Source organism: Equus asinus, chromosome 3 (assembly GCF_041296235.1).
Source record: "Equus asinus isolate D_3611 breed Donkey chromosome 3, EquAss-T2T_v2, whole genome shotgun sequence".
Classification (NCBI taxonomy): Eukaryota; Metazoa; Chordata; class Mammalia; order Perissodactyla; family Equidae; genus Equus; species Equus asinus.
Window position 1 is genome coordinate 124,892,841 of NC_091792.1, and position 144,179 is coordinate 125,037,019.

At 34.9% G+C, this 144,179-nt stretch overlaps 1 protein-coding gene across 1 annotated transcript; it reads left to right on the forward strand.

Moving 5' to 3' along the window:
• Window positions 1–542: 542 nt before the first annotated feature.
• GABRG1 (gamma-aminobutyric acid type A receptor subunit gamma1) lies at window positions 543–71,583 on the forward strand. Its single transcript, XM_014857142.3, has 9 exons — window positions 543–920; window positions 16,123–16,271; window positions 30,298–30,365; window positions 48,876–49,096; window positions 49,926–50,008; window positions 53,321–53,458; window positions 53,586–53,738; window positions 58,958–59,169; window positions 68,953–71,583. Exons 1-9 carry the CDS (start codon window positions 817–819, stop codon window positions 69,220–69,222), a joined length of 1,398 nt encoding a protein of 465 aa, XP_014712628.3. The 5' UTR covers window positions 543–816; the 3' UTR covers window positions 69,223–71,583.
• Window positions 71,584–144,179: the final 72,596 nt, after the last annotated feature.

The following is a 144,179-nucleotide window of genomic DNA, read 5'->3' on the forward strand; positions in this document are numbered from 1 at the left end:
GTTTATGTTTTTGTAAAATGAGATCGTTCTTGCCTGACAGTATTCATCAGCATCGTCTTCTGGTACCCGGAGAAAGAAGGAGTTGCAAATCCTCTCACTCATAAAGACAGAAGGGGTTGAGGAAACGTTACCGGCGATGCACCTAGCCCGCTCATTCATTCATTCATTCATTCAATTAGTTGTTTATTCAACATCTCCCGAGAGCTCATTTGTGCCAGGCATTGCGCCAGGTGCTGGGTCTGCAGAGAAATGAGACATCGCCCCACACTCAAAATCAACGATAATAAACAAAAATTAGCAGAACCTTCGCGAGCCTGGGGAAAACCAAGTAGACACTGCAAGCTTCCCACGGGTCTCTCTCGGTGGACAGATTCAGAATCTAAACGTGGGAGAGGCAAGAGGTAGTGGTTTCCCAAATAGAGTCAGGCAGGGGGGAAGGCCAGGGGGAAGAGGCAGGCTGCCTGTCCCTGGAAAGGAAGTCTGTCAAGGCTACTCAAACGTTTCTCCGTGGCTGTGAGGGAGAAGAGGTTTGTTTTTCTTTTAGAAAGACGAAGCCCTTTTCCCTACTGGGCACGATTTCTAGTAGGGGAAGCCCCGCCTCTTTGAGCCTTTGATTGGCCCAACTCTTTTTCAGATAATTTATGCCAACATCCTCTAGTTCTGATTGGCTCCCCTGCTCAATTCCGCTGGGAGTCGCATCCTACCTGGTTGCGAGGTGTACTGCCTTCCCGCACTCCCTTCTCGTACTCGCTGGGCTGCAGCTGAGGTGGGAGAAAAAGTCCTGGCTTGGAGACTTGAGCAGAAAAAGCGATCCCAATGGGTTCTTGGAAAGATTTTCATTTCTCTCCTTTTCTTCTGTGGAGTCAAAGCAGAGGGGTGAGGCTGATGTTCTTGTTACTGACCCTGCATTTGGGAAACTGGTGAGTAAATTTAAGGACCTAAAACTATTCTTTCGGATCTATCTCCTTCCCCCTCATTTCTCATTCTTTTAAAAATGATTCTAAGTTAAGTAACTTGCATTTTCCTGGGCACGTGTGCGATATTTTACTAGCATTTTATTTTCTAATTACATCTCTTCATTTTCAGATAGAATGAAATTAACCTATGTTAGTTAGAAGGTTAGTTCAGTTGTTTTTCACCTGAAGCAAAGTCGAAACTAGTAAAGGTTCAGTTACCGGGAGTGGGGTGGGGGAGTAGAAATAATTTTGCTTTTAAATTTAGTGAATGAATGCCATTGATGAACTTTCCAGATGATTCTGCGTTTTAAAAGCAAAGTTATTTTAGAAACTTGTTACACTTCATGGTATGTATGATGCTTTTCTATATACTAATATTGCTTTTTCTGGTATTCTTTTTTTCCTGTTTTTGCTATTCTGGAAAACACCAAAGTTTTACCTCAAGAAAGATTATGATTATAGCTAAAAAAAATCTATCACAGTTGAAATATTTAAGCCAGAAATAACTATGTATATTTTATTGAGCCAGCTTTGGGTGATTTTTATTTTCATTGACTGTCTACAAGTAAATAAAAATTGTATGATGATATGAATATCCTGGCTCTGTGTATGTGTGTGTGTATGTGTGTGTATGTATGTGACAGAGAGAGAGAGACAGACAGAAAGACAGACAGAGATAGAGAGAGAAATTATCAGCCCCAAGCCTCCAACTTAACCAAAGCAAGACTTGAGCTGCTTGGGCTGTAATACTTTTCAATAAAACTTTGAAATCATTCTGGTAGAAAACTAAAATGCTCAGGTACTGCGCCTGGATTTAGGAGTAGTGGATGAAAGAAGTTACAATACTGGTTTAGACGTAGACATTATAAAGGTCTTTGACATACTACTCATATCATGTAACGAAATTTAATATAAATGTACATTTAAAATTATATTATTGTATTATGTGATGCTGCTTAGAACTCAAGTAAAATATAATCACTATGCAGATGGAAACATGCCTGTATAAGTATTTGCATCATTGCTAAAATGAATTATTGTGATGATTAATTTTAGTATATAGCTAGAGTGAATATTTTTGCCATTACCAGCAGATAGAACAACTATATTCTTTCTCCGAAAATAGAGATTGGATTAAAGTATGCTAAGTCATATTAGACTTGCCAGAAAATATTTAACACACAATGCTTTTTTAAGTATTACAGTTTTAGTTTATTTACCCTTTTCCCTTAGAAACTTAAATGTTCTGCATGGGCTCAAATATGCTACTTGATTAATCGTTTCCTATATGCAAGTTGTGTCATGTTCTATTTCTTTGAAATATATTATAAAATTTTATAGAAGATATTTTCATAGAACACGTACCCGTCCTCTCATGCATCTTCATAATGCTACAAATGAATCTGTGTTCTCATAAGGAAAAACAGATTTAGCCTGTGGTTTTCTGAAATAACAACCTGTATGCTCCTTTGTCATTCTAAGTGCAAGTTTCCCTTGCGATGTAGTGGGCAAGCTGCTTGCTAAGGGGCATACTGTCTCTCTAAAGAGATGTTTTGTTTTAAATAACATCTTTTGTTTTTAAGGATGTTTACTTTATGATCATCATAATTGGCTCCAGAATTCTCTTCCAGCTGCTCTGAATTAAAGAATTGTGTGGTGTAGGTGAGAGAGATGGGATCTGGCAGTCTGGAGACATGATTTTATGTGTCAAGGGTCCTTAACCTCTCTGAACACACTTTCTTCATCTAGCAAATGAAGGGTAGTAGTAGATCATTTATGACTTTTTCAAATTTTCGTATTCAATATGTCTAAGATTTGAGCTAAACATAAAGTAATGATTGCTTTACTGGCTTTTTCTTAGTAGTTTTCAAGAGGGAAATTCTAATTGAGAATGCCATGAACTCTTTTTAGCATATGTATGAGTGAGTGAGAGAGAGGTGTTATGAAGTTAAAGTAGATAAATAATTCATTTTATCATAGTACTATAGACCATCTGGATTACTCTGGCCAGTGAGTAAATAAATACTAAAAAAAGCTGTATGTTGCTGTTATAATTAGCTCTTTGGGCCTCAATTATGAGAGAATATGTCTTCAATTTTTAAAGTAGTTACATTGTGGTGAACTTTTCATCCTTTTAAGATTTAGTTGGAAAAAATTGATGCCAGCATGAATAAATAATTCACATTCGTATCTTCTTCTTCCTTTTTTCTTCTTTTGAGAGATCTTTAAAAACTAACCACTGATGGTTCTGTTTATAGGAATTTTGATGTTTTACACTGATTTCAAAAATAAATCTTCCAAGTCATCTATTTTGCGGTTTACCAAATTGGAAGCTATTATTTCTTATATCTAATCAAAAACAAAAGCTTATTTCCTCATTAGTTTCCATCAAGAGCATAAAGGAGAGATACTATACTGATTTTTATATTGCTGAACTATGAAAATCTATCCTATTGTTGTAACTAAAAGCTGTAGTCTTGGTTCCTGTGTTTCCTTCCCCGTGAGGCTCTATGGCATCTTGACAAGTTGGTTAAAATCTCTTAAGCTTGATTTGACTTATTTGTAACGTTGGAAGAAATCTAATTACAGTCAGGTTTTTAAAAATAGGTGAAAAAGTGCTTGGAGATTTTAGCTGTTCTAAAAAGTAATTTACAATAAGCATTGACTAAGAAGTTATATTTTGAGAAACTAAAGGAAAATACCTTGTTTTTATTTTTTAAAACAATCACACAGTTTAGCATTCAGTTGCCCAAATAAAAATATTCGATTATCCTTGCTTTATAAAATATATTATTTTCAAAGAACTTCAGTAATATATTTTGTGGAGGTAATAGTGAATGATTTTTCTTTAGGCATTTAGATTTTTGGTTGGCTTAATTTTCTAATAAAATACTGATGCAAACTTGAGGGCAAATAAGTGAGTAATAATGGTCCAAGATAATTAAATATTCAAAGAAGGACTGAGAGACAAAATTATTTTGGAGCTAAGATGCAAAGCTATATTTGATAAATCCCCTGTGTATAGTCTTTTAGGTATACTCTCCTTCCATTTCATTCCATTATATACTAGGAGACATAATTTTGGCTAAGCAACAAAAGGAAAAGTTTGACTTTTCATCAAAACATTAAATAGACATATAATATTTTATGTTTATATAAAGGTGATTAAAATTTATCTATGAAAACGATAATGAAGGTGGGATCCCAAAGAGAAGAGACAAGGCAAGGTGGAAAACAGAAAAAGATGGCTCTCGAGGTATTATCAAAATATGATAAATGACTGTCATGGGGGTAGGGGGAAGAGTGGGCACAAATTGAATATACAGGCCTCAGGAGAATAATTCACATATACACTAGGTACCAATTGAGAATTCTGAACTTGATCATTAGATGTAAATTCTAGTTTCAGCTCCACTATTTCCCACTAGAGTGATTTCAGGCAAATCTTTGAGGCAGAGAGCCCTCATTTGTAAAGTGTGGAAATGACATCTACCTTTCCAGTTTGTTCCAAGACCAAGAGAGAAAACTTGTGCAAAGTATGTAGCACTTAAAATTTTAACTGAAAAGACATAACAACAGATGTTCTTGGAATCACAGTGATTCTAGTCTTATTTATCCTGGTTAAAGTTGTTTTAACTTCAGTAAAGTCCTTGAATCATTGTACATTATTAAATATCTTTTGGATTTGGGAGATATCATTCATTCTTTTATTCAACAAATATTTATTGAATGCCTTCTGTGTGCTATAGACAGTGCAACAGGCTGAGTTTATAGGGGTGAAAAGACTAAACATGATTATTACCCATATGGAGCTTGTATTCACTGCTAAGACCTAGATTTGTGGTAATCATCAAAGGAAAACATCTTGTAGACAAAACAAGAAAATATACTTTCAGAACTCCAAAGATAAACAGAGGAGTCTAAACTTTTAAGGATAGAGGGTGCTGATGGAACAGATCTTAATCAAGGAAAGAGAATTAGGGAGTCATGAGATTTCTCATCAGCAATACTGGAAAATTATGGAGGAAATGTCACCAAAATTCTAAAGACAAATGTTCTGCCTAGAAGGTTATGCTTAGCCAAATGACCCATCAAGCATGAAGGGAGAATAAAGCCTAGATACTGTTATTATCCCCATTTTACAGATGGGAAAACCAGGGCACAGTGATTTTTAGAAACTCACTGAAGATCATCGCGCTGAATCCAAGATTCAAATCCATGTGTTCTTTGCCCAGAGCCTGCATTCTTAACCACCACACCTCTCAGATTACAAATGCAATATAAATCAAAGCAATTAACATGACTGTGGATGAAGGGGAAAAAGGGAAGGGAGGAGGGAAGAAGGAGGAAAGGAAAGGAAAGGAGAGGAGAGATAACGCAACTGATAGAAAGCACAGTAAATACAAGAATCTATTGTTATGCCTACCACATAATCAGGAATATTATAAGCAGTGCTAGATTACTTATTTTAGGGAAAACTTTAACTGGAGTACTTGATCTAGAAAAAAACACCATAGGATAAAGAGTTAAAAACACGAATTTGGAATTTAGGTAAGTTTTACTGAGGAATCAGATGGCTATTTATTTTTAAGTATGCTATATAAATAAAATCATGATTCAATTTATTAGGTTTAAGTGTAACAGACAAACCATAACCAAATGGTGAAAGCTGCATGAAGGCAGATTTTCTTTCAATAAAAAGCCCTCTAACAATACAATGGATGATTTGTCACTAGACTTCTTCAAGCAGAAGCTTGTTAGAGCCCTTGTACTCTGTAGGACGCCGATGAAATTTATACTTTTTTCTACTCTTAAATATGTCACAATCTAATTCTATCAATACTAAGATAGTTTAACCAACTCAAGCTCCATGTTTCAGGAAATAGTCTTAGCTATTAATTCATTCAGTAAACATGTATTGAGCATCAATAATGCTCATTCATTCAAGAAATAGTTACTCATTGCCTATTATGTGTTAAGCAGAATTCTGGGAACTGGAAATACAGTGGTAAGCAAGACATAATGCCTGCCCTAATAGTGTTTGTGTAGTGTATACAGGACATATGTATATGACAGTGTATGTACTAAATTCACAGGACAAAGAAGGCAGGGTCCCTGCCCCCAGTGAACTTAAACTCTAGAAATTTATATGAGATAGTTTATTAATATAAACAAAGACAGTAAAATGCTATAAATGCTACTTAGAATTCTAGGTGAGCTATGGGGGGGTCACTAAGGAGAGTGACATCAATTGCAACTCTGGGAAAAGATGAAATATTCTCAGCTGTCCTGGGCACAAGTTCAGGTCAATGTTAGTGAAGAGTAGAGAGAGAAATAGCATTATTCTTCTGTGGCCAAAGGTATGGTCTCAAAATTTGGTAGGCCTTATGAAAATGATATTCCTATATCTTCTAGGAAAACCTTTACTCTGGTCATCTGACATATGGCATTAAAATAGCAACATCCTATGAAAGGCTATAGAATTAAGTTTAACGGTGAACTTCTGAACTGTAGGAATCCTTTCCCCCCCAGATACAATGTATTTGGAGATTTAACATTTCTCCTTATTTTTAGGCAAATATATTAAGTAACAAATATATTGAGTAGCACAGTAGTTGGACTGTGCTAAGCACTAGGGATGTAGAAGAAAAGTTAACATGAACCCTGCTCTCCAATCTGTAGCTGGATGGGAAGATCAGACAGTCTGTGATTAGAATATAGTGGGTTTAATAAAAATATTTTAATATTAGTGTGATCAGGATGTGATTTGGTTCTCCAGTTAGCTTTAAGGTTGCTAGAATCAAGGATCCTGGCAACAAGTTAATCTTTGAGTAGCTTCCTAGGACCATCACTTATGATTGCACAATTTGTGAATTACTTAAATACAGAGACATCATTCATCTCTCAGTCATCCTAGATGTATATAATTAGCAGAATAATTTTCCAACACATGTAGTAGAGTGTCTTGAGTAAGGATTACCTTTTCCACAAAATAGCCATACTGATTAGCACAAAGCAGCTATATTGGCTATTTTAAATTTAAGTGTAACTCAGACCTCTGTGTTCTACAAACTAATTTGCTACTCTTGATAGGTGGCTTATGAGTGTGTATTTGTTTCTATCATATCTTTAGTGACAATTCTGTTTGAAAAACCATCAAATTGTCATAACTGGAATTGACAAGAAAGAGTGTTTTGGTGTTTCTGTTCTACTCATTTGTATTCTCTCCCTATTGAAGTGAATGGTCTAAGAGGATCCTTATGTCAACGAAAATATTTTGTCTCTCATTTTATGATCCCAAGACTTAGGAAACAAATGCATATCTTTCTGCATTCAGAGAAACTAATTCCCATTTCTTTCTTCCATTTAATTTTAAGATCTTTTAATATGCTTTACAATGTATTAAGCCTCAACATTATGCCTCCACTTTGCAAAGTTTTTAGCAGCCTTGTAGAATTTATCTGATGCAGAAGAGCATCAAAGGCTTACAAAATGTGAATGTCATGAAGAGTGGTATTCTTTCTAACTCTAATTTATGTTCTGTCAACCACTATGGATATAAATTGGAGCAATGGAGAATTTGGTATTCATTTTAATATACTTTCTACCCAGTACTCATTTTTTTATAGACTGTAATGAAAATTTCTTTCCCTTCCTCCAGAAAATACTCACATGGAAATGGTCCCAAAAGAACATTTATGATCTCTGGATATTCACCATCCCCCTGAAGATTATTTATTGGACTTGTGATTCCTAATTTTCTAAGTTTTAAAGAGCAGATCTGGCCTGCCAAACAAAGCAAATAAGCAAAACAAAAACAAAACTCCAAAAATTGGCAAAAGACAATGTTTTGTTAGTAATTTTTGTTGTTATATTAAGGATCAATCATTAAGCCTCAGAAATTTCATATCTATAATCACGATGTTAAAAAAATCTCTGCTTTATTTTATAATTCTCTGTTTTTATTCTCTTTCTAAAAACATGCTGCTATACCAGTTGATCTTTTATAAATCTATTCTGATATTAATCTGTCCCTTTTGGCATTAACTAATGGAACTGTACATTTTTATATCTAATTTAATCAGATCAAACTATGTTCTAATAGATTTAGGAATTGTGCTGACCCCTTTTTGAAACTAACAATGAAGCAGTCTGTGCCAAAAGTTATGTTTATTGCCATTTATTTCCTATCTTTAATGTAATTTGAAGGGTTCTGTATATTCTGCTTTACCAAGGAAACTACATAAAATTTACAAAGGATGAAGATGTCACATTTTATTTTTTTCTCTTAGATCAATATTCCACACTTCAAATTGTAGAATCATTAATTTATAATCCAATTTCTGTTCTATTCTTGGACATAAAATACTTTAAATTTTAAATTTCTCACCACAAATAGTTTAGACCTTATTTTTCTTTGTTTTCTAAACAAATAATTTGAATAATTTCCAAGTTATATACAGATTTCCCTGCTATCTGAAAGTTTGCTTTTCGCCACTTTACTTTTACAAAAGACCTGCATTAATACCTGTTTCCGCTAACTAGAAGAAATCTGAAGGCAATTTTCACTTTTACGACAAAAGACGAAAAGCAAAATTATCGTTCAGTGCTGGCTTTATAGAGGCAGCTCCCACTCTCGGCGTCGAGAGTGGCGCCCACAAGTCCTTCCCCGGAATCTGTGCCCAGGATCTCAGCATCAAGCTGCCATAGCTTTGAACTGTGTCTGTGGGCATCTGTGCTTCATCTCGATTTATTTTGTTCATCCATTAGCAAGATGCGTCCTAAGGTATCAGAAAAGCCTAAGAGAGCTCGTAAGGGTGTTATGCTTAGTGTAAAACTGGATGTAATTAAGAGTTTTTATCATGATGAACGAAATAAGGGTTTTATATGTTATTGGGTATGATTTGGTAGGTTATTTTTGGGGTCTGGGAATGCTCAAAAATTTTTCCCCTATAAATTGATTGTAATTGCTTCTTCACTTTATGCCATTTCAGCTTAGGAAAGATTTCGTAGGAATTCTCTACGTTTGGATATCAGCGGAAACCTGTATATATATATATGTTGCTGGTGTTGTTGAAATATATGGAGAAAAACAAAACTGTTTTCCCTAACCATAATGTTTTTGATCATATAATCTAAATAAGAAGGTCACTTATTTTATTCCACTCCTCAAAATTTCTTAGCAATTTTGAGTCTATACTTCCAGACTTTTACCTAAGTTTAGACATGAATGAATATACAATTTGTGTGTGTAAGTTTTCTATACAAATGAAATCTGACACTTGTTTGTCGCATAACTAATGTTAAAGATATCTTTCTGGATTAGTGTGCTTAGTTGTATCTCTTGCTTTTTTATTTTTATTTTTTTGGTGAGGAAGATTGGCCCTGAGCTAACATCTGTTGCCAATCCTCCTCTTTTTGCTTGAGGAAGATTGTTGCTGAGCTAACATCTGGACCAGCCTTCCTTTATTTTATGTGATATGCCACAACAGTGAGGCTTGACTAACAGTGCTAGGCCTGCACCTGGGATCTGAACCTGCGAAACCCAGGCTGCCGAAGCCGAGTGCATGAACTTAACCACTATGCCAACGGGCTGGCCCCATTGTAATTGTATCTCCTTTTTAATGATGATGTGGTATCTATGTTATAGAGGAATCATAATTTAAATTATTCCATAAGTCTCTCTTTGATTTTGTTTATCAAACAAAATTGTGTGATTTTGTATTATCACACATTGACTTTGTGTACACATATACACATTATATATAATTTCAATATTATTCATTGAAATATTATATATTATACTTAATTTCAATATTTCATCAATGTTGCCAAATTACCATAAAGCAATTTAGTTTTCTGTTAATGCTTATAAAAATGCCACTTATCCATATTATCACCCCTACTGGATGTAATGAATCTTTTAGTGATTTGCCATTGTGATGGCTAAAATTTGTCACATTTTAAACCTATATGCCTTGCTACCAGTAGATGTTAGCATAATTTTATGTCTTTTTTTAACTTTTTTCCCCTCTTAATCTTTGTGTACCTGTTATGTTGTAAATATTTTTGTGTCAGTCTGCCCTTTGTCCCTAGTCTTTGTCAAGTGTCTTATGTCATTCATAAGTTATTTTTCATTTTTCTATTTATTTGTCAATTTTTTTTCTTTCCTCGTTTGGTTAGGTGTAGGCCTGAAAGACCTCATTACCCCAAAGGTCAAAAAGAATTTGCAATATCTTTTTTAATATTTTTATACTTTATTATATTTTCATCTTTAAGATATCTACAATTTATCATATAAGTAGGAATCTAAGTTATTTTCTTCTAAATTGGTTAGTAAGCATTGCAGTAGAATTTACTGAATAATCCATCCTTTCATTGCTAAACCAGTTAGTCACTTTTATTATATACTAAATTTCTATTCACTCGGGATCTGAATTTACTTGATTTTGTTCTCGCTGATTTCTGTATGTCTTACTACAATATAGTTTTGATTACAGTAACTTTATTTTGTTTTCTTTTTATTCTAGCAGGACAAATTTCATCTAACAATACTTTTTTCAATAATTTCTTGTAAACCTTCATCTTGATTCTTCTACCTAACCATAATGATTCAAAACCTATTACATACGAACTATGGAATTAAAACTTCATTAAATCTATAAACTAATTTTGGAATGATATATCAACAATATTGTTTTACAGCCAAAATATTTACTTTGCTTTTATTTTTTTCTGTCCTTATATCCTTCATTTATTTTTAAATTTCTTTACATAAGACTTATACCTTCCCTGTTATATTTCCTCTCAATCGTCTTATAGGTTGTGCTATCATTTTGAAAGGAATCACTTCTTTTCCTGTTTTTGTTTATGATAGATTAATAGTAGTATCAGAAAACTGCTGTATTTTTTAAATTAATTTTATATTAGGTTAGCTACAATAATTCATTCTCTTATTAAGGCCAATAGGAATAGTTTCTAGTTGTTAATTTTCTTGGTTCACTATAAGTTTACCTGCAAACAGCAAGATGAGCTCTAATATTCTTTTCATTCATTCACTTATTCAGTGGATTTTTTTTATCGGACACCTACCGTGTGCCAAGTATTGGTCTTGGTGCCAACGATATCATGTTGAACGCCTTCAAGGAACTTAGAGAGGGTCATAAATATCTAAACTAGTTAATTAAAATGCAATGTGATCAATTTCCTGGTGGAGTTAAGCACTGAACAGAGTGAAAGCACATAGTAGAGCACAACTACTTAATAATCTATAATCTATTCTTGGCCCTCTCCCTCTTCAAATTTCCAAAGCATTCGTCTCTGTGTGTGTTAAGTGATGGGCCCCATATTCTTTTGTGCTAATGAAATAATCACAAAATTGAGTGGACTGTCATTTCACCTCTCTAAAACTCTGGAAGTGCAAATCTGTAACCCTTTCACTCTTTTACTTATTTTGCTTCCCTACCAACTTTTATGAGCAATAAAAATGATTCAGAGCTACAACGCTAGAAAGGAATTTTTGTCCAAAAGAATTTAGCAGCTAAAATATAGAGGCAAAAAGAAAATAATAAAATTTTTTTTTTAATTTCTCCTTTATTTTGACTTCCTTTGACTTCCAGATCTAAAATGAGTGCTCCTCTTTAAAAGCTAGCTCTTGGAGGCTTTGACATTAGGATATCTTCTACTCAAAAACGTTAGAACAAGTATGTTTCTTTCCTGGAACTTGTCACTTGACTACTACGCTTATAGAAACATACCTGATGTTTGTAAATAAACACTATTTAATTGGTCATGAGCAATAAATCACAAATGAGGCCTGGCTTTGGAGTTCTATCTGCTCTTTCTTCACTGATTAATGGAAGAGTCTTCTCCAGGTGTCAGAATCAGGACATTTGCAGTCACCTTTACACGAACTATATAAAGGATGACTATATAATTTATCATCCAAATTAGGTCATTTTGTAAGTGAAAGAGGGTGCTATTAATAATTATTCTAGGAAACAGGTGTAAACCAGGCCATCCCGAGGAAACTTCAATCAATGTTTGCCCTACGTGTGAAAAATAGTTTATAATAGTTGAGTGACTGGCTCTAGGTCTCGCACAGATACAGTGCTGGTCTGGAGGGCTGGCAGCTGAACTGTCAGTCAGCTATGCTCCCACATCAGGAAAACCACGTGGCAAATTTTCAGGGCTTCTGCTGTCTTTTTCTTGGCAGAATATAAAGCTCTGCTGCCCTCTATAAAAGGCTCTATTTAATTATTTATTTTTTATTAGAAATCTATTTCAGAGCCTTATCTGTCTGGTGTATAGGAAAAAGCAGTTCATTTTTAGGCAGGCATTAATATAAAATTAACAGTTTTTCATGTATTTGTATTACAAAATTATACAGAAAGATTGTAGTATACTATTAATATACAGAAAAGAATTAAGTTTTCTACAGTTCCACTAGTGTATTTTCATTATGCCAACTTCTTATTAAATCTTTAGTCATTTTATACATCAGTTTTGATAAAAGCAAATTGTTATATGTTATTTTTATATAACATTAAATTATGAAAATAATTTCATATTTTTACAGACTCTTCACAATCGTCAATTGAATGTATGCATCCATTACGTCATATGGATACGTCATAATTTATGTAAATATACTCTTATTGTTTAAAACTTGACTACCACAGATAATATTGTGATAAGCATCTTTATATATGATGGTTTTCTGTATCATTTCTTTGATCGTTTTCTCCTTTATTAGAAAATAAGATCATCTAGATCAGGAATATAATTTTGTTTGCTGTTGTATTTTCAGCACTTAGCACATTTGTAGTACGTGGGATTTCCTCTAGAAATGAGTTAAAGCATTGGATTGGAAGTTGAGCACACATGTTAGAAAGTCTTTTCCATCATAGAGAGTGTGTTTGTGATTCCTTGAGTTTATTATTCTAACTTCTCGGAACTAAAGGCGGAGACTAAGGCATCTTACCTGTGCACAATCCAAATGCGCTTCAGATTACTTACCGTAAATGTCACTGTGTTCTTATGAATTAGAAAACTCAAAATCCAACCACCCTGGGTTGTTTAATAAAGATAGAATGAGATGATACTATGAAACTTCAAAGGAAAGAGCAAACGAGTCTTTAAAGTAAATTGATCTATTTTAAATCCTGGCTCTATTATTTAATAATATGTATGCTGGAAATTCTATAAACCGATTTTTTCACCTATAAAATAGGAATATTAATATTTATTTCATAGGATTATTCTGGATTAAATGACATAATATGTGGAAGGAACCTATCACACAGTTCCTGAAACATGGTAGGCACTTAATGGTGCATTATGGGAACTCAGTAGCTGATGAAAACAATGAAAGCATCAACTGTTAAACAATTAGTAAAATTTTATATTCAGGAGTCTAAATGTATTTCCACTAAAGATAAACTTACGCTTGTTCAAATTATTTAAAAGAAGAGCTTGAGCATAAGTCTAGGAATTCTCAGAGTATAATGTAAAAAGATCGTATTTGTTTTCCCCAAATGAATAGTCACTCAACATGTGTAAATGTTACAAAAATCTCCAAGCCTATGAAAGATATTGAGACATCAGTTATGTTATATGAACTATTTTAAAATTATGGGAAGTACTTTTAATCACCAAAATAATATCAATATGAGATTCATGGTAATTAATGAATGTTCTGAAGGTAATTTAGAAAGCTTGGAAGGAAGAGGTAGAAAAATTAACTATAATGAAATTTCCTTTCTATTATTGCTGGAAATGAGGAAGCATAGCTTTGTAATATCCTTGAGGCCGATTTTCATATTCCCTCTGAGCTGGCTGGGAAAAGCGGAATATGAATCACTCTGAGCATGTGCTTTTGGGATTACCAGGATGTTGCTGTGGCAAAAAATAGAAAAACGTTTTTATATTTGCTGGGAACTTCCATTTGACTGCAGTCATATTTCAAAGAAAGATCAACTACTTACATGGGCAGTGGCCTGCCTCTATCCACTAGATGTTTCATTCTATAAAACTGGGATTTAAAGCTAAACGGATGCCCTAAAATTTGGGTTGTTGACCTATCTTGGCAATTCTAATTAGCTACGAAAACTTTCCTGGAGAACACACCAGCAAGGATTCTTAATACTTCAGTATTTTCAATGTTTTAGTTTATGAATGAATGTATGTATGTATATATTTTATTAAGAGAAAATTGTAGGAAATTATTTAAAGGAAATCACACAACTATATCAATGGTATATACTTTTAGAAGTTAAATAGAGCGATACAATTAATATAAATAAGCATTTCATTAAAAATTTGTTAACTAAATGTACCCTAGTAGTTCACATAGGGAGAACGGTGGATATCGTGGTAATAAAATACCCCCCAAATCTCAGTGGCCTACAACGCTAAATATTTCTCATACAGGCTGCATGTCCATTGTAGGTCAACTGTGGCTGTGTCCGTGCTGCCTTCACTCTGAGACTGCGCTAATGGAGCAGCCTCTGTTTGAGTATGGCTGCTTCTGGCAAAAGGACAAGAGAGATATGGTGAACCGTGTGCACTGACGTTAAATCTTCTGCTTGGTAGTGACACATGTCACATATATTCCATTAGCAAAAGCAAATCACAGGGCCACACTTGAATTCAATAGGACAAGGATGTATAATGCTCTCACAGGAAGGAGCATTTTAGGTCACATGACCAACTTAGAAGTCAATGGAGTGAAAAGTACAATTCTCTTGACAGAAAGGAGAAGTGAAGTATTGAGAATAATAATGCACCCTATTATCTGTTGATAATAAGTATCAACAGAATTATTATGAATATGAAATGTAGCAAATACTTTAAAGGTTAAGTTTTAATTTAAAAATGTTAACTTGTACTCATGGATAAAGAGGGTAGATGTTAACCAAACTTATTGTAATAATCTTTTCATTATACATACATATAGCAAATCATTTCGTTGTACTCCTCAAACTTATACAATGTTATATGCCAATTACCCCTTAATAAGACTGGAAGAAAAATTTTTAAAAGAAGGATAAAGAGCATGGGAGCAGCGTTAGGTAAGATATTTAGGTCCAAAGCAAAAGAGATCTGCATGGATAGTGGAGAAAAGATCAACTCAAGATATTAAGATAAACTTGCATATTTGCCGCTGGAGAGAAGCCTATCTCTGAAATATATGTAGATAACTAATAAATGATGGATTTGCCTGATTTTACCAAAGTAAGTGGTAATAAAGGGTCTTTTGAATCTTTTTCCCTGGTAGACTAAGATTACTGAAGTAGGGTATGTTAAGTCTAGGATGATCTTTCTCAAATGAAGAGGGGGTTACTTATGCGTCATAAAGGAAGAGTAATTTGTTCCTGTTGATGAATTGTAGATGAATGTCTATCTTACTGCATTGTCTATCATGACTCAGAAGTAAGTGGATTCCGTGTACTTGTTAAAGACATGGTTGTAGCAAGAAGCATTACTGGGAGAGTCAGGACTTGATTTTCAGTTTTGCTAATAAAAAGATTTGTGCTTTAGTTAGTTCTCAACTGTCTTTAGTTTTCTCATTTACAAAATGAAAGCAGTGGGTTATTTGATCTCTAAAGTCTCACTTCCAGTCCTAATATTTGATAGTCATGCCTCCCTCGAAAAAAAAATATGTGGAGAGTGAGTCACCCACTTATGATTTGATGGTAAGACAACGTTTAACACAATTTTTGGAATAAGATGAATGGGTTCTTCTGACCTCAAAGGAAGAAGCATAGGTGTGTTCAATAATTTGTCCCCTTTTTTGGTCAAACCTTTCTTCACTCATCTTTGTGTAGATTGTGTACTGCACAAATCTAGGGTACCATTCACATTTTCAGTGCATAATCTCTGTGGCCTTTAATGACACTTGTGGAGGTGGCCAAGATTTATTTCATTATTTTAATATTATGTTATATTTCTTATACTGAATTCTTCATTTTTGAGTATTATTATATCAGAACAGTTCATGTGATGAAGGTGTTAATCTTAATGTAACATATTTCTAATGGTTCTTATTTTCTCTCTTACTACTCCCTAAAAAATTATGATAATTATAATAATCTTAAACTACTTTTTTTAAATACACAGTTTGGTTGAACTTTCTATCATCCACATTTTTTTTTGAATTATTTAGCATTGATAAAGCAGATGATGAAGATGATGAGGATTTAACAGTGAACAAAACTTGGGTCTTGGCACCAAAGATTCATGAAGGAGATATAACACAAATTCTCAATTCATTGCTTCGAGGGTATGACAATAAACTTCGCCCAGATATAGGAGGTAAGTTTGAACTATCATTCTGGGATTTTGATGATTATGAAAACCATATCTACTGATGTTATTTTAATCATATATCTCATATTCCTTGAGTGTCTGATGTATGTTAGAAACTGCTGGGTTTGACAATCATTGCTTGGAGTTGTAGCACTATCTTTGAGAGGTTCACAGTCTGATGTGCAAAGAAAGACATATAAACATTTTTGAGGTAATTATTTTACAACTGCTACAACAAAGGGGACAACAGCAAAGTTTCGATAAACTGCCTGAAAAGCTGAGAGATAATTTATGAAAGAAAATATTTGAAAAGCAAGTAGGAGTTCTAATTTTGTGCCAATGCCACACTGTTTTAATTAATGTAAAATTATAAGCCTTGATAGTATATTTAGTGTAGGTAATCCTACTTTGTTCTTTGTTGAGATTGTTATTCTCAGTCTTTTGTATATTTTATAACATAATTAAATTCTAAGTCCCTCTCCATGACTCTTTAACACATGAAAATAGAAATCAGCTTTTAACACATGAAAATAGAAAGCTTTTTATTGGAATTGCATTAAATCTATGGTCAATAAAGGGAAATTGAAATCTTTACTATATTGAATTTTTATCATACCAAATTCATGAGCAAAATATAGTCCTCTCTTTATATATTTATTTCTTTTTCTCCCCAAAGCCCCAGTACATAGTTGTATATTCTAGTTGTAAGTTCTGTGTGAGCCACCGCTGCAACATGGCTACTGACAAATGAGCGGTGTGGTTTCATGTCTGGGAACCCAACCTGTGCCACCGAAGCAGAGCACACAGAACTTTTACTGCTAGACCATCAGAACTGGCTCTATATAGTTATTTTTTAATCAATTTTCCTGTGAAGAAGTGTTGAATATATTTTACTAGATTTAATTCTATGTATTTGGAGTTTTTGATTCAAGTGTAAATAGGTTTTTTAAAAACCTGTTTTCTAATTTTGTATTAGCAGTATACAGGAGTCTTGCTAAATTTGTTTATGAATTTTAATTATTTATTGTTATATTCTTCTAGATTTTCTACAAAGATAGAGAATAATGACTATTACAAATAATGACTACTTTCAAATAGTGTATTTTGCAAATAATGAGTGTTCTACTTCATTAGAAAATTATATATTTGTTATGCCACGTTGCACTGGCTAGGACTAGTGGTATGTTACCCATTCAGTGTTTTCTATCAGGAGGTATGTGATGTTACTATATCTTACTACTGGTGATGTTAAACTTTGATCACTTGCTTAGGTGTGGTTTCTTCCACATTTCTCTACTGTAGAGTTGTTATTTTTCCCTTTTTGGTTAATAAATGTGCTGTGAGGAGATAGTGCCGTGGGGAGAAACTATTGAAACGTTTCTCAGCACACATTTGTCCATTAACCAAGTGTCCAGCAATAAGTCTTCCCTTCAGCAATATTACTGTGCTGTCTGCCAAATGGTGACTCAATAGTGTCATCATTCCTTCTACGTATTTTAATTGTAATTCTACCATAAGGAAGAACTGTGACTTCTCTTCCATTTATTTGTCTATTCATTTACTTATTTACTCAGTGTAGACTTAAAGATATGTTTTCTTTTATAGTTTATAACTCATTACCATCATTATTTACCTTTTTTCTTAAAATAAAAATTTGACCACTGGAACCTTCTATAATTTGGCTTCTGTGCTCTTTCACATGTCCCCATGATTTTCTGAACACTCCTTACTTTCTAGCACATAAGATATTCCAGCCTCATCTTAATCCAGCAATGGAATTCACCATTTCTCCATGGAGCCCTGGTTCCTCTTTTTGTAGAGTGGTATTCAGAAACCAAGATCTGGCCACTAGGTGTACTTATTAATATAGGGTGTCATTACTTCTTGACCCTTTGGTGTATAGAAGTAGAAATATGTGTTCTACGTGCACATTCCAGGCATCTGTATTTCTATCTCTGTCCCTTTTTACATGTATTATAAACCAGGAGCTCACACTGATAGCTGTGATTCCAATCCAAACACCATGGGGTTCATTCTAGCCTTTCCCCCTTTTCTCATTTGTAGCTCCTTTTTCCAACAGTAGGCCCCTGGCTCTCATTTATCCGTAAAATATTTTCTTATTTGCTCAATTGTAGTAAATATATAAAAGTAGTTTTAGAATTTTAACACATCTATGAAAACAAATTAACTAGAATTAAATATTCATGTATAATTATTTTTGTCTTTAGCTTTACAATATGTCATCAAAATACTGTTCCCCAAAGTTACTTAGGTTAGTTATTTTCTTCTCTATTTCTGTCAGTGTGCTTATGTTATTCATTTTCAATGCAGTTTGGTTCAAGTGTTACTGGTTGTATTCTACTTTGAGTTTACGTCTAGTAATTTGTATTGTTTTATTTTTTATATTTAATTCTCTGATCCGTTTGGAGTTTATTCCTGTGTATGGTGTCAAGTATGAATCTAATTTTTATCTTTTGCAAATGGCTTTTCTGTTGACTCAGCATCATTTATTAAAAAGTCAATTTTTGCCTCTGTTCTTTGAGATGTCAACTTTATAATTTATTACATTTTCCTATATACTTTGGTTATTTCTGACCTTTCTTTTCCATTCTCTCATCTATTTTTTTCTGTTTCTTTGCCACGACTTCATATTAATAGTAGAAATTCAACACTATAGTAAGACTAAAATATTTAATAGTAGTGTCTTGTAAGGCTAGTTCCACCTTATATTTTCATTTTATTGTGTTTTTCATTTGCAGCTTTTTGACTATTCTTTCACGTTTTTGAAAAAAATATATGAGCTTTATTATGAACAAGTTTAGCTCCATGAAGAAATACTTGTTGGTATTTTTATTGAGATTGTGTTAAATTTGTAATATAACTTTGGGAAAACTGACATCTTTATAACATTGAGTCATCTGATGTGGGAACGTGGGCTGCCTTTCCAGTTCTTCATGTTTATTTTGTATCTTTTGGGAATAATTTAAAGATTTACTCACATACATTTTTCACATACATTTGAATCTTGTGTTTAATTTTTTTCTGCTGTAAATGGTGTTTTCTCAACCATAATGTCTTCTGATTATTGGTTTTGTATATCAATGTTATAGATTTATGAGTGCTCATTTTATATCCTACTATCTCCCTGATTTTTTTGTGTGTGTGTGTGAGGAGCTGGCCCTTAGCTAACATCTGTTGCCGGTCTTCCTCTTTTTGTTTTTTTCTCCCCAAAGCCCCAGTGCATAGTTGAGTATATACTAGTTGTAGGTCATTCTAGTTCCTCCATGTGGGACGCTGCCGCACCACGGCCTGATGCGCCGTGCCAGGTCCATGCTCAGGATCCGAACCGGTGAACCCCAAGCTGCTGAAGCTGAGCGCTCAAACTTAGCCACTCAGCCATGGGGCGGCCTCTCCTGATTTTTTATTGTTAGTTTAAGCATTTATTATCTGAGTTTTCAAAATATGCTATCATATCATACACCAAGAAATGATTTTATTTACCAATTAATAGGCAACTAATCGATGTGTCTTATCTAATAGCATTCACTAAATGTCTAGTATAATTAAATAGTGGAGATAGTGGATAACTTTGCCTTATTCTAGATCTTAGTGAAAATGACTCTAGTGTTTCTTCGTATGTATGTTCACAATGAGAAATTGTTGCTCAATTTTCTTGACTTTGTTTTTAAATCAAGAATTGGTGTTGAAATTTGTCAAAGGCTTTTTCAACATTTCTGGGAATAATCATGAGTTTTTTCCTCCTTAGATCTATTAAGATGAAAATATTTTTGTGTTGTCCTCAGTTTTGAATGATATTTTCAATGGATATGAAAACCGAGTACGACTGTTATTTCCTTTCCAAACTTTATAAGCATCACTCCATTTTCTTCCAACTTCTATTATTTCTGTTGAAAAACCACTTTTCAACATCAGCTTTGCTATGTTAAAGTTAAAATATCTTTTATCTCTGGCTGTTTTTAGATTTTCTTTGTCTTTGGTTTTCTACAGTTTTATATAATGTCCCTAGATTTTTTTGTTTCATTTTTGGTATGTAGTTGGGGTAGTTCATAGAGCTTGAATCTACATGTTGGCATCTTTACTTTCTTTTGGAAAATTCTTGGCCAATATTTCTTTAAACACGTTTTCTATCTCAATTTCTTTGTGACTCCAGCTGCAGATATGTTTGACATTTTCACCATGTCCATTAAATCTCATAGATTTTTCTGTAACTTTCAATATTTCCCTCTTTGTGTTTCAATCTGTTCTTTATTATTGACCTCTTTTCCAGTTTAATAATTCTCAGTTGTATTTACACATGATTTTGAAATCAATTTCAAGGATTTTATCAAATTTGCCACCTTTTCATTGATTTTCTTGTACATAGTAATGATAGTTATTTTAAAGTCTGTGTCTAATAACCACAATGTCTTGATCACTTGTGTGACTTTATCTCTTGGTTTAAGGTGATTTGCCTGTGTTTCATTTAATTGTGTTGATTTTTTATTGAATGCCAGTAGAGTATATTAAAAATAATGGAGCTTCTAGATGATGTTATTTTCCTTCAGAGAGGATTTAATTTTGTTTTGGTAGGCAGGTTGAGTAAAGGAAAATCACCTTCTTTTGGACAAAGCCAGTGTATTTCCTTTTGTAAAACTTTCCTTTCTGCTAGGGCATAGCCATTTGAAGTGTCTCAACTAGTAGCCTGATAAGAATCCCTCTCCTTGGTGGCCCCAGACATTTCTGAAATAGCTGAAATCTCCACATATTATTGTAGATGCTTAGCAGCTGATTTATATTTGGTTTTTCAGCATCACACTGTCCTTATGCACAATTTAGGAATTAGTAAATGCCTTGAGGGGAAGTTGCATGTAGAATGTCTGATTAAACTCCCCGTGGTGGTTTCCTTTATTCCAGGGAAGTCTCAGCTGTCTTGACAGCCCTTAACGCCAATATTTGTCTCTCCAGCCCAATGAGATGGGTACAACTTCTAAGCCTCTGTGTTTTGTTCAGTTACTATTTCTGTGCAGTGAAAGAGCAAATGCACCAAGGGGAAAAAGTGACCAAAGAATAAAGAGGAGCTCACGTCATTGCATTTTCATTCTTTCCAGGAAATTGTGTCAAATCCTGACTGTCTTACTTGCTGTGTGATTCTTTCAACTATTTTTAAAATTTTAAGTAAATTTTATGCTTGTGTTCATTGAGATGGTTAATTTGATACCAACTGCTTATCACAAGAAGAAGCAGAAATCTGTACTTCCATTTTACTCATCATGCTTCACTATTCTTATTTGACACTCTGTTTTCTTTGTCTAATGTAGGTTCCCTGAAAGTAGAAATCAGCAGAATCCTAGTTGGTAAAACAATGCTTGAAACATAAACTACATTCACTTAATATTTGCTGAATGAATATTTGCTGAATAGAACACAGTGTATATAATCTTTTTTATTCCATATATAGGTATTTTGACAGTTACTCTATTTGTGAATTTAGCATTTAAAATATATTATTTCAAATCAAGATATGAACTTTCAAATTCTATAAACATGTGACTGTCACTTTTTTTTAATAGATTAGATAAAACATGTCCTAAAGTGTACCGTGCATAGTAGCATTTTATCTTGAATCTTGGAGTAAATATAATGAGCGACTTAGTTGTTGAGGTGACCTTTGCAGGTATTCCCTTCTGTCCGAAATTTGTGTTAGTATTTTTCTTTCCGTTGATGCTATGAAAACTTACATAATCAACTTACTGAGGGCTTCTAAACTTAATGGGGAGTTAACACTAAAAGGTTTTGTAGTTCTGGTAAATCCTAAACAACTCTATTTTGAATCGTCTTTTTCTATTTCTTAACAACTTTTCAGCTAGAATCTATGGTTTTCCAAACTGTTTCAGTGATTGAAATAGTTCAATCTTGTCTAAAAATTTAATATCCAAACAGAATTAAAGCTATCCTTCTCCCAGGACGGGTAGACCAGTGCTACTAGAGATGGACTTGGTGTGATCTGCTTTCTTATTCCATCTGTTCACCTCTTCTAGGTTCCTAGTGATGGGAACGTTCAGGAGATATAAGGGGGAATGGTCTATGCGATCATTCCAATGGGTACAGCTGAAACCTTTGTCTTGTTAGTTTTTATTTCTCTGGGCTAACACCAACTGGCCCTTGGTGTACTTTGAGAGGCAGACATATATATAATGACTCTTTTATGGGTAGGAGGGAAGAAATGGCTTTTGTTGTTCTGTTGATAGGCATTTTATATTGCTTACTTCCTTGACATAGGAAATCTGGATGGGTCTCTATGTCTTCTTCCCTCCTTAGTTCCTTTCCTCAATCATCTAGTCCGGAGATATGTGCTGCTGGTGCACAACACTCTTGGGTCAAAAAACTGGTGAAATCCCTCTAGCTCAATTGTTTTATTTTGATATGAGTTATACCCACCAGAAACTAAAACATCCTAGACATTCTAAAGAAGGAGTGGCAGATACTCCACTGCTTTTGTTTCTTTAAGTCCTACCACCCCTCCTAACTTTCTTTTCCCTTGATCAGGTATAGGAACAGGAGCAGGTTGCTAAGTCTGCTGCCTGAAGAGATGTTTAACTGTAGGATGAGACACCACTCTTCCATTCACCTAAGAATACATTCCCAATAGCTAGATATATATATATATTTAATATATATTATAAATGTATGTAATAAATGTATATTATAAATGTATATAATGTATATTAATAATAGTTACATATATGTACGAGTATTAAATACTTTAAATTGTTTATTGGCTATTGAGTACTTGAAATGTGGTTAGTGTGGCTAAGAAAAAACATTTTTGTTTTAATTTATTAATTTCTATTTAATTTAAGTAGTCATATATACCATGCATAGTAGCATTTTATGTGTTCATCTCAGACTATAAATAATAAATGACTTAATTATTAAAGTGATATTTGTAGGCATTCTTTTCTTTCCAAAATTTGTGTTAGTATCTTTTCTGGCTTTCTGTGTTGGTATCTACTGGCTAAAGTAGTAGACAACACAGTCTTAAGTACCTATTTATCCATATGTACCTTTTTGTCCGTACATATGCCAGTATCTATTTGTCTTGGAAGGGAAATGGTGAGTGTTAGTCGACATTTCCTTGTTAGTAAGTCCTGGGAAGAAGTATCTGGACCCACATATGACGTCTTTGGGTTGAGAACCCCTGCTGTCTATTCTAGGACAATAAGAATACATTAGTCACAGTTCTTTCAAAGTCTGTGTATTATAACTGCAATATCTGGATCAGTGGAGATATTTCTTTTTTTATGTCTGTTTTGGGGCGACAAGAAAAAACTGTCAAACTTTTTCTCCAGGATTAGAATTTTTAATTGACGAGTTAATTTTAATATCCAAAAGTGACCAAAAAGCTGCATAATCTGCTAAAGATATCTTAGAGTAGTTAGAATAGGCATCCAAGAAAGGATGGTTAGAAACAATTATGGAGAAAATACTTTTTAAGTCCATTTTAATTTACATCTTCTTTTTAAAATTTTTTAAAAAATTTTTTATTGTGATAACATTGGTTTATAACATTATATTAATTTCAGTTGTGCATCATTATCTTTAATTTCTGTGTAGATTACATCATGTTCACCACCCAAAGACTAATTAAAATCCATCACCATCACATGTGCCTAATCACCCCTTTCATGTTCCTCCCTCCCCACTCCCTCTCTGGTGACCACCAATCCAATCTCTGTCTCTGTGTGATTGTTTGTTGTTGTTTTTGTCTTCTATTTAGAAGTGAGATCATATGGTATTTGACTTTCTCCCTCTGACTTATTTCACTTAGCACAATACCCTCAAGGTCCATCCATGTTGTCGCAAATGGCTGGATTTCGTCATTTTTTATGGCTGAGTAGTATTACATTGTGTATATATGCCCACATCTTCTTTATCCATTCATCTTTTGATGGGTACCTAGGTTGCTTCCAAGTCATTGTGGTTGTGAATAATGCTGCAATGAACATAGGGGTGCATGTACTTTATGCATTCATATTTTCAGGTTCTTTGGATAAATACCCAGCAGTGGAATAGCTGGATCGTATGGTAGTTCTATTCTTAATTTTTTGACGAATCCCCATACTGTTTTCCATAGTGGCTGCACCAGTTTGCACTCCCACCAGCAGTGTATGAGAGTTCCCTTCTTTCCATGTCTTCTGCAACACCTGTTATTTCCTGTCTTGTTAATCATAGTCATTCTGATGAGGGCGAGGTGATATCTCATTGGAGTTTTGATTTGCATTTCCCTGATAGTGAAGATGGACATCTTTTCAGGTGCCTGCTGTCCATCTGTATATCTTCTTTGGGGAAATGTCTGTTCAGACCTTTTGCCCATTTTTTAATTGGGTTGTTAGTTTTGTTGTTGTTGAGATGTATGTGTTTTTTTAATATGTTTTGGATATTAACCCCTTTACAGATATATGGTTTGCAAATATCTTCTACCAATTGTTAGGTTGTCTTTTCATTTTGTTGATGGTACCCTTTGCTGTGCAGAAGCTTTTTACTTTAATGTAGTCCCACTGTTTATTTTTTCTCTTGTTTCTCTTGCTCAGTCAACATGGTACTTGAAAATACGTTGCTAAGACTGATGTCGAAGAGCATACTGCTTATGTTTTCTTCTAGAAGTTTCATGGTTTCAAGTTTTACATTAAAGTCTTTAATCCACGTTGAGTTAACTTTTGTGCATGGTGTAAGATAAGGGTCTACTTTCATTCTTTCACATGTGACTGTCCAGTTTTCCCAGCACTATTTATTGAAGAGACTTTCCATTCTACGTTGTATGTTCTTGGCTCCTTTGTCAAAAATTAGCTGTCCATAGGTGTATGTGTTCATTTCTGGGCTCTCGATTCTGTTTGATTGATCTGTGTGTCGATGTTTGTGCCATGCTACTTTGGTTACTATGGCTTTATAGTATATTTTGAAATCAGGGAGTGTGATACCTCCAGCTCTGTTCCTTTTTCTCAGGATTCCTTTGGCTAATCAGGGTCTTCTGTTGTTCCATATAAATTTTAGGATTCTTTCTTCTATTTTTGTGAAAAATGTTATTGGAACTTTGATAAGGATTGCATTGAATCTGTGGATTGCTTTAGGAAATATGGACATTTTACCTATATTAATTCTTCCAATCCAAGAGCACAGAATATCTTCCCATTTCTTTGTGACTTCAATTGCTTTCAAAAATGTTTTATAGTTTTCAGTGTACAGAACTTTCAATTCTTTGGTTAAGTTTATTCCTAGGTATTTTATTCTTTTTGTTGCAATTGTAAATGGGATTGTATTCTTAATTTCTCTTTCTGCTACTTCATGGTTAGTGTATAGAAACACAACTGACGTTGATTTTGTATCCTGCAAATTTACCATATTCAATTATTATTTCTAAATATTTTGGTGGATTCTTTAGATTTTACTATATATAAAATCATGTCATCTGCAAATAGTGACAGTTTCACTTTTTTCCAATTTGGATCTCATTTCCTTCTTTTTCTTGCCTGTTTGCTCTGGCTAGGACTTCAATACTATGTTAAATAAGAGTGGTGACAGTGGGCATCCTTGTCTGGGTCCTGTTCTTAGAGGGATAGTTTTCAGTTTTTCTTTGTTGAGAATGATATTAGCTGTGGATTTGTCATATATGGCCTTTATTATGTTAAAATATTTTCCTTCTATACCCACTTTATTTAGAGTTTTATCATAAATGGATGCTGTGTCTTGTCAAATGCTCTCTCTACATCTATTGAGACCATCATGAAATTTTTATTCTTCATTTTGTTGATGGGGTGTATCACGTTGATTGATTTTCAGATGTTGCACCAACTTTGTATATCTGGCATAAATCCCACTTGATTTATTGTATTGTTGTGTTCGATTTGCTAGTATTTTCTTGAGGATTTTTGCATTGATGTTCACCAGTGATATTGGTCTGTAATTTTCTTTTCATGTGTTGTCCTTGTCTTGTTTTGGTATCAGGATACTATTGGCTTTGTCAAATCAGTTAGGAAGCCTCCCTTCCTCTTCAATTTTTTAGAAGAGTTTGAGAAGGATAGGTATTAAGTCTTTGAATGTTTGGTAGAATTCACCAGGAAAGCCATCTGGTCCTGGACTTTTATTTTTGGGGAGGTTTTTGATTACTGTTTTGATCTCCTTACTGGTGATTGGTCTATTCAAATTCTCTACTTCTTCTTGATTCAGTTTTGAAAGGTTGTACGATTTGAGAATTTATCCATTTCTTCTCAATTACCCAATTTGTTGGTGTAAAGCTTTTCATAGTACTCTCTTATAATCTTTTGTATTTCTGAGGTGTCTATTCTATTTTTTCCTCTTTAATTTCTGATTTTGTTTATTTGAGCCTTCTCTCTTTTTTTCTTGGTGAGTCTACCTAAAGTTTTGTAAATTTTCTTGTTTTGTCAAAGAACCAGCTTTTTTTCATTGGGGTTTTTTCTATTTTTTTTTTTTAGTCTCTATTTTGTTTATTTCTGCTCTGATTTTTATTATTTCTTTCCTTCTTTTTTTTTTTTTTTTTTTTGAGGAAGATTAGCCCTGAGCTAACTACTGCCAATCCTCCTCTTTTTGCTGAGGAAGACTGACCATGAGCTAACATCCATGCCCATCTTCCTCTATTTTGTACGTTGGACGCTTACCACAGCATGGCTTTTGCCAAGCAGTGCGATGTCCACACCCAGGAACCAAACCTGTGAACCCGAGGCCGCCGAGAAGCGGAACGGTACACTTAAATGCTGTGCCACCAGGCCGGCCCCTCCTTCCTTCTTCTGATTTTGGCTTTGTTTGTTCTTCTTTTCCCATTTCCTTTATGTGCACTGTTAGATTCTTTATTTTCTTGTTTGTTCAGGTAGGCCTGTATTGCTATAAACTTCCCTCTTAGAACCACTTTTGTTGTATCCCATAGATTCTGGCATGTTGTATTTTCATCTTCATTTGTCTCCAGGTATTTTTTGATTTCTCCTTTGATTTCTTCATTATCCCAATCATTGTTCAGTAGCATTTTGTTTAATCTCCACCTATTCATGGCTTTTCTGATTTTCTCGCTGTAGTTGAATTTTAGTTTTATACTGTTGTGGTCAGAAAAGATGTTTGGTATTATTTCAATCTTCTTAAGTTTATGGAGGCTTGTTTTGTGGCCTAATATGTGATCTATCCTGGAGAATGTTCCATGTTCATTATTCATAGTATGAATCAACAAAAGTGGTAATGAGTCATTATCAAAGAACAATCACAAATTTCCATTGTTTTCCTCTTGACTATACCTTTTGAAGCATATAATCACTAACCGTAGTTTCAAAATTAATCTGAAATACTTTAGTTCACTTTCAGGTTTATTCTTCCTTGTGTTTTGGGGTTGAAGTTTAAAGAATTGGATGAAACATCAACAGCCCAAAGCTATAAAATGGGGCACAAAATAACTAAAAAAATATTCATAGTTTGCAAATATATATTTGTCAACTTATCTCTTGAATATCTTCTTTATCAGTAGCAATGTTCTACACTGAACTCACTGATGGGACTCTTCTTCTGTCCCATCCCAGATCAACTTGATCTATGTCCATCTTGAAATACTTAAGTGTGGCTCTTGTCCTAATGCCAGAGTTAATATTTCCCTAACATGTGTATGTATTTGTCTTATAAGTGGCTAAGGAAATGTTGATATCAGGAAACCAGGATAGATCACTCATATCTAAAACTTTCTACACTGTAAATGTGAAAAAGTATGTCTATCTGTAAAAATATCCTCTGAAATTATTTGCTTGTTGGCGTAGACAGTGTTCAGCCCTTAGTATCATGCAATAAGAGTGTATGCTCAGTGTTTGTTGATTTATCAGATGAATTGAAAAAATCTAATTAAATAAGACTGGTTCATTGCACTTAATTGCTTATAACTGGCAATAAATATACTTACAAATGGACTAATAAACTTATTGTCTTGTTATTAATTGGCTTTTATAAAAACCATTCTGTAAAAATAGCTATAGTTAGCCTAAGTATATGATATTTATTGGCTGCAATATATAGTTAGTCAAAAATAAATGGCAAAGGGCTAAAGCCACTCATTTCAGACGACAACAGCCTAAGTTAAATTACAAAACTTTCCATAAATCCTATGATCTAATTTTATTTAAGGAATCTCATTGTTGGCTATCAGATTGAGTCACATTTTCATGTACTGTATGAGTCTAGAACCTATAGTTTGGCATACTAAAACTATTTCTAGCAAATCTCATTTATTTTTCTAGCTAAGATAATTTGTACACCATGTAATAAAAACTTTGCTTGAGGAAAAACAAACTATGTAAATGTTATTAATGTTTCCTTAAGTGTGGTATTTTTATCGCAAAGAGTAAATATAAATATTGTTTTGAAATTATGTAGGCATTGTTTTTCAAAATGCCTCAAGTTTTCTAGCTTACTAGCCCTGGGGGCTCTGCCAGACTGGAGGTGCTAAGATGGGGAGACTTGGGACCAGATAGAGACTCAGACAGGCAGACTGGGCTGTGTGTTCCAGAAGCAGATGCATCCTGCCGGGCCAAGCATAGCGTCTGAATTGTAAAAGTGATAAATACTATGCCAGAAAGGGAAGTCAGGTAAAGTTTAGAAAGGAAAACTGAGTAAACATTACTAAAAACATGCTATTTTAGTAGAGAAACTTTTTATCTACAAGGTGGCTTTTCTGCTTTATCTCATTTGCATTATCTCTATATAAATCTCCATAAGAGATATGCCAGATTTTCTTCATGGAATGTTTTTCACCTTCTTGTCTGCTTTGTAACCCTATACACACATTGCTCAGTAAGTATTTGCTGAATCAATAAATGAACCCTTTATGTCTCCTTTGATGAGGGAGAGGGAATAAAAGAAACTGTGTGAAAATGTTTTTTATAGCAAACAAAAAGCATATGTCTATAACTTATCATTGTTATGGTGAATCTCATTATAGGAAGCCAGAAATACATGGCAAAAGTTGAAAGCCTAAATCATCATCAAATATGGCACTATTGTGAAGATTCATTAAACATATCATTTGATAAACATTTAAAAGGTTGGACCTGTGCTACACATTTTGATAAAATATAAAAACATTATATATACCATTTAAAAATAACTGGGAAATTATAGTTAAGAATAACTAAGAAATTGTAAATTTAAAGAATAACTGAAAAAACACAAATGATTATGTACAAAACACAATAGATGCAGTGTATAGTGACGTCTGTATAATATACTCTGAGAATTAGATGAAAATACACCTTACACTGGAGTCAGTATAAACAACCTAAAGGAATATTGTTAACGAGGGAAGAAGGAGGTGTGAACAAATATTTATTAACCTCCTCATAAGAATCAGACCTGGAGGAGATGCTCTACATGCATTATGTTCTTTAATCATCATAACTATGCTTCAAGTTCCAGTGTGTTCTGGAATTGGCTTATACAGTCTCAAAATAGCCCCTTATTATATATTGTCCCAACTCTGCATTCAATGACTTTACAGTCGTATCTTTAAATCAGCCATTGTGGGAGTAATGACAGCATGGAAATCAGCAAAAGCTGCAAGGCAGGGCTTTTTTTCCTCTCTTTCCGAGAACAAGGTTGTTTACCAGCATACCACTGATATGCCTGAAGTAGGACTACATAATATTTAGGCTCTAAAATCTATCCAATCCGCAAATTCTACAACTATTGTGGAGCAAATTATCTAGTCATTTTTTATTGAATTAACTTTCTTAATTATAATGGATGATTTACATAATTTTAACATTTTTAGGTTATACACTGGAATGTTTTTAATTGAAAATGTATTGATTTATAAACTGAAAAAGGTTTTGTGTTTTTATAATGGGCTATATTTCTTGATTTTATAATGAGGAATGTTTTATGATTGAAGCGGTAAAATATTATTAGTTATACAGATTTGTTTAAAACTAAGATCTATTTAACACAACCTCTGATCAGATCTTTGACCATGCTTTGTGTTGGTATTTTGCAGTGAGGCCTACAGTAATTGAAACTGATGTTTATGTAAACAGCATTGGACCAGTTGATCCTATAAATATGGTGAGTAGTAAATATTAAAAATACTTACCTTGCATAAAGTTCTAGAGTCTACACCTCAGTAGTAAAATGAGTTTATGAGTAATTTCTGATAGCTAATTCTGAATGAGGTTAGGGTAGCATGTGCAGTTACTATGTGATGGGTGTTAGGATTGGAGCTAAAATATCCCCATATCTAAGAATGTGTAGCCTGTTACTGCAATGTGCTACGTGTGGTAGGAACTATGCTGGGGCATAAAAAATTATCACCAGATCCATCAAGGGTGGATCCCTGAAGGAATCTAGAAGGAGATAACCAGAAGGCCTGAAGGAAAAGTAGTCAGTCAGAGAAGAAAAGAGACTTACTGGCAGAGGAAGGAGTATGCATAGAGTCACAGACAGTGAAACAGCTTGATAAGATCAAGAAAACTTCCAGCAATTTGAAGACGCTGGAACATAAAGTACAAGATAAGGAATTGAGGCTGAAAGGATGTTCAAGGGTATTATTAAGAATGGTCTTGTGAGCCATAATAGGAAACTTATGTATGAATTGTATCCCTTTGGATAAGAGAAATGATTGGAATCTTTTCTTTAGGGGAGTGTCATAGGCAGATTTATAGTTTTAATAAATCACTCTTACAATAGTATAGCAGATGGATGTAAGGATCCGAGTCCAAGATTAGAGAGACCAGTTATGAGGTTGTTACATTAGTCTGGGCAAGAGATGTTGAAGGCCTTACCTAGTGCAGTAGCAATTGAACAGAAGAAGATAACAGCATGTTTAGGAAATATTAAATAGGTGAATTTTCCAAAATTTAATGATTCATTGGTTGTGCACAGTCTGACTCTGAGGTATACACATAAGGAGACTTTGTAGATGGTAGAGTCATTATTTGAGATAGGGAATATAGCCACACATGCCTCAAATGCTAATGGCACATTCAGGAGGAGCAGTCCAGAAATGATTTGGATTTTAAGTCTGCTGTTCAGGGGTGAAGTTAGGACTGGATATAGATGCAAATTGAGAAGAAAAGAGGAACAAGCAGTATACAATATAGCTTAAAACTTCAAGAATACATGAAATGATCCAAGGGGAGATGCATATTAAGAAGAGCACAGATCTGAGGACCAGATGATATAATGAGACCAATGTATAAAATATATAGGTGGGAGAAAGAGAAGAGCAGAAAAGGGGCATACTCAGAAAAGTCAGAAGGGTAAGAGAAGAACCAGGAGAAGATGACGTTATATAACCTGAGAAATTAAAGAGGATGAAGAAGGAGGAACTAATCATCAATTTTCAAGGCACATGAGAATCCAATGAGAAATGGATTAAATTGGGCTCACTGGTGTTGCAATTAGGTGGTACTGGTTATCTCTGTTGTATGAAATTCAATGAAAGGTGAAGGTAGGAATGAAATAACAGATGAATTGTATGTCCCTCTAGCATCCTCAAAATTAGTCTCATGTCCAGCTTCTTGTCACAGAGCTCTGAAGACATACATGAGTTCTACAGGGATAGACATGCAGTCATGCGCTGGTTTCAAGGTGATGGCGAGTAAGTGGGAATGCAGGTTAATGTTATGAACTACTATTTTGAGAAAATTGACTTAGAACACTATGAGATAAGAGTATCGTGGTAGAGAAGGGAGAGAGTGAGAGACAGTATAAGAGAAATATAGAAGAGAGAGAGAATATGAGAAAATGTCAAGGCAAGGTCATTTAGGATGGAAAATGATAAAGTGTGGTATTCATGATTTATCTTTTATACGACGAATAAATAATGTTTTATTACTATTTGGAGGACATAATTAACACCTCCAAGATAACCAATATACATTATTAAAATAGGTTAAAAATGTTCTATCCCAAGCCCTAATAATCCCATTTCTGTGAGTCGAACTACTAAGTCCCATTCAATGGGCTCAATAATGTATTTCCATCTTCTTTGATTTTGTCATTTGTATTAGTCTTTCAGGCTGCCAGAACAGAGTACTGGAGACTGGATGGCTCAAACAACAAAAATTTATTTCTCTGAAGGCTAGAAGTCCAAATCAAGGTGTCAGCAAATTTGGTTTCTTCTTAGGCCTCTCTCCTCAGCTTGCAAATGGCTGCTTTCTCATTGTGTCCCCACATGGTCTTTCCTCTGTGCACATGCACCCCTGGTGCTCTTTGTGCATCCAAATTTTCTCTTCTTATAAGGACATCAGTCAGATTGGCTTAGGGCCCATCCTAATGGCCTCATTTTAGCTTAATCACTTCTTTAAAGGCCCCATCTCCAAATAGAGTCACCTTCTGTATTAGGGGTTAGGGCTTCAATATATGAATTTTAGGTGGACACAATTCAGCCTGTAACACCATCCAAAGATAATTCTCTAACACTTTGATGATTTTTTCCCTCACTTTATTTATTCATTATTACAACAATCAAATTGTCTCTTTATTACAGGTCTTAATTGACCTGCATAACCGTTATGTGCTTAACAATTGCCTGCTTATTCCTATTAGTATTATAGTCATGCTTAGTTTTTCTCTTACTCAATATAATGTTCACTTGAATGTCATTAACTTTCACAGCTACCTACCCTGACTAATGTACTGACAGCATTTTGGCCACACCATAAGGGACATCTCTGTCACCTTAATACAAATGAATATGAACTGGCTGTGGATAAGTTTAATTTGAGAGTCTGCAATTAAGAGTGAACTCTCAGGAGAAAGTTAGGACTGGAGCAAATATTTGTCAGGAATTAACTAAACCTCTGAGAAATGGGAAAAACACTTGTAAAGTAAAGAGAGAAGAAAAGAGGAACTAATTATCAGACCTTAGGGAACACATACATTTAAGGAACTGAAAGATGAAGCTGAGATAGTATAAGACAGCAAAGTTGGCAAGAAAATGAAGATAAAGCAGTGGCAAAGAAAGCAACAGAAAAGAAAGTTTCAAAGAATTGTTTGGTATTACTTCTGCCCCAAACAAATTCCTATCAAACCTCTTGATTTTTGTAAAGGTAAAACATTCTATAGACCTGTGTGTATTGATTTAACGTTATGCAAATATGGGAGTTCCTAAAGTAGGGCATTACTAAAATGTTAATTTTCTCTTTGGGAGAATCTTACAATGTTCATGCTAATTAACCAGTGCTTAGAGAAGATAAGCCTGTTTGAGCATATGGAAGTCTACGTTTTCTTGAACTGTATATTTTTTGTTTGGAGCGTTTGTTTTCAATTTTAATGAATTCATGAAAGAAAAAAGTGTGGTCGTTAAAATAAAGACAAGTAGGTTTCAAGGCTGAATTAGTATTCCAGAAATGCTTTGACAAGAATGGCTACCGAGAGGCTTCTGTGATGATCTTCCTGTATAAAACTTTCATGGTATTAAAGATTTAGTTTTCCCAGTGGGGCAAGTTACACACTTGTAACCTTAGACAGTGATCGTTTTTAAAAAAGCTAATTAAATGAAATTGCTGTTAAAACTGGTGATACTAAAACACACATAAGGAAAAAAAACTATGAATACTTCACAGTGTTATTAAAAGAGAAGCACTGTCATACTAGGGATTAATAAGGAGCAGTTTACATAGAAGACTGTTTTAGCTAAACAATGCAGGGAAATTAGAATTCAGTTTTCGTAAAATGAACAAAATTGCTTTGAATGTGAACGTAATCAAGCAAGCAGACTTGAGTGTAATTAAACAAGCAAGAGGGTAGGTTTTATTCTCTCTTAACTACTCATGGAATTTAAGTTACTAGTAAGGAACAAAATTAATGTATTGGTTTAACAATTTTGTTTTTTTAAATTAGCCAAAATTGGATTTGGTGAAAAACGGTTGTTTCTTTTTAAGCTTGGCTACATAAAATAGTATCTCTGTAGATTACTGATAAAACCTAAAACAGTATCATTCTACAATAGGATATGTTTTTCTTTCTTCTTTTTTTCAGGTTAGATTAATGGCTTTAATCTCAGTGTCACTAACAAAAGATAGGATATTCAATAATTGCATGTTAAATGAATGAATAAATTAGTCAATAAATAGTTTCCATTTTAAGAATTTAAATTCAAAATGACACACTAATGAAGATTGAAAAAAATAGTAACTTGGAGAGAGGCTGTTCAGCTATGTATGTATGCTCTAAAACTATCTAAATATAAATAGAACAAAAAATATAGAATCAGAACTGAAGGCAGCAAGATGTTCATAGAGGTTATTAGGCTAGAATTAAAGTATTTTTTAACCTCTTAATTTTTCAGGTTTTGGGAAGATTATCTATTTTTCCTCTTTTGAGTAAATATCTCGTGATAATAAAACAGTAGCAGTTTACCCTCTGACTAACAAGTGCAATATTCAAGTGTTAGAGTGATTCTCTGAGTCAAATCAAAATCACTGAGAGCTCCAGGGAAGCCAAGATATTATGGGTATCTAACAGGAGCTAAAGCACAACATAGTGAGTGCAAAAGCAGTTATAATTTAAAATTTGGACGTGGGTTTACTTATAGAGACTGGTAGACCATTATGTAGTCCAGTATTAAGAGATTAAGAGTCCAGTATGGGCACATTGAAAGTGTAGGACCAGAGAGAAAAACAACTAATGAAAGCTAGTCAAGACTAAGACCCCAGTTCAGGTGTGTAGAGCTCACTTTACAACCTTCTAACTGCCAAAGTGGCACATTCCACTGTCCTAGAATATGGCGCTGAAGCTGGATACATTCTTCTTGTGGCTGGTGAAATTGCACTTGGTCTTGGTAATGGAGACAGGGCCGAGGAACAAGGACGCCACTTATGAGGAGAGCAACATAGAAAGGAGCCAAGGCACCAGCTGGGCTCTACTCCAAAGCAGCTACATGCTGGAGATGACTACAATGGGTGAGCAGTACACAAACAGAGTTAAGGAAACTTGGCAAAAGACAGAATGCTTTTTTTTCTGGCCAGTATAGAAATATTTAACAATTATGCCCCTTTCCAGGCTCCTTTTACCAGAAAAGGAAAATCCAACTGTTCCTATAAAAGAAAACAAAAAAAGAAATTCCTTAAACAAAAGTATAGGTAGGACTACGAAAGTCATAAAAGTTATTTATTCTTGAATAAATAAGCGATTGTCTCAGTAATCATGTTTTGTTCCACTCGTTTAAGTGGAATGGCCAAGTTTCATATGTGTGAGGGTAATACTTAATCTGTTTGAAAATGGTAAGAACTGACTTTTAAATTTTTTTTGCTTTATCTTGTTTCGTCAGACTCGTTTTTGATAATAAGCTTCCCAGACACATAACCTGTGTTTAAACATTCTAAATATATTGAAAAAGTGGATGCTCGTAGAGAAATATTGCTCCATGAATTTCTTTCACTGTAAGGAGCATATTTTATTTAGCATAGTTCATACAGTTGGTGCTAATCTTCATAGGTTTTTCTCTCTCTTTCTCTTTTTCTCTGCCTTTCTCCCTCTCTCTCTCACTTTTTCTCTTTTATTCCTCTCCTTCCCTCTCTTTTTTGATCCTGCTGCTTCTAGATTTAAGGAAATATAGCGTTAAGGAGAGCTTCTACATATCAGATAAACCCTGTTTATTCCTTTTTACTGTATTAGCAGGAACAGTTACTCCTTACCAGCTACATTACGTTGAGGAATTATGAAACAGTGAAAGCATGGAAACAAGATATTTTTCTCCTGTCTAGCTAATTGACCTACATATGCTAATGGAGGGGAAGAGAAAGGGTTTTAGTCTTGGATGTGATGAATTAAAATACTTGAAGAAATGCATTTATATTTAAAAAGTTTAAGTTTATGTCCTTGGTTTGTACAATATTTTAAAGCTTATTACTATAGTTTTAAATTTTTTCCTTTTGAGTATTACGTTAACTTTTTTTTACCACTAGGTACTCTAAAATCTATTTCCTTTCACTGGCTTTATTTTAAAATGGTATAAAATTTAGGTATGTTTTGATTCAACACTAACAGAGATAAAATGAAAAATTATAAATGAGTGAGTGTTATTTTCATCTCTATGCTTCTTTCATCCAGTATGCTCATTTGCCCCATAAATAGGACATTAAAGCTTTTAGAGCTAAGAAATTAAGTTAACCTATGAATCTCCAAAATTTATCAAAATCATGTTATTATTTCTTGAGGCACACAAATGCATTTTTATTTATTTAGTGGTTTTTTTGGTCTTATATGTATTTATTACCTATATTGTGATGGTGCATTGCCTACTAAGTTAGAAAAGATATGGCCTCCTTTCTTCAGAGAAATATAAAACCTAGTGGGAAGGATAGCTAAAAAATGCAAATTAGATTGGTACAGAAGGGCAAGTTCCAGGAAAAATGCTGTGCATAAACCCATACATATTTTAAGTTGAAAATAGTGACCCTATGATATTTTTAAAAAATATTTCATAAAAATAGTTTTCTTCTTTATTGTGAAAGAAATACATATTCAATATGGGAAAATTAGAAATTCAATGTAGGCAAAACAAAAAAATTGAAATATTATAGATTATCATTATCCAATGGTCACCATTGCTTTTACCATTTTAATAACTTTATGTGTATAGTTTTCCCAAATGCTATAATGTTACACATATTCTATTATAAAACTGTGTCTTTCCTCTGATTATATCATGGCTATTATTGCACTTTATCTTTTGAAAAATGTCATTAAATGTTGTGTAATATTTAGGGGGTGTATCTGCACCACATGTACTTAATAATTCATTATTTTAACATTTGGGATGTTTCCAATTTGTTGTAATTAAGACTAATGTCATCACAATCCTTTTGGCCACCCATAATTATTTCCTTAGGATATGGGTACAAACACCTCTGATACCTCCCATACCTCTTGGTCAGACTTTGGAGGTGTCTATTTAGAATTCTTTTCTAATGATATGCCTCAAGATAGAGAGTCCCAGTTAGTTACAATCTTGAGTCCTTTATGGATTAGTAGATGTAGAATGTCGCAGAATGGGCCTTTCTTGCTTGACAAAAGGAGGGCCTAGATCGTGTCAGCTCATGACTTTCAAACGTGTGATTAAAAGCTGGTTTTAGCCTTGCTTCTACCTAGCTGCTCCACGCCACTATTTCATTCGTCAGATGTTATGGTTGATTCAAACCTACATCATAATTTCTCATTTTCTACTTCTTTGATTAAAATTGAATTATTTGGATTATATAGTACTTACCAAGGGCTTTCAATTCTGAACTCAAAGTTATTAGGCAATCATTTTGATTTTTTTATTTCTTAATATAAAATTGATTTATAGGAGGATATTGACAAGTATTAATGCTTTGCTAATAATGTAAAAACACAGCAAAACAATAAATATCTAAGGAAAAGCAATTTAGCACATACGGTGGTACTTTAACACAGCCTAACATAACTTCAGAGGGTTAATATTTCACCATTTTAGAAGATTACATTGTAAAATAGTGTAGAGGTAGATATATTAGCTGAATGTTAAAAGCCAAATTTTCCTTAAATACACATACACACACACACATATACACACAGTCTCATATAGTGTTTAATACATAGAGCTTGTATTTAGAGAGATGGCACCCTACGTTGTTCAGTTTGAGGAATATTGGACAAATCCTCCCATCTGTAGATGTTAACTCCCAAACTTGTTCAAATGCCCTAAAATTCTGCATTGCTCCAGGACAATCTGATTCAGTAATCAGATGGATACTTGGAATCAGAATTTTGAAAATGCTGTTCAGGGATTTCTAGCCAACTATGTTTGGCAGCCACCAGCTTAAGCCATTTTCAACCCTCAATTTGGCAGGAATACGGTGGGATTAAATGAAAGTAACAAAGAAACCTATAGATCGGGAGTAGTTTTATGAGGAAGGGTCCTCGGAAGATACCATGTCCATCTCAGGCTTTACCCTTATTCATGTTTAGAATGTTTTTTAAAAAGTTAATTTCTAACATTTTATAACATTCTCGTGATCAATAGTGTTCTTATGATCACTGAACCTTAGAGCTGGGAAAGATCAAAATGGTGATTTTGCCTAGTGTTCTCATTTTTCCAGTGAGATAGAGTAAGTGACTTGGTCAGCATTATATTTTAGTAAGTCAAAGAATTGGAGCTATGACATGATTTTCTGACTCCATCCAACCAGTGTTCTTTATGCTATATCGTAACTTCTCACTACAACACAAACTTTTGATGTATCAGTACTAGCTTTGTTGATTTTCTGAAAAGTATTTAAAGTTATATATATATAATTAAAAGGCAATGCTCAATCTCTTATTCACTGTGTTATTTTTATATTTTTTTAGCGCAAAGGCCTTAAATGCTGTACTAAAGTTTTAGATCTTAGATTGGCAATGGATTTGAACTAACATCAGTTGCTCTGCAGTTTAATTAAAATGTGAAGGAGAGAAAGTTTGTTTAAATGTCTTGACTTTTGACATTTTGCTATAATGAAACTTGTGCCAAATTTCTGTATTGAAAATTGTGCAAACTATGTGATAAGCCTTAGATTTTCTGCTAAGAGCCCTCAGCTCTGTGATATGCACAACTGGATCCAAACTACTGAGATAAACACTGGAAGCCAATGCTTCCAATAGCAGTCCAAACAATGCCATCCTAGCAGCATGCTGACAGTGTCAGAAAATTCTTCATTTTCTGCATTAAGAATATGGACAGTGGCAAGAATCCATGAAGTGGTAATAGTATAAACAATTTGAAACATGAGTCATTCAGACTCCTTCTAAATATGCCATTCCCAAATATAGAGTTCTGTCTTGCTTAGATAGGAAGCCTAATTCGGACAGCAAGAACTATTTTTTCAGCTTTATTGAGGTATAATTGAAAGTGAAAATTGTATATAATTAAGGTGTTGATGTTTTGATATAAGTACACCTTGTGAAATGGATACCATAATCAAGCTAATTAACATCCATTACCTTACATAGTTACCTTTTCTTTTTTTCATGAAAGCATTTGAGATCTATCCTTTTAGCAAATTTCAAATATAATAATATTGAGGAATATACTTTTAAAACAGTGTAATTATAGATGCAAAAACATTTGTCAACTTACTTAGATCATAGAGCAAATAATCTAGCTATCTTGCACTGAACCAATCTATGGCAAATGTTGTACACATGGATGGAAAACACAATGCCTTATTGGTGATGGGGCTTCTCTAGGAAGAAGACTTCTCACCTGAATATCAAACAGCCATCGCAGAGAGTTCCTTAACATGCTTTCAATGGTAACCATGCAGATTACTTCTTTCCAGATGTCATGCTGGATATTTATAGGCTTCCCATTAGAATGTTACCCTCTCTTCCATGTTGCAGAGGCAGCAGTGTTTGATCTATCGTTGTACAACTCTTTAGTTTAGGTCACACACCTGTAACTATGAACTTAGCCATGAAGTTATGAGATTTTGGCCTAATTCTTACAGATTAATTCAAATGCACTATGGACACCAGGGATTAAAATTTATTGATAACACCTTACCAATTTATACTATAAACAACTATTTATTGGGTGTCTTTTATATGCCAGAGAGTGTTTTTAAGAGCTGAGGTTACAGAATTGAATAATCAAATATGTTTTGCCCTCGTGGAGCTTGGATTATAGTTGATAGGCACTGTAAAATAAATAAATATATAACATATCAAGTGGTGATGAGTGCAATAGAGAGAAGTGAAGCAGAGTACTTGATAGGAAGTGTCAGGATGGTAGTGGGGTTTTACTGTATATATTGGTCAAGGGAAGTGTCACTCCATAGGTGAGATTTAAACAGAAATCTAACAGGAGTGAAGGAGCAAGTCATGCAGCTATCCAGAGGAAGAGTGCCAGCTAGAGGGAATAGCAGGAGCAAAGGTTCTGAGAGAAAAACATTCATGGAACAGCAAGGAGACCAGTAGGTCTTGTAGTAGAATTAACAGGGATTAAAAGAGATAGGAGAAGTTGGTGTAGTTAGGGTTCAGATCTTCTGGAGTCTTAAAGACATTGAAAGGACATTGATTTTTGTCTGAGTGAATATGCGAATGTGACAGAAAAATGTTGACCAGAGGAGAGGTATGATGTGACTTATGTTTTCAATGAGACAACTCTTTTTGAATGAAGAACAAACTATAAGAGGCCAATTGTGGAAGCAGGGAGACTAGTTATAAGAATGTTGCAATGATCAAGGGAAAAGTTGATGATGGTGAAACTGGTGAGAAGTTATCAGATTCTGGAATAATTTGAAAATGGTGATTTGATGCCAGGATATTCTGAAAGACCAGATGTGGAGTATTAGAGAAAAAGAATCAAGAATGATTCCAAGATTTTTTGACTTGAAAACTTGGAGGATGGAGTTGTTCATTTAATGAGATGGATAAGTGAGTTAGAGATTTCTTTTTTTTTTTTTTGGAGGATGATGACGATCAAGACTTCTGTTTTAGAATGTTAAGGTTGAGGTATCCATTAGCTGTCCTACTGAAGACATTAAGGAGGCAATCAGACATACATGTTGGGATTTCAGCAGGGGGATTTGCAGTTGAGATATGGATTTTGCATTCTTCTGGCTACTTAAAGTAGATGATCTTCAGATGATACTTAAAGTCATGAAACTGGATTAGATTCTTTTGAGTGAAGAGAAAGGGACTGAGCGTTATTAAACTCTGGGGCATTTCATTGCTTAGACATGGGAAAGATACAGAGAAACTAGCAAAGGAGACTGAGAATGAGTGACCATTGAAGCAGGAGAAAAACAAGACTCAGTGGTGTCCCAAGATCTGAATAGACCAAATGTTTCCTGAAATGGAAACTAATTAACTGATTCACGTTCTGCTAATGGACTAATAATATTATATTTAGAATAGACTAATTTTCCAGAAGCTAGAGAATTTTTATTACTTAGAGTCTTGGTATTGGAACGGGCTGTCCCTATATATGAAGAAATTGCTTCACAAATAAAAGTCTATCTGGAAAATGTTTATCTCTTCCAGAGGAGGCATTGCATGATTATGCCTTATAATCTCTGTAAAATGGAGCATTTGCAAAGGCCCCATTGCCCCATTTTAAAACAGTAAGAAGGTTTTCTTTCGTTATTGTGATCATAATATTATAGAATACTTAACTATGTGTCAATCATTGTTTTACGTAATTTACATTAAATATTAACAAGAACCTTAATCACTAGATACTATATCATCCCCAGATACATGAAGAAGAAATTGGATCATAAAGAGCTAAGAAATTTGCTGAAGGTCAGATGAAAATTGTTATATTCAGAATTTCAAACCCAAGAAGTCTGCCCCAAAGTAGCTTCCACCGCCAGACACTGCACTAAGCTGTACCCACTAAGGTGCACTCTGACCTCCGGGGCTCAGAATAGTCCAGTTGTCCACGTTGAAAAGAAGTTGTGTTTCTCTTGACTGTATGTCAGATTCCTCGGTTGGCTCACTGCTTTTTCTTCAGCAGTTTATGTTTCTGTCTTTGTGCTTGATGCAGTGCTGTAGTGATTCTGGAAGTTCTTTCGTCTGCCTTCTGGATTGTCGTCGTTTCAGTTCATCCCCCCATGTGGCAGATGCTGAGCATTCCATGTGCACGTCTGTTTCTCTTTCATAGCCGTTTCAGGACTACAGGGGGGCAGTAAAAATCATTTTGATGTCCTTGCATTGGGAAAGTTCCTATAGTTTGTTCAAGGAGTTGCCCTGCCATGTGATATGTGGTATCCCATTGGGCATGATTTTGGTGAAACTTCTGAAGACATACATAATTGTGGAAAGTTAAATTCACAAATTTATAAATGTTTAGAGGACCTTGTTTACAATTTTAGGATCTGAAGTAAGGGATTTCTCATGGTAGACTGGTAGAAAAAGATGTTGACATGCCCAGGACCTTTCTTATCCTAACAACGGATGTCCTGGAGGAGGACAATTCACATCTTTTATTCTCCCGTGAGTGGTACAGGGAATAAGCAATATTATATGTTTGATCTCATGCAGTAATCGTAACACAGGTACTATTTTGGAATTACTTTGCAAATAATCATATGGCTTTTTTAGGAGTCCTTCAGCTGAAAAATAGAATTCCAAATTTCATTACCTTTATGCAATATCAAAACTGAATCTAAGAACTTCTAAATAGGGGCATTATGCAGGGAAAAAATGATCATCTGTATTTTCTGGCAGATATTTCGTGTTTGGCAGGACCAATAAATGCTTCCCTCATTTTTGTCCATCTGCCCGTATTCTGAATCCACTGACAAATAAGCATAGAAGATAGGTAAAATAAACAAACAAGAAAAAATAAACAAACGAGAGATAAACTAGGAGGTAAAGTAAGAGATAAAATAGACAAAGAAAAAAATAAACCTTCCTTAGTAGTAATTAAACTGGGGCATAGAATAGAGCTAGGGTGTGAGAACCGAATGGTTTGTCAGCAGTCTCATGCACCTATCTGACTCCAACCCTCAGTTGAGACTTTGTGAGCATTCATTCAGATAAAGTTCAGAGAAAAAAAGAGAAAAGAACTTACTGATTAAGGATTTTTAATATATTATATTCACCCAATTGAGAAATATGGAACAAACTTCTCCGAGAGGTAAAGTGAGTAAGAGATGGGACAAAATTAAAAGAGAGTTTATTTACACAGGAAACATGAGCTGGGGAATACATTTTTTCCTATCACAACAAGTATTCATTTTAACTTGTCTAGCAGAGAAACACATGCATAATTTTTGTTAAGGCTTTCTGAATCCATGAATGGCCATTCCTACTATTATAGTCCTGCAATGGTTGATTTTATGTGTCACTTTGCTGGGCTATGGTACCCAGATAGATGTCAAACATCAGTCTAGATGTTGCTGTAAAGCCATTTTTAAAGATGTGATTAACATTTAAGTCAGAGTGTGAGTAAATCAGATTATCCTCTGTAATGTTGGTGGGCCTCATTCAATCAGATGAAATCTTTAAGCGAAAAACCTGAGTCCCTTGCGGAAGAAGGGATTCTGCCTACAGACTGCCTTTTGCCTGAGGACTGAGACATCAACTCTTCCTGATTCTTCAGCCTGCCAGCCTGCCCTACAAATTTTTGACTTGCCAATACCCACAGTAACATGAGTCAATACCTTAAAATAAATCTATCTGTCCTATCGATCTACCTACCTCCCTATCCACCCATCCATCCATCCATTCATCCTATTAGTTCTGTTTCTCTGGAGAATCCTGCCTAATACAGGCTTATAAGGGTTGCTCCCACCCCAGATCTCAGGATACCTATTATATATACCTGGAAGCTAACCCTATCTTCTCTATTGTATTATAAACTCTTTAAGGACTGGGAGTTCATTATTTTTTCTTTGTATCCTTTGTAGAACTTAGCTATGTGTGATTATATTAAGTGTGATGTTTTACTCTTTGAAAATGTATATAGAATATTATAGAATATTTATCTGGTAGGAAATATATGATTCAGCATGATGCACAAATTTGGCAAATGAAACATTAGGACTTTGAGTTCATAATGCTCAGTCCAGCAGTACATGGGGACAGGGCTGTGTGTGTCTAGGATGCAGAGTCGATTATTGGAAACTGGTAATTTTAGATAATAATTGTCAAAAACTCTTCCAGATGTAGAATATCTTGTGGACTTGAGGAATGCACATTCCTTGATGTACAAAAAATGCACTACTTTTTTCATTGTGTATGGCTTATTTTCTTTTTTTCCCATTATGCTCTACATTTTACTACCTCTTTATTTTCCCCTCACATTTATTAATCAGCCTCTGTATGTATTTAAATGTTCATATATCCTTCAAGGTTCAGGTTAAATACAACTTGTATCATGAAGTCTTTCTTAATTTCCTCTAGCTGAAAATAATCTCTGTTGTTTCCGTTTCTCTTTAACTTTACTTCTCCTAAGTTTTAAAATTTCCAATTTTTATGTATATATTCATAATAGGAAGGCTCCATCTTCATCTTTGTAAATCCAGAACAACATAGAAGTAACTCAAATGCTGAAAAATATTTGTCAAAAAATTAACTGATTAGGGGGCCAGCCCCATGGCCGAATGGTTAAGTTCCTTCGCTCTGCTTCAGCGGTCCAGGGTTTTGCCTGTTCGGATCCTGGGCGCTGAGATGGCACCACTCACTCAGGCCACACTGAGGAGGCGTCCCACATACCACAACTAGAAGGACCCACAACTAAAATATACAACTATGTACTAGGGGGATTTGAGGAGAAAAAGCAGGGGGAAAAAAACAAAGATTGGCGTCAGTTGTTAGCTCAGGGGCCAATCTTTAAAAAAAAAAATAAAGCTAACTGATGAATTCATATGCTGCTATGTGCCTCTGGCAATCTACATTTAGACACATAAAAATAGATCCTAAAGGGTTGGTAACTGAATCCAGGATTCATGTCTACTTTTTAAATATCTCTCAATGTATTGCTGGATGACTTCCATGATTTAAGTAGCTAGTATAACCTCTCTGTTCCTTATTTCTTTTTCCATTTGAAACAAAAGAAACATCAAGTTTTCTATTTACCTGATTGTGACAGTATCAAGAAGTTGGTGCTTTTACAATAATTGAACTGATACCTATGGACTTTTACCACTAAAGCTGTTTGTGCTGTGGACTAGCTACACTTGTAACTTTACGTGGCTATAGCCTTAGTATCTGATTTACTGCTAACCATTATTTGGCCCACCATACTGTTTTGACCATGTGAATAGACGGTTTAGGGAGAGATTAATGTCAAGATGGAAAGACCAGATCAGGACCAACCAAATCTCATGATGAAATTATGCACCTACATTAATTACCTGGGCAGGTCTGCATTTTGTGTGAAGTTTCTTCCATTACTAGAAAGACAATAATAGTGAATTAACTAGTATTCTTTAAGTGTGAAACAAAGTGCATAATTCAAAGGTGACAGTGTGCTATGAAGACTACACACACTTTCATCAATTATGGATCGATTTGATTGAGTTCGAAATAGAGATGGCTCCCTTCACCTTTATTGACTAACACTGTTTCTCAGCTAACTTGCAAGGAGACAAAGTAAATCTTTTAATGTACATTGGATCTCACATGTTAAATGCACTATTTCTTGTCTCAGTGTATTTATCCTAGAAGCTACTGTATTTGTTCTTAGTGAATGAAAGTTCCTTTTCATGTTTCTTTTCCTTATTTATTATGCAGATAATTATAACCTCTAAAGAGGAACATGAAGTACAAGAACACAGTTTGATCATTTTCTGGAAATTACACTAACACAAATGAGTAAATGAAATTGGATTTTTCAATTGCATAGAAAATGGCACAAACTTTAATGACCTTCTTATCTGAGTGAGGCACTTATTAAGGATTAGCAGTTTAAAAGAGCTTGAAAGTATTAGCCTCTGCAAAGGCTTTGGGAAGGGTAGATTATCAAGACATTTGCTCTGTATGTTTTTCTTCTCGATCCTAGACTGAGGGAATAATTGTGAGTAGGAAAATTTTCATATTTCCCCCAGACTCTCCGCTTGGGAGAATTTGACTCTTGGAAGTTGTAACTCTTCCAACAGCGATAGCACTTTTATAAACAGATTTTCTTAGGAAGATCCTGTCAGCTGCTAAGCAGGATTCACAACTACTTGCTAAATCCCACCCCTAGACAATTAGTTCTCAAGTGCCAACTGTAATGCCCTGTTAGTTAGAATACCGCAGCCAAGTTTACCTACCAGGGAGCATGAGGTTCCCTCTACCAACCGGGGATGGATCTTTGCCAAGCCACAATCCTGGCAGTTATGTTAGCCTCTCCCTTGATCTTAACCAGTTTGATTCCATATAAAAGTACAGCATAATTCTGGCACATAATATTCATTAAATATTCTTTCTTGGATCTACCGTAAAATGAGTGTAAGCCTTCTTTCTATTTGTATTTAGTGTTACAACCAAAAACTATGTTATTAAGACAGGTTACACTGTTCGACTTTGAATGGTTAATCATTTGTGGCAGTTGAAGAGGCTGCTTGGATAAATCATAATTTAGTCCAAAGAAAAAACATCTGGCCTGAGAAGCAGGAGGTCAGAATAAGAATTAAAAATGACTGTTGTGAAGCTGTCCAAGAATTTCCACAAGGTTCAGGGAACAGGTACACCAGGGATATTGGCAGGACCCATTGACCCACTGAAAATGCATGCCCATTTTTGTACCACTCTGTTAGCATTACCTAATAAGACAGTTAAGCGTCTACAGAATAAATGTGCTTCATTATTATGTATTGTGAGACGTCTTTTGCATTAGAACTCAGCTTGAATTGCAAACGGTACATCAGCAAGGTTGTGGCTGTGGAATGTATAAAGCTTACATGGTTGCAAAAGCACTGTCAGTGTATATTCTGCAGCACAGTTTGGTTCTGCGTCATTCTATCGTAGTTTGGAAAAAGCTAAATTTTAATTTTCTCCCTAAGTTACTCGGGCAACACCATGGCAAATAAGACTATGAGAAGAAGGGGTCATGATACAAGTGATTTTGTGCACAAGGACTTCATTTCTTCACATCTATGCAAAACAATGACTGACACCCAGTAGATGCTAAATATATGGATAGATGATTGAATGATCACATATGACACATTACATGGACAAATTATCCATAATAATTTATCTATATATCTTAATTCTTTTATGGAGCATACATCTCACACTCAATTACATAATGTTTTGGCCCCTTTTGGATTTTAAATAATTTTATTAATATGTATATACCTTTCCCAAATTGCAACACTGTTCATCTAAAATAGATGAAATGATGGTGTTTAAGTGTACAAACTTGTAACGAATAGTAAATAAGCAGTAGAGATTTAATGCACAGTATAATGACTATAGACTACCATATTGTACCATAATTAGGTAATGTGATAAATATCACTACAATAGCAATCATATTACAATATATAAATATATCAAAATAACATGCTGTACACCTTAAATTCACACAATGTTACATGTCAAATTTATTCAATAAAAAACCCCACCGAAATAGATAAAATGAGGTTTCCCTCTCAATTTACTTTATGTCTTCTAGTCAAGTAAATTATAATTATGAATACTCTGTCTGGAAACCAGAATTTGATCCAACTTTTCTATTAACATGTTGACTCCTAGTCTATTTACTTATTATTGTCCCCATCATTTTTTTCAAATCTTCGTTCATTACTTAAACTCCCAATTACACTCCCATTTCTTATATTAAATATTTCTCTCAGGTAAATTGGCCAATTGCTAGCATTACCTCAAGAGTGAGCAACCAATCTCTCCCACCACAAGTAATTCATGTAATACCTCATAGTTTTCAGTTTACTGTTCCTCCTCTTTTAATAGTGCAGTTATACATGCATATACATATAACCACTTTCTTTCCTCAATTGCATTGATTATTACTACATTGTTATTCATTAATTTTATTAAATAAATTTTAATGTTTACAATGTGGCAGGCATTTTGTCAGGAGACAAAGGTAGGTAACAGCTAATTCCCTACTCCTGAGAGTTCTCTCGTACCACGCAATTTCCTGTTTTCCATCACTTGCTGATTGTGCACAGAGCCTTTGCTCTAATCTTGGCATCTGTCAGGCCCCATTATGACCACCATTATATTGCGATTGTTATGGATGGGCATTTGGCATTCAACCTGCAGTGTCTCCATTTCCATATCATCTGCTTATTAGCTCTGTGATGTGCGGAGAATTATTTTACCTCTCTATTACTTAATAAATGTTACTTTAAAATAAAGATTATACAGGCTGGCGCTGTGGCATAGTGGTTAAGTTTGGTGTGCTCTGCTTTGGTGGCCCAGGTTCATAGATTTGGATCCTGGACATGGACCTACATCAATCGTCAGCCACGCCGTGGTGGTGACGCACATATGAAGTTGAGGAAGATTGGTGCAGATGTTAGCTCAGGGCTAATATCCCTCAGTAAAAAATAAAAAAGTAAAATAAAGATTATAGTAGTACCTATTTCACAGTGCTGTAGTAAGGATTTAATGACATGATACAGGCAAAGCTCAACATAGTACTTGGAATATTTTAAATGCTCAGTAGGGTTTCTTGTGTGTGGTTGCTTTCAAACATTTGAAAACAGTGAATCTAAATAATCATAATTGATGTTTTTGGACAAAGGACAGTGTAAGGGCTTTTAGATAATTTGGTGAGTATTTGCGTCTTGATTTTGTACTTATTTCTGATTTTTTGTGACTAAGGCACCATGTAAATATTATAAAAGTTAATATAGTCATTAAGATTAAGAATATTTGCTTTTAATGAATATATCCTACATATTATAAAATCTTGAATAAAATTTACAGCCACATTTGGCAGCAGTAATGACTAGAAATCTTGGATTTTATTTTACATGACTCATGTAAACAATTAAAAAGAAAACTTAGGATAATGGCATGCTTTTTTTACTCCAAGAAGACTAAGTTTAAGTGCTATTTACTTACAGAAACTTTGTAATATAAACGTTCAAATGTCTGAAGAAAATGTCTAAGATAGTGGCTTTACTATTATAAGTTGTTACTCTTATTTTTATTTTTTAGGAATACACAATAGATATAATTTTTGCCCAAACCTGGTTTGACAGTCGTTTAAAATTCAATAGTACCATGAAAGTGCTTATGCTAAACAGTAATATGGTTGGAAAAATTTGGATTCCTGACACTTTCTTCAGAAACTCAAGAAAATCTGATGCTCATTGGATAACAACTCCTAATCGTCTTCTTCGAATTTGGAATGATGGCCGAGTTCTATATACTCTAAGGTAATACTGTTTTTTAAAAAAAGATGTAGTTGCTCTAATTTATTTTCATTACTAATATGTGATTACCTCATAAATTTCCCTCTTTCAAAGTTGCAAAGTAAGAAATACAGAGCTCCTTTCATACCTAAACTCTAAAGTCGTAGAATATTTTAAAAACATTTGTTTAAGCTCAGATTACTAGTATGTGAAAAGGACTAAAAGCAAAGAGAAAAAAAAACCTTTGATTTCCCTCCTTTGAAGCAGAAGAGGTAGTGGCATGAACATGATGGTTTCAATTGATAGTGCAAACGATTGACGGAGATTTTCTCTAGGAGCCCATCCTGCCATAACATTTAAAACACTTTGATTTTCAATGATGTAAAACATCCTAGGAAAGGATTAAATGAAGGTTGATGTATAAGATTCAAGTTTATTTAATTCATTCTCTTGAACATATCTGCTTATTAAGAATCATCCTTAGAAAAATTTTTATGATAAAGAGAAAAGATCACCATACTTAACCATGTACACTCTGTTAATCTGTGTGTGTGTACACATGTGATTGTTGAGATCCCAAAGGATGAATTTTTAACTGTAAACACAGAGATCATACTGAAATGTGTGATCTCTACATAAGATGCCTACAGAGGCATCTTAATTGGCTGGAAAGGAAAATGTTAGAATGTTTTACTCATTTATGAATGTTATGATATTACCACTTAAGAATTTGAGACTTATTATTATTTCCTAGTACATTGCAGGTCAAAATCATGTTTAAAAATTAGACAAAACATTTTTAATGTTTGAAATTACTTCTTGTTATTTAATATTTATTTTTCCGTCTAAATAGATTGACAATTAATGCAGAATGTTACCTTCAGCTTCATAACTTTCCTATGGACGAACATTCCTGTCCACTGGAATTTTCAAGCTGTAAGTGACAAAATGCTTAATAATTTCATAGAATTTTAGCCTCAGACACTGTTTATTTAAAAATGTAAAATGAAATGAGATAGAAGATTTATACAATTTTCAGAAGTGTGGATTATGTTCAACTCTCTTAGAAAAAATACTTGCTTTTAAATTAAAAAGTGACAATAAATGCATAGTGAATGTATATATTTTATTATATCATTCTTTACTAATCTTAGATTATCCAAATGCCCTTTTCCTATTTTGATTAAATAAAGTACTTTGAAAATAAATTGTGTTCAAATGTTTTCATATGCCATGAATGAGTTTATTCAAAGTTTATTCATCTTCCTGGAGGCAAGATTTAACTTTATTTCATTGGATTTTAAAATATAATTTATAAGTTGGTTTGGTGAAGAGTATTTACTATGTTAATAGCAAATATTAGAGAAGACTTCAATGAATTGGAAAATCCAGGGTAGAAATAAGTTTATTTTATTCAAAAGGATACATAAAACAGAGAAATTATTAGAGCTAAACAATTTGTATACAAAAACCTGGTTATTTTGTTCCAAGGAAATAGTTACAGTCTTTCTATATAAATGCCAATTTTATTTTATATTCCCAATCTATTTACCCTCACATGTATTTTTATAAAAATATTTTTCTAGATAACATACCATTGAGCAAGTCTTGAAAACATGTAAAATGAGTTTTAAAATAATATTACCTATATCCATGAATTGCCTAATGCTATTTTCCTTTTATTGAAATTCAATTTTTTTCATATATCACATTCTAAAATCTATTCACAGTAGATTAGAAGTATCATAAGTTTTATCCTACTTCACTTACAAAATTCCCAATACCTCTTGCTGACCTTTATTAACAATTTTCTTAACTTTTCTAATGATTTTTGTCTCATTAAAATGTCCTTTTTAATTCATAATCTCATATGTCACTGATTTGATTTTCTAACATTAGCTTCTCAGTAAATAAAGCAGCCACATCACAACAAAGACTTGATTAATAGGAACACTTGAGGAATAGTTGATATGTGAATATTTGAAGATGTAGCAATTATTATACTGTCCTCTAGATACCACGTCGAAGCTCTTGGCATGATATCTCTTTAGTTTTGACTGTCTTATTGGGAATTAATATTTTATACTGATGAGTGCAACTGGGTGTCACTGACATAAACATTTGAGTCATAGCTGACTTTTTCATGCACTCCATATGGGTCCAGTAGAGAATTAAGCCTTCTACGTCTAATATTTCACAATTGTAATTGGAAGATTTCATTATGGCCCCCATTTTAAAAGTCATTGTCATGAGATTTAGGGTAGTTAAGTAACTAGCTCACCATTTTTGTTTGTGCCAGCACTCCTATATAATTTAACTATACTCTATTACCTCTATAATAATAATAAAGAGTGGGAATTATGGAAAAACAAGATGGTTTAACCTCTAGAGAGCAAGAGAGAGAAGTTTGAAAAATGAAAGAGAAAACAGATCCTTACACAGGTGACAGCTGTTTCATTGCAGGGCTGATAATCTTATTGAAATCTTCTCAAAAACATTTAAGTGGTCACTAGGAAGGAATTTTCAACCACAAAAATCCACATAAAAAGTTGAAGCCAGGGGCTGGCCCCGTGGCCGAGTGGTTAAGTTCGCGCGCTCCGCTGCAGGTGGCCCAGTGTTTTGTTGGTTTGAATCCTGGGCGCGGACATGGCACTGCTCATCAGACCACGCTGAGGCAGCGTCCCACATGCCACAACTAGAAGAACCCACAACGAAGAATACACAACTATGTACCAGGGGGCTTTGGGGAGAAAAAGGAAAAAAAAAAAAAGTTGAAGCCAAAAAGAAAGAAGTTTTGTAGCCAATTTGACCTGAGGACATTTACCAAACAAGGTAAATTTGAGCTTTGATTTTAGCAGCATTGTGGATTGGAAATTTGAAAGAACATAATTTCTACACACAGCTGGGTTCCAAAAGGCTGGGCACTTAAGGTAAAATGAAGAAGTGCTCCCCATACACCTATACAAGCACGCACAACCACTAAGGTCTAAAAAGGAAAGTTGCCTCTAAAAGGAAAGAATAAACTAACTCCTTGAGAGGATTGAATCACAAGCCCACCCCACATGGACTTGCAGCTCAAATTTCCTTTACTTCATTGGTCCAAAGGGCCTTTGTGGATTTCCCTGTCAAGTGGCAGAAACTAAAACATATCCCTGTTGAAATAATGCACCTCCATTCTAGACAGCTACAGAGAAGGCAAGATTATTTTCAATACAGATAACTAACACAGGGCTAGTATCCAGAATACAGACAGAATTCAGACAAAAAGAAAGAAAACCCAATAAAATAGTAGGCAATTGTACAAGCAGTCCTCCAGAGAAAAAAACCAAGAATCTAATAAACATGAAAAAATTGCTGGGTTTCATTTATAATTGGTAAAATATGAAATAAAATACATTCTACAGACCAGTATAATACAGAAGACTGTCCACATCAAGTTTAATGAGAATATGGGGCCCCATATACTTTCACACTGTGGCTGGTGAGAGAGATGAGATTGGTATATTCTTTATGGAAAAAAGACTGGCACTGTCTCATAAAATGGAAATTATATGTAACCCATGACCCAGCTATCCCACACTTAGGTATATGGCCCAGAGAAACCTTTGCATATACATGTTTTATGAGGCATGTACAATAATGTTAATAGTGGCAATGTTAGTAATAACCAACAGGAAACATTACAAGTGCCCACAACAGTAAAATTGATAAATAAATTTTATTACACCTTTACAATGGAACAAATTTACTACAGCTACATATAATAGCATAGAGGACTATTATAAATATGATATTAAAAGGAGTAAGATACAAAATACTGCATCCAGTATGGCAACAATCAAATAGTGTTCAAAAAGTACCTAAATTAAGCTATATCTTTTAGAAATGTATATCAGAAAATCTATAACAAAAAAAACAAGGGTGAGATTATCACAAATCAGGTTAGTAGTTACCTCTGGTTGGGAGGGAAAATACTATATTGGAGTGGACATATAGGTTTTCCTGGAAGCTAGCAAGGTTTTATTTCTTGATTTAAGTGGAGTTACGTGAATTATTATTTTTTGGTCATCGGATGATTATTCTTTAAACTGTACACATAAATTTTATACAGTATTTTCTATACTTGACATATAATACAAAAATGAGAATAAATTTCAAAGAATTTGTCTTTGGATAATGTTGGTATTGCAAGAGTAACAGATTTGGATCCTGCTAATGTACATATCTTTATTTTAATTTTTTATCTAGATGGATACCCTAAAAATGAAATTGAGTATAAGTGGAAAAAGCCTTCTGTGGAAGTGGCTGATCCTAAATACTGGAGATTATATCAGTTTGCATTTGTAGGGCTACGGAACTCAACTGAAATCTCCCACACGATATCCGGTAAAAAGGAAATGCAAATCAGTGACGAATGCTGGCATCAAATGGCACTTGTATTTAAACCTGCAGATTGTAATCTATACTTTTATATATTTTATACCCCAAATAAAACGTATTTCTTTTTTTCCAGGGGATTATATTATCATGACAATTTTTTTTGACCTGAGCCGACGAATGGGGTATTTCACTATTCAGACCTACATTCCATGTATTCTGACCGTTGTTCTTTCTTGGGTGTCTTTTTGGATCAATAAAGATGCAGTACCTGCAAGAACGTCACTGGGTATGACATGTAATATTATGCTATAATGTCATAGGACTTTTAACAACATTTTAATGTGATAAAAGTTTATGGTTTAATATAGTAGAAATATTCCTTTAACTACAATATGGCAAAAATTGACATACTCTAGTACAATATGATGTTGGAATGAATATATGAAAAACAAGTAAAAATAGAATTGTAAAGAACTTGAAATTTCAGAAAAATTTTTATTTTTCCTGCTAATAGAGGTCAAGAAGCATAAATACACATCAAGAATTAACACATGAAAATTACACATAGTCCCTCAGTCTTAATTCAGTCAATATTTTTAATCACTTTTCATCAAGATTCTATTTTTTAGCTGAATGATTAATAGCCAGCATTTATTGACTAGTGTGTGTTTAGAAGGCTTTGAAATTCTCTGCTTTTACAATGGTGCTGATGAAGAGTCGACTGCCTAAAGGGCAGGTTGCTGAAAGGAACAAGAAGATCCGGGCTTCTGCAATCTATAAAATGTGTCATTAGTCTGTGAATATTTTGAAAGTTGCCTGTACAATAACGCTGATTAAAAGAGTAATTTATAATTCATGCTTGATAAAATAGACTCTTGTTTTCTTTCTTTAGCAATTCATAGCAATAATCAAAATCATAAAAGAAAATGTATGTAATTACTATACATTTGTTTAAAAGAAAATGACAACTTACTTCCATGTATTTGTATATATAGACAACTTATTGATCAATTGATTCATTCCCAAGACAAGAATCACACTACTGATAATTGTGTCTTAAAAAACATGAAGAAAGTTGGGACAATTTCTGTTTTCAACAGTAAAGAGGTTTTCATGTGGTTTCCATGATAGCTGGTAAATAACTCCATTTAATAAATATAGTAAAATGCAAATCACTTAAAAGTAGCAAGGTAAAGCCTGAGGCATCTAGCTCCGTAATTGGAAATGCAGTTTCTTTGGGAGTCTAAAAAGAGGTGTAGACACAGGTCGGGGACAAAATGCACTCAGACCTCGTTTTATTTCCTACCATTGTCTCAAATTATTTTATGTTCCAAGGTGAATAAATTATTTTAGTTTTTTTGTATGCTACTATGAGTTATGACTTAAAAATTGTATTTTTTAAACATTATTCTCGTATTTTTTCCCAGATAGAATTTGAATGGATTATTTCTATCATTAGGTTTCCATGAAGCCAAAAACCATATGCCATAGTGTCGTGAAAGAGAATAGCCAATTATGGAATTGTATTTTTGCATGAATTCGTATTTTTTAGTATTAGCATATCAACTAGAAGGATAAGGTGTATATATATATATATAATTGAAGGACAATTGCCTGAGCTCATTTATTCAACATTGCATTTTAACAAACATTCATCAAATGCTTTCTATGAAACAGGCAGAGTTCTAGGTGCTGTAGTGTTAACAGTGGACAAAAGTTGTAAAACCCTAATGTTCATGTTAAAACATAAAACATTTATGTTAGTGGGATATACGGGTAATGTACAAATCTAAAAAGCATACAGTAAAATGTCAGTGAGTAGTAAAGGCTATGAAGAGAAAGCAAAATGAATGGTTAGAGAACGGCAGGGGATGTGGGTGGATATGATGTTTGCTGTATTATCTCGTGGAGTCAGCCTGGATCTCTCTGAGGAGATGGCAGAGACCTGATGGAGTGTGGGAGCTAGCCTGGTGTCTACCTGGTAAAAAGATAGTCCAGGCTGGGAGAACCACAAAGTTCTGAAGAGGATTCTTCCTTGCATGCCATGCTTGAGAGTCAGAAAGAAGACAATGTGGCTAGAGGTGACTGAGTAGCAGTAGAAAATGAGATTGGAGAGGTGGCCAGTAGTTAAATCATGTCAGTTTCAGTAGGTCATTTTAAAGAGTGGATTTTCTACCAAATGTGATGGGAGACTATTGCAGGACTTTGAACAGGGGAAGCCACGGAAGAAATATCAATGAGTCCTTTTAAAATCCCAAATATTTTCTTATTTTTGTGGACTCAGAGATATTTTAATAGGAAATCCACCATGTTCTTTTTAAGCTGAACTCTGTCATAATAATTACTAAATTAGAGAGGGGCCAGCCCGGTGGCATAGTGGTTAAGTCCACATGCTCCATTTCAGAGGCCCAGGGGTCGCTGGCCTGGACCCCAGCCATGGACCTACGCACCACTTACCAAGCCATGCTGTGGCAGGCCTCCCACATTATAAAGTAGAGGAAGATGGGCACGGATGTTAGCTTAGGGCCAATCTTCCTAAAAACAAAACAAAAAAAAACTAAAGAAATAAATGTCTAGAAGCTAAGTTCTGCTTTAGTTTTCCTTACTTTATGAAATAGAAATGTAGTCATATTTTAGTAAAGTGAAATTTAATACAATAATTGATAATGAAATCAAAGCTTTAAGATTTTTTTTGTTGGGATGGAACATAATTATGGCAGCTAGGAATGTCTTTGGAAATCTACCTTTGTCTGACTATGAGAATGTTGTGATTTACTAAGTTATCAGAAAACCAGTATACAAAGCAAGAAAGAGGGAAGACTAGTGTTCACTGAGATTATTCAGCACTTACCATATATGCAAAGCTTTTTAAATATAGCACTGTTTTAAAAATAAGCGAAGCAAAAACTGTCAGGAATAATGGGAGAAATAGACAAATCTGAAATCATCACTGGACATTTTAATACTCTTTCTCATTCGTTGATGAAGAAATGAATACACGAAAAAAATCAATTAATTGTAGAAAATCTGAATGAAATTATCAACTACTTGACCTGACTGATGTTAATGGAACACTACACCCAACTACAGAATGCATGATATTTTCAAGAGCATATAGAACATTGACCAACATCTCAATAAAATTCCAAAAACTAAAATTTTCCAGAGTATTTTTCTAACCAAAACGAAGTAAATTAAAAATCAATAAAAGTAATATAGACAATAATTTATTTGGAAATTTAAAAATGACCTTTTAGATGCCCCTTGGGTCAAATAATAATCAAAAGGGAAATTAGAAAATATTTCAAATTGAATTTTAATAAAAATTTAACATATAAATATTTGTGAGATGCAGGTAAGGTGTTGCATAAAGGAGAAATTATAGATTTAAAATGTTAATATTAGAAAGGAAGAAAGACTTAAAATCAGTATTCCAGGTATCCACTTTTAAGAACAAATAAGTAAAATAAATACCTTTTATATAAATTTATTATAGTACCAAATAAGATATTACCGTGCCAGTTTTTTTAGATGGGAGGCACAGAGGAGTTAAGAAACTTCTCTAAAGCCACAGGGCTAACAGACGGGAGCATCAGAATTTGAACCTAAATTTGCCTTCATGACTCCCAAACCATCATACCTGTGTCATCTTTAAGTTTTTTTTTCAACCCTAAGTGATGATGAAAATAAAAAGATAGGCATGTAAGAAGAATTATTAGGGCACGTTTCAACAGAGACGAGGAAAAGAGGTGGCTATTGCCTTCGTCATCCCAAAGAGACCCTTTCTATTTTTATTTTCATCCCAGGTATTTCCACTCTATGAATAATTGGCGAAATTAATAGTCATCTGGCATTTTATTGAGTACTTTTTAGAGAGTAGACAATTACGTTCATGGGGCCATATTGCATGTGACAAAGAATGAGAATTATGGCAGTTTAGATAAGAAGAGATAAAGCATGTGCAACTGTGAGTTGGGAGGCTAAAACTAGAAGAGTTAAGAACGGCAAGAAGGCCATGGGTAAAGAGAAACAGACACCCCCAAGGATATACACATAGGGCTGGGGCCGAGGGTGATATCCTAATTTTATATGCTGAATTCTTCAAAATATGAAGATTTCCTCTGTGCTTTTAAAATCTTCCGTTGATGTAATTTTGCCTGTTTTCCTTACTTAAACTTTGAGATCAAAAAATAGGTTTAATTCAAGTTGCTGTGTAAGAAAACACTGTACTAGTTTGGAGTAATTTTAACCATGTGTGGCAGAAAACCTCAAATCACCATAGCTTAAATTAGGTAGAGGGGTGTTTGTTTTTCATTTAAAAAGTCCAGAGGGAGGAAGTCAAAGGGTGACTTCAGTGGGAGGGACTCAGGCTCCTTGGAGCTTTCTGCTGTGTTGTGAGTGATTTTAAATCTCATGATCATCTAATTTTCTAAGGTGGCTGCTGGTGCTGTGACCATTGTATTCCAGCAGAAAGCTATGAGAAAGAGAGAAAGGAGCATTTCCTGTCTCGTTAATGCCATCTCTATTTTTTAATTGAGAGATAATTGATGTATAACATTATATTAGTTTCAAGTGTACAAAATACTTATTCAATATTTGCATATATTGTGAAATGATCACCACAATAAATCTAGTTAGGGTCCATCGCCATACATAGTTACAAATTTTTTTTCTTGTGATGAGAACTTTTAAGATCTACTCTCTCAGCACTTTTCAAATATGCAATACAGTATTATTAACTATGATCACCATGCTATTCATGATTTATTTATTTTACGACGGGAAGTTTGTACCTTCTGATTCCCTTCAATCGTTGTTAACGCCATCTTTCAGACACGTTGTTTACATCCTTGTCTTAATCCTCCTTGGCTAGATCTCAGCCTGCGGCCACACATAGCTGAGAAAGGTGACAAAGAAAGTTGTTCTTCCAGACAGCCACATGCCAGCGAAAAAGTGGGTGGTCTGTTACTAGGAAGGGAAGGATGGGTACGGGGAGTCAACTACTTGCGTTCCACTGAATTTAGATGATTAAAACTCATACAGGGGCCAGCCTGGTGGCTCTGCAGTTAGGTTGGCATGTCCTGCTTCAGCAGCCTAGGGTTCGCTGGTTCGGATCCTGGGTGCAGACATGGCACCACTTGGCAAGCCATGCTGTGGCAGTCGTCCCACATATAAAGTAGAGGAAGATGGGCATGGATGTTAGCTCAGGGCCAGTCTTCCTCAGCAAAAAGAGGAGGATTGGCAGCAGATGTTAGCTCGGGGCTAATCTTCCTCAAAAAAAAACCAAAACCAAAACCAAAAAACTCATACAGACACAAAGAGCACACTGAACATAATGTAGCTATGGTTACCGGCACTTTAATTTTTTTTGTAAATCACGAGTAATCACATCCTTTTGTTTCCATTGTTAATTTCCACTCATAATATTGCCTAATCCCGTGGAAGAGTAAAAATAGTCTGTTAAGTAATTTTTCAACTTCTGGTTTTTTTTCCCCCCCTCCACAGGTATCACTACAGTTCTGACTATGACAACTCTGAGTACAATCGCCAGGAAGTCCTTACCTAAAGTTTCTTATGTGACTGCGATGGATCTCTTTGTTTCTGTTTGCTTCATTTTTGTTTTTGCAGCTTTGATGGAATATGGCACGTTGCATTATTTCACCAGCAACAAAAAAGGAAAGACCACACGAAACAGAAAGCTAAAAAATAAGGCCTCGGTACGTTAAAAATCTCTATTTTTATAAACAGCAACTCACTATTAGAGATACTGTTTTAAATACTCATGTTATATTTGCTTAAAGTGATACGGACGCTTGAGGTACCCTGGCAAAAGATAAATAAAATTAAGGTGTAACTGGAGACCCTAGCATTGCCCACCAAGAAAAGAGTATTTATATTTCTCCTTAGGAAAGACTCTCGGACCACCCATGTAAAGAGTGGCTTCTTATGCTGTGAATTTTCCCCAAGTGGTAGATTCTTTGGACCTAAAAAAATTATTTAAGATCTCTCTTTGATCCTATTTTTGTGTTAGGATTTGCACTTTCAACAAGTGGACCACAAAACAGAGATCTCTCTTTAATGTTAGTGTTGAGCTATGTTCGAAAGTCATAGCTATAAAATTTTTTTTGTTTTTTATATATTTGTATGCTCTTACTCCCCCTTCCCAATCATATATTTACCTTAACTTATAGCACATCAAATTGGTATATTAGAATTGATTCTATTGCTTCTAAGATACGTAAGTGTTGAATGATTGACTATAATTTCTTGTTATAATGGTAATTATAACAATCTTAAAGTAATATCTAACACTTACTATGTATGCCAGGCATGTCTCTAAGTATTTTACATGTGTGATTTCATTTATGCTCATACGAATACAAATTCAGTAATTTACACAAGGACGGCCCTAGGAAGTGAAGGGTCCAGGACCCAAACCCAGGTCTTCTTTGGTGTCAAAACTTAAGCTTTATATTTCCTGTTCTCGTAAGACTCAGAAAAGTAGCTAACTGTTTATCTGATACCAACAACGAAGGCATTTTATTGCTGATTTTAGTAATTATTTTAAAAAAATTTGTTCCAAAATATCCAAATAAATGAGAACGTATAAAACAGCTATGTGTGAGTTGTAAACTTGTAAACCTACCGTAGTGTGTATATATTGAGACATAGAGTTTTCCATGTTAACTCCTAACTTTGTAAGTTTTAGGATTCTCTTTCCTCCCTTCCCCCATTTTTCATTAGTTTCTTCATAAAACTTTGACATACTTTTAAATTATATTTTACTTTTCATGTTATACTCCAGGACCAAACCCTTGTATACTTACTTTAAGATTGCCACAGTATTCCAAGAAGGCAGAGAACATTGCTGGCACATTCGAGACTTACATTGTACAATTACCCTGTCACTCTCTCAATTTGACACTATTTTAGCTTATCCATAGGACATATTATGGCCCCTGAATAGACAAACCATCAGAAGGCAATTATTTCAACTTTAATATCCATTTGCTAAATTTTTAAATAAAGAAAAACACAGGTTTTCTGCTATTTTCCTCTGATCAAAGTCTAGCATCCTCTCTGAATTTTCCATTTCATCATTTACTCATCTATAGCTGTGTTCAACTACTGCCTTGAAAATTTTGCTTTTGGAAATTGTGAATGAAAATTTTTGGAGTAAAAATAATTCACTTTAAAATCCAGGCTGTGTACAATCTCACATGGATTCTCTAATTTCATTCTATGAATATATAATGTCTGTACTATTATTACATTAGCTAAGGGCACTCAACCAATAAGTGGCTACACTAGGACTGCAGCTGATTGGTTTGAGTCCAGATCATGCACTTGCAACCACGTTACCAGACGTTGCATTTACTCAGAAAGCTGAAACATGGGAGTGCAAACTTTAAAATTATGATGTTTATTTAGTCATTCATTCATCAAATATTTTTAACAATACCCATGTTCTAGACACTGTTCTAGAATAAGTATTTAAGAAAAAAAAATCTATATGTCAGTATTTAAAATTTAGCATCAAGCTCCAGAAGCAAAATTCTAAAGATGAAAAATTAAGGAATAAAAATTAAATGAGAACGTTGAAGCACCAAATTGCAACTATCAGAAGTTAAATAGACTACGCAGGTCCGAAAAATGTTTCCTTTAGAGCCATCCAATATAAAATTCTATCGTCTTTTCTTTCTGTTCAGTTATGTGCTTTATGAGCTCTTTGGATACTAAATGAAACTGAGTGAAAAACTGGGATCGCTAACCAAATCTGACTCACTGCCTGGTTCAGTGGTCATACGGTCTTGCTAATCAGGTAAATCAGGACGAACTTTTATGAAGAATAGACAGTTCTGCTTGCTGTTGTCTCAAATGGTCTACTTAAAGGGCTTTGTGGAATCTGTGTTTTTCTTCTGTTCCAGCCAGGACAGTCAAATGGACAATCTAAATACATAAATCTTGCAGCATCTTGCCTTTACACCTGTTTCAATTGTTTGTGAGTTTATCTTCCTCCCTCTCTCTCTCTCTTCCTCTTTCTCCATGCTTCCATCTCTCCACTTTCTTTTATAGGCTCAAAATTCTGAGTAGTTTAAAATCCAGCATTTTCCCTTTTCTTCTCTAAACTATATACGGCAATAGGTCAGGACCAAAGACCTTGACTAGAGTCACTGAAGGGTCAATATGTCTGTTATTAAGCAAAACTAAAACTCCCTTCTTGACCTCTCTTTGACTGCTTTACTGAGAATCCCAGAGCACTCCAATTTATTTTCTTTAGGAAGAGGTGGTATTTGAGCACAATAGACTTTTAGCTTTAATGAACCCTCTAGAAGAGCATAAATTAATAAAGATGCTTTCGACCTTACTTTCCACATGATATATTGGACCCTTTCTCTCTCTTTCCTTTTCTTCCTCACTCTCTCCTTCTCCCTCTCATCCCTTCCTTCCTTCTGGTCTTCCTTCTATCCTTTTTCTTTTATTTCTTCATTTCTTTCTTTTTCATTTTTTATTATAAATGTCAATGAAATTTTGACTTGGTCCATATTTCCATTTAATACATTTTATGGTGTTCTTATTTCTATTCATTAAGAATATGGGGGCCGGCCTGATGGTGCAGCAGTTAAGTTCTCACATTCCACTTCGGCGGCCCAGGCTTCACCAGCCCGGATCCCAGGTGCAGACCTACACATCCCTTATCAAGCCACACTGAGGCAGGCATCCCACATATAAAGTGGAGAAAGATGGGCATGGATGTTAGCTCAGTGCCAACCTTCCTCAGCAAAAAGAGGAGGATTGGCGGTGGATGTTAGCTCAGGGCTAATCTTCCTAAAAAAAAAAAAAGAATATGATTCAGGTATGTTTGTTTCAATATCTATTTTCAAGATAATCTAATAAGTTAACTATGCTGGAGCATGGAATCAAGATCCTTTATGGAACAGATAAAGATCACAGAAGAGCAATTGTGGTCAACCAACCAACTAAAGAATAGTTCATGTTGAAACTCAAATATGCAGCCCATAGCGGATTAGAAATCTCAGAAAACCATGTTACACTATGTCAGGGGCCCAATATATCCATTTGAGGATAGAATTTATGTGAAATCTCTCAATTTAAACTGTAAAATGATGGAAATTTATTTTGCCAACCAGGGACTAGGCACTTTGGAAAGAATAATGATAAAATGTATTCTCTGCTTTCAGGGGTCTTTAAATGCAGTTGTGAAAAAATACATTAGAAACATAAATGTAAGGTAATAAAGTATAATACAAATAGTTCAGTATAAAAATCAAAAGTAAACAAAGACATTATAAGGGAATTAACAATTAGATGACTGGTTTCAAATACCTTTTCAGAAATAGAATACTTCCTATAAAGAATATAAATAAAAATTATTTTTAAAGGAGATGTTCCTATTGAAATAGAGACAGGTACTACAAAGTCTGACTTATTTGGCCTATCTTTTGCACCGAGGAAATCTTGAGACACCATGTATTAAGGTCTATGAAACACTGACTTAGCAAGCACACAGTGTTGAGAAGAGGCTATGTCACAGTGGGCCCCAGTGGAGTGGGGTGGCTTTCTTTCATTTCAAGTGTAAATAGGGTATTCAAAAAGCACATAAACTAATTCTTCCAAAGGGAATTTGACAGAGAAAATTACAGAGAAAGTGTGACATTGTTGAAGTAGATCTTTGAAGAATGAGTTGCAGTTTTCAGGAGAACAAATTAGGAAGAACATTTAAGACAGAAGGAACCATGTGAGCAGAGTTGAGCCTTACACGTGAGAATAAACAGTAGACTGGTATAAGTCCCAAGCTGTGTTGCCCAATACAGTAGCAACTAGTCATATATGGCTAGGTTGCTTCATTTAAATTAATTAAAATTAACCAAAATTTAAGATTCAGTATCTTAGTACCGTTAGTCACATTTCGAGTGGTCAATAACTACATGTGACTAGTGGCTACCATATTGAACAGTACAGATAGAGAACATGTCTATCATCACAGAAATTTCCATTGAACAGTGCTGATCTAGAAAATAGGAATCATAGGAAGGAAAATAGCCCAGGTTTATGATAGAAAAATGGTTTATGGCCAAGATGTAGAAAATCTCCAGTACTGTGTAAGAAATTTAGGTTTTGTCCTGTCAGCACTGGTAAGCTGTGTATGTTTTTAAGTAAGATGACATTTTTATATATGTTTTTGAAATATAATCAGAAGTAGCATAGTGTATACACTTGAATGGCAAAAGAAGCGAGGAGATAAATTTGGAGACTATTGCAATAGTTCAAGAAGTAATATACGACTGAGAGCCAGAACCAGCACATTAGGGTGGAAATAATGTGTGGAAGGGTTTGTGTTTTTGCTTTTTGTTTCTGCTCACAATCCCTGCAAAGACAAGAGCTTATTTTCAGCCAGTTGCATACCTATATGAATAAACATTTGCCTACCTTTCAGAGTACTGAAATAATGAGAAGCTATATCAATATACTTTTTCACAAATTATAGACCTCCCTTCCTATAATAGTATTTGGCAAAGTTCCCAGGAGTGATCATTTGATCTCGGTAAAATGTGAAATACAGCAAGAATGTTATTTAAATGACTTTAAAGAGTCAGTGGATGTAGGATGTTTTCAACAGATAGAGTAGCCATTTAATATCACTTATAACAATGGTCATGTAACGCTCCTCTCGAGGCGTGTAGGTCTCCCCAACAATAGCTCTCCTTCTACCTTGATTTCCAGATAACACTCCTTCATATTTCTCTTCCTACTGAAACCGCCATAGATTATTGCAGCTGAAAGGGACCAGATTAACCATGAGTAAAAATTTCATCTAAAAAATTATTTTAATAGTAATATATATACAAGGTTGAAACACATGAACAAATCAAACAATGTCAAATGTACAAAGGAAGAATAAAATTCTCTGCCCTGCACCCTTGGTCTCAACCATTAGAATTAACCACATTTTAACCATTTCCGTTTTTACTTTCCTCTGATGATTATTTCCATTATACTACTAATTTTTGAAGTACCGAACTTCAAAGTAGTTACAACTCTTTGGTATAAATGAAAGAAAAATGTAGCTTGCCCGTTGTCTCCTTCCCGTTCTTTTCTTCAATATTTTATCTTACCATTAATACTTATTATACTGATTAGTTTAAAAAATTTAAACAGTACACTTAAATCTCTACTTCTTAATTCATTATTATGATTAATTCTAATGCCAATCTGATTATTATTTCTTTGTCAGTAAACCCTTTTCTTTTCTTACCTAAAATTTTTCATCATCATTGGTTTCCCCAGGGCACAAACATTTTCTTAATGATTAGTACACTTTCTGTTTTTTGACCTCATTCACTTCCTTGTTACTTAATATTCCTATCTCTTATTTCGGAGAATTTTCTTGATTCTTTATTCCAATTAATTTCTACTTTCTCCTGTAAAATTATTATTAGATGAATTTAGCCCTCCCAGGTTAATAATCCACGTATTCCAGATTTTCTTTTTATGATGTTTTTCGTTGACGTATTTTTTTCTATATATTATGGGAAACTTCCTCAAGATTTTATCTTACAATGCTTTAGTTTTTTTTAAATTTATAATAACTTGAATTTCTGGGAACTCTTATTTTCTAATTGTTCTCCCTCCTTTTTTCCTTAAATGAACACAATATCCCTTTAAGTATTTCTAAGTGAATTAATTAGAAAGTTTAATGATCTGTTATGTTTCCTGAAATATTAGAATCAGTAATTATAGCTGTTCATTTTCATTTTTTTCTTTTATGTTGTTGGTTTACCTAGAAAGTTCTTGGCGATTTCTCTCCAACAGGCCCTGCAAACTTGGCGCATAACTGATGAGTTTGCAACTGTGGGATTTCACTTTCATGTGTGTGTGTGGGGAGCATGACATCTGATTGCTTCCAAATGTACACACACACTCTAAATGATGAGGAGGATATTATAGGACATTCCAATATGAGCTTCAGGAGCCCTAGTCCTCCCCGGGGTAGAGTGAGGTTATTTATTTACTTATTTTAGAAGTTATAAAGTTCTAACCAGGAGCAAATGCCAACCTGTCAGCACCTCTTCTTCTCTGCAGGCACAGTAGAGAGCTAGTTCAGGAGATGGGCCTTTAGCCAATGCCATGGTTTCCATTCTATCATTCTCATTCTTCCTGCCTTAGAGTGAGTGTCTCTGAAGCTTTGATGGGAAGAATAGCTCCTATCCGCCTGAGCCTCTTCTGACATTTGGCTTCTTTTGGTCTACTTTATCTGTTGGCCTACTGCCATCTGTTCTTTGTCTTTCAAAAACTCATCACAAATTCTGACATGCTGATTGGCAGCTCAGCATCACCAAGATCCATCCTATGTCTATATTTAACACTGATGTGGATTTCGTAATTTTTGAAATCCTGACTGATACTTAAATGAGATTTTGGGGAAGTGGAGTGGAGGAAAACCTGTGCTTAGGTTGGCATTCTCATGTGCAATGTGTTAAATGGGAAATTAATGATAGTAATAATAGTATTTCATAATATCAATAACATGACCTTATAATGTTGCTATTCATATTAGTAATATTTAACAGTATTAATGACATTAGCATATTATATAAACAGTAATTATAATATGTAAATATATATATAAAATGATTTGTACGTAAATGTTATACTAATTAATGATATTTATTTGATAGTAGTATATCTTAAAATATATTTTGTATATTTAACTATATTATTAATATATAAGGAATATAACATTTAATATATAACCAGACATATATGTATCTTTAATAATGAGAATAGGATAAATTTCTCAAAATGTTAAATTTAGCTATATTTTTAAAGACCTTTCGAAATAACAGAAAAATGGCGTATTCTCAAAACTATATCATTCAAAATAAAAGAAAATCCTATTCAATTATATCATTTCCTTTTATATCACTTAAATTCATTTATTTTTATTTTTTCAATGCTTGCATTTTGAAGGGCAGCAGGATCTTTACTTGAAAGATTATAAGATGAGTAATATAGTTACACTTCAGACAAATAAGGTTTGGAATATGTATATTCTTCCAATTAATCTCTCAGTGGTTTCCAGGTCACAAACCTGTGTGTCAAAAGTATTTTATTTTATTGACACTGTGTCAGCTCTTTGGACGTTTTTCTCCGCACATATTGTCTATTTCTGTTCACATTCATCATTCGTTGAAGTGTAGTTTCTGTCAATTTATGAATTTGTGGTGTTGTGGGGGGCAGCAGGAAACTAGAAAATTGTCAGCTGCAAAAAAGCTCTCCATGATTTTGACCACCAGCGATTAGTCCATTTTTTAAATGAACCACTTGCAGTTTTTCTCCATTTTTGTGCCCTTTAATGTTTAATCATCCCTTTCATGAACAATTGATATCTCCAATAAACACATCATCTTTCCATTCATGGCCGTGCTGAGTGATATATAGAATGCGTTTTATGCCATATAACCTTGAAATTGCCAACTAACAACCTTGTATTTTAATCACTTTTCACTCTGACTAGCATTTGAACATATGCTATTTAAGTATTAAGTGACAAGGAAATGAATATCAATTTGTCTCATTTTTATACATAATTTTAGTGCTCCACTAAAATTTAGGAGTTTAGTCAGGTATCCTCAAATGTCAACCTCAAAAGATCTGTCATTAACATTTAGTAATATACTGCCTCTGCCTTTTTGGATACTTCTAGGCAATGGATCCTGAATTTATTTGTGTTTATGGCATTGCTCCTTATCTTCGGCCTGCACATTTTGTCTCTAACATGGATATTATGACTTGTATGATGCATTTATGTTTTTAAAATATCACTAAATGTGATCATTCGCTTTTTTGCATCTACTGAATGTTTAATATTTAGCGGTTTGGCTTCTATGTTTCCTTTTAGGAATAAAATAGGTTTGAATATAGGTCCAAATTTTAGGAAATTCTCATTTTTTGCATTTAATTTTTAAAATCTTCTCCAAGCAATATTTAGTTTTCATGGCTTTGAGATTTATTTATTTCAAAACTTAGGATGAAAAAATTTATAAACATTTTCATTGGAAAGAATTTAATATCAGGTTAAAAAATTTATAATCTAAGCATTGTATTTAATGTTTAGATAACAAAACTACTGACTATAATAAATTTTGATATTCTCGTCTTAAGATACCCCTGAAATATGTGGAAGTTCTGAAGGATGAAGAGTTATTAAATCTGACATCTTTACTCATATTTTACTTTCTTTTTTATTTGTGTTAATTAACGTGTTTTTTTTCCAGTAACACTTTTGATGAGGTCCAGGTTGTTGTTATTGTTGCTTATTTTAGAACATATTTTAGAGCGAATTGTGATATAATCCTCTTTAGGAATCAATAATAGCAATGGCAATATCAACAACAATAAGTATCACCTATTGCAGCTAAATACTTGCTATGTTTCCGATATTTTACTTGGTGCTCTATATGCATCATTTCATTTAGTCATCAAACAGATCTACGTGTTGTTATTGCAAGCTTTGTATAGCAGAAGACACAAAGTGACATTTTCTGTTCAAGGTTATTCAACTCTGCTGGGCAGAGCTGGAATTTCAGCCCAAGCCTGTCTGACTCCAAAGTGATTGCTTTAATATTCCGTAGCAGCCTGGCCTCGCTTGATTTTTTATGTTTTTAAAAATTCTGTTTATTGTTTAAGTACTATTCAGAGCATGGTTATCATAAAATGTTAATTTGATATGTGTCCCAAATACTCCTGATAATAATAGTAGCTATTATTATCGGTCAAAGTGGAACACGGATCATTTTACATAAGTTATGAAATTCATCACAGCCATCACAAAAATTAGGTGCCAATGTAATTCCAGCTCTGAGGAGAGCTACACCGGTAGAATGAGCAGAATTTTGAACACCAATTGTTCCCAAACCTGACTTTTTAACACCTGCATGTTCTCTCTCCTAAATATGATGCCTTGTGCTTATCCACTATTACAAACCCCATATCTTTCTTATTCCTTCACAGTTTCTCAAAGTTTTCTGCCTTACCAAAATGTCATCTTTGCTGTTTGTTCTCATTATTACTAAAATAATCAAAGTCCATTATATTACCATAGCAAACGAATAGATATTTATAGCATGTAAATGTTTTACTGTACAATATCAGAAATATACAGTTTATTCTCATTTTAGAATTGGATTCATGACTGACAATATTTTAGTAGATCAATTTTCTAAATGTATACAGTATATTTCATTTTCAAAAGGTGTTTTTTTTCTGCTTAATCTTTGGAATGTAAAATAATATTGTTACGTGTTACAAAATAAATTATCATCTAAAAACATGGTAAGATTGAATACCTGTTTGATTTTTGGAAAATAAGAGTATTTTTATTGTATATCAGCCTCTTAGGGTTTGCCTTGAGGGGACAAATTGATCTTTCTTCATGCTTTTTTTTTCTCTCAAAACTCATTTCTTATTTTACTCAGATATCTCCTGGACTCCATCCCGGATCCACTCTGATTCCAATGAATAACATTTCTCTGCCACAAGGAGAAGATGAGGACGGGTATCAGTGTCTGGAGGGCAAAGATTGTGCTAGCTTCTTCTGCTGCTTTGAAGACTGCAGAACAGGATCTTGGAGGGAGGGAAGGATACACATACGCATTGCCAAAATTGATTCTTATTCTCGAATATTTTTCCCAACAGCTTTTGCCCTGTTCAATCTGGTTTATTGGGTTGGCTATCTTTACTTGTAAGTTCTACTTACTAGGCGAAAATCATAAGCAGTCTGACTGAATCCAGCATCATCTGCTGTACTTCAATAACATGAAGTGTAAATTTAACATGCAGGCACCAATGTTTAAAATGTGAGTAGTATTGTAACTATTTTAAGGCTTTCGTAGGCTTTCATATTTTAAAGCTTGCAGATTAATTTACTTAAATTTATGTAAACCAGATTAGTTGCAAATTTCAGTATATTAAAATAGCATTATATATTTTTACTTTAATTTGCCTTATTTTACTTATATCCTATTAAGATTTCAAATTTATGAGTTCTGTAATTCATATTTAAGAGATGGAATAATTTTAATACATATTTTATTTAAATATAATCTACCATTATTTGTAGTGAGGGCCTATTCTAAAGCATAATGTTTATGTAGTAATTTTTTGACTGGAAAATATCGTTAGCGTTTTTTTTTTTCACTTGTTATTTGTATGCCTTGTTTAGAATAGAGCTAGTTGAAAACATAAAACCATGATTTCCTTGGATTTATTTCCAAGATGTTTTATTCCCAAGAAAAAATTAGTTTTGAATTCTTTATTAATTAAAGAAGAAAGGGCCAGGGCTGGCTCTGTGGCCGAGTGGTTAAGTTCAGCATACCCTGCTTCAGTGGCCCCAGTTTAGTTCATGGGTGTGGATCTACACCACTCAGCAGCAGCCAAGCTGTAGTGGCAACCCATATACAAAATAGGGGAAGATTGACACAGATGTTGGCTCAGGCAAATCTTCCTCAGCAAAAAAATAAAAATAAAAAGAAGAAGAAGAAAAGGCCAATGTTTACCTTATGGAAAAACCAATTTTTACCTATATTTTAATCCAGTGCATCTCCTGACTCAATATCAGATAGAACTCCAGTTACATTTAGTTTTCGTCATTTACAAACTAGGATGGAAACCACCAAAGTCATTTCTTTTAAATGCAAGGTGAGGAAAAACTAAGGAAGAATGTTAGATTTAACCATTTTATTCTCTGCTTCATAGCATTTATAAGGAATGAATAGGTTAACACTGAAATGTTTAGATCTACCGACACTGAAGTTAAATGCAGAGAGAACTGATTTTTCCTTGATGCTCTACAAAAATGTTACATATCCTAAATTAACAAAAACATTGAGGAAGAGTGCTTGTATTTACTCATTGTGGTTAAAGAATTATCATCTAATGAATTCAGTTGAAGTTCATATTGAGGCTATGGTCTTGCATATGTACTGTTTTTCAGATCAGAAATATTCTGGAAACATAGTTTTGGGCATGTGTGGTGTGTTGCCCTTCCCAGCTCTTTAGTTTGGACCTGGTCAGTTTTACAACTTCATTATAAATCGCTATGATAATTCTCTTTTCTAGAAAATGGGAGCAGGCTCAAAAATTACGTTAAAAGTGGAGATTTGTTAGAGAGCACTTCTAATGAACATGAGTCTGGGACTCATATAGTGAGTGTCTCACTATAGTTTAAAACCTGTCAGTAGTTTTCAAAATGTCTCTTTTGTTCAAAGGAAAGTTAAATTTAAGCTTTAATCATTATATTTCTGTAACTACTTTGGCACATCAATTGTTTCTAGAACTCCATATTCATTCACCATCACCTAATTTTCTAGAAAATCACCAGAGTGATCTTGGAGATGATAACATTTAAAAATGTTTCCATTGCCAAGTACAACTGTCAGGGTGAAGATAATTATGATCAGCCCTTTCTTATGGCGTGGAGAAGAAGCTGTCACCTGCGCATTTAATACTGTAGCTTTTAATGCAATAATTCCTCCACATAGTTAGCAAATACATGAGTGATGCTCTGACATAGTTAGACTTATGTTTTTAAAAGACATGTTTTTTTAATCTAAATATATTTCATTGTGTGTTCCCCAGCTAAATCTGAATTTTTCACTTTGCTTATAAACCTCTGAAAAAGGTAAGCATGAATTGAACGATAATGCCCAAATATCCACCGACACTGCTTTTTTTGAATGGAGAGCCAAATTAAACTTTGGCCATGTATATATTCACCTACAAATTATTCATGCATTCATTTTTATAACATTGAGTATTGATAGATATTCTTAAGGTGACTATTAATTTAGGGACAAAGTAAAAATGAAGTATTCATGAAGAATAAAATATTTCACTAAAATGTGTTATGGCTATTTCCATATTTTAAGCTATAATCTGTGCATTATCATGGGGCAGTTTTAATTTTGGGATCCTACAAGTCTATCTGAGCATGACTATGTTTTAAAATACTTAAAAATCTTAATATAAATAGCTTTGATGTTCTCATTGGTGTTCTGTTAACTTGGATTTAAATGTTGACAATATTTACAAGTGGAAATAAAATTGATAAAAATATGAAAGATGTTTTTCTATATACATTCAGTGTATATACCATCAAAACAAACACTTATTTTCAAAGTCTGTGGTATCTTGAGTAGTTTTATTTAAATATGAACATCAGAGAGGTCTTCAAAATAACAAATCTTATTATTTCTAAAAATGAGAATGAAAAGGTGAAAATGGAGTAGACTTTTTGCAAGAAATCAAGTAGAGTGTGTTTTCAAGGGAATGCAGTCTAACTCCTACTTCCTTCTTTCAAGTATTAATTTTGCCATCTTAAGAAATAATGTTTTTAAAAATCCTTTTTTTTAGGTGAGTTATGTCTGAGTTTCTCGTATTCACTGGAACTTGTGTTTCTTGGCTCCTTTAAATAACTTTGGCACTAACATAGACTGAAAAGGTGGATATAGAGGATGGGAAGGATAATTGGAGCAGCAGGATTTAGAATCACTTGGAAAACTGTAAATTCATATAGAGCCATCCTCTAACTATGTGACCAAGATCTAGAAGTTCTGAGAAGAGAAATTGTCACAGGCACACTTTTATTCTTTTGGTTTCACAGTGACGTAATAATATTTTATTTATTCTTGAATTGCATAGATAAACTTAGGTTCACTTGAAATTAATTTCCAAAATATCAAATAGTTTCTGGAAAAAATAAGCATTCAGTAGATAAAGGATAAAATTCCCCAGCAAATCTAACTAAATATAAAGTTTTAATGTAAGTAGGAATTAGACAATTCATTTCATGCATTTTATTTGGAGTTAAAGACACAGACTTCATGAAGGAGTTTTTAAAACATTAACTTTAGGTCAAAGCACAGTAAGTGTGTGTAAATACGGAGACAATCACCAGGGGCTTTTTCCCTTTACTGTGTTCCCATATGCTGACATCAAATTATATTAGTAAAATTTACCATATTTTAGCTTAACAACGGTGCCAAAATTGAGGGCTACATTCTTGCCAATGATTCAGCATCAAAAAGAATGATTGCTAGTACTCTTACATCAAGGGGCCCATAATTGGAAAATGTGAAATTGTATTCCAAGTCAATGTATTGTGACTAAATGCATCTTTTACTTTGATCATATAAAAGAGAGGAGATTTAGATAAGATGATTTGTTTGAATAAAATTGAAATTAATAACCAATAATTGAATAAACACATAATTAATGAATAAATTCATATATAAAATTATCAAAGATACATACCAGTGCCTATTTTCACTCTTGCAAAATTTCCTGTAATAATACACCACATTCATGATTCTTTCATTGATCTTAGTGCTGGAGTTGAATTGATCCAATAGATGCTTAATGGTTTAGCGTTTGTCCCACCATAAACATTTTGGAGATAATTTATTGACCAAGCTATTTGTCTTTGCATCATCAAATTTAACTCCTCAATGTCATACCCTATGAAGACTAGACATACTTGGTATTACATCTCTGTGGGCCATCATTGTTTTTCACTGCTAGGGAGCCCTAACAGGCCACTGTAAAGTCACAGAAACCATTACCATGTCTCTATCAGAGAGACAATCCAAATGGAATTTCCAAACACTATTGACCACACTGCTCCAGTAAACACAAGGTCAGTTCTGTCTTTTTTGTGTTTGTATTTTGGAAGTGATATAATCTAAATGCAGATATTTATGCAGCACTTTTTGTGTATAATGTACTGTTCTAGATACAAAAGAGAATAAAGATGAACCCTCAAGCAGTACATAATATAGTCAGAGAGTAAGAGGATGAATTATACAATTTAAGGGCAGGAGGATGCGCTGGGAAGGTTTCTTGAAGATATGTGTTTAGAGATGGGAGCTTGAGCATTCAATATGTCAATAGGTGAGGTTAACAGAGATCATACTTTCCAGTTAAATAAACAGCTTGAATAAAGAAACAGAAGCATGGGCACACAAAAAAATTCCATTTTAATTGAAGGTTAATATTCATATAGAGACAAAGGTGAGTCTAAAGAGACAGGTCAAGCCCTATGGTAGAGGCAAGAATATGAACTTCAGGAGGATGGGTGAGGTAGATTTTTGAAGAGTTCACAAAGGTACTTGAGTACAAAAGAGCCATTATTAACACTGCAGAAATTTCATCTTAGTGTGTCATGTTTGAAGTAAGAAAAGCCAGTTAGGAAGCTACTATAATACATGAAATGGGAGAAGATGAAGGTCAGTACTCTAAGATAGAAGTTCAATGGAGGAGGGAGAAAGCCTCTAAATAAGAAAAACAAGTGGCCGTCATGAAGCTGCGATTAACAGGAAACATGAACTGAGAGACATGGTGTGTGTGAGGGGAGGGGGGGTTCTGTATTGAATAGTACCTATTTGTGTGTAAATGGACACTAAAACACTACAAGGAAATTCTGGATGTAATCTTTTTGCCATTACTTTGAACATTTTAATCAAATGCTTATTTTTCCTATTCACCTATGTTTTTCACATATTAGGGATGAAGAAAAAGGATAGTCTCCTGAAATACAAATCATGAGGCAGGTCTGTCCAGATTCTTATTATTTTTAAAAAAATCTGTTCTCATTAAAAGGGCTTGCTCTTCAAATGGCTTTCTCTCCTTTCTAACTGAGAAAAAAATAATGTATTAGGACAAAGAGATGAAAGGAGGGGAACTGTGAATAGAAATATGCTGCTGGGGGCCAGACACACCCAAGAAGTTGATTTTTCATTCTCAAACAATATCTGAAATATGTGTCTCAAAATAAATAAGTAAATTGTTATTGTTGGACAATGAAATGTACCTTGACCCCTTGAGTCTGAATAGTAAAGATGAGCCCGTGGTGACTGGAATGCACTTAAGCAGAAAGGGCTAATTAACGGACTTCTAAGACATGATTGATCTAAATGGAAATAGTTTGGATCTTGATAAATCTCTGTAATAACTTATTTTCATCCATTACTTGTATGTAGTAACTTCGCAAAATAAAGTTTTATGGCTTGCATATAATAAAGTAATGGCTTCTGTTGTCCACTTCTGCCTTGTCATTTTGGGGAGAATTTTGTGAGTGTGTGGCAAATGTACCTCAGTTTTTCAAAGTATTTTGTACTTTTATGGATCCTAAGTGCAAAATAAACTCAGTTACTCATTATGAAATAAAGGGTTACATTCTCTTAAAATGTGTCTTTTTTGATAGTTTTCATGGAGATATGTATCTTTATTGTTTTAGATTAGGTAATCACCACTTTAGCATTGAAGTCAATTTCTCATTAATTTTATTTCACATTTTCTGACTAAGAAAATAAACATAAAGGCCAGCCCGGTGGCTGAGTGGTTGAAGTTCCGTGTGCTCTGTTTCAGTGGCCTGAGTTCACGAGTTCAGATCCCAGGCATGGACCTACTCCACTCACCAGCCATGCTGTGGAGGTGCCTGACATTAAAAAAAAAAAAAAGAAAAAGGAAGATCGACACAGACGTTAGCTCAGGGCTAATCTTTCTCAAGGAAAAAATAAAAAGAGGAGGATTGGCAACAGATGTTAACTCAGGACAATCTTCCTCAGCAAAAAAAAAAACAAGAAAGAAAGAAAAAAAACATAAATATAAGAGTTTCTTTTCGATAGAGAGTTCTGAAAATGAACTGAACTATAAAAGGTTGGGTAAAGTCAATGTTTATGCATGAATTTTCCTGCAAAGACTATGAATTTCTGGAATATTCTAATACCTGTAATTTCATCCTAATCTGAACTGCCAGCTACTCTTCCCCAGATGAGTCAATAAGAGCAACATATATTAGTTAAGATTAATACCTGAACCATTCCAAATATGTTGTGGTATGAAAACATTCCTATTTAATTTGATGAAACAGCTAGTGAAGGAAAATTAAAAGCCAGAAAATCAGGAAAGAAGGTATCTTCTGCCTCACCTTCCCGGTTCTCCCTTCCCTGTCACTACAGTGCAGTATTAAAAAAATAAAGTTTGTGGTTCTTTCTTCAGCTCCAAAATAACAGACATGCTGTTTTCATAAAAAGCTGAAGATGGGAGAGAATATAATGTTTCTTGAGCACTTGCCACATGTCTAGAACTTTACATGCATTATACATTAATAATTTACTCTTCAAAGCAAAGAGTTTTATTTAACAAATGTGAAAACCAAGGCTGAGTATATTAGATACATTCCCCAAGCCCCTATAGCCATAACCTGAGATTAAGTTTAGGTACTTCTAGCTGTAACAACCCTTGTCTTTCAATTACCTGGAAATACCTGATGACAAAGTGATTGCTCATATTCCAACACTAGAACAGGCTTTTTCACAAAAGAGAAGTTTAGACCTAAAAAACAACCCACTTAGTTCTATTTAAAGCATAGAAACAATATATTATCCAGTAAGAGCATAATCTTTATCACCTTCCTTGTTATTTACAGTGTGGACTTCATGTCAGCTGAAACATTTTAAACATGTACTAATAGTGTCTTTGAAAAATTACTCCTACTGTCCCAATCAAATATAATGCAGACTATTGACTTTTTAGAAAAGGGGCTGGCGACTACGGCCATGGTGGTGGTTATTGGTCCACAGCCAAGCCCCTTCCGTTCTGTATCGTCTCGGGCTGCCTTTGCACCATAAGGCGGAGTTGAGTAGGTGCAACAGAAATCAAGTAGCCCAGGCCCGTAAGCCTACCCATCTACTCTCTGGCATTTTACAGAAAAAGTTTGCCAACGCCTGTTTTGGAATAAGTTTATTGTGCCATTTGAAAAGGCCTCACATTATTAAAAGTGCATTTTCTTAATTCTTTATTTTAGTTTTAATTTTAAAAGAAGATCTTGGGCTCCAACCCTGTGGCTGAGTGGTTAAAGTTGCACACCCTCTGCTTGAGAAGCCTGAATTTGTGGGTTCAGATTCCAGGCGCAGACCTACTCCACTTGTCAGCCATGCTGTGGAGGCATGCCTTAAACAAAAATTAGAGGAAGACCGGCACAGATGTTAGCTCTTCCTCAAGCAAAAAAAAAAAAAAAAAAAAAACGAAAAAAAGAAAAAGATCTTGGTTGAAGAGTTTTATGTGAAAAATGCCATTAATTACTCTCCACTGTACTTTATAGTCTCAACTCCTCTCAGATACAGTAATCAAAGCTATGCTTTCTTTTTTAGAATCTGTAAAAAATATTAAGTCTGTTTTATTAATGAAAATACATGCTTCTTCATAATTATTTCAATGTTTTTTGCAGTAGATAAAGTGGATTAATCTTGAGAAAAGATTGCTGTTACCACTAAAATTGACACAAGATGCTTTAAGTAAAAGAAAAGTGATACATGCAAATATTAAGGTAATTTCAATATTTTCCCCCTTGAGATAGCGTAAAGTCTATTTTCTCATTAAAATTGTTTGTGTCAATATAAAGTCTTGCTTTTAACATTTTTCACTGTACTAAAATCCAAGCAGCCCTCTCTGAATAATTTCATTGGAATAAATATTTAATTCACCTTGCACATTACTCATGTGCTTTCCTCCTGCATTTCAGGACATGCACTTCAATTATTAAAATTTGCATTTCAAATAGTCACAAAAAGTACTTTGTTAAAAATTGTACACTCTGAATAAAATACGAAAACTTCTTTAAGAGAATACTACTCAATAGGTAACTTTACCAATGCTATGCTCTACAGTTACCCTAAGTCAAATCTCTGCATATTGATTCAAGTACACTACTAAAAACTGCTTACATTCATACTAAGGTTTAGATTTTTAATTCTTTTTAGTTTCTTACCTTCAAATTATTGTGCTAAAATTTCAATTCTTCATTTGGCTTGTCATCTTAAAAGATTACTCATAATAAAAATTTTGAAATTTTGAAAACCTACCTTTGCATTAATATTAGTAATTAATATTAGCATATTGTTTTACTATACAAGTATTTTTATATTAATGATCTCAGCTGACCATTAGCAAAGCCTATGGCATATAATGAACCAATAGTAAGCTTTCCATTTGACAAAGAAGAAAACAGTGGGCCAGAGAGCTGAGGTGATCCAGACAACATTACACATATCAAGTTCAAGCCTTTTGCTTACAAATTGTGTGTTGACAATGCAAACTCTGAGTTTTAAGTCATATTTACAAGAATGTGAACCATTTGTACTGCATGCATAATCCCGCTCCTCTTCCCTGACTTCGTCTCCTCAAGGATGAAGAAGGAATGCAAGAAAATGTTTTCTCACCTCAGTATTTTTGATGTTTTTCAGTCATCATCCCAGAAGGAGAATGATGGGGTATTTAAATTGTGTAATTTAAGGAGAGTTTAATAAAAGGACACTTTATAGAAAATATAGGAAACAATTAGGAAAGCCCTTAAGCATCTTCCAGAATCTTGAAACTAATTCCAGAAGGAGGATGTGGTGCTAAAGGACCAAAGAGGAGGGAGTAGTTACAGGAAGTTAAAAAGAAATAGCTGTGGGCAAAAGGACATTTAATCGGCCCTGTGACCTTCAGTTGAAGGACACTGGCAGCTGGTGGCAGCCCTACTGGAGGGAACCTGTGGAATAAACACCCCGTCGACATTGCTTCCCTTCTTCCCTTTGATCTTCTGCTAGTGCTCCTCATTGGCAAACTCTAGCTGAAACCACAGGGCAATGGGGCCTTCGATCTAATCCATACAGGTCAGTTTTCTGAGACTCAGGCAGAGGGCAGAAGCCAGGAGAGATTTGGAGGGGGGAAAGGGAAAATACCCAGAAGAATGCCTGAGGACACTACTGAATTGATTACAATTAATGCACTTTATGATAACATATTTACTTTCTCTCTACCTGGTGACTCTGAGCTCTGTGCCTCTCCCTGCAGGGTCAGTAGCCATGGCTGGGCCAGGATCCCTTTGCAAGCTTGACTCATGCATCAAACAAGCTTCTGTGTCTATCCAGCTCCATTTTCTCTGATACTGGCAGATAAAATTTTTGCCACAGGATGCAGTAAACTTCTATGTATATGTTTGTTCTAGGAGCCAAGGGCTAATTTACTAGATTTTTAAAAAATTGATGTTTGTTGCCAAAGTTCCAGTTTAATATAAATGTTTTTCTTTTTCTTTGTCTCCATTATACACTCTTTTTCTTGAAAATTTGAATGGAGGAAGGAAGGCTGGGCCAAGAAAGACAAGATCCAGGTCTTCCTAGCTCTTCCTTTCTTGCTAGGATTAGAACAGTGAATATGACAGCTTCTGACTTCAATCACTTATAAACTAGAGTAAAAATTGTATACTCTGAGCTTTCACTATATGACAGAATTATTTACAAAAACTCAATCAAATGAGAGGGTGAAACTGCAAAATGTGTTGATAGTATTGACTGGCAATTGAGCATTTGTTATACAATGCGAGCACACCACAGTTCAATGGTAATTTAACCACCTTGGACCAATAACTGTAATACAAGAAATTGCAGGTGACTCATTGACCTAACTATAGTGGGGGAAAGAGACATGATTTTCTGTGAGGACTTGTGAAAGGGAATGGCTTCTGAAAATAAAAAATGAGTGGGTGATAAAAGTAATATGACAATTAAAAAAAGTAATTATAGCCAGTACATAATATGTACTTGACATTATACTAAGAGCTTTATTCATATTAACTAGCCTAGTCCTCACATATCTCTAAGAAGTAGCTATTATTATTATCTACAATTTACATAAATGGAAGCTGAGGCACAGAGTGGTTGAGATACTTGCTCAAGGACATAAAGATAGTGAATGGTACAACTGGGACTGAACCCAGGCACACAGCCTGAGAGCCTGTTCCCCACATCACTACAAAACTGCCCCTCTGTGTGTTCAGGCTCCACGTACCCGCCTAGGCCCTAACGTATGACTATGAATATGTGCTTTTTATAGCCACTGACATTGGAGGATAGTGTCAGCAGAACATGCATGTCCAGAATGGGATTAAAAACAGAAGATTTTGCTAAGGGTCTGAGAAATTGGAGAAACAAGATGATTTATATTAATCTATATAACTGGAAGGTCAAAGGCCATAGGTTAGTTGTCCTAGCATGAAACTGCAAGGATGAAGGGGGAAGAAAAAAGGGCAATCTCCAAATGGAATCTGTAGATTTAATGTTTTAAGTTATTTTATTAATTAAAATTACTTCTACAATGATCCAGCAATCCTACATTTATCTGAAAGAATTGAAAGCTGGATCTCGAAGGGATGTTTGCATGCCCATATTCATTGCAGAATTATTCACAATGGCCAAGAGAAGGGAGCAACCCAATGGCCATCAAAGGACAAATGGAAAAAGAACATGCTGTATATTCATACAATAGAATATTATTCAGCTCTAAAAAAGAAGGAAATTCTGTTACCTGCTACAACATGGATGAAACTTGAGGACAATATCCTAAGTGAAATAAGCCAGTCATAAAAAGACAAAGATTGTGGATTCCAGTTATATGAGGTATCAAAGTAATCAAATTCATAGAAACAGAAAGTAGAATGGTAGTTTCCAGGGGCTGGGGGAAAAGGGAATTGGGGAGTTATTCAATGGGTATAGTTTCAATTTTGCAGAATGAATAAGTTCTAGAGATCTGTTGCACAATAATGTAAATATAGTTAATGCAACTGAGCTATACTTTAAAAAAATTAAGATGATAAATTTTGTTATGCGTTTCTTTAATCACAATTAAATAGATAGATAGATAAATTACTTCTACAATCTTCTTTGCACACTGGATATAGATGAATGGAGTCAGGAATAGTCATTGTATTTAAGAAAATCACAAGCCTTGCTGTGTAGTAAATAAAAGAAGCAGCTTTGAAATTTTTCAGAATTGGAATCAAATCCTAGCTCTCCCTTATTTTTGTGTGGTCATGGACAAATTACCTAAACTTATAAGCCTTGGTGGTTTCTTTTTTTAATCTAAAAATTTGGGCTAACGTGTGTTTCAAAGAACTTAATAAAGATAACTTTTATGAAGCATTTGACATCTTACTGATACTCCAAAACTGTTAATACCTGCTCCTGATATTTACGTGAGGGGAAAAGCTTATGAAAGGGAGATTTCTTGAAATAATGACTTTTTGGTCCAGGACTGCAATAGGAAGCAGCATTATACAGCAGTTGAAAATGTGACTGAATTCGGATGACCAGTCGGTACCCCCTCTCCATTAGTCACTGACCGTAAGGCACCGGGAAAAGTACTTAACCCCTCCAAGCCACACTCATCTCAACTGTAAAACACGGATGACGATAAATGTTAGACTCTAAAGGATTTGCAGCAGGCGCTGTGAAGTGAATGCTAAAAAAATATTCACAGCCCTTTCTTCCTCTCTGCCTTTCTCTACTATAGAGGCAGAAAAAGAAAATAAATATTTGTCTTCACAAACTTTCACATAATTTAAGGGTGGCCATGTGATCCAATTCTCATTAATCAGATGTAAGGAAGTACCTGGGTGTTTTTTCTATCAAGCTTTTCTTTTTCTTCTTAAGAAATATACTAGGCTGGTGTGTACAATCAATCCTTAGATCTGTCAGTTTTTGGCTTCCTCTTCTTCCTCTCTGGAATTCAGACACAAGACATGGAGGTGCAAAAGTTGATGTATAGGAAGAATAGGGAGCATTATACCACTGCTGAGTTCCCATATAAGATTTAGACGACTTCTCCCAGGATTTCTTGTCTATGGATCAAAAAAACAAATCCTCCATTCTTTAAGACAATGTACAGGTTTTTTGCAAGCACTAAAGGAAGCAAAAGGAGGAAAGCACTTTGCACAGTGTCTTGCCTGCAGCAAATTATTATTGACAGATGTGTGCCTAGTTGAATGTGCATCTCATAACCCTTCTATTTCATATTCTATGATGTTGAGCATCTGCTAGAAGAAGAAAGCATCAGTATCAATCTACATGATGTCAAAATTCAATATTTTTATTACTTTCTTAACCTTTGTCAATGAATACGTAATTTATGAATTGGCTTTACATAAAATACGAAAAGCCAATTGTATTACAGGTTCCCTCATTTTTTACAGAGCTATTGCCCAATATATCCTGATTGATTCATTGAACAGTAAGGAAAGTAGACATTAAAGACTGCATGTGAATATATTGTAAGAACTTCCACAGAGCTTGCAAAAAATCTTTTCTAGTATGATTTTTTACTGTTGCGTTAAAAAAAATTGGATGTGCATCTGGTTTGGACTATTTTGATGAGCTTAAATATCTTGGGAGGAGTAGAGTATGTGACCATATGCTCAAGCTGTAGTTCATTGATTAGTGTATTGAGCCATGCTGACTTCCTAGTGTAAAGCTGATTCATTTTGTGATTCATCATAGGAAAAGCTAATACGTTGAAATACTTTTTTTACTATTCTGGAAAATGTATGTTTCTTAATGGTCTTTAAATGGTGTAGTTTTCAACCGTGACTTGCTTTCTTTAAACTATCAAGATGAAAATTAAAATAACATTTAAACTAAATGATACATTCAAAGAAGTAAAGATACGACTTTGAAAGTGTAGGAATCAAATCATACATCCAGAGTTCCATTAGTAACTGAACCAGCTGCAGGGTAGATTGTGTTTTCCAGAAACGGTTGAAACGTTTCCCAATCCTTCTTTTTACAATGTGATTTTCACCTTCCTCCAATTAACAGGCAGGACTTAGTTTATTTCTTTATAATCTGGGAAGGCTTGTGACTCTAGTGAAAGTAATGTTATGAGCATTCCAATGTTAGATCATAAAAAGTAACACAACCTTTTTCTGGTTCTCTTGGGACACTTCGTCCTGCTACCTAGCCAGCATGCTGTGAGGACGCCCAAAATAGCCTACACAGAGAAATCACACAGGGAGATAATACGCAGGTGTTCCTGCCGTTAGGCCAGTTAAGGTCCCAGCTGACAACCAGTATCAAACTACTCAACATGTGAGTGAAGGTGTCCCCAGACAATTCCTGTCCTCAGGCACTGAATCGGCTCCAGCTTTCTAGTCTCCCCTGCTCAGGCCCCAGACATGGTGGAATCAAAACAAATCATCCCCATTCTGCCATATCTGAATTCTTAATCTACAAAAACTGTGAGCATATTAACATGATTGCTTCATGCGGTAAGCATTGGGGTACTTTATGCAATAATAGTAACTACTGCAACTTTTCTTTTTTTAGATGTTAAGGAGCTCCGAGTGCTGGAACCCAGGATTCTTCAGTGATAGTAATGCATTAACCTATATATTTATACTGCATCATCCCTCCAATTATTCTGAATAAATGTGAGCTTTGTGAATGCAAGGATATATAGGCCAAGTGTGTTACTTACATGTACAATTTCTGAAGCAGCCTCCCCAACACTGATGCAGATTGGTAGATAGGGGAGCAAACTCAAAAGTATATATCCTACGTAAGGCATTTAAATTAATATTTGTTTCAGTATTCCGGGAAAACACATGCATACCACATACCTGTTGTTTCTACCTTCATGGTTTATTTCTCTCTACCTCCATTGTAAGCTAGTGAACACCATCTTCATTATTTCTCCCGTACTCCTAAATTGGCTCACGACTCTGTTTTTCCCACTTCCACCCTTGTTCACTGCAATCTATTCTTCACACTGCAGTTGGAGGTTTGTTTGTTTGTTTTAATGTAAATTAACTCAGTTATGTATTACCTAGGAAGCCCTCCAATATCTGGCCTTGCCAACATCAACGAGTTTGTCTAGTGCCATTTCAAAGACCCTGGGGTGTTCACAACTAAGAACCTTGGCATAATTTATGATTTCTGCTTAAGTTATTCTTTCCCTTACAGTTTGCTTTGTCGGCCTTTTCTTATATTTTAGATCTAAGCTTAACTGTAGTCTAAAGGAGACATCCTCTGACTACTCTATAAATGTGGGATCCCCACAATTATTCTCTCTTCTCTATATCTACCTGATCTGAGCCCATTTATTTACTTTGCAGCACTTACTATAACCAATAATGTTTATAAATATATATGCACATATTGATTGATTGATTGTTCTCTTGTTGTAAACTTGAGAAAATCAGAGGCCAAAATAGCTACCACATGAGAAGAAATTGATATTATTTGAAAGAATCATGAAATAATGGTTTGAAAGAGAAAAAAACTCATAATTATACCCTGATTACAATACAATAAGTACATGAACAAGTTCTTTTAAAAAAGAATGCAATGCAAGGTATATTTAATCAGGCAAATGGACAGTATTTAATGCTATCATTATCAACTAGAAAAAACACAATGGATCACATAAAAATTCAATCAAATAATACAACAAATGCAAGAATATTCAGAAAAGAGAAAAATAATAAAGACAAAATTATAAATTGATAAACATGACGTAAATTGGATTGAAAAACACAGGCAAGAAATTAAAAAGTAAAAGAGAAAAATCACTGGTAAAGCAAGTGAGAATAAAACAGATAACTTACATAACCAAAGTTAGAAACGTAAGGAAGACAAAACGTCTCATGGAGAAAGACTTGAGACATCTAGAATACTTTTTACAATTACACAATAGTAACAAGGCAACATGGAATATCCAAGATTGACATGAAAGTATTAATTATTACAATAATGACATGAAACAGGGGGAAACACACTGGAACCAAAGAAATTTATCAATGAGTTATTTTATTTTTCAAGGAATAGACTAGAAATAAGTTTTTAAAACGTCTCAATTTGATTTTTTCAGAAAGTTTGTTTTAAAAACCATTAAAAAAGGCAGAAATAAGAAAATTGCAGACCTGTTGTATAGGTATAGGTAATATGTTTTACATAAAATTCTAGCAAATAAAATTCAGCAATCATAGTTCCATGGCTGACAGAAAATTACTGGAAACATATTGCCAAGATCTTCTGAAATGATCGTCAAAGAGGATCGTGATCAGCAATACCTCACAGAGATCACAAAGATGTAGATTCACAGAGGGATTTCCTTAAGCTACATTTTCACTTCCACGGCTGAATATTTGGGATGATATCTCATACATATGACAGTTTAAAACGATATTGTTAGCTCAAGAACTTACAGCAATAAATGTGCTCATATGTAAATATACTTTTAATAGTTGAAGGAAAATAACATGGAAAAGAGGATTTACAGATTATTTCTTTCAGGAAATTTTACCATTATTAAAGAAATTTCAAACCAAGTAAAGTAATGAAGGAACATGTACTAAGAGATTTTCAAAAATAGTATTTTTGCAATTTACAAATATTAATCCAAGCTGACTACTCTCAGTTTATACAATCTTCCTCTTTAATTTTCTCTCATACAAGAAAACTTTTGGAGTCCTCTTTGTTCATAGTCAACTTTTAAAGCATATAAATGATTTTATGGATGCTTTAATTCTATTTGAAATATTCCTGGCTAGGGCAGGGGGCAAAGGTAGGAAATAAGCCATGATAGGGAAGTAAATTCATTGTCAATACTTGCTTAAATAGTGGCAATCCTTGATGCATTATCTCATTTAATTCCCCCAGTCTCCCTATGAGGTAGTCATTTTAAAATAAAGATTTAGTGCTAGAGTTTTCTGTTGAGGTCATGTTGTTGGTAAATGAGAGAGCAAGACTTGAACTTGGATCAGCCTGATTAAATAAAGTGTGAGCGTGTGTGTGTGTACATGTGTGTGTGTGTGTTTCCTTCTTTCATGGTTTGATACAGAGAAGGATAAAAGAAATGTGGTTACCTCTATAAAAAGCAAAATAAATTAGCAATCAAGTCACAGAAACATTAGGAATGATGACTCTCAATGTGAAAGATTATTATAAACATCAAGGATTATTTTCCAAATGATATTGTTTTAGAACATTTTATTTCCAAATTGTTGAAATGCCACAAATGTAAACTTACTTTCTTTTCTAAAGTACATTAACAAATTTACAAACTGAAACCAAATTGCCCTCAAGATTAATGAAAGTAGCTATTAATGATATAAAACTTTTAGAAGTCATAAAAAATAACAAGTAACAACAAACGAAATTTTCTAGTGAATTGTGAAAAATGGGAATGATCAACCTGTTTTTGATAATCACAAAGTGCTTGAGGAGTCTAGCTATGGTTTTAATTCCTATTCAAATTGATTATAATCTAAATATGATTTCTTTGGCACCAGCTGTTAGTGGTCACTAGCCACTCAAAACAAACTAACAAAAGCCTTGAACTCAGCTTTTCTCTTTTTGCCTCCATTAACTCTTCCACTGATTACTTCTAATTTTCTATTCATCTAAATATAAAATATATCACTAAATATTCAACCAGAATCTTGATAGAAATTTTAACCCAATATTAACACCTTTCAACTTTTAAAATATTTTCTGTTTGTTTTGTGAAACTCTGTCAATTCTTCTACTAATGGTGATCATTTGACATATCTTACACCTAGTCTTTTCATAGAAACCAGGAAAAAATGTTCGTTAGAGTCAAACAAATCACTTTCCATCTACTATATCCAATCACATTAAATTCCAATCACATTAAATAAACCACTGGAGTTTTCCATTTACCAGTTCCAGAACAATTGGATACAGTCCAAATATTTTGAATCTCATCTTGAATATCTGAATCAAAAGTCCTTCCAATACACGAAAAACCATCTGTTACTCATTTCTGTTTCAGAAACTTCTTCCAGACACAGCACAATATCTATGAGTCTTAAGAATCAGTACAGAAACACATTGGAGTCATAAAATCCAACTTTCAAAATTAAGAACCATCAAGCAATTTCATATACAATTGATGTTATTAAGAGTAACAAGAAGACTTCATCTTATCAGAGAGTCAATATTTTTCATTTCCATTACTGAGTCCCCAGCTATGAAGTCACTACTAGAGCTTGTCCTCTAAAGGAATTCCTGCCGTGGTGCAGGTACAGTGGTGGGGATGTGAATGTACGGTGGGATAGCTGGGTTCTCCAAGAAGGATAAAGCCAACAGGGGATTAGATATGCAAGGGATTTATTGGGGGTAATTCCAGAGGAATTACCATTACCATTTTTACATTGCATGATTTTTTAAAATAAGAATTGAAGATAATGTATATTTGATATACATTTCTACACTTAGATTATCAGTTTTTCAATAAATGATACCTGTAACACCTCCCCGACTAAATACATCTCCTTCCCCAGCTTGTCTTCTATGCCATTCCTTTCCATTCAGCAATAGGGGAGAGATCTTGTCCCTGGAAGGCCTTTGTTAAACACTTAAATACCTCCTCATAATCATGAAAGATTTGCAGGGAGTTTTTGCTGCCTTCCTTCTGCTAGAATGGATCAGTTTATCTGAAATGGAATATCCACTTGCTTTTGTATGTTTTACTGTTTACAAGGCACTTTTGAGGACCTTATTTGATCTTCACAATGTTAGGAGGTAGCTAAAGAGTATCACCAGCCCCATTACACAGCTAAGAAAACAAGAGCTAGCTATTTTCTGAAAGTTAAAGAAGCGGTCAATTAAGGTCAAAGATTCAAGCCCTTTCAGGACTGATTCCAGAGCTCTTCCTGCCATAACACCATTCCTTACTGATTAGCGACCTTTCTCTTTGGCCAGCCCGGATAATCTGGCCCTGTGAGATGTGAGGAAGGAGAAAGTTTCCCTGCTGAGAGAAGGGACTGGACCATGGTAAGCAGTAAGGAAACAAAGGGGCAAAGAACCAAAGTTATTGAGAGATGGAAATGGAAGTCCGCAAACGTCCCCAGGCGTAGTCTACCTGTTGCCACATGGAAGATCCAATGCATTTCACCAAGAGATTCCACAAATTTAATGTTGTAATAAAAATACCATAGGATTGAGTAGTACAGCACAATACATGTCATTTTTAACTATACCGACACATTTGATTCCTATGATAATGTCTTGACTAAATTAATTTTAGAGATGAGGAAACTGGGACTCAGAGAGGTTTAGTGACTTCGATAGAAGTTATTAGCTAGCAAGCTCCAAAGTTGAAAACGGAACCAGCTTTTGACACCTGTTCCCATTTAGGTTCCTCTTCATAAATCTCGGTGAACTGTACCTGTCATGTCTAACACATTTTGCTCCTTTGATTCCTAATGACAACATCAAAAATATAATTAAGAATGGTACTTGGATAATATCAAAATTCTTATGAAATATAAGGTACTGGGTAAAAGCTAAGTAATCTTTTTAATAGGTACATTTCACTTTTCCTGATAATGCATAAGTAACTTTCTTCTATATATCTAGATTCAAAATGGAATTATCTTTGACTGAATTTCAGTGTTTTACCTTCTCAAAAAAAGGTTGGAACACATTATATACTAAATAATAACAGATTTTAAAGCAGATTAAACTTTGTTTATCAACATTATTACCAAACAAGCAGTAAAAATAAGCTTGGGAAAATTGATTAATTGTAAATATATTCAAGTAGTTTGAAGTTACATCACCAAGTGTGTGACTTCCCGTTAATTAATTAGGTTACAATTATGTAACAATGTTGCTAGAAGAATTACCAGGAGAAAGAGCCTAGTGAATAAAATATGGTTTGCTTATTTTATTTTTTTGCTAAGGAATTAGTGGGAACATGAAAGATTAACATAAAAGCAGTATTTGTCTACAAAAAAGGTGTTTATAGGATTTTGGGAATAACTACCCGAACATCAGAAAATGTTAAGAAAATCACAGTACATGTGAAATGTAGGACAATACCTTAATACAAATTTAAGCTACATGAAGCTGTTAAAAAATATATATATGTATATAAAACATATATATAAAATTTGTTCTGATAAGATATGTAAAAGGATAATTTACTTTGTCAGAAGCTCAGGTGAGCTGAGAGAGAGCAGTGAGCGATCAGATGTCAGAGCAGCCAATTAAAGCAACAAACCAGAAATGAGAGAGTTAAGCCTTTAATTACTTAATGCTATGGCATGAGCAGGAGTCTGAAGCACGAAAAAGTGCCCACTCCCGTTGCTCTATTTTCCTCCCTAGAAAGGAGCACAGTCAGGTGTTAAGTGGATTAGCATAGACTTGGGAGTCTGCTCAGTGTTGAGGAGGCTCCTGAACGAAGGCGCCACCAGTTTTATGGCCTTTGGGTTGGGAGGACAGCAAAGGGGAAAGGCTAGGAGTGGAAAAGTACTGAGTCAGACTTGGTTAAAGATGCCTTCAAGTTTTCTTCCTCCAGTCCCCAAAAGGAGGCCTCAGCAGAGGCACCTGCAGAAGATCACTGCCCAGGGCCTCAGATAAAGACCTAGGAAAGAAGGTGCCAGGGCCTGGAATGCAAATATGAGAAGAGAGACCAGCCAGGGGGCCCTGAATCCTTGACTGCACTCCCCTCACAGACTGCACACAGTGCAGCACAGTGGCTGTGCCCCAAGTCTGGTGTGGGGAGGGCAACTTCCCTGGAGAGACCTGTCAGGTAAACCCTTTGTAATTGCCTGTGGTTGAGCCTGAAAAGTCACACAGAGATTTGCAAACAGAAGCCAGATTCCTCATATGTATCACTCTCTCTCTGTGGTGCCAAAACATGTTCCATTTCTTTCTAATTCCAAAAAATAAATAACTTCATAATGAATGCATACCACCTATTCCTTTACTTTCAAGATAAAACTTAATCTTCAATAATTGCAAGTAGGAGACTCGACAGGTCTGATGAATGAGCTTAAATCTTGCATTACATTTTGGGAGTATAGAAATTTGTGCTTAGATCTTAGTCTTTAGATTATTTTCTTTACTAATTCACTCACTTCCTAGGTGATTTCCTCTAGTAAACACATCTAAATGTGAACGACTCCTAAATTCATATCTCTTCCATGAACTCTACACTCAGCTGCGAACTTAATGTCTCTGTTTGGTTCTCTAATGGACATCATAAACCTGCGGCAAGCTCTTGATTTCCATCTCCTCAAACATGCTCCTTCTTTAGTCATCTCTATCACAATAAAACATAACTTCATCCTTCAGGTTAGTTGCTGAGGCTAAACAAACACCTTGGGTTTGCCCATGAGCAAACATTTAATTCAAGCACAAATCTTGCTGGCTTTTCCTAAAAATTTATCAGGTTGATGGCTACTTCCTAGTACTTCCAAAGCTCTCTCCGTGGTAACAGGTCACCATCATATCTTGCCTGAGTTGAATAGACTCTTCATTTGCCTTCTTAACACCCCAGTCAGTGATCCATTGAAATGTATGTAAATGAGATAATTCCAATCCTCTGCTTGAAAGATTTTAATGGCTTCCCATCTCTTTCAAGGAAAACTCCAAAATCCCTTAAAATGGTCTACAAAGTTACATGAACAGATTTGGTACTAACCTCTAGACTTTATCTATTTCCCTCCCTTCCTCATTCTTTCCACCTCCGCCACACTAGTTTCCTTGCAGTTTGCTCAAATACAATACGCACACTCCAGGCCACACTTGGTGCTTGCTGTTCCTTCTGCCTGAAAAAGTCTCCTTCTGACAGCTTCAAGATTAGCTTCCTCACTTTCTTCAGGCCTCTGTTCAAGTATCATCTCATCAGAGAGGCCTTTGCTAACTCAGATAAAATTGCAACCTCTTTTCTGCTTCTCCACTGCAATTGATAACCCCTTACTCTACTTGACTTTCCTCCATGACTTTTGGTGACAATTTTAAATGAATCAAATGATTAATCCCAGATTGTTTTTCTAAAGTTTTTATTAAAGTGTTGCCACAGTTAAGTATTTTTTTATATAGGATTTTTAATGGATGAAACTATTGTGTTTAAAACCAGAGCTGGTATTCAACAAAGCCTTTTGAATGTTGTTCTCCCAGTATTGATTTTAACTAAGATGAAGCACTTTCTAATTTTCTTAGCAAGTCAATATATGGGACTAAAGCTTACTTTTATGTAAAAATGAACACCAGTTTGTGAGATATTTTGTTCAATGGAAGCAAACTCCTCAAATATTCTCATTCATTCAGCCATTTATGTATGCAGAAAATTTTCATTATGTTCCTCTCATATATATCAGGCTCTAAGTTAGCCATCCTGTATGTAAAGATAAACAAGCATAGCCCGCCCTTACCTTCTCCAGAACTCATATGGCTATCTAATCCTAATTGTGATCCAATCAAAGCAGACACAGAGAAACTAGCCTTACGTAGCAGCACTATTTAAAATGACTTCATATTTTATGTTTTGGTAGAAGCTGATTGTCTTTAAATGATTTTCCAACGATTCTGATTTTTCAGCAATTTAGATAGCACTTCCCAATGCTACATCAGTGAAGTTTGATGTTATCATTTGTATTTGTTCCTTGCGAGAAACTGCTTTGGGGCCATTTACAAGAAGACTAATTTGTTCTTGCAGAATCTTAGCAAGCTAACTGACATAATTTTCTTCTACCTATATCTTTTGAAAGATGAACATACTCATATTTCAAGGACATAAACTTATACAATATTTGCTATAATTATTAAATCATGAAGAACAGAACAGCTTGCACCATTTTTTCAAGGAGGACTAAATTCATATCCAGTTGACTGTGGATATATATGGACTAATAGCAGAAAATGTTTGCACTTTCTTCACGAATCAGATTTTCCATTCTTCCCCCACAGAAAATTTCTTTAAAGCAGTGATAAGTGCTAACATCTATATTACACGGTATTTTATGATCTACAAGAACATGAAGTTCTCTAGGTAGATTAAATGTTTTTAATAACACATTCCAGTTACAGAGAATCTATTTTCAAATGCCTTTGTCTGATTTCCCTATTTTAGAGAAGACAGAGAATTTGCTAAATCAAGGAATGATCTTGCAATTTTAATAAACCATTCATACTGAAATAAGTTGTTCACTTCATTTTTTTTAACTTGTCAGTTTATGTCTGCAGCATTGAAAGATATCTCAAGTTAGATTTTTAAGCAGTAAAGAAACAGATGTTCATTATGACAGGATACCTGACTACAGTAAGGTTTGAAAAACACCAAAATGGGACATATATATCTCTACATGTTCACATATATATCCCATTCCCCAAAATTTTCAAATGAATATATATCTCTACATATTCACATATATATCCCATTCCCCAAAATTTTCAAATGACTTTCTATTTCTATAATTAACTTTCTATATTTATAATTATTTCTATAATTAACTTTTAGTTTTTAATCTCGAGTCAAAATCATCTCCTAGGCTCATAATGCATACTTGTGCCTTCCCAGAAACTAAGAAAAAAAGAATGAAACAAGGCCCCTTAATTATATAAATTTACAATCTTCTTAGTTATTATGACAAAGTCAGCAAAAATATCATTAATTTCTTTAGAATGTGAAAATTATATGATCCTTTAAGTCAGTATTATAAAAATATGTTCAACTTGAGAAAAATAATTGATAAATTCAGAAAGCTGCTAAAATCTTTTTACGAGATTATTAGTTTCTTATAGATTTCCTTAATTTCTTAATTTTTACCAACTTGTTGAAAATAACCAACTGTTTTTAAAAAATTAAAGTAGATGTTGAGGCTGACCCTGTGGCGCAGCAGTTAAGTTTGCACGTTCAGCTTAGGCTGCCTGGGGTTCACCAGTTCAGATCCTGGGTGTCAACCCACACACCACTTGTCAAGCCATGCTGTGGCAGGCATCCTACATATAAAGTAGAGGAAGATGGGCATGGATGTTAACTCAGGGCCAACCTTCCTCAGCAAAAAAAGAAGAGGATTGGCAGCAGATGTCAGATCAGGGCTAATCTTCCTCAAAAAAAAAAAAATTAAAGTAGACGTAAAGCTGTACATCAGGTGGTTAGCAATGAAATATCTAAACAAAACAGCTATAGAGAAGACAAAAAAACAGAGTGTGCGGGTACAATAGTCAATTTTATACTTTGATGTTACTGGAGTTTGTTAAAATGATACAAAAAAGAAAATTGGAAAAGAACATTTGGTACATCAGAATTCATCAAGAAAAGAGTTAATGACTCTTAAGATTAGAGACAGAAGTGGAGAATAAACTACCCAATTTAGATAATTGGTCAAAATGCTAAGAATTCTAAGTCACACCATTAAATTTAGAACAGTTTTGGGAAAAAAGAAAACCATCATTGCATCCAGACTTTTAACAGAATTTTTTAGTAAAGCTTTATTCTTTTATATTTGTGTGGGCTACACATTACAATTATTGCAAAGAGTTCCACTTACAAAGAATTAAGCCACAGGTAATGTAGAAAAAACACTCTACAAAAGACCATTCTTGCCTGAATGTACGTTGGTTACAGAACGGTGATTTTTCTAACTCCATCATTCTTTCGACAATTATTAGTTTGCATTTTAGTGTAAAGAAGAGCTTTTCCCTTTCCCTGAATTTATTTGTTTGCTTGATTTTAGTGTTAATGTGTGATTCATGAATTCTTTTATGTCTGTTGTGTGTTTTTTTTAATTGACCAAATCTCGTCTCATTTATTTTCAAAGCATCTGTAGGTAGTAACAAAACAATCACTTAAAAAACTAACATCTGTGCCAATCTTCCTCTATTTTTCTATGTGGGATGCCACCACAGCATGACTTGATGAGCAGTACTTAGGTCCACACTCAGGATTTGAACCCACGAACCCCAGGCTGCTGAAGCGGAGCACACAAACTTAACCACCACACCACCAGGCCAGTCCCTCCTGTTTTACTTTTAATGAAGAATGGTATTTAGAAAATAAGAAACAGTTGTGAGGCGTGCACACTGTGACTGTAGTTCCATTTCTTCTGTATCTTTTTAGAGCATAGAGGCAGGAATTATGCCATGGGTATTGTAGGATTAAGCAAATTGGTAAACATGGTGATATTGTTGGGAGGCAGTGTTCTTACTACAGGACAGAAGACAAATACAGAATGCGGAAAGGAAAAATCTAATTGTGTTTAATTAGCATTAGATAAATCAGTATAAAATGTAAATTTTTATCGTTTGAATTGATTATTTTCTCTAAGGAAACCTTTGACTTTTGAACTCATCTCAGGTTTCTCAATTAATAGGCTGTTCTTTTCACTTCCGATCCCATTAACACGAATGAGATTTTTGCAAGTGTTTTTTAACAGAACACTATTCCTACAAGATGCTTTAGGGTTGAACACAGATTTTGCAGTCATTAAGTTCAGAAAATACTGTATTCTCTATCTCCTTTCTGGAGATAGATGATACTTAATTGCATTTATAGCTCCTAAGAAGTCTGACAACAAAGGAGCCTGTCCAACCAGTTTCCCTAGACGATTTGATCACAGAATCCTTTTCCCCTTTTGAAAAAAGGGGAAATCTAATCAAACTGTATGACACAGAATACACTTTAAGAAATGCTCTTCTAGATCATTTCTACAGAAATATGTTCTCAAGTTTGTCAGTGTGGCAAAGTTAGAGGGAACATATTACTTTCACATGTGCAAGCTGTACACAAGGATTCTTTGCTACCTTGAAAAAGGAGGCATCCAAGGATAAATTTCTCTGGCAAGATCCAAAGGAAAATTCAGCCAGAGTCTGCTGATGGGGCTCTTGACTGCCTCCAGTTTACTGCTTGTGGGTGGTGGTTCAATACACATTAGGCGATCCTAGTCAGGGGCTTAGTAGTCATCTATACAAAGCCTCTTTTTGACGCCAAATCCAGGAGACAAATAAATTGCTACCTCCTTAGTCCCAAAAAATTCATCTTTCTTTATGTAACAGCAATGATTTCAGTGTAAGAAGACTTGGAATTGTAATATGACAAATGTCACTATATGTCTAAGAGCTGCATCCGCTACACATCTACTCTGCTGCTGAAAAATTTATTTCAACCTTGGATGAATAAAAAGTAGTTGAAAATCTAGAAATTGAAGTTAGTATATGTGACATAATTATTGCTAAAGACCATGCTCACTATCGTCTCATACATATTAAAACTCACAGAAACTCTTCGCACATCCTAGGTGGACATATAATTTCTTTTGTTAGACGTGATGGGCCAGTTCAAGCCAGTATTTCTTAACACTGCATAATACCTTTAATAAATGAGATAATGTACAATTTAAGTGATCTAATTTCTTTTACTATTTTGTTTCTCTTCTGGTTTTATATAAAGAAATTGAGAACATGTTAAACTTGCTTAAACCATTTTTTCAAATTTCTCTCAGCTCTGAATAAACAGAAAAGATCTGAAATTAAGATATCTTGAAAGAATTCACGGATATATGTATTTTTGCTTAATTTTTTATGATGACTTTGTTTAATATAGGTGACGCTGTCTCCTCAGTATAAAAAAAATACTGATTCACTCTGCAAATATTCACTCAGCCCTTTCTATTTGCTAGATGCAATTTTAGAGGCTTAGAATACAAAAATGAGGTATACGTTCACACAGCCATCAAAATGCTTATAGTATAAAAAGAAAGCTGGCATGTAACGAGATATATGAGGAGACAGTGTTAGAGAAGCCATAAAAAGATGCTGAAGGAGCCATCACAGGGCACAGAGATGAAGAGATTGATACTACCTATAATGTTTGTAAAAACTAATGCTTTTCTGAACTAATTTCTTCAGCAATTTCACCTTAACCATCAGGTTAAAATTCTGTGAAGACAGCTGCAGTTTGTATTCTAAAATTCAGGAAGAACACTAAACAAACAGCAATGCCATTGTATTTCCTTACATTAAATTGAGAATGGTGGCAAAGATGATACCTCTGTGGGAATAGAAGGACTGAAGCCCTGGAAGGAGCCTTATTCAATGTTGTGAGACTTGGCATATAGCATCCTTTTCCCATTTATTCAGTCCTGGCTCAGGACAGGGCTGAGAAGGCAGAGGATGCCATAGACTTCTGACTCAGTTGCTTTAGCAGTAAGATGAAGATGTTGGATTGATTCTTAAAAGGCCTTTGAGGTTTAAGATTTGATAACTCTAATCATAAATTCACTGAGTATGAACAGGGTAAAATGTGAAAGAGATATGTCTGAACAGCAGGTGAGCCCCAGTAGATCACTGAACTGAAGAAATTCTGACAATCAGGTAGAAACAGAAGTGTACTGGCCCCTTGTTGGGAAAGGACATAAATGGGGTGGGGGGGGGCGACAGAATGGGGGGAGTAGTGTATAACAATGAGAAAGCCAGATGAGGACTCTTCTTCAGTCCTTTCTCCATTGCCACTAAAAATGGCAGGAGCCTGGACATTTTTTCAGGTATTATTAAAAAATCCCTCCTCTGATTTTCCATGCAATAGCACAGGAAAGTCAAACCCCTCCCTTCCATCTCCACTCCTTGTTACACTGCAGCACACCCAGCGAAGAGCTAAACAATCAACCCGAGAAAGGACCCCTCTCTAGACAGCGTAACAGGAATCTCTTTCTGCTTTGATGAAAGGTTCCTGGTCTCAGGGAGAACATTCGCAAATCTGAATGAAATCCTTTTGGTATGAAATTTGTGCATAAACCTGGAAGGAGGCAGTGTTCATGTGGTTTGGAGTTTCTGATGAAAATTTCACACTGTCTCAGCTTGTTCCTTTCCCCTAGGAATCTTCACAAATGAACCTGTGTGAAGCAGTTCCCAGCAGACATTTCACTTGATTAGCTTTCCCTTCTTTCTCTTGTGGCTCCTTTTTATTTTTCTCTTTCAAACTCAAGCAGCCTAGTCCCTCAGAGCTATGTGTTAAGCCAAATCCTCATCGCATTGCTCTCTGAACACCCGTGGTCCGGTGGGATGCTCCTTTCATTGTAGTACGTGAGCTAAACACTCAGGGGGAATTTTTCCATCAGAAAGCTAACTTGAGTCCATCTAGCCCAACATTTTTATTTGCTAGAAGATGAACCTGGGGCTCAGAGAGGTTATGTGAAATTGACTTCTCTACTCCTACTGACCCTAGTGACTCGAGGATGCCACTATCTCTTTCCTTGTTGACTATAACACCAACCTAAGTGGTATCATTGCCTTTATCCACTCTACACAATGATAAATGAGTACTCATTCAAAAATGCCCCTTTCATGCCATCAAATCCCATTGCCTTAAAATAACCCCTTAATTTCCCTTACAAATCTAACTAATATGGCCACGTCTGATTTCCAGCTTGAACTCTACTGACCTCTCCTTCTCCAGTGTTATCCTCTAGCCATGCTGACCTCAGCGCGTTCTTGCAGGCCTGTGGCTTCCTAAGTGCTGATCTCTTGCTCTACACAGACTTACACCTTCCCCTTACATCTGACTCCTGCAGACTACAGGTCAGAACTGCCATGTCATTAATGCCTCGGGCATCCTGCCTCACTTCCCTGAACACACCTTCCCTCTTGTCCCCCCACCAAATACCTCTTAGCAACAATAATATGTAATGTAAATAATTTTTGAATCTATGTTTACCCGTTAGACTATGAGCTCAATTGGGCAGGGTTTTTATTTGTTCTTGCTAATTGCTTTAAGCTATGTGGTTAGCACCGTATCTAGCACATAAAGGACTCACAGTATCTTCCTATAAAACAAAGTCAAAACTGGAACCTAATTTTCTTCCTTTTCAGTCTAGTGCTCTTTCCACTACGCCGTATATTTTAATCTTACTTAAATCATCTTTAATTCCACCCAGATGGTCTGAACGTATTCATGTCCCCAGCCTCATTTATTACTTCTTCAGCACACTGTGGTTCCAGTTTATGGAATCACCTACTGTTCCTCTAAAGTGCCGCTTGATTTGTGACTTTGTTCCTCTACATCCTTTTTCATCTGGGGACCACCACCTTTAGGAAGCCTTCCCTGACTCCCGACGTTGACATTCTTGTGCCTCCCCTGTTCTTTCCCTGCACTTGGCACACACTTCCAAGATGACTTTTCTTCCACATATTTGACACACACTGCCAATATGACATTTTCTATATGTGTTTATTTTTGACACCCTAATAACTTCAAGATTCATGGATTTACGGGTGACATTCACTTTTTAGTTTCCGTATTTATCACACAATCTGATGCAAGTTGTGCTCCACAGATGCTGGTTGATTAAATAACAAAACTGGTATGATATTTTCACCTATTCTTTGTCCCTTGAATTTCTGCAAATAAGAGAGCAGAGGCACCCCATGTAGGATAAAGTAAGCCACTTGCATTTCATGTCAGAATACCCCAGGGTTCCAGCTTCACCATTTATGAGCTGAGTTACCGGAGGCAAAGCGTCTTACCATTCCAAACTTCAGCTTCCTGATCAAGGAAATGAGTTGAAAATAAAGAATTGAATAAAAAAGTTTAAAATTAAAATATTTACATGGAGTCCATGGTGACTATTATGAAAATGATTACAAGGTGCTTTTTAATCAGGGACATGGAAATCTGATGCTACCTTTTATTATTAGAAATATGCAGATTAAAAATGAAATCTGATTTCTTTCCTGCAGCATTGGCAATTTCATTTCAAATGTCCTTTTAGTAATTTAAATCTTTATGAATTATTTAATTTGAAAGCACCTTAAATGTTTATGAACTATTTTTCTTCCTAAAATAAAGTTTGCTTTTTTATTTTATAAGTAGCATATGCTCAATATATAAAAATATGAAAGATTTATAAAGATATAAATAATAATATAAATAATATACAAATATTTTTTATTTCTTTATCTACAAATAACCTTTAATTATATTTTGGTGTTTTTCTCCTGGTGTAATTTGCCTATGTGTACTTTTTATTTGCTTGTTTTACATAACTATGATCATATCATATAGTTCACCTTGTATCCTTTTTAAAATTAACAATTCATCATAAGCATAGTTCATGTTATATTTCACAAAATGCATTTTGATAATTGAAATTTAACATACTTAACAGTTACTTTTGTACTTTTATAATGTTTCCAAAAATTTGCACTTACAAATTACTTTGTACTAACTATCATTTTTCCTAAATCTTTTTTAACCTAAAAGCAAAATTACAAAATATCATTTTTAGGTCAAATAATAAAAACATTTTAAATCTCATTATGTATTGCCAAAATCATTTCCAAAATGGTTACGCAAATTTAGACTCCCACTAGCATTATGAAAAAAATGTCTTTTTAAGTGTAAATTTCCTGCATAGTACCTTCTTATATTTTCCATATCTACACTAACTTAAAAGATAAAAATTATTTTTCACTTTTTGAATATGTATATCTTTGTTTACCAATGAAGTTTACCTTTCCCATTAGCAATATACGTCCTCCTTTTTAAATGATCTATTTATGTCTTTTCTTCACTGATCTAAGTATTTCCAATAGATTTAAGGGAAAAATTAGTGTAACCCAATATTGTCATATTTATTGCAAATAGTTATCCTTCTATGTTCTTCATATTAACTTTTGATATTAAGAATTATTTTGAGAGCTTATTGCATATTATCACTTTTCCATATGCTTTACCTGTATTAACACACTTAACTCTCACAACAGCCCATCCAATTTGATGCTGTTATTATTCTTACTGTGCATATAAGGACTTCACATAAGGACTGTAATGTACAGGAAAGTTAAATAGTTTTCGGTGGCAAGCTAGAATTCTAACCCAGATGATGTAGCATCAGAGCCTATGCTCTTTGGCTGTATGTCATGTTGTCTCAAGGGCTAGATTAATTATAAAGTATGATTATTTGAGAGGCTGGCTCCATGGCCAAGTGGTTAAGTTCGTGCACTCCACTTTGGCAGCCCAGGGTTCACTGGTTCAGATCTTGGGCGCAGACCTACACACTGCTCATCAAGCCATGCTGTGGCAGCGTCCCACATAGAAGAACTGGAACGACTCAAAACTAGGATATACACCTATGTACTGGGGCTTTGGGGAGAAAAAAAAAGAAGAAGTTTGGCAAGGGATGTTAGCTCAGGGCCAATCTTCCTCACCAAAAGGCATACCTTTTAAAAAAAATGATTATTTGAAAAAAGGTATACTTTGTTTTACAATTTGTTACCATTCTTGATGTTATGCAAAAAACTAACTTTTTTTTGAGTAAACTATATGGCTCCACCGTTTTAAATTGCCATCCATTAATATATAAGATAAAACATATTTAAGTTCCCAATTCTGAGCTCTTAGTCCCAAATACCATATACAATTGCTAAGATTCAGATGTCTGCAATGATTTATGTGACTATAGAAAAGCAAGAATCTTTTTAATCAGATATTGAGGATATGAACTAAAGTATCTCTTCTAAATTCACCATGCTCTCTAATTTGATATACAGATGTAGCTTTGATAAAGTGAATTTATACCTGTTCAAAATGACCTGTTGAAATCTCATTTGACTTTTATTCTCTTAAGAATGGAATTCAAAAATATCAACTATATATTTTTTTGAAATATTATTCATAAATATTGGGTGTACTGTTCATAGAGATTCTCTGACTTCCCATGAGTTACCTGAGAAATCATTCTCAATCTGGAGATAGCAAGTTTGATGTAAACATCAAACAATATGATTTATTAGATAATTTGGTGGCAGAAAAATTTATAATGCACATTAAATAAGAAAGTGAGTGCATAAAATAAAACTTCCCACTTGAATTTTGTGCACAAGACAAAGGCTGTATACCTAATGTCAACATAAAAGATGCTACTTACAGCTCTCCATTGAAAAAAAAATCACCAAAGCAAAATCCGTCCTGATTACTGAAAACGTTGACCTTGGTTTTGAATAAAAAGGCAAACTGCATTAAGATATCCCACAGGGGAAACAATGCATCATGGTATTTTCCTCCATAGCATGATGTGATGGGCATTATGATTTAGGACCAGTGGTTACGTCCACCACAGGAGATGTCAGAAGGAGATGTTCTTCTGAAACGTCAACTCTAGAACCCTGATTAGTGTCTTCACAGGTAGAGTGAACTGTTTAGATCAGCCAGCTTCAAGAAAAACCCACAGGAAGCTACAAATATTCTCTACTATTGTCAATAATGTAATTCCTGAATGAATAAAGTTACCATAACTTACACTTCTTTTGATGTTATACTTTAATATAAAGCTGTGCTAAATATTTTCTCTTACATTATATGGCACCACAGTATATATTGAGAATCATATATAACATGTATTGAACACTTAATATGTGCCAAATTTGATTCTCATAGCATCTTTAGTAGCAGGTGATTCTACTATCTACTGCGAAAAGAAATTAAGCACACTTTCTGTTGATCCTAAAACATAATATTTCAACATGAAAACCTATTGCCACTACTATATTTATTTTCATCATTGCTATCATTCTGTAATTAGTAACTGATACATATTGAAGCACATGTGGTAGATTTAATTAGTAAGTCAGATTTATACAGAAAGAAAATTTCAAAACCATTTTTAAAATTTTCAACTAATGCATAAGAAGAGTAAGAAGAGATAAAGAGACTGTTAATGTTGACATATTTTATACAGTACAAAACAGCATTTTATTATTATGTATTATTGAAGTGACTTTTAATGGGAGAAATCTATGAAGTTTTATCTCCTCCAAATAAGGGGGACAGTGATCACTATCATTAGCGGAACAAAATGCTGCTTATTATAGTTACAAATCAAGACAAACATATTCATTGGCATATGTTCTGTTTTAATTAACAAGCAGAGTTCTTTTGGGGTTGCTAATCTTTGATAATTGAAAAGAAAACTTCAGCAAACACATTTGCACAACTTATGTTAGCAGGCAGACACCTAATCACAAATCAGTATGGGAATCAGGCAGGCAGGAAGAGGGGGGTAGCTTGGGAATTGATAAGGCCAAGCTTTGAGGAACTGGCAGGACAAGGACCCAGAACACTGTGCCCACTGATGTGGAACAAATAAGCTTTGGTCTGCTTCACACCCACGAAATATCTACGGGCACTTGTCTGGGAGGTGGGCGCCACCATAGGAGTCTCAACTCACAAATGAGGGGACGGCGAGATTGAGTCCCACCTAAGTTGAAGTAGGATCTTCTCAACCAAGGAGAAGAGACTGATGAAGTTCTCACCAGTTGCTATAGCTCCCAACAAGTTCAGGATGAAATGAGAGCATAATGGAAATGCTGTTGCAGAAATCTCATCATGCTGCCTTGGTACAGTTTGCAGAGAGGAGGGAATGGAGAGCACCTCAGCTCAGGTCTGGGGCCTCGCTTTATCCATTTTAGATAATGGACTTAAAACAGAAAACAAAATGCTGACTCTGTTGCATCAAAGTCTTCTAATCTGCTACCAGCGTCATTTTCCTTGGCCTGGGGACAGAAAGGAACTGTGTCTGCATCTGTGAGGCTTCGTTAATTGGGCAACTCAGCACAGGCATGGAGAGACGCAGATCATCAAGCGTTATGATTACATTTCCTGTTCGTGAAGTAGTGACCATTGGATCCCTAGGAGAGAATAAGTTCTTAAATATGCAGTGAGGGAGGAGGGAATATATCTGCTTGTAATATCTGTTTATTAACTCTACAAATCATAATTGAGAATCTATCAAGTGTCAGGCATGTTTATAGGAGCTAGAGTCCAAGCTATTAACAAATAGTACATGCTGGGGCTGGCCAGTGATGTACCAGTCAAAGTTTGCACGCTCTGCTTCTGTGGCCCAGGGTTCGAGGGCCCAGATCCCTTGCACGGACATATGGACTGCTCATCAAGCCATGCTGTGGCAGGCCTCCCACATATAAAGTAGAGGAAGATGGGCACAGATGTTAGCTCAGGGCCAGTCTTCCTCAGCAAAAAGAGGAGAGTTGGCAACGGATGTTAGCTCAAGGCTAATCTTCCTCAATAATAATAATAAAAAAGTAGATACTCATATTCTAGAAGGGAAAACTCCATTTCCCTTTCCCTTTCTACAAATCAGAATATAATTTATTTTACAATCAGAAGTTTCATATGTGCATTTTGTTATGGCGAGAATGAGGAACACAAATTTTGATGGAGTGTCTTGACATGATTTCCTACAAGGTTTTAAGATACCCTTCTCTCCATACACAATCAAATGTGAATTTTCCCTTTAAGGATTTGTATAAAAATTGTGTTCCAACTAACTGTGCCAGGTTGTCCCGAAAAAGCCTGAATACAGTTGAAGTTAAAATAGCATACAAAAACTAAGTAGATTAGTTCTGTTTGGCTCTCAGTTCAGTTGTATGAGGATAGTTCAGGTTCTCATGCTCTTCCACTCATGGGACTCTATCATCATCAATCTGTACAAGTCCTCTCTTATATTTTATGTTTTATTTTATTTATTTCCGACATTTTATTTTATTTTATACCCATGCTGCCTTTAAACAGAGTCTCACTTTCATATATCATCAAGAAATTACATAGATCTTTTCAAAAATATACAGTACTTTTGGGTGAATCTACATGCTTTAAATACATTTTAAACTAAATAATAAACATTTCTAAGAATTATTCAGCTCTTAATTTGTGTCAGGCACTCTTCAAAGTGTTTTTCATGTATTGACTCATTTAATTCTCACAACAATGTTATGGTGTAGGTACTATTATTTTCTCCATTTACAAATGAGGAAACTGAGGCACGTAGAGGTTATATGATTTGCCCAAGGTCATACAGCTAGCAAGAAGTCATACCCAGACATAATGCAGCTCTAGAATCTGGAAGTTTTAACCTGCTTCTATGTACACTGCATTGCTCTATAGATCTATTTCCATATCTTAAATTTCAACATGAGACTATATTTTTAAGACCTGTCCACATTTGGGTTCAAATGTCATTCATTGCTTTGGATTGCTACTGCTGCGTACTGTCCTACAGTGTATATTAACTACATTTTATTTAACTATTCTCCTCATTAGAGATACCCAAATTATTTCCAACTCTCTGCTTCTACAAACAACAGTGCAGTAAACGTTCTGCAAAATTCTCTTCTGAGCCTGTTTGTATATTTGGATGTGGAGTAGAATTGCTGGGTCATGCTATATATGCTTAAAGTTTACTGCATCCTATTAAAGTACTCTCCAAAATAGCTAGATCCATTTTCATTTCCACTAAAGAATTCACTCATGCTACTATTTTGTCACCTAATATTGAGCCCTTGATACGTATCTATGCTTGCCAGTCTGACTGAGGTATGTCACTGTAGGCTTAATTCGCCATTTCTATTTACTAGAGGCGTCAATTGCCTTGTCATATGGTCACTGGGGTTTCTTTTTCTGTAAAATGATTGTTCACATTCTTCGTCCATTTTTCTAACAGGTTTACTGTGTTTTCTTGTTGATTTGAGTTTCTTGGACATTTTTTGTATTAATATAGAAATCTGTTTTTAAAACTTTTCAATTCCTTTTGATCTTTCATTTTTTTTGGTCGACAGCTTTGGTGTTACCTACTCCAGCCACAATCACAATCAAATTGCAAGCAGATGTCCTTATTGGAACCAAGAAATCTGGTGATAATCACAGATTATTGTGAAACAAAAAGATAATGATGACAGCAAATTCACAATACCCCCTTAGTGAAAACAGACTGACATACTACAACGGGAAGTATATGAAGCAGAGCAACCCAGTGAACTAGGCATCGTTAGCCTCATTCTAATAATGATTAAACTGAAACTTACAACAGTTAAGTTATCCATAGGATTGGCAATTGGAGGTCAATAGTACTAAACCGAGGTAAGATGCAGTGGGTCCCAAATCTTCATTTTTATCAGCAGAGCAAGTAATTCTGATGGATTTAGTTCTTTGTCAACACTTTAAGAAAGATTATCTATCTAAATCCTACATTTGCTAGATTTTGTGATTACCGCTTTCTGTGCAGAGAAAAAAGTTATCAAAGATTGAGTAAGGGATAAACCAAGAGCTTCTTTGCCAGTTGTCACCTTTCCTCTCTCTCAGGTATCTCTTGGCCCACATATAAAGAAAAACGTTTTTTGGCAAAATGTAATTGCAAACAAAATCTTCTGTCAATCCAGAAAACGTCTCCATAAATGTAGTAGAGAAAGAAAACAGTTTATTATTGAGTAAACATTAAATCAAAATGTGCTGTGCATCCCAGGCAATCTCCTAAGAGGTTGCAGAGACAGAAAGAAATCTCACCCCTTGACATAGCCATGCAGATACTACCCACTGCATACATGTTCTTGAGATAAACAATAGTTCTCAAGGAAGAGGATCTGAAAGCATCATTGGTCACAAGTAGTTCATCCTAAATTCACTTGATAATTGGGGTGACCATTTGTGTTAGTTAATTGGCTTTATTCAAAGGCAAAATAACCTTTTCATATTTCTATCACAGGAGACAGTTTTACATCTTGAAGCTAGCTAAAGTTAGGCTCTTATCCTCCCACAGAACTGAGAGAGTTACTATTTTCCTTGAATGTTCACATTCCAATCAAGTGGTTCTCAGGCCCTTGAGAAGGCTGTTCTGGGGTATTCATACAGCCAACGAAAGTTTTCTTTAGCTTTTAAAAGAATTTACATACATTTCAAAGAGATAGAGAGCTTAGAACTACAAATTTTCTAAGCTAAATGGTCTCTGAAAAGGGAGGGGGAGAAATCTCTTCCTTTATTTTTAACAGAGAGAGTGAAGCTCCTTATTTTTAATTTTATTCACCCTTACAGGTGTTCGTCTATTCTTGCAGTTAATATTCATGGATACTCTACAATGTCCCGAGTGTCTTTTATCCAATGGTAATTTCAGGCTGACAATAACCATATTAGGGTAAAAACAAGGCATATGCTTTAATGAAATGTTTTATATGTATTAAGACAATTAGTCCTCAACACAACCTCTGAGAGCAATGCTATTATGATCGCCTGTTATGTAGATGAGAAAATTGAGAGAACTGAAATGATAACTCAAGGTAGCCTCGTTCTGAAGTCTAGACAATTAGCCACTCCAATGTCTTGAATCTCTTTTACCTATCATTTTCTCTCTCTCACTCTCCCCACTGCCTCAACATCTTTTACGTCTCCTTAAGAAAATTTTGATGACACTTTTAATTCTGAAAAGCACTCATAGTTTCCTTCCTGACACACACAAGATTAATTTTCTGAAGGAACCAGAATACTCTGGCAACAAATGAGTGCTAATTATTTCAAACATTTGGAATTGATGCCCAGTTAGTTCCTGATCAATAAAACAAAAAAGACATTAGACAAAAAAAGACAGAAAGAATTTGCCTCATAGTCTTTATTTCTTCTCCTTATGAAGTATACAAGTTGGACTCAAAAAAACCCTGAAAGTTTATTATATTTCTATTAAAACAAATATTTTTGGATAAAACAATCATGCCCATGAACATCTAGCTCCCAAAGCAAAATTCTTGCCTTCCAAATATATGTTTTCTTATTAAATCCCCAAAGAGTATAAATTAGGATTAGGCATTAGGCTAAACACTGAGAAGAGTTGAGGAGGCTAAGGTCCCGGCCTTCAGGAATTTACACACAAATGGGCAAGGTGGAGCTATTAACATTCCAAGCAGTGTTACAGTTACAAAACCTCCTTTGCTTTCATTATCTCATTTGATCTTCATTGCAAGTAGTGATGGAGGTCTTATTTTAATTCTCGCTTTGCAGATAAGGGAATTGAGGCTCAGTAAGGTTAATTAATTTGTCCAAATTTACACTCCAAATAAGAGGCTGAAACCAGAACTTCTTCCTAAATCTTATGCTCATTCTGATACGGGCTCAACACAGGTTGACATAAGCGAAGCCGTATTGTAGGAAATAAACCATATTCTAAGTTTGAATGACCTCTGCCTAACTAACCTAGCTGTATATGCACCCTCTAGCAGACACACCTGTTCTGTATATTTTATGACTCCTGCTAGTGCCATGTGCCTCCCAGTTGCGACAAATTGATAACTTCGTTCTTTTGAGTTCCTTAGGAATGTGATGACACCCCCTCCCCTCAGAGAGTCTATGCTGATAGCCACCACCAAGGAAAAACTGAAAGTTCTAGTGAGGCGACTCCTGAGTCAACATTCCCAACTCCCTCCTCTATAACCCACTGGCCTATATAACTGCTTCAAGATTCTGTGCCCCGCTTAAGATGATTCTTTTGGACGTTAGTCAACCATCTTCCCTCTTGCTAGCAAGTTCTAATAAAATGCCCTTTCTCTGCCACCATCTTGCCTCTTGATGATTGGCTTTTGCCTCACGGCGAGCAGATCGTGCCCTCTGTGCAGTAAAAATTCTACTTCACAACAGCCGCTTAATTTACTGCTACTGTCCTTTAAAATATAAAACCAAGATTTCTAATATGAACCAGTTAACCAATACTTTACTAAAAAGTATTTTGATTCGTTTCCAAATTTAATTTGGAGAATGTAGTGGACAACTCTTGTTTTGTGCTACACAGCACTCATTTCATTCATATTCTGGTAGCTTCACCCTGGTTTTCATCAGGGTGAGATCCCTAGCTACCCCTTGACCTTAGAGTTTGTAGGAAACACTGTTGCTCCAATCCTTTTGAGTTTTTGTGGACCCCTGCCCAGCGTCCATGTTTATTTTCTTCCAGTGGCCTACATTTAAGACTTCTGTTCAGAAGACTGCCCTGAGGACCCTGGAGCCACTCTGCCTTCACACACAGAAGGCCTGGAGTTTACGTTTATCCGTGTTCAATAATTGAAAAATGTAAAGGTAAATTGCACACCAGATTTCTCTGCAGGAAAAGGTTAAAGACATCTCTTTCTGGACAGCGCCTGAAACACACTTTTCTGTACAGCGCCTGAAATACACTTTTCTGTACTCTGCCTGAAATCACACCCTTCCTTGGTTTCGTTCCCATCCCCATCCTCCTTCCTGGTTCCTCCTACAAATACTACCTTAATCAGCTACAGAGGAATCATTGTCTCAGGATCAGCTTCTGGGGGAACCTAACCTAAGACAGAGAGAGATCTTGTGACCTGGACCTAAGCCAATTTGCGACGTAATTCTCCTGCCATAAGTTTGTGTTCAGAGTTGGTATCCACTTTAAACCAACGAGACACAGTGAGATTTCCTTGGGATTCCTGTGAGAGAAAACATTATCCCTTCCTAAGGAATTGAAGCTAAGAGAATATAAAGTCCTGACTTCCTACAGCTGATTTTTTTGAGGCTGTTGAAGAGCAGAGTCAAAGCATGAAGAGTCAAGTTGAGCCAAGTGGTAGGGAGAAAACAGATGTTAAGAATAGCATTTATGCCAGTACATCAAGCTGTGCCTGGAAGCGGCCCTACCTCTGGATGTCTCCAGTTACATGAGCCAAAAAATTCTCTTTTTGCTTACGCCAGATTGGCTCAAATTCTTCAAAGAGCAAAAAGATCTACTCATTAATAGAGGAAACTAAGATACATTTTTCAATTGAGATAAAGTAGGGAGTGTTGAGTCCTCTTTTTCTCAGCAATGAAAAACGTCTTGAAACCATTCAGTATACTCAAGTTTTAGGAGTATGTATTTAAAAGTACAGAACAGGTCATTGCCTTTTTTAGCTATTGGTGTAAATGTTTTCCAGCAAAATCAAAGGCTCTCTCTGAAATACTTTTTTTTTACTGATAAAAATTCCATCTTTGGCAGTAAAATCGGATTGTAAAGTGAGTGCAGTACAAATGATTTCAGTGATTTTTCACTAAATTTGCCACAGGCTTCATATACTCTATATACAATGCTTTAAGTATTGTATTATGAGTATCTATTTACAAATGTTGAGAAAGGAGGGTGGTATGAATAATTCCAAAGTTAGTACATCCTCACCAAAAAGAAATAATGCTATTATTATTACTACTACTAATATTATTAGTTAGAAGCAGTGTATAACTAACAGTATGGATTCTAGACTGATATGGGTTTTGGAATGGTATGCAAATTCTGACAGATTCTAGCTATCTAGCTGTCTGATTTTTGATAAAAAATAACTTCTCTGAGACTGAATAGCCTTATCTATAAAATGAGAATTATGATGCTATTTATATAATTAAGTTTTCTGAGGAATAAGTGAAATAATGAATGTTCAAATTCTTAGAACAATGTGAGCCATATAGTAAAAATGTAAAATTAGCAATTGTCATTGTTTCTAAGGGAGGAAAAATTTATTCACATTTGTTACATACACTGCGTTTAAAGAAAATGTTTTTTCACAAAAAATATGTATTAACAAAAAGTTCACATAGCTAAAAGTAAAACATTTGACTTCATCTCATATCTCTGGAGAGATTCTCCATGCCATGTGCATAGCAGTCAAATTAAGAAAAATGTGTAATAAGCTTTGAGAAGGTGCATAAGAAGTATTTACTGAGTTAACGGATGTTAATTAATGCCACCTCACTGTGAAGCAGTGCTTATGTGATATTGAAAAGGTGTGGATATTTAATTTTAAACAATAAATTGGTTTATTTGTATGACATATTTGAATAAAAAGTTTAGTTATCTTTTAATGAATACTTTCACTTTTTTTACATCATTGATCAATGCGTGCAATTATTAATAATAAAATGGGTAAAAGTCATAATTAACCATTGTAGCATGGCAAAGTTTTGAAAATTATGAAACAATTTCAAACATATCAGCACATTTAACTCAAGAAATCTATAGGTGAGAGGTGGTATTACTATTCTCAAATCAAAAATTAATGAACTGAGAGCTTTATAGATATAAAATAAATTAAAGGTAGTTGGGAAGTTAAGATACTAAGTCTGCCACTTGAATCCAAATCTCATTTTTCTCAGAACCATTTTTACCAATTTGAACACTCAGTCATGGGGTCTGGGATAAAAACAGAGTGAAGGAAAATTTGGGGATTAAACTTTTAGCAAGTATGTGAGGGGATCTCTGCATGCTCTAAATGGAACCAAACCTAATAAAGAGCAAACATAGGCCGGACCAAAGACAATGCCTTTATTCTGAGGAGGCCTGGGAGAGGGTGATGCCTTTCGCAGGGCTCTCCAGGGAGGCACTCCCCGGACTGGTGTAAATTAGGCAGAATCCTCTCAGTCATTTCGGCTGAGAAAATCTAATATAAATAATGGTAACCAGGAATTGATTTTTAAAAATTATGCAATTGTAAAATAGCAAAATGGAACACAAAGGCAGTGGGTTACAAAGGGTGGTCCATAGACCCCTAGGGATCACTAAGACTTTCATGGGGTCAGAGAGGTTAAAATAAATTTTTGTAGTAATGCTAAGTCATGATCTACGTTTCTCATCCTCACTTTTCTCCTCTTAATAGTGGAGTTTTTCTAGAGAATATGTGATATAATGACATCATCATTGATTATTAATGGAATACGTGCTTGCGTGTTGTTTTTTCTAGAATTTCCACATAATAGGTTTGGGTCAACATATATACATATTTAAAAATTACCATAGTTTGTTTGTCTACTGTGTTCTTAGCAGGCTGTCTTTGTTTATACCTGCTGCGATCTCTGTAACTTCATTATTGTCCCATAAATAGTTATTGTGAAATCCAAAAATTTTTTGTGGACATGTGTAAAAACATAGAATTAATAAGTACAATATTTTATATTCTTTGAAAGCAATTTTATGAATTTTTAAATTTCATGTATATCTGTCATTACTTTAGATTTTATATCTTTATATTATTTTAATATTTTACCAAAAAGTAATGTAAAATTTATACAGTTTTTTGGTTATACATAAGAATGGGTCATCAAAGTGATGGGTCATTGCTTTAGAAAGGGAACTTAAAAGACTTGCTCTCTTTTTTTTTTTTTTAAAGATTGGCACCTGAGCTAACAACTGTTGCCAATCTTCTTTTTTTTTCTGCTTTTTCTCCCCAAATTCCACCAGTACTTAGTTGTATATTTCAGTTGTGGGTCCTTCTAGTTGTGGCATGTGGGATGCTGCCTCAGCATGGCCTGATGAGCGATGCTATGTCCATGCCCAGGATCCAAACAGGAGAAACCCTGGGCTGCCAAAGCAGAGTGCGCGAACTTAACCACTTGGCTGCAGGGTCGGCCCCAAAAGACTTGCTTTCTTAACACACAGTGTACCTTCTCCATCTCAAGGGGCTAAAAAAGAAGTTGACATAGAGAATTTTCTGACTCACAAAAACAAATCTACCACAAACACTAAAACAAACTTAAATACGATGAAAACTGTCTTTTCTTCACGTTTATAGGTGTTAATTTGCCTGATTTTGTCTAATGAGCAAACTTTTTCTAAGAGTATTATGGAGCCAGTTAAGTGTGTTGTTATCAAGATAAATAATTTTCTAATGGATTTACGAGAAGACTGGACACAGCACAGAGGGAAGAATAAGTGAGCTTGAGAAAAAGGTCAATTAAAATTATTTAAACTTATAGACAAAGAGATAAAAGAGTGAAAAAAGCCAGCAAGGCATCCAAGAAATATGGCACATTATCAAATGTTCTAACATATGGTAAATGGAGTCTGAAAAGAAGGAGAATGTGAAAACTAGGTAGAATAAATACTTGAGAAGACAATGACCAATTTTTTAAAATAGTGAAAAGCAACAAGCCACAATGATTAAACCTCAGAGAAATGCCAGAAGGACAAATACTAACAAAGAGACACTTAGATATATCATAATCAAGTGTTTAAAACCAAAGATAAAGAGAAAATGTTGAATAAAGCCAGAAAAAGGAAGAAAATCAGAGACAAAAAGAGAGCAAATTACAGGAGACTTCAGAAACTACTCAAGCCAGAAGATAGTGGTGGCACATTTAAAATATTGGGGAAAAATGCACTCAACATGGAAATTAATAACCAGTGAGAATAACTTCAAAAATCAAGACAAAATAATACTTAGAGAATCTATGGCCAGCATACCTGTGCTCAAGGAAATGTTAAAGAAAGTACTTCAGGCAGAAGGAAATGATACTAGATGGAAATTTGGATTTACATAAAAAAATGAAAAGCAGTGAAAATAGTAAAAATAAATATAAACATAAAGAATTTTTATCATGCTTAATATCTTTAAAATATAATTTATTACTTAAAGAAAAATATTAACAAAGTACTGTGAGGTTTATATCATACAATGTACAAAAATGATAGCACAAAGGGTGTGAGGGAGGAACTGGAAATATACTGTTGTAGGTTTTTTATTCTGCATTGGAAATAGTATAATATTATTTTAAGATAGACTAGGATAAGTTAAATATATTTTGTTAACTCAAGGGCATACTCTATAAGAATAAAAAAATATATAAATGGTAAACCAATAGTAGAGATAAAATGGAATAGAAATATACTCAAATAATCAAAAAGAAGACATGAGATGAAGAAAAAGAATAGAAAGATATGACAAATAAAAAACAAATTGCAAGGTAGAAGATTTAAATACATGCATATCAATAATTGCACTAAGTATAAATGGTGTAAATATTTCTAGTAAAAGGAATTGATTGACAGATTGGCTAAAAAAGCAAGACCCTACTATTTACTGTCTAGAAGAAATTAACTTAAAATATGAAGACATGGATGGGTTACAAGTAAAATGATGGGAAAAAATATTCCATTCAAAATAAAGAAAGCAGGAGAGGCTTTATTATTATTAGATAAAGTTGACTTTAGGACAAGAAATACTATGTGTGATAAAGAGAGATATCACATAATGATAAAGGAGTCAATTTATCAAGAAGTCAAAATAATCCCTAACAAAAATGCATCAATAATAGGACTTTAAAATATATAAAGCAAAAACTGAAAGAAGAAATAAACAATTCCACGACTATAGTTGGAGTTTTCAACATACCTCTTTTCCTAGTTAATTTTTTTAAGTAAGAAAAATGGCAAGTTTATTAATAATCACCAAAAAGTGTCAGCAAACTCTCGAGCACATGTTAAATGGATAAGTAAAGTGTGGAACATGCATACTGTGTAATACTTTGTAATGTGAAGGGATGAACGACTGATAGGTGCAACAATATGGGTGATGTTGATTGCATTATGCTAGGTAAAGAATCCAAACACATAAAAACTACATACTGTGTGATTCTATTTATGTGGCATTCTGAAAATGTAAACTGTAGAGATGGTGTGTCAGTTGTTGCCTGGAGATGGAATTTGCTTTGAAGTGGAGACAAAAACATTTTGGGGTGATGGAAATGCTCTATATATTGATATGGTGATGTTTACATGACTGTATAAACCTCTCAAATATACTTAAATGGGGTGAATCTTTTTGGTGTATATATATATATATTATATATACTTTGGCATGTATATTTCATATACAAGAATATATAATTAAACCTGACTTTAGACAAAATTTTTAAGACAGAAAAACATCATCTGAATCTTTGTATTACAAAGCAAGCTACTTCAACTTAAGAGTCTCTGCCCTTCTGTAAAGTGAAGATAATAAAAATATCTAGCTTTGATGGGTGTTATGTGTCTGACCCTCAATAAGCATAAAATCAATACTAGCTGATTTTATTATTATTTTTATAAAAGATTGATATAGTAAAGATCTTGTAAATGTATATCTTTGACCCATCAAAAAAGAAAGAAAATAAATTAAAAATTTGTTTCTTGTCTATGCAATAGAAAGAGATAAAGTTTACCAGTTTAACAAGAATATTCACAGCCTACTATTCAGTTCCTAGTTTTTTTATTATTTATATTTAATTTTTTTCTTTCTACTTCTATATTGATATAGTCTATATAATGGAGTATTTTTGAAACATTTAGCATGAATTTATGTAACAATATTCAGAGTTGGAGATACATATACTATATATTTTAAAGCAAAGAAGCAGGATAAAAATTGTATTTATAGTAAGATCCCATGTTTCTAAAAACAAATAATGTATGTAAATAGAAAAATGGCTATAAAGATAAACTCCAAAATTTTAATATTTGTCACTTCTGGGTTGTGAGGTACTAGTATTATTTTCATTTTTTTACTTGATTGTATTGTCTATTTTTCATATCATTACTATGATTTACTTTTCAAATAAAAACCCAAAATTTTAAAAGTAAAATGAAATAAAAATATGGCTAATGTTGCACATGTTCATCATAGCTAGAGAACATGCACAAGCAAGCAGAAATGTGTTATGTTTCCCTAATTGCTGTGATTCATTATCTCTACATGGCAGATTTGCTAAAAACCATCTATCACCCGGAGTATTGAGTATGCATTAAAAAGAATGCTTTTCCAAAATATTCCAGAGAAGCGTAAGTTGGAAAATCTCAAGTATTGCCAATAGATTCCTTCTCTACGGTTTAAAGCCATGCCTTCTGGAAAGACATGAGCTTAAATAATTTAGAATCCACAGCTTTCCGTTTTGTAGCACATAAGAAACAGAGCTTTGGGGCCATTTCCCTAAAGGAACACATAAATGAAATCTGTCAATTTATGAAGATTTTTCAAAGTCTAGTGTTCAATTCCTTTGTTTCTTTTATTGTTTATTTTTTAATTTCCTCTTTCCAGTTCTAGTTTCAAAAAGTCAAGGTAGAGAGAACTTTAAAGCTGAGGCATAGAGCAAACTGAGTACAAGCGACTTAAAGGATTTGATCTTTGATTCAGAAGACCTGGGTTAGTTGAGTCTCTGAACTTAGGAAGCTATATGTCTTCAAAACTCACTTCAACTCTCTGAGACTTAATAGCCTTATATGATAATTAAAGTTAAGATTAGGTGAATGCTGAGGTCTTTTTAGTCTCTAAAATTACATTTTACACATTTACAGCTAAATTCCTATGGTCAAAAACAAATAAAAAAATCCCAATGCAGATTAATATGTTAATTATATTCATTATAAATTCTCATATCTGCCAAGAACACATAACCGAAGTTTTCTTATGAGCGATAACTTACAGTTTGACAGCAACTCTCCTAAGTGATTTGTAGGCCCTTTCTCTATTGGGAGTAATAATACATATTTATTTGGAGGTCCTTTAAGATAATATCTCCATTTAAAGAGAAAAACAGCATAGTTTACATTTCCTCCAAATGTGCGTAAACTTGTTTTCGCTCTTGCTAATTCCACAGAATAGCCTAAAGATTTGTTATAAAATCTAAATAGGAAATGAAAAAATAGGAATGAAAGAAGAAAGGAATATAGGAGAAAAGAAGAAACAATGGAAGAAGAATGGGAGAAAGATATGAAGTAGCTCTTGGCATTAAGAATATTTGAATTGTGGTTGTCTTACCCCAGGTTCTCTAAAAAATGGTGGCTGAAACCCAAACCTAAATGCTGACGTTTTATGGGTGAGTGAAATCTCAGGAAAATAGGAGTGAGGAAAAACGAGCTGAGGATGAAGGAAGATCCCACACAAGGGGGTGTATTTCTGAGCTGGCAATAGCCACATAACAAGCAGAGGCAATTATTCAGTGTGAGGGATGTCTGAGAGAACCACTGTTGCAGAAAGTTCCTCTGTTTCTTATCTCCCACTGGCCAAGTTAACTCCACAAAATTCCTTAAACCCAGAGTTCCAGGTTTTGCCATCCCATTTTACTGGACATCTTCTGGGGAAGCCAATCTCAAAGTAGCAAAGGCTGCCTCTGAAAGGTCCAGGGGTACCTTGTGTCTCAGAGGGAATAAGAGAACCCATGGTAGAAGGCAACTTGTGTGGGTAAAGATGTGAGGTGAAGTGCTGCCTATTCACGTCAATGAACATCATGGCCAACCAGAAGCCCCAGCCTGAGTGAGGGTCTAGCTGCCCAAGCAGATATATTTCCATGAGGCTATGGGTCTCATGACAAGGTGGCCTTGGAGCTCAGAAAGACTTCCTCCAAGAAGATTAAACCCATCAGAATGATAGGTTTAATTAGTTTATCACAAGATTAGAGCAGAAAGTGAGTGATGAGCAAACTTGGAGAGTTACATAAAGTGTGTCCCAAACATAGAGGAATGATTCTCCATTTCTGCACTTTGCCTTAGAATGATAATGAAATTTTTAACTAGCACACATTTCTAATCTATGCATTCTTTAAAAATTGGTGGCATTCTGAAGGAAGCCAGTCCACTGCAAATCAACTTGTAAGGAAGTTATCTAAAACATGAAAAAAATAGTTCTCTTTCACAGCCAAGTGGATTCACTACAGGAAATATTCACTGCCAGAAATATTCTTTCAGGTTGTAAGGGGCAGCATAATAAAGTAATTTCTACCAATTAGCTTTCATGCAATCCTTAGGTGGTCAGTGATAATGATTTTTTAAAAAATACTATCTAAGGATGAATTTCAACTGGGCAAAGGGCTTTTGGCAATGGTTGTCTTGTCTTTTTAAAAAATAATGTCAAAAGAAGAAAACAACCAGCAACTGTCTCCCTTAAATTGATTTTGATATAATTACAGAACTGGAACATTAGTTCTTGGAACTGTCAAATGTGTCTTTCAAAGAATTGAGCCTTTCTTGAGAGAGAAAAGAAGCCATCAAAACTCTGCTGAGCAATGGTAATGGATGACTTGTTTTCCCGCATGTAACTGCAGAGAAAGATAAACCATGAACCGTAAATCTATGTTTCTTCTTTCTTTAATCTGTATTCTACACTAGTTCACTGACGTCCTCTAAGATTTCCTGTCACTAGAAGCCTACAAACTGGCTTGGTAATTCAGAAGAAATTCTTTGTGAGTAGGAGGAAAGATGATATTTCAGCAGATCTATAGACTGCCTATTGATTTTCAAATAACTATTTTGGTGACACATAGTAAATGCTCTAAGATTGCTTTGAATTTTGATTTTTTTTGTTTATATCAGAATCCAGAAATTCAAATATTTCCCCAAAATGAATTGAACTTATTATATAATTTTGTCCACAAATTTTATGGCTGAGGCTGGAATTTTTATTTAAATAACCATTATCTCCTCTTTAAAGTAAAGGAACCCTTAAGTAGTAGAAAGGTACTTAGTTATCAGAATAAATACCGTATTCCCTAGTCTTCCTTGCCTACCTAGGTATAGCCACCTCACTAAGTTTGGCCCAGTGGCTTGTGAATAGAAGTGTGTGCACACCTTCTAGATCTTGTCTTTAAAAAAAGGAGAATACCTTCCACTTCTCTTTTTATCTTTTCCCTCTGGCTGAAAGAAGCTATAGTGGTAAGCCGTGTTAGAGAATTTAGGCTATAACAGAGATAGTTATGCTCACCAAACATTCTATGTATTCCCAACATATCAAAGGCCCCTGTAGTGAGGTAAGGCCACATGACTACCTTTGTTCAATAAACTGTGAGTGGAAATGACCTATATCACTCTGGTTTAGGCAGGAAAAAACCCAGGTGCCAATCTGCAGTCTCTTTCTTCCCCTGCCATGCTAACTAGGGAAGCTTCATATTCCATTCGATGGTGGTATCAGATGGTAGAGTTCCCATCATTCCACATCCCTGAATGACTTTGTGGAGCAGAGCCTTTTGCTGATGATATGCTAAAGAGTGACAATAACCTTTCCTACATGAAGCCTCTGGGACTTCAGGGTTAATTTGTTAATATATAATAGCATATACTGACTAATGAATGGACAGATCAACATCCTATGAAAGGCAGAAGACGAAGCTGGAGGAGTCTGGGTCTCCAGCATTGTGGAGCTTCCATATCAGTTTTGGATCTCTTATGTAATTAAGAGAGAAATAAACACTTTTCTTGTCTAAGTTCCTGTTTACAGCCTTATATAGGAAGTTCCACAATGGTTCAAGAGTCATTTACCAAATTTGAATGTAAATTCTCAGATGTTCACATTTTCCAAAATAAGAAGTATAATTGTACATAATAAAACAAGTTAAAATAATGGTTATTAGGTCTTTTTAAAACAATCATTTTGAAATCTCCTTTGAGCAATAGCCTCTGAAAATATTCCTTTCCAAGATTATTGTACTTTTAAAATAAATATATATAACATATCTAGTTATGAACTGGCACAACCTCTATCACACAGAAATGAACTTTTCTTGAACAATTACTACAGTCCAGGAATTGCATTGAATAATTTATCCACATTACTTTATTTACTCTTCACAACTCTATGAGGTAGATGCTATAATTAAAATCTCCATTTTATAGGTAAAGAAACTGAGTTATAGAGAGGAAATTAACCTGCTAAAACTCACAGAGATAGTAAATGGCCAAGATTCAAACCAAGTTTATAATGATTCCAGAGCCTAGTCGCTGGTCATGATACTATATTTGTGTTCATGATGAGATAAATGCACTTATGGTAAAAAAAAAAAAAAAAATACATAAATAAAAAATCTTTCTTTCTGTTGTTAACTTTAAATTTCTTTCTTTTCCCTCTCCTCTTTTTCTTTCCTTCCTTCCTTCCATCCTTCTTTCCTCTTATTTTCTTGTGTCTGTTTTTTTCTTTCATTTTTTTCTTTGTAAGAATGGAATGCATACGATATTCAAGATTTGAAGTCTGTAGGATTGCTGTGTTTCTCTTTCACTTTATGGCAGTCCCTGTGTGTGAGAAATCATGAGCTCCCTCTCCTTGCATCAAATCTCCTATTACTCCTGTGGCCATAATTTTATATCTGGGAAATTACCTTTTAGAAAATAGTGAATTCATTCTGGAGGATTGTTGTTTAGATAGTTCTAAGAGCAGGATCAATTTCCTTTTTATTGTCCCTTTCTCTCCATTTAGTACAGGTGTCTTTGCTGCTCTTTGCTGTGTCCCTGCATCCCATGGGGTCTATATGCAGTCCCTAGGGGCACAGCGGGAAGCCTACAAACTGGGCTGGGGGCTTGTTTCTGGGTGGGCTCACAGGACGGCTGTGAAAAAGGGCAAGGTGAGAAGAAAAGTTCTGTGCCAATATTGCTACTGACACTTCTTATATAATTTTGATAAATTAATATAATGAAATACGTGATAAGCGCCAGGGCTACAGAAATAAAAAGCACAATCTTGAAAAAGATGTTTCAAGATTGAGAAATAAACAGAGAATAATACAATTAAGGTTTAATAGAGAAATATACTCTGATTTTTTATTATTTATTAATACTTATTACATATATTTATTATATATATTATATTATTATTTATTTTTTATAGCAGCAGAGAAGAGAGCTGTGGAACTTTCCTGTGAATTTAGTCACAGGAAAGAGAGGGTAAAGGGTTAGGGAAGGCCCTGGGAGGGAGTGATCATTGCTCTGAATCTTAAAGAAGGAGTAGTAGTTAGATAATAACAGTAGTACTAGGCTGGGACGATAAAATTGCTGACATGCAATAATTTTTCAGTTATAACAATGACAATTTCACATGGTTTAACCTAACCTAACCTGTGTTTTTCACTGATCTAGGATTTGGATAATTATTAATTTATTTAGTTCTCGTAACAAACAGAGGAGTTAAGCATTGCCATTTTACACATGAGGGGATAAGCATAGAAAGTTAAGTACACTCTCCAAAGTAAAAAAAAAACTATTAAGTAGAAAAGCCAAGATTCAAATCCAGGCCATCTGGTTCCTGAGGGCATTTTCTTAACAACAGCACTGATTTGCAGTAAAGGATATTCCTTTCTTCTTTAAAAGTGGGTGATTCTCTTTATGTACATCTACATCTAATTCTTTTTGTTTTAATCTGTATGATATTGATTTTTGGAAATTTGTTGAGACTTACTTTGTGAACTTGTATGTTGTCAGTTTTTTTTATAGTTATTTCATTGAGGTCACATTGGTGTATATCATTGTGTGAGTTCTTATAAATTTCCAGCATTTGTGCTAGCCTAGATCCCTCCTACTATAGAAAAGGAGAATGTTTATCTAAAATATCCATTCACAAATAAAAGGTTCTCTCTTGATGGCCAAGTTATAACATCAACATAAATAAACAAATAACATCAATAAAATGATTTTGTCAGGACATTTAAAATTTCTAAATGATAAAACAAAATTTACTAAATTCTTTGTGTGTTCTTTTTTCCAAATTAAATATATCTGTTTTGAAGACTTCTAAACGAAATGTGTTTAAATGTTAATTTAAATATTTATTTTGAGTGTGTGTGTATAATCACAACCAGAACACTAATAAGAATTTTTTAAATATTACAGAAGCCCATTTACAGAAAGAAGACAACTTTGATTCCTGATAAATCATTTATAAAATAAAAACAAAAGCAAACATTTCATTATCTACACTAAATGCTATGGCATTGTAGTGATTGAGTAATATAAATGGAACCAATAGATTTACGTAATTTAAAATTAAATCATTTTTGAACACATATGTGAATGTTAGGTTTGGATATAATGGAATCAGTTTTTGTTTTCATAACTAATATAGATTGACAAAGTCATATTTGGTGAAAATCAAATAAAATATTTTAGTCAAAACTTTTTTGAGCCAATTGCTAAGACTGTGAAGTTTCAGTTTGATTTCTTCAGGGTGCCTCTTATGTACAGAATCAATCCAATGTAAATGAAAACTCTCTTTAGTTAAGAGATGTCACCTTTTACTTTCTTTTGGTTTCAGACTTTTAAATAAGAATATATGTATACTTTAAAAACTCACTAGAAGTGCCTGCAACTATTTCACAAGAATGGTTAAAAGCCAATTTACTAAATTTTTATATTTTATTCATTTACTTTTTTATAAGTCTGAACAGTTTTGAGTTAAGAAAGAAAATTCAATAATATTTTATGTTCACCCACTGAAATAAAATTGCATATGTAATCAGGGCAAAACCACAGTATGGCACTGCTTATAGTATTAATATGATAGTTCTTCACAGGCAGTTGCAATTCTCATATTCACATCTAGAAATGGAGGAACAAAAGATCAATAAAAAGGATAAATAGTAAGAGGATTTTAATTGTTTTTCTGTTGTTGTCATCATCATCATCATCATCAAAGGAGAATGGCTAGCTTACTTCAGTTAGAGTAAAAATAATATCCATTCACTGTGTCCCCGAAACCTCTTTGCAATATCAATGATCTATGAGCTCCTAGCAAAGACTGCCTCAGCTCTTCATTAACTCACATAACTTTTGTGAGGTGTCTGCATATTTGATTATCCTGATAGCTCTCCAGTATAGGCCATCCACCCATTCGAACTTTGTTGAGGTTGCCCACTTCTACTGCTCCCTCCTGAAAAGGTGAAGCCAAGGTCAGCTTCAGTCATGATTTAGTAGGAAAAGATCTTAAACCCTCTGCCTCCTCCCAATAGCTAGCCTTCCAGTAAACACCTCCAGGTAAAAAGCGAGAGTGGGTTCCCCAAGTCAGAAGATCTTCTCTTGCCATTGCTATTCTTATTCTAGCATTAGTTTTCCAAAAATTTCCTCCCAGGAATGTGACCAAGAAGGAAATCATGGGTTGGGGTGATGGGGTTGGTGGATAGAGTTACATGTTCCGTGAACTCTGCTGAGTAAAGAGCACCTTCCGATTGATCACTGCAAATGTGAAGCTTCTGTGCCTGACCATCTTACAACAGATTGAATTCACTCAAGTTTACTCTTCAGCCTGGTCACAGCACAGGTATCAATTTTGCTATTTATCACTGCCCTTTAACATATCAGCACATATTTATCAAGCACCTACTTTGTGCAAGGTACTGGGTGTGTAGTGGTGAATGAGAAAATCTTGGGTACTTGCTGAATGCTGCTGTCAGCATCATCACCTACTCAAAGATCCTTTTATTTAGATTAAGGCAACCAGATCACCCCCTCACTGCTGCACTGTGTCCTACAAAGCGAGATAAAGTCCCAGTAAAGGCTCCCACAGGCTGAGGAAAAGCTGCTCTTTAGAGAAGTCTCTAAGACCTTGTTTTACCTTTTATAACTCCTTTTAAATGCCCTTCTATTTTTAGTGTATTTTTAAGAGTTTAAAGTGTGTTTGAAATAATTAAGAAGATGACCCTACCAAAAAGAAGAGAGAAATCTGTGGCATTCTCACCTATAAAAATGTCCATGGTTTGGGCCTTTAATCATATTTACATCACAGGTGTTCGAGAGAACTTGGATCATGCACCAGGAAATTGGATTATAGTTTGGGGTAAAACAGCATAGGAGATGTTCAGATAGGGAGCCTGGATGTTAAAAACTTATTTTTTCTCTCATGTACATGTGGTTGAGCTTATTACTCTCCTTTGAATTTGTTCAAAGAGCATGAAAACCCAGGTCTCCTGGCTCAAAATGTGCAACTCTGCCTCAGGGACTGCCTTTAGACTGAGGCAATTCTCTCCTCTAATCAAGAAGGCAAGTGCGAAGCAAAGTCAACAAACAAACAAACGAAAAAGAGAGGAGCACTAGATTTTGAGCTAGAAGACCAGGATTTGTCTAGTTGCTACCACTTAGTAAATTGCATGACTTTGGATAATATATATAAATTTTTAATTATGAAATTTCTCATCTATATACAATGAGAAAAAAAACTCTACTCTCCCAAGCTCCCTTAATTTTGACGGCAGTTCAATAAGATGGTGAACATAAAAGGTATTTGAAAAGACAAAGTTCAATTCAAATAAAATATGGCCACAACAATCAAAGTGTGTGTAGGAAAATTAGTAAGGTATGTGTACTTGGAAATCAGACAGATTCTACTACCTATGAAATTATTTGTGCTATTCAACAATTTCTTTCACCTTTCAAAACTCACTTTCTTCATTAGAAAAGAGATGCTATTCACTTATAAGGTTTTATGGTATTTCCATCAAATAATGTATATAATAGCCTTAGTATAAAGCCTGGTATGACATGAGCACTCAATAAATAGAAGCTGGAATTATTTTTTTTCCTAGAGAAATGTGTATATATCCCAACTTGATAGAAATGATTTTTAATACCACTGAAGCCCATATATTTTAAATATTACATCAAAGATAAACCAGAAATTCTTTTGTGTGCTGGAGAGCTAGGGCACCTTTGGGACTCAGAATCCTATAATCAAACCAATGATGCATAGAATTATTCCTGTCCTTTGATATTATTTATCATACTGCTGCATTCTCAGGCTAGTAGAGGTGATGGAACACGGTAGACTGTGGTCTTATACTCTATCTTGTCATAGCAGATTTGTTCCATTTACATGCTGTTAGACAAAGGACAGCATGGAATACACTTGCTTTTCTGTTCTGAATGATGAGAGATTAATTGGCCCTCTCATTTCTCAGCTGCTTTTTGTCCTTGGAAAACACTTTTGCCGTGCAACCAGATTTTTTTTGCCTAAACATCAGAAATCACAGAGTTGATGGGCTATAAATCTGTAAATCAAGTTTTCCTTAATGGGTAGAGGCTAATTATTGCCGCTTTAAATGACAGTGTTAATAAAAATGCAAATATAGACATTCACCACAACAAATTTGTTTAATACATTTTAATGCATCCTGTTCAATTCAGGTAGTCATTCCTTCAATAGCTTATGCTCTTTATTTCTATCCAGCTAAATTAAGAAAAGTATATTTGATTTTAAAGTTTTCAGATAAAGAAATATTTTTCATTAATAAAAAAGTTTGCTAGTTTTTAGGGAAAATGCCTACCTGTCATTTTTATAATTAATTTTGCTAATAAAATAAGTAGATTAAAACGTCAAAATTTCAACAGAATCCTGAAATAAATGTTCAGTTATTTCAAAAGTAATTTACACTCAAACTTATTTTTCAGGTAGGTCTACTTGAACGTTAAAAAAAAATAGTCACTTAGGAGGAAAAAAAGTTGAGTTTTCTCTTGTAATGTGTTCTATAGAACCCTAAATTTCTCCTCTGTGATCCTTATCACACTTGTAATTACTTGTTCTGTGATTGTCTTCATCGCGAGAAGAGAGATTATTTCCATTTCATTCCCTGTTCAGTCCTCCTACTTCTAACATAGTGTTTGCATATAGTGGAAGGTCAACAGATATTTTTTTCACTGATTGCATGAAAGAGTAAATTGAATATATAATTTCAATTATAAGCATTTCTCTTATTAAACAGAATGATATCATCAAAAAAAACTTTAAGATGCTTTTTCTCTTCTGTTTTTCCACATAAAGATCTTGCTTCTATTTTACCTGAGGCCTCCAATGCTAGAAGGGCAACTACAACTGTCATGGTAGGAATGCACAGAGGAGAACAATGAAGAACCACTGCTAACTTATAAGAAATATAGTGTGTGTGTGCATGTGCGTGTGTGTAAAGCAAGATAATAACCTTGAATGACAGGCTTTATGTAGAAAGACAAAGGGTTTTTAAATTTTAAAGGAATTCTCATTTTTACATCAAAAGTCAAGCTTCTATGGACTATTTGAGCCTTAATTAAGAGAGACCTCAAGAAGAGACAGGAGGGGATTCTTACCCACTGAAGGAGCAAATAAAGAGCACTTTTGAGACCTTGAGAGAAAGAAGACAAGAGAGAGAGAGGAAAGGGCAAGGAGTCAGATGACAGAAAGTCCTTGATTCTTCATCTTCTCCCACTTTGGAGTTGAACTTCGAGAGGAATGATAGGAAGAACATAGACAAGCTGGGAGTGGAAGACGATCAAAAGAAGAAATATTTTTTTATCCTTCTTGAGTTCACCAATTTTGAACTCAGGGTGTGTAGACCACTTCTGAATGTGCGCTCGTTCCACCATGGGCATTACAGAGGAGGAAGGGAAGCATGCTACAGCCAATTTCAAAAAGTATCTACCTTAGTACTCCACCATCTCCCGGTCTCCATTGCTTCCCCTTTGTTCCTTGTGGCATGCAAGTTATAGAGGTTCCTCTCTTGCTCTTAGCAGATGAACCAGAAATAGTAGGCTGGTACTAGCCTGTCTACCACAGGGTTGTTGTGATGAAGGGATGGTGACACCATGAAGACGACAACCTAGTCAGGGACGGGATACAGGACCGACGGAGTGCCAGTGACTGCTAAACTGGGCCTATGATCAATGATGTGAGAGACAGACAACTAGACCCTGATAATTCACAGAGAATTATTCTCTGAAGCTCCACCAAAGGAAAACTATCATCAAAGTTCAGTAGCAGTTAACGTGCACAATAACCACATAGGGATAATACATGTCTTGGAGAATCAGCATTTGAGGACAGCAAACCAGCTGGCACAAGCACCAGTGCAAGAACCACTTGCCTTGCTGCATGAGGTCACTTATGTGCTGCACTCATATCCAGGAATCTTCCTAGGCAAGCAGGTAGGAGAAAGATCATCCGTTGATAGGAGAGATTACCCCTGATAGGTAATTAACTTTGAATTGACTGAATATTTATCCCCCAAATACTGTTTAATATCGAAATAGACTATTTACATTCAGAAGAGGTTAAATTTAGTTTTCTTGGCAAGTTAACCACATCCTCCCCATCTCTTTCAGAGGTGTGGACTTGAAAATAAGAAAATATGGGCTCTGTTGTATTCCATGACTAATGTTTGATACATATTTTCTCTTTAAATCTTCAGAAGAATTCTACTAAAAGACATCCCCATTTTGTAGATAAAAGAAATAACTTACTAAAGGCCATGTCTGTTAGATAATGTAGTCGGAATTCAATCACCCATTTGTCTTTCTCTAAAAGCAGTCCTTATAAATGCCATGACTCACTAGTTTACTCCTAAAGCAAAGAACTTCTTAAGATCTCTCTTATAATTCATTATTCAAAGTGCCATTAATAAGCATTTGGCAGCCCCTTCTTGTTTAGCATAATAATAATTATTTTACTATGACTATTTTTATTATTTTGTAGCTCTTTCTAAATATTGCACTAAGCCAAATTTGCATCCTCCTATATTTTTACAAAATGTGATGCTTTTCTTCTTCCACCGTGTGTTTTTGTAAGTGTGTTCACTTCCTGCTGTAAAGGCATGCACAGGCATTTTGTGGAGGTCTGTTACCGTATATGGTTTACTATGACCCATCTAAATATCGGTATTCAACCATAGATCTTTCATAGTTACTGTTCTTGGTTACAAACTACAGACACCAAATCAGATTAATTTAAACAGAAAAGGGGATTTATTTAAAGCGTGTCATGGATTTCATAAAACTGATGGAAAGTCTCAAGGCAGAGCCACGGCAGAGAAGGCAGAACCCAGCTTTCCCTACTGGGCTGGGATGTGCAGGTTGATATTAGCCAACCCTGGTGCACTCCTTTAATCAGCTGTGGGAGTACTCTGATTTTAACTCTTATTTCACGTCCGTATTAGTCAGCTAGGTCTACTGTAATACAAGACAAGGAGGCTTAAACAACAGAAATTTATTTTCTCACAGTTCTAGAGGCTGGAACTCCAAGATCAAGGTGTTGGCAGGGTTGGTTTCTTTTGAGGCCTCTTTCTTCTTGGCTTGCAGGTGGCTACCTTCTTGCTGTGTCCTCACATGGTCTCTGCTTTGTGCACGGGCATCTCTAGTGTCTTGCAGGTTGACCACATTTCCTCTTCCTATAAAGACACCAGTTTGATTGGATTAGGACCCGCCCTAATGGCCTCGTTTTAACTTAATCACTTCTTTAAAGGCAGTTATATTCAGAGGCACTCAGGACTAGGGCTTGAACATGTGAATTTTGAAGGGACGCATTTCAGTGCAAAACACTATCACGAGACTCAAAGTCCTCAGCAGGATGTGTGACCTATGTATGGATTTAGTTTTTTACCTTGTGTCAGATTTGTATTCTTAAATGTTTTTGGACAATTCAGGCCAAAGTATGTATAAATTCCAATTACGTAAATGAGTAAAGGGTACGTTCTTTTCCATTTTTTTCAAATTAAGTATAAAAAATGATTTTTTTTGTATTGCTGTGTAACAGACTACCTGAAAAACACTGACTTAAGAAATATTTTACAATGTCTATGGTTCTGTGGGTTGTTCGGCCTTACTTGGACAGTTCTCATTTAGGGTTCACAGGTGGCTTTAGTCAGAAACCACAGGTTTGTGTTGGAGTCACCTGGAGGTATAACTTGCCTGAGTGACCAGATGGCTCTTCCTTCACAAGTCTGGCACCCAGGCAGGAATGGCTGGAACAGTTGGAGACTGGCTGGCATCTCTTTCTTTCCATATTGCCTCTATATGTGATTAGCTTTAGGTTCATCACAGGATGTCAGTTCAGGATAGCCAAACTTCATATGAAGTCTCCAGCTTCTCCCAGTTAGCTTTCTAAGATACCCAGATGGAAACTTCAAGACTTTTTAGGACTTTGCCTCAGAAGTCACCTTCAGCACAATCAGTCTGTTCCATAAGGCCAGCCCAAATTCAACTCAGGAGGGAACCACACGGCAGAGTGAATATCAGAGGCACAGTTCATAGGGAGGACTTTTTGGATACCAGCTACAACAATTGTTTTATAATGGGATTAACAACAATGACTGCAATTAGTTTGAGGGCAGGGGAAATCTCCTTCTGACAATCCCTGAAAAATATATCAGTTACTACAGAATTCACAGTGACATAAATAGGTTTTACCCTGTTGTTAAAGTAAAACTGAGTAGGAAAATCTCTTAAATTTTCTTCCCATGTTGCTAACACCAATATCTTGTATAATCATTTGCACTCTGAATGCAAGAATGGGAGAACTAAAGTACTCCCATGGAGGCATTTTTCATAAGAACAAATCAACAGCCCCTGGAGTGTTACCCTTCAAGTCCCTTCTCTGCAATGTGAAATGACAATAAACAATACTTACCAGTAGCAAGAAACCTAAATGTGCCAGTTGTTGTATCAGACTCTTTAAGTGAATTGCCTCATCATATCCTCACTGCAGCCTTTTACAATAGCTGCTATTATGTTTCTTTTCCTGATGAGAAGAAAACAGACAAGAAGAGAAATTAAGTAACTTGTTGTAGTTAACACAGCCATGTCCACGCTGGGAATTAATTTGTATTTGATTGACTCTATATTTGTAACTATGTACCAGATCTAGTCATCTTCAAGGTAAATCTACAACATGCTTTCTAATCAATCTGCTATTTTGGAATTAGCCAAATGGGCAGTGTAATAAAAAGTCCATGGTGGTAAAACGACCTGACAATTCTCTCAACAGACAGCCACCTGCCTGGCCAGTTGTTCAAGCAAATAGGAGCCTCATAGTGACCATGACTTTACTGAGAATTGGGGGCAAGAGCTGGGAATTCTCTAGAGCAAGCCAAAGTTAAATGCTACCTCGCTTTTTTCTATAGATGATGGACGTATATCATCATTTGACTTGTATACAGGTTGGTATTTCTGTAATTGTCTTTGAGGTGCCACAGCACCCCATTTTCTCTTGCCATCAGTGTTTTGACAAGCTTTAGTTACCGTGATGTTAGTGATCATAATATTTGTTTACCTGTTAACTTCATGTTTGCTGATTATAGTGAAGACTATTAAAGGCAAAAGTATTAAAGAGTTAAAAAGTAAAGTTGTGTGCTACTAGGAAGACTTTACAAATTACATATCTAGCAGGCAACTCCAAAATTAATAGTAAAATAAGATCAGAAATGACCTCAAATAAAATTTGAAACTTAAAAAATGTAATTTAAAATATTTTCTCAAATATCAAATACAACATCCTAGGATGAGTTTATATTGTCAAATTAAAGTTTTATTTTTACAGAAAGATAGAATAAAACTTTTTAAAAAAGATATTTAATCACACTTCTACATTTTTGAAAAGCCCTATTTGAATAGCCAATCTGTTAATATGGGTGATATCAGAAAGCATAAAATAGACACTATTTTTAATGTGATACTGACTCAGAGAGTGCATGCATTACTTAGTATGGTCCATCTAGGGGAAATATAATTAAAAACAAAATTTTCTCCCAACCCAGAAAACCTCTCCACAAAGGTAGAAGAGAAAGAGAATAGTTTTATTATTGAATAAGCATTAAACCAGAAGATGGCACGTATTGCAGGCAATCTGCTAAGTGGTTGCAAAGACAGGAAAAAAATCTCATCCCTTTGTGTAGCCAAACAGATACAACCCATTACATATATGCTCCCAAGATAAACAGTGACTAGTTCCCCAGTAAGAGGACTTGACAGAATCATTTATCACACATAGTTCATCCTAAATTCATCTGGTAATGGAGATGACCATCTGTGCTAGTTAATTGACTTCACCCAAAGGAAAGTAAACTCCTCACATCTTTCTGACAGGAGGTGATCTGGGAGCTAGGCCCCCACTGCACGTAGACGCCTATTCCTCCTACAGAAAGTAGGAGACAAGGATGCTGTCTTCCCACGTGATTACATTGAGAGAGATGTTTCCTAGGTCCTGGAGAGAGACATTCCCAGGTCTTAAAGTTGGCAAGAGCCTTATTTAGCTTTTAAAAAGATTTACATACATTTCAAAGAGACAAAGAAATAATTTAAAATTACAAGTTTTCTAAAGTAAGTGCTCTAAGAAAAGGGCAGAAAGGGAGGAGGAGCCTCTTCCCTGATTTTTATCTGGGAGACTTAAACCTCTTATTTTTAATTTTCGTCTGCCCTTACATCTGTTATCCATAACTGCTTCTGGTCCTGAAACCAGTGAATCAATTTATGTACAAAGATCCACATATGGATTCTATGAGAATCAGTAACACTAGAAGCTATCCGTATTTTTAGAAGAACATATTTGACACTTTCGATTTCATATTTGGAAAGCGCTATTAGTTTCACATTTATAAAATATAAATAGAAAAGTCTGTGGATTTTAATTAAAATTATATTTCAAAAGTTAATATACAAAATATTTATATATTTATGTGGTGGTATTATTTTTACATACTTATTATTTTTAGTCTAACATCTGACCTTTCCAGATAGTAATATTCATTTTATCCAGTGTCTAAATAAGGCACTGTTGAAAATTCTTCTCTCTCAAGTTATGTTGTTATTCATAGCTTCCTCCCTTTTGTAGGATCTATATAATTGCAACTTATTAAGTGAGATGTATTAACTAATTCTCATTGCTTAATGTAGGAAAAAAGACATCATCCCCTTATTTTTTTTACAACTTTAATTTTGCATGAAGATCTCAATTACCCCATGAGAACTAACAATGTTAGAAGGATTTTGTGTGTGGGGTGTGTGTGTGTGTGTGTGTTTTAGGAAGATTGGCCCCGAGTTAACATCTGTTGCCAATCTTCCTCCTTTTGCTGAGGAAGATTGTTGCTGAGCTAACATCTGTGCCCATCTTGCTCTATTTTATGTGGGATGCCACCACAGCTTGACAAGTGGTGCTAGGTCTGCACCTGGGATCTGAACCTGTGAACCCTGGGCCTCCAGAGCAGAGCATGCAAACTAAAACACTACGCAACTGGGCTGGCCCCAGAAGGAATTTTTTTAAGTAAATATTTTAAAGACTTTTTCTCTCAATAGTTGAAAGAACAAAAAACAATTAAACTGCATTAACTTTGAATATTGGGAGTTTGGCAAGACTCCCTCCATAGGGAAGGAACTTAATTCTATACACTTTTTTCATGTAAAAAGTATGATTAAATCATCACTTCAGTAAAATGACAATTAGTACATCTGAAATTTGGGGGTGATAATAGAATGACCACATAGCTACTTTACACTCACTGGTCAGGAATGTCTCTCTGTAGAAGTGGACACTTAAGATGAGATAATTGTTCAAATAGGGTGAAGCACACTACGCTCATTTTCTTAGGTTGATAGTGGGGAATGTTTGCTACATTCTCAAATATAGAAGAAATTCGAAATGCCTGTACTGGATTAAATTGTGTCCCCCCAAAATTCACGTTTACCTGGAACCTCAGAACATGACCTTATGCAGGAGTAGTCTTTGGTAATTAGTTAATATGAGGTTATACTGGGTTAGGGTGGGCTCTAATCCAATGATCACCAGAAAAGAAAATGGAGACTGAGACAGGCGGAGAGGGTCATGTGATAAGATTAGAGTGATTCATCTAAAAGCCACGGAGCACCAATGGTTTCCAGCAACCACCAGAAGCTAGGAGAGAGCCATGGAACAGATTGTCCCTCAGTACCTCCAGAAGGAACCAACCCTGTTGACTCCTTGATTTCCGACGTCTGAACTCCAGACCGTGAGAGAATATATTTCTGTTGCTTTAAACTACCCAGATTGTCAAATTTGTTACAACAGCCCTAGAAAATGAATACAGTGTGTTATCTGGAGGTTGGCAAACTTTTCCTGTGAAGTGCTACATAATAAATATTTTAGGCTTTGTGGGTCACATAAAGTCACTGTTGCATATTTTTTTTGTTTTATCTTCATAACTCTTTAAAAGTAAAAATTATTTTTAGCTTTGTGGACCAAACACAAATAGGCCCTGGGTAAGACTTGACCCAGGGACCACAGTTTGCATCCCCTGCCTTACTCTCTTGTACCATTGCTTTAGAAGAAGAAGAGATTGCGTGATCCAATACAAGGATATAATAGAGCCTGTATTAGGAAGTGGAGTAGAGGAGCGTTAATATAAACAAGCATGGGTTTGGAAAATTTCACTTAATGCACATTTGGTTGGCTTTTTCTCTTTTTTTGTCCCACATTTATATTGTACATTAATGCAGTGCCTGGTTCAGAGTTAACACTTAAGAAATAGAAGCTCCTGTTGTTATTAGGTCTGTTTATCAGCATTAGGCCTAAAGGGTTTTGAGCATTGACTCATGATGAAAGAAGTCTGAATTGTTAGAGTGATCAGACAGAGTCATATTTGGATCATTTTCATTACCATCTCTTTGTTTTGCTCTCTGTGACACATTGTGTATCTCTGTTCAGTGTTTGGCCAATTTAGCCACTCAGCTCGGTTACTGATGATATGGAATGGGTGAGGGTATTGTTTTGGCGGTGATTTCTTGGTCTAGTGAGGTAAAATTAAACAATGCATTGAACCATTTAAGAGGTTTTATTGACTATCACAGGGCTTATTTTTGTTAGTGTTTTTGTTTTTGGGGGGAAATTCAAATAGACATTCATAAAGTCTCAAGGATCTGAATTAGGTATCTTATTATTCCCAAACGAAAACACAGAAATCGCTAAGAAGAGTAAAAGCTTGAAGTGGTCCTCGTCTATAAAGCCTTGTCATATCTTGAAGAGAATATCAGTGGCCCTAGTTGACAAAGAAATGAACAAAGATTACTGGTTTCCTATTTTAAGGGAAACTCAAGAAAACCTCTCCCGTCTCTTCACTTCTTAAGAGGACAGGACCTAAGAATCACATGGACCATCTTTCCAGTGCATGGTGCTTTACGAGGAGGAGGATAAATACATTAATTTGGGGCCAACTCTCAGTTTTGGAAGGTTGGCTTTATTAGGCTTTGCCTTTTCTTAAGTCTTCTTGCCTATCTGTCAAGGTGTACTGTGGCACAAAGGAAGAGGCCTGCCAAGAATAATTCTTCTTTGTTCGTGTAGTTTTCATGGTACACCATGGCCAGAGAGAGATTCCACATATAACTCTGTTTTAGAATACCAAACACTGTGATTTTTGTTCAGAACATCCCCTCTGGATATTTCTCTCTCGATTCCGCGGCTTCTCTTTTCTGTTAATTATGTTTGGCTAGCTTCTCAAATTGGAATGATTAACAGAAAAGATTAAATCAGCTCTCATAAATTGCAAAAAAAACTTTTTTGAAGTTAAGAGACTTAAATTCAGAATTTTCTTCTTATCACTTCATCCTTTCCTCCTTCTTTGCTTCACTAGTTGCTTACTAGTTGAAGGATTACAATAATTGAGTCAGTGAAACTAGATTTCCTGTAGGAGTTGCAGAAGAAGAAAGTTTGCCCAGTAGCAGTGATAAATGTTTGAGCCACAGCATGTTTCCAAGATTCTTTTGAGATTTCCTTTTTTCTTACTAAATTTAATGTACTCAGCAATGCCGCTAAATATGGACAACAGAATCACAGTTCAAAATAGTTAAAAAGCAAATATAATGTATTTTAAAGTTTCTTTCAAAGTCTGATTTTCATTAGTTTCAAAACTGTCCATGTAGAAACATTTCTAATACCAATTAAAATAAACAAATTAACCAAAAGAGGATTTTCTCTACTTTTTAATTAATGTATTTATTTATAGTCTACCTTGTTTCAAAATAAATTTAAGAAAGCTCTGCAGACGACTTGATCCCTTTGCAGTGGAATGCATGAATATACAATACTGTTATCCAGGCTTGAGTACAAAGCTGATACAGAAAATGGAATACAAAAATTGAAACAAGATTTTAACATGGCTGCTTAGATATGCTGCATTTATCCAATTAATTATTAGGGGAAAAATCCTGAGTCAAAAATGGAGAAAAGACTCTATTCCAACATTGTGTCTCCTGGTAGATTTTTCTCAAATATATTCTGGATAGAATTGTCTGGCTCTTAGTTTTCTCAGGAGGAAATGGATTGTATTGCATCCCTAAATAACTCATTCTAATGCTTAAAAATCTACTGTCAGAAAATATTGGTTAAGCAAATTTGAAATCCATTCTGTTGCCTTCTCCATTCAGTTCAAACAATTATAGAAAGGCAAAACAAAAGGACTGTACTGTTCATATAAACATACTGGTATGTGCATGCCTGCCACTCAGTTGATGTAATTCTATCAAATCATGGGTCTCCTGATTCCATGTGGGACATTGTGATGAATGAGCTCTCAGATAGTCTCCCTATATAAGGAAGAAAATTTGTCACAGCCAAGGATACAATTCCAAAGTCAGTATGAATATATGCAGTAAACATTGCTCCAAAAGAGTGTAGGGAAAATAAGTGTGATCAGTGTTATTCTTAAATTCTCTTGTTATATTCATATATCACAATACACATTTCCACTGTTCTACAATGCTGTCATCTTCTTTGATCCATGTAATCATTTTATAGCTTGAATACATGTTTTTTCTTTTATTTTCCTTGTTATTACTTTGTACTTATTTCTGCAGGTAGTCACTCCATGGGTTTTTCAAAGCTTATTAAAAAAAAATCATTTGCTCAAGCACACACAAGTTTTGTCCACTAACAAGGACTTGTTTTTAAGAAGTTTTCAAAAATCAGAGACCTCTTTAAGGCAATATGCAATTAAGTGGTTGATTATTTAATACACAGCCTGAGGAACACGGGAATTCTGAGAAGAGAGATAAATGAGCACAATTTTCCTTTCCTTTCCTAATCCAGATAGACTGATTCAGCAAGTTAAACCCGGGAGGACTCCTTTTCCCTCCAAGTCTGGGAAACCAAGCATGACATGGCAGGAAAAAGGGAAAACAAAAAAATACACAAAGAAGGACTTTGAAACTAAGGAGAACAGAGATTAAAATGTGACATTGACACGTAGCAGTATAACTTTGCACGAGTCAAGTGAACAATTGTGTTCTCATTATCTTTAACTGTAAAATCAGGATAATGTTCTCTCACGTGGCTTATTTAAGGATTGGAGATAAATATCAAATACCATGTCTGTCCCACAGAAATTATGCAATACATGATAGCTACTAAATTAATTATTACAATCATTAGGGGAGTCAGAAATAAACAAAGTGTACCAACTTATAATTGCCTAAACCTTTCCCTGAATAAAAGGATCTCCTTTCACGATGCACAAAAATTAGTATCAGTTTTAGAAATACACATGAAACAAGTAAGTTCCATATCAGACAAAGATATGCTACTAAGGGTTTTTGTGATTTATTCTCAACTATATAAGGAATAATAGAAGTCAAGCAGAATCAATGCATTCAGAGTTCAGTAACAGCAGTAACTTCTTATTCTTGAGTTCAGAAGTAACTTTTGTTTTATTCAGTAGTAACTTTTTATTTTTTTTTCCCAAGGGAAAAACAAATTAATGGTAAACCTGAAGAGATGGTTGTCCTGGGCTTCTCGCTTCATGTCAGGGGCTTCAAAGGAAGAGGGGTGGTTCAGGGACAGAGACGCTTGGCTGAATCCTACCTGTCTGTGATTTGAGTTTAATTAAATGAAGCTGATGAATAATGCAATAAAGAAATGATATTAAACTGTTAATGATTTAAAGCCATAATCTTTGTGTATCCAATGGGTAAAATTTCCTTTAATGGACACACAAATGCTGAGCTCTAAATTCTGTTTACCAGTGTTAGTGAACCTGCACACAGCAATACATATTTTCCTGCATTACTGTGTATAGAAGACGTAAAATGTGCTAGATTCATCTCAAGTCACCATTAACCCTAAGGATTCGTTCTGATTTTCCGGATTTTATACACGCAAATTTTCAGGCAGGTTTTCCCTCAAATTTCAGAGTTATAGACTATAAGGCACAATTTACTTTATGCTGCAGTGATTTCAGTTAAATGGACCCAGCCTTCCATGAATGTCCATTCCTCTCTGCCTAGTGTATCAGTCAAGAGTATGTGCTTGAGTATCATCGAATTCCTGTTCTCTGCAGGGGCTGGGGAAGCAGGATGTTGGGGATCAGCAAAGGGAAAGATGAACTAAAGCAAAAAGTGGAAGCCCCCAACAGTTTTCCTCTGGAAATTCTGATCTATACTTTCTACAAGTCAAAAGAGATTGTTTCAGTAGCCAAAAATTGATCTCTAGACATTGTCAGATCACAGCCATACTGGCTTCTGGAAAAAGTGTGGCTATGGGTAACTATCAGGATCAGCTTTCAGAAGCCAGGAAAGTTTAAGCGCATGGTTTCCAGGCTTCCAAGCTTCTATAAAGTTACCCTCCAACAAGGGTCAGAAACCTATGACCTGCGGGCCAAATCTGTTTTTATAACGAAAATTTTATTGGAATTTACAGGTTATTTGTAAGATTATAAAATGATCACATTTCTCTTGCTACAACCAACTTTAAAAATCTGACCTATCCATGTTTCTATCTATTTCATTATAAATAACAGCAACCATTCAAGCTGAGCTATATTCACAATAAACGCAAAGTATAGTGAATAGTAAACATAAAGAACACTGCTTAATTTATTTTCCCTGGGTATGTGTGGGTCGTGTTAAAAGTCAAAGCCAAATTCTTGTAAAATTATCATAAAATGTAGCCTAGTTCTCTTAAACAATTACATTTTACAGTTGGTATTTCCATTTGACCTCTGGGCCAAGTCAGGAATGACTCATAGATCACTACAAATAAAACTCTGAAACTTAAGGGCAAGATTGAGTAAAAAACTCATCCATCTTCTTTGGTCTGGAAACCAATGTAATATAGATTTGTCCTGAACTAAACTCCGAATGTAACAAATTTTTTATTTGTAATCACAGCACAAACTTCAATGTCTGTAGGAGTTTGGGTAGATTTCTGGAAACATCCCATTCTAGATAGCATTTTTATATAACATGCGCTATCTCGGATATTATGTTAGTCCTTTAAACCTTCTAGTCCTCACCTGCTGCTCCATGTAAGATGGATCATAATGTCTTACCTTCATGAAAGCAAGAAACTAAGCAATACAGTATCTTGAGATCACATTCAGGTCTGAGAGGAATATGGGAGGCATTTACTGAGAATTAAGCCAGTCATCATTTCGTATTCATTTTGCAGACCAGAATATAAAAATGAGGAAATTCCATATCCTGTAAATTCTCAGGAATATTAGGTGGCAGCTTTTGCTGCTGCTTTCATAAGAGAAAAAGAAAACACACACACACACAAACACACACACACACACACAATATGCACACACAACCCCATACATGCAATTAAGTTTGCTTAAATGATTGATTGGACCTATTCATATGAATATGTCATTGTCAGAATTTTCCAATCTGGGTACCTTAAAATACCCATTGTGGCAGCCGTGGAGATGTACCACACGGATGGCTAGCATGAAACACTCACTGTTCAGTAGTAAGGAACACAGTTGTCTGGCAGCCTCCAGCTATTAACACCTCAGGATTGCCTCAGCTTTCAAGTTACAGCCACACTCTTCTTGGGAAGCCCCCAGCCAATGACTGAGCGTGGTGGAGGCATGAAGGTAATGCAATTTTCCTCAACATGGGACTCTTCTGGCAAGCAGTTTTTGTTCCAGAGCTGCCTGTGGTTTGAAGACTCTCATATCTTCAGTGCAGTGTGACACTGTCTAATCTTGCTATTTCAACCTTTTTACCTCCTCACAAGCATTACCTCCCCAATAAAACTCTTGCAATGCTAACTGTGCCTCAGTCTCTACTTCTCAGACTTCTCGACTGACACACTGATGTTTGATGACATATTAATATGATTCTTGAATAAATAGTTCCATGGCCAGACAAGTTGATTTCACATAGATATTCACAAATACACAATAGCATTGTAGAATTTCTGCAGCAATTACAGTTGCTAAATGTCATTTCAATCTGCATTTCCAGACTTATTTAAGAGGATAATACTTTTCCCAAAATTTTCCTTTCGCTATCTCTATTGATTATAATGTTCTACAGATATTGATATATTTACTATAATGATGCTACAAGAAATGTTTTTTATGTTGGAAGGAGAAAAGCCTCTCTCCAGTCTTTCTTCAAACCACATCTTATACTCCCAAATTTTACTTCTTCAAAAGAATTAATCCAATTGGTAATATTCAATGATGATCACTTGGCTCTTTTACTGGAGATCAGGTTTATTCAGAAATTAAAGGTCAGAGGAGTGGACATTCCTTTTTCTTTCTTCTTCTACACATGCTCTGGTTGGTTCTCATTCTTCTCTCCAAGTATGTGGCAGCTTAGTGTGTGAAAATATATGGAGTTAGGGTTGGGGTTTATGGTTTGAGGAGGTTTCATCATCCTCTAATCTTGGCCTCAAGATGAAGCTCAGCATATCAGAGAATTCTTTCTGCTTACAATGGGAATAGAGTAGGTGACATGAGGGCACAGATCCAGCTAACAATAATGTTAATTTGCTTTCCTTTGACCTTGCCTCTTGTTCATAAGTTTTCCTTATAGAATTTTTGGCCAAGAAGGATGCCAGACATTCTTATCCCTCTGGCCATCTTCACACCATCATACCTCATCTTTCCATTCTAATATTTGTCCTGGTTAGCTTTGATATTTAGCTCAGCACTGGATCTTATTTTAAAGTCATCTTTATTTTTCAACCAACTTTCTCCACCACTCTTATACTTATTCGTAAGGGACATATTGACTCAGAGCAGAAATGAGGGATACACTTTGAAAAACTCAGTATATTTTATGAAGGGACATTTGAAACTAAATGTTATTTTCTGAAATTTGTATCATGGCTCTGGTGAATAGACCCTGAAAATGAATATTAAGAATAGAGGTCTCATTAGAAATTCTTTTAGTACTTCAGTATCTGGATTGGTATCTCAGGTATGCTGCCTCAAGGAGATCTTTATATTAACTTCAGAGATGGAAGAGAATACAACAGTGACTCCACAATATCCCTATCATCAAAAAATATCGGTTAAAAACACCTTGCTCTCTGTATTTGTGGACATCTAGCCCAGTTTGCCTTATATAGGTACGACATGGTTATGCTCCTATATGGAGAATTAAGAGGTGTTAAGGTAACCCTTATAATCACTGTAATATACCTAATAAGGCAAACTTTACAGAGACATTATGCTTATGATATGTGATACCAAATTAAGAACGGAATTCAGAAATTCTGACTCAGTTCCTAGCTCTGCATCTTATTACCTACAAGAACTCGAGCTAGTGATTACCGTCTCTGAAGCTCAATATCTTTACTAGTAAAAATGGGAATCACAATGTTCTTATTCCACTATAGCAATGATAAAAACAAACAGATTGGAAAAAGTATGACAATTAGTTTTTAAATGGGAAAACACTATAAAAATGAAGATGAAGAACCTCAGGAAAAACCTTAGACAAAGGGTAAAAAGGAAATAAGTTTTTGTTCTGTTCTTCAGATCTCCCTGTAGATAGCCCAAACATTCCCTGGCAGTTTACAATCTCTCTGGTTGCAGCCCAGGTATGTCAAATGTCATTCTAAGGTGGCCCCCATCATCTCCGCCCTTTGGTAAGGATCTTGCTTCTAGTCAATAGAATATAGGAAAGGAAATGGGGATGCAATTCCCTTGAGTAAGCAACCTTATTTGGAAAAGGTGATGGTGACAAGATGTCACTCCCTTGATCTCACTATGTTATATAAAACTGTCTCCTTCCAGACGGAAGAAAGAGACTATCCTAGTGGCCTTGAAAAAGCAAGCTGCTATGATGTGAATTACCTATGGAGAGCATCACCTGGCAAGACTGGAGGGGACCTCCAGGAGCTGAGGGCCTCAGTTCTACAACCACAAGCAATTGAATTCTGCCAAGTACATGATCTTGGAACAGGATCCAGAATCTCAGATGAAACCACAGCCCTGGCCGACATTTTACTTGCAGTCTGTGGAACCCTAAGCAGAGGATCCCCCTAAGCCATGTTCAGACTTCCGGTCCATGAAAATGTGAGGTAATAGATGTGTGTTGTTTTAAATCACAAAGTTTGTAGAAGTCTGTTTTGTAGCCGAGGAAAACTAACACAACATGTTATGCATATTTCCCTTTACATTCAAACTAAACTGTCTGGTTTTCTGAAGCTAATCTGATATGAATTGACACTGTGTTAATAGTTCAACATTCTATTTTTTCTAATTGACATACACAAATGGTAAACACATGTGTACAATAACTATTAATGCCTTACCTTGATGGTTTTCAAAAGGGGGTACTCAGAGGCTTAGAGAGGTGTCCTGGAGGAGACTTAGGGTTACAGATGGGTAAGTTGATAGAAGAGGAACATGCAAAACAAGATTCCGCGTCCTGATTCCTGCTTCTCTGCTATAAACAGAGCCATTCTTTTAGGTGTACAAGTTAGAGATTAATTTTTAGAAAGAGTATTCTTATAAAATATTTGAAAACGACCAAAGCATTAGTGGATGGTGTGGAGTTTGAGTGAAGGGAGCTGTCATCATAATCTCAGTTCCAAGCATATGTAGATACTCAGTAAAGAAAGAAAGAAGAAAGGAGCTGGGGAGGAGAGAATGAAATAATGCATGTAAAAACTCTAGGCTCCTAATAGACACTAAAAATGTTAGCATTTAAAACAACTTATTTTGTATATTTATAGAATTTCATTTCTTCATAATCTTGAGAAGCAATGATATCTGCCTTTTTAGGTGGCAAGTCATAACCAAATTAGCTAATTTTCTAGTTTAAAGGTGCTAAAATCCAAGTAAACTGATAATAACCGATGGACAAAACATATAATAAAATATTTTTCACTCTGAATGTACAAAGAAGAAACCAATGATAAATGAGTGAATTGACCAACTGGTGATTCCTTAATGACTACTCTCTGTCAGGCTTACATTCGTGCTAAGACCATGCACCTTGACCATTGAACACGGCACTCACTAAGACAAATCAAAGGGTTGTAAATTTCTTTCTGATTCATTAGACTAACTTTCTCACTGCATTAGAAAATTAAAGCAATTCAAGGAGTTCACTTGCACTCACTAAACTGAGATACTTTTGGACAGCAATTGGGTTTCAAATGGCAAAATGGAATTCAAGTTCCCGTGAACACAGAGAAGCAATTCCTGGCCTGACAGCAGTGCACAAGTATAAGGCATCTCGGGAGATGGGCTTTGGGTTTTAAGTAAGTTCACACTCCAAACCCAATGAACTCGTTATAACATTTTATATTAGTTACAGGACTGGAAATAGCAAAGCACTTTAATGTGTCAACTCCTTTTATCTCCGGTATGTCTATCTTGGATAGAATATAAACCCATCCTCTGGCTTTTATCTAATATACTTCCCAGCATCTTCAAATTTCCCCTTTGACATGCTTGCTATTAAAAAGCCAGGAGCTTCAGCAAGTTACAGACCTGTGGAAATCTACTTTTTGCTATTCAATCAAGTATAAGAATATTTTTAAATGGACTTGAGACTTTAAGCTCCTGAAAAGTAAACAGGGATTTTTCCCTTACAGGCTGCTAATTCTCAGATTTCATTTCCCATCTTTTATGCTGTTTCCTAACTAAATTTTAAAACCAAGCCATGGGAAAATGATTTCTATCAGTGTTCACCACTATAGAAATTTTAGGAATCATTCAGTTAGATTTTGTATATCACTTGATGTGTACAAATTATGTTATAGGCAGTGTGGTAGGAAGGGAGGATGACAAAGGACAAAAGACTAGTCTGATTTAACAAGGGAAACTATATGGGTCACTCGTGATGTTCATGACTCATTTTGAACATAGAAAAAAATTACATGCCCAATTATTTCTAGCCTAGAAAATCAGTGAATAAAGGGAATTTCTATATAATATAAAAGTAGAGAGCAATTGATAAATAACTAAAATAATAGTTTAATAATGAGAGTCAAACATAATTGTGGTGGTCATGAAGATGTAATGCTCAATCCCCCTTTTTTTTTTAAGATTTCATTTTTTTCCTTTTTTTTCCCCAAAGCCCCCCAGTACATAGTTGTATATTCTCCCCCCAGTACATAGTTGTATATTCTTCATTGTGGGTCCTTCTAGTTGTGGCATATGGGACGCTGCCTCAGCATGGTTTGATGAGCAGTACCATGTCCACACCCAGGATTCGAACCAACGAAACACTGGGCCTCCTGCAGCGAAGTGCGCAAACTTAACCTCTCAGCCACGGGGCCAGCCCTTCAATCTCCTTTTTAAGAGAACCTATTGCAAAGAGTTTGTTGACTGACAATCTGCAGTTGTTGTACCTGGGGATTTACTTGCTCATGCTGAGGACACAGACTCCTTTGAACTGCTTCCAACCAATGATTGAGCACCTTTGGGTACTAAAGTTGGGCTATTTATCCCACCTGCTGAACCCCAGTAAAAGCCAATCTTTGCTAGGAGATTCCCTGTCATCCTGGATAATACTTTCTCAGTGCTGCTGATCCTTTTTATTCTTTTGTGATAGTAAAAACTCTGTATAGAGGACATATGTGATTATAATATTGAATTTAAGGTCCGGGCCTGAAGTTGCGCTTTTCTATGATGTCATGAAATAAACCTAAAATAGCAGCAGAGCTGGCTTTCTGGGCAGCCAAAGACTTGGTGGCCATTTTTATTGTTGTTTTTTGTTTGTTTTGCCTTTTTTGGGGGGATATTAATGAGAAATCCTAGTATGTGCTCAGTGGCAGGGTATTAGTTTCAGTGAGGCTGGACATGAGTTAATGCATTAGAAATGAGTGGCTTGGTGGTTCGGCTAGAAAATCATATGAAATATTCTCTTAAAGACTGTCAGCTCCATGAGCATTATTATAGAGGTCCCTGAAACTGACAGTTCTTTATGATACAACAATGGTGGGTCACTGTCCTTGCAAGCTTATGTGAGTCAATAAGTGTCTTCATGTTTCTGATGCTTCAAATACATGGGACTTTCTTCAGAACTGGCATAACTGGCACTTCTTTGCCATTTAGGGTTGCTTTTCAGTTCAAATAAAAAGTGTCATTTATATTTGAACAGTCATTTATTTCCATAGTTCTGTTAAACATCATCCCAAAGAATATTGTACACATGGCATCTGTTGCATGAATACTAAGCAAAATCATATTGATTTCAGTTGCACTTTGCCTACTAGCATTTGCATCATAAATGTGGAGCTTAAATATCACACAATGCAGAGAGAGTGAACACACTGATGCTTCTACGCCACCAAATGAAGACTCCACAGCTTCATTTACATTACTTTAGGTCTAGATAACTGAGTTTTGATGTCCTGAGAATATGAATCTCTTCATTTCCTGTATTTATAGGCTTGAAATTGGTATCCTGGATAAGAACAGGAAATTATGCTAATATGGGGTTAAATGATTGTTCGTTGACTTGCTAGAATTTTAAGAAGAGCATCTGTTTGTCTATTGCATGTAATCATGACTCCCCAGGTGTCTTTTTAAAACCCACAGGTTCTTAAGTCATTGGCATAGCCTCACCTCAGTGTTGTGACAACGTGACTCATCTCAGGACCGTGGCTACCGAGGAGCAGCTTACCCACAAAGAAGAGTTAAGTGATATGACAAATCCTGGATAATTCCATTTCAAATTATGGGTTGGATGATGGTCAGAACCTTCACCTTATATAATGTTCATATCAATGTGTATTTTATACTGAAAAACAGTAGTAATACTTGAAAATAGATACTCCTAAATCCACATAGCTTAACTATCAGGAAAAAAGTTAAGGCAGTCTTCATCAACAAGACTATACTACTTGTTCCCAAAAATTCTTGCTGGGAGATAAGACTGCAGACCAGTAAATAACTTCATTGAATGCCTTAGGAATTTCCCTTGGGGAATATGTTTTCCTTCAAGATTCTAAGCCATAGTTTAAAGTTCTCAGGAGAAATTAATTTTAGTGAGTAGAACAGAGACATCCATGCTCTGTTTCCTCAGATGGGTAGAAGTGGTACTTTTGCTACTCAAAGACATAGTTAAATATGATCATCAGAAATCCTCGTTCCCATGTGCTGTTGTCAGCAGTGTTGTCAGAAGAAGGAGGCAAGGGGCCGGCCTGGTGGCGTAGGGGTTAAGTTCTCGCACTCCACGTCGGTGACCCTGGGTTTCACTGGTTCAGATGTCCAACGTGGACCTATTCACTGCTGTCAAGCCTTGCCATGGCAGGTGTCCCATATATAAAATAGAGGAAGATGGGCACGAATGTTAGCTCAGGGCTAATCTTCCTCAAAGAAAAAAAAAGAAAAAGAAAAGAAGAAGGAGGCTTGGATTTCAAGCAGCCAAAGCACATCAGTTGTGTTTAGATAGCTGAGGAAGCCACTCTTCCTGTCGTTTGGGGAGCTGCTTATTTGGCTTGCTTCCCAGCGCTTGTTGGTTCCATACGATTACCTGTTAAATACCTTCTAAGTATTCCACCACATCCTCAAATATATATACAACTGGAGGAGCCCTCATGGCGCATTAATCACACATACAAACATCTCAGCCTGAGAAAGCCCTAAAAGTTACTAGCAATGATGGGAATGCAACTGCAAAGGGACACTTCCAGGAAGCTCTTACCCAGTCAGAGCACTAAAGCATTAAGCTCTCTGGCTGTAGACTGAAGAAGGATGAGGAGAGCTCTCATCAGTCCCCAGGTGAACACACATACAACAGTTTCATGTCAGTATCTTGAATCTGCTCATGAGCCTATTAACTCAAGCAAGATTTGCCAACTTCAGGGTGAGACTGTAATTAATACAAGTAACTATTATCCAGGAAAAAAAAGTCTTTTGCATTAAAATATAATACTAATATCCACCATTTGTTGAGCATTTACTATGAGAAAGGAGCTCCTTCTGGTTAAGTGCTTTACATTCTCTATCTTATAAGCACAAAATGGAACTGGCAATATTGGTACAGTTATCTCCATTTTACGGTTGAAAGCAGTGAGGCTCTCATAGATAAAATAACTTTTGCAAGATCAAAAATTTAGCAAGTGATGCTAGGATTAGAACCCCATCAATCAGCCCCTGAGCTTTCCTTATAACCAATGCATTATACTGAGGGATTAACTCTTCTTTAGAGGCATATATCCCTTGACTAGTGGCTTTGGGTCTGTGCTCACAAGCGCATTTTCAGCCATTGCCCCAGGTAGTCAACGGCATATATTTTTCCTTGATGGTATTTGCTTTATGAAAAGCTTCTCTGGTCCAGAATAACTACCAACAGAATTATACTGAATTACACAGTTCTTGGTCTTGAAGCCATGTTTTCTAGCCCTTGTCTATCTTCTCTGAATCTTGATTTATCATTTCTTGGCTGAGTATATATTATCTCCTTTTCTAATCTCATGGTCTCTTCCAGTGGATTCCCAGTTCTCACTATGCAATATTGAAATTATTCCTCTAAAATGGATATTTGTCTGTTTCTTACCCAACCTAGATTCCTCCTTTCTGTTTCCAAAGTATATCCAAATATTTGTTTTGTAGCCGCTGCTTTCTGCACAGTCTATTTATCTCTTGAAGCTGACCCTACCTTCAACTACAGTTATAGACTATGATTACCTTTTTATTTTTATTTTTTTAAAAGATTGGCACCTGAGCTAACAACTGTTGCCAATCCTTTTTTTTTTTTTTTCCTGCTTTATCTCCCCAAATCCCCCTGGTACATAGTTGTATATCTTAGTTGCAG

Coding starts and splice junctions, on each gene's coding strand:
- GABRG1 (XM_014857142.3), top strand. CDS start 817: ATGGGTTCTTGGAAAGATTTTCATTTCTCTCCTTTTCTTCTGTGGAGT. Junction 30,366..48,875: donor CAGTTGATCCTATAAATATG/GTGAGTAGTAAA, acceptor TTTATTTTTTAG/GAATACACAATAGATATAAT. Junction 53,459..53,585: donor AATCTCCCACACGATATCCG/GTAAAAAGGAAA, acceptor CTTTTTTTCCAG/GGGATTATATTATCATGACA.